Genomic DNA, 142,644 nt, shown 5'->3' with positions numbered 1-142,644 from the left:
TGAAGCCTTCGATACCCAACAGCCTTGCCGCTGAGGTCTCTGTATATACTGACCTTCCATCCCAGGTACCATCCTCAGAACTTTAAGTATACACACCATAAATAGCCTTAGCAGGAAACCATTGCTACCAAAAGTATATTTTAAAGCTCTTCCTTATGTCTCTCTTCCTTATGCCCATCACCCAGAGTCACTGAACTAACGGATACGCGGACGACAGTCAGAGTTCCTGTTTACATATAGCCAGCTATTGGCTGGCCTTTCACCATGGTCACCTAAAACAGAGTGACAGAAGGTTGCTAACCTCCTGCTAAAACTTCCATTTGTAGCCTCATCTTCTTTCCCTCCTTCTTTAAAACTTCTTCACTGAGGTAGCCGGGAGGCTGCTTTTTCTCATTTCACTGTCTGTTGGCAGACACAAGTGCGCATTGTATATTCAAGGGCAATTAAGTTGCTAATAGTCAGCTATTTCCAAAGTCGCCTACTGCAGATGATGATATATTATGGAGCATCTGATGCCAGAAATGTAACTGGAAAAGGAGGCTACGTTCCCACTCAACTCTTGTTAATAAAAGAATCCAGCACCGCTGAAATGAAGAGCTGAAGTTTTCTACTAAGTGTTTTATGTTGAACTTGCCGTACCATTAGGCGTTGCCATGCGAACTGGCTTATGATGCACTCGGGAAAAGAGACGAGACCAACATATTTCTTTTCCACTTAGTCCTACCAAATATTCTGCCTCTTTCCCTGCAAATTTCTTGTGAAACACTTACGTGAGATAAGACACTCTCCTTACCCCAGATAGAAATGTTTTAGCTCATTAAGTCCTTTCTTCCAGAATACTAATTCTGTGCTTGACTGGTGCTTTATTACAGATAAGAGAATAATTCAAAATTAAAAGACGTGAAATGGAGCTCTTTTAAGCTATCACTCAGGCCATTTGAGGGAAAAAATACTCTTATCAAATGGGATTTTGTAATGATAAAATGGACACAAACATTTGTTCAAAGTTTCGAGAGCCGAGTTTTACCCTGTTTTCTGAACAGCACTTAATGTGTAATGTAAATAGCTTTTCAGATCCCTGGCTACCTGCCTGGCCGTCCCCAAGACTTGGTGGCTCCCCCTACTGGCCTGAAAACGCATTGCCGGGCTGTGCTCACCTGAGACCAGCCTGCTCCAGGCTGCAGGACCCTGGGGCAACTCTCTCTCCTTGTGCTTCAGGTCAGTGCTGTTGAACTGGGAGTTTTCATCCCTTTTGGTTTGGGTAACTGCTTGTTAAGACAAATACAATGTAAACGTTGCCCTCAGATGCTTCTACCAACGTAGAAAGAAAATGTCACCCGAGGCTGGCACAAAGGTCACCAAGGTGCTTTCCTCCTGTGAGCCCCTCTTCCCTCCCCAGGCCTTCTCCCTTGTCAGGTTTGTCCCTAAAGCTTCCGATTTGGAGCCGCGTTTGTGCAGCGGGCACAGTACAGTCGGCGGAGTCCACTTTCAGAGATTTCAATGTTTTAAACCAGGGTTGAAATGTGAGACAAAAGGCTTTTTCCTACAAAGACATTTCCAGGACCTTCCCCCACACGAGCAGCCACTGCACCCCCTAGAGCAGCTGAACTGCTCTGACAGGAGCCCACAGAGCAAGCACGTCTCCCCCAAGGCCAGCCCTGGTTATGGGGCAGATCGCAAGGGGCCATCCTTGGCCCGCAGCAGAAAAGCAGGCTGTGGAGCAGGTTTCTTTTGTCCTCCAATATTATGCAAATAAGCAAATCAAATTAAGTACCTGAGAATTTTTTTTTTAATTAAGGGTTTTGATTAGACGCAGATCTGTTGTAGGGAGAAGAAGAAATTTTATTCCAAAACCCCAGACGCCTGGCTTTTCTGTAGGTCTCCAATCAGGGCACATCTCCCAGAACTGTGGGGAGCTCATCTTTAGATTTTCAGGTGGGTGGGCACCTGGGACACGAGGGCAGGAATTGAGACTGAAAATAACAAGAGAGAAAATTCCTATAACTTCTTAAAACTCAAACGCAGCTGCTCAGCTCCTCTGACCTTTTTGTGCACAGAAAAGTGAAAACAAGCTATAGCCCAGTTTATCCAAAAGAGGTTCACTCCATCTCAAATAGCAGAACTTGAATATTAGAAGCCCCTATTGCACCAACCAGGACCAGAACAGAGAATATTCTAGCTGGAGAGTACGACCTCTTTATCAGGAAGCATTTTACCTTCTACCCCATTCAAAGGTGTTCCGTTCCTACACGGAAAGAATTATAGGAGGTGGGGCTTTGGCCTCCTCTACAGAAGCCAAAATAATTCTTTTCAAATAACAAATTCCAGCTGTTGTCTTGCATGGGCTGGGCACAACACCAAGCTCCTCACCTGCACCAGCTCACTTGAATTTTCCCCCAATTCTGTAATGTAGGGATGATAGTCTTAAGCTCCCTCCACCCCACAGATGGAGAAACTGAGGACCACAGGGAGTCTTGAACAGGATCAGTCAGTAAGAAACTTGGACTCAAAGCCAGTGCTGGAACCCTGCCTGGCATACGGTAGGGATGCAGTGAACACTTGGTGAGTGGGGAGCAAATGGATGAGTGAAGTGCAGGGAGAAGACCCTCAGGTTGTGAGCCAGCCTCTGAGCAGCAATGATGAGACAGTGAGGGGGTGAGTCCACAGCGGGACTCCATTCAGCAGGAGAATGAACTCTGCATCCCGCCCAGGGCATGTTAAGCCAGTCACATGACCCAGCCCCTTCTTCTTGCTGTAATTGGAGCTTTGCTTAGGGGGATCCCAGGGGAGTGCAGGGTCATGGAATTGGACCACGCAACTCATGTGGAGCCACTTTTAGATGGCCGGATGGGGCTGAACAAATACTTCTGAAAATAATATCCCTGTGGAGTGCCACGTCAGAACAAGTCACCCAGGGTCACATCACTGTTTGCCAGAAGTCTCAGCTGATCAGTTGCATAGCCAGGCTCAATCCTGGTGAGCTGAGATACAGGCTTCCCATCTCATCCCACCCCTCCCACCAGCCTCTGTAGGTTGTAAAAAGACATTGGTCGTAAAAGTTCAGCATTGTGTTCATCCCATTCAGAGGAAATCACGGGGAAAAACTGTGTATGGAAAAACATGTAGTCAACAAAGATAAACAACAAGAGTAGAAATATATATATATATTCACAACATACCTAATAATGATTTTATCGTTAAAACATAAAAATTGACACCATTTCATTCTTTTCCTGATTGAAAACTACAAATTTGAATATAAAAGAGATACCAGTAGGTGATAGATATACCAAAAGATGTCCAACCTGGCTAATAATCAATTAAAGGTAAATTAAAATAATGGGATACCATTTTCACCTACTCAGTTGGATCTTGTCAAAGATCCAAGACTGATACTATTTAGTATTGACCAGAGTATAGAAAAAAGAAGATGCTTCTACATTGCTGGAGGAAATATAAAGTGGCACAATCTTATAAGATGGTAATTTGGTAACATGACATAGCCCATTAAAATGTCAACTCCTTTGAACAAACAATTGGAAATCCAGGGCAAAGGAGTAGTAGAATCGGGATGCTCATTGCATTACTGCTCCTAAAAGTAAGAAGTGATTTAGCTTTGCACTGCTCTGACCAAAAGACCTGACAAGAACAATTAGAGGAGGAAAAGTTTATTTGGTGCTCACAGTTTCAGAGGTCTCAGTCCATGACCAGAAGACTCCTGAACTTGGGGCCCAAGATGAGGGAGCGCATCATGGCGGAAGAGCATGGAGGAGGAAAGCAGCCCAGGAATCAGAGAGCTCTGCTCATCCAAGACAAAGGCATGACCCCGTGACCCACCTCCTCAAGTCACAGCCTACCAGCCTATAGTCACTGCCCAGTGAATCCCCATCAGAGGGTTAATGCTCTGATCAGGTTAAGGCTCCAATAACCCAATCATTTCATCTCTAGACTTTCTTGCACAGTCTCACACATGAGCATTAGGACAACACCTCATATCTAAACCATAACAAGTAGAAACAAAATAAATACCTAACAACAGGAGTATAGGTCGATTAACATGGTAGAATTACATTGTATTTTAAAGATGAAGATACACGGTTATTTATTTTTTTTATCTCCTAGACAGGAATTGGGACTTATTCAACAAACAGAAGACGTGGCACACAGCACAAGAGAGTGGCCTCAGCGTCTGTAAATCACTCCATGAACTGAAACAACAGCCTTGGCCGAGTGAGAAGATGAGAAGTGATTTTCACGTCTTCATAATTTCAGATATTATCTGATAATTTTGACGGTCATGCATTAATTTCATGGTCACCAAATAAAGAAGCTCTTTTAATTTTGTTTTTAAAAATACAATGAGTGAGAGCAGCCACTGGCTGCCCAGGCAATGAATGTGGCACAGCCTCTCAAGTGCCAGAGAACTGTTTTAATTGACAAAGGAAACTTGCCCATTTCCTGGCATTATTAGTTAGGGTGCCTAATACATATGGCAAAAGGGGGAACTGGAAAAGGAAAAATGAGGTGAACTGTACATTAGAGTGAAGCAACGAAAACATCGCAATTCAAGGAGACAAAAAAACGAGCTATTCATAAACTGGAATATGAGCTGGCAGGACGAGCCGCAACTGCAGGTTAGAGGCCATCACACATGCCTTGCGTGGCCCTGGGAAAGGCCATGGGCAGCAGTGCGGAGAACACAGGAACAGGCACAGGGACATACTGGAACCCAGACAGCGGGGGATCAATTAAGGTCCCTACATATCCCTCTGCACCCAGAGGAATTTCACAGGAGTTAAGATATAAAAAACAGATCCTTAGGTTATGAAAAGAAAACATAGGTAAATATTTTTATAATTTTGGAGTAGAAGAGGTCTTTTTAATCATGATTGTCACGATAGAAGCCAAAAGGAAAAGATGGCTAGATTTTTCTATAAAACATTAACAAATTTCAGGGGGAAAAAAGTTGTATAGAAAAAAATATGCGTTCGATGAAGATAAAAGATTAAAGTAGAAGAATACATATTCGGGCAGGTGTGGTGGCACATACCTGTAATTCCAGCATGCAGGAGGACCACAAGTTCAAAGCCAGCTCAGCAAGAGTGAGGGCTAAGCAACTTAGTGAGATCCTGTCTCTAAATAAAATGCAAAAATAAGGCTGGAACTGAGGCTCAGTGGTCAAGCACCCCTGAGTTCAATCCCCGGTACCCACCCCCCCGCCCCCGCCAAAAAATGAAAAATACGTATTCGTGACATGCCTGATAATAGTTTTACCCTCACAATATAAAAAGCTCATACAAATTAATAATAATTGATAAGAATGAGTATGACTAGAATATTAACCACAAAATTAAAATAGTCAATAAATAAATAAAAAGACAAATTTGAAGAAATGTAAATGTGAATGTGAAGATGATGATTTGGGGCCTGGGAAAGAGGTAACAGGAAATAGATTGATGTCTGTTTGATATCAGACTTCAGATAAATGTGCCTGAGTCTCAGTCCAGCTTCGCCCATCGTCTATGCCATGAATCACAAAACAGCTCATTGTCGTAATGTAGCACCACTACTTAACCGCACTAAACTATCGTTTCTTCAGTAAACTGTGGATCAAACAGAACTTACATGAGAGGGTCCTGTGTGGGTGCGTTCCTTCTCCATGCTACTGTAACAAGTCACCACAAACTTAGAGGCTGGTGACAACACCGAGTGACTGTTTGGCACTACTGGACGTCAGAAGTTCAAAGTCAGTCTCAGGAGGTTCAGATCAAGGCGTCAGCAGGCTGTGCTCCTCCTGGAGGGTCCAGCAGGAATCTCTCCTGTCCTTTCCAGATTCAGGGGTTTCCACATCTCTGTCCTTCCCTCCATCCCAGAGCCAGCAGCACAGCATCTTTCAATCTCTCCACTTCCCTCTTCCATCTTTCAAGGATGCTTGTGACTACAGTAGCCCACAGACAACCCAGGATAATCTTTCTTTCTCAAGATCTTTGACTTGATCATCTGCAAAGTCCCTTTTCCTGTGAAAGGTAACAGTCACCATTTGGGCACTAGGATATGAATATTTGGGGGAAAGGGTTAATCTGCCTGCCGCAGTGTTAAGTGTTTGCTGTACAAACTCAGAGCATGGAAAACTGAAAGTACAAGAAAAGTGTTGGCTGTTCTTAGTTATTAGTGATCAAAGAAATACACCGTATTTGGGGCTGATGATGAAGGGGAGGAAGAGCCAACTTAGCCACAGCTGATGGAGGACAGTAAACCAGAGGAGCGGTAGCATAGACAGCCTCTGAGCAGACTCCACATCTATGAGCTCAGCCTGTGGGCACTGGGCATGCAGCCCCAGCTCACCACACATGGGCACTCACTGGAGCCCTGTTTATGACAGCGAGGGACGTTCATAGGACATCCTCATGTGGAAAACAGTGCACTCATCCAAAATGATGGTGCAGATGTCTAGACATTCAGAGAAGTCATTTCATGATGTGCTAAAGATACCCAAAAGTAACATCCAATTGGATTCTGGTTTGACAACCACCCACTGTGCGAGTGCGTGTCTGAGTAGGGACACGGCTAGGTAGAAGAGGAAGGGCAGCTGCCCACGCAGCCTCGCCCAGGTCGTCTGACTGTTCCCCTGACTGCTCCAGGTCTCTGGAACAGTGGACATGTTCCCCTGGCTTTGGAGATGACAGGTCTTTCTCTGTTGGGGCACCACCACCAACATCCTGTGGAGGATCGAGTGAACTAAGAACCAAGAGACCCAATGTCTTCAAGAAACTTCACTGTTTCTGCAGTTCACCCTGTTCACATCAAATCCCTCCCCACCCCCAATAGTGGGTTAAGCAAGATGAGAAAGTCAGAAAATATCAGGAATGTGTGAAGATCCAGGCACATTCCAGAATTCACTCCTCCACCAGAACACCTCCAATTGGCTTCAGCTCCCTGGGAGTGGTGGTCTGGGTCCCCCCACCTGGCACAGTGCTGGCCTTGCAGGGCTCCACCCTGGAAACCCACACACATACACACCTCTGCTCCCTGGCTCCACCTCCCTGCATCTGCTGCCTCCCAGTGTAAACATGGCCCAGTCCAACTGGCTAACCACAATCTGCGGGGCCTTGTATGTCTACACTCCAAACCAGAGACCAACGTAGGAGACAAGAGGCTAATCCCATGGGGAAACTCTGGGAAATGGTGCAAACAGATACCTCCGTGCTTTCCCACTCGAGTGGTGAGGGAGGCCAGGTGCTCAGACACCAGCTCCCGAAGTCCCTGCTGGAGAGGGGGTGGCGCTCATTCCCAAGCCCTGCAGTTCCCCTGGTGCCAGCAGGGCTTCCTCAGGCAGGCAGGCCGAGAACAAGCCCCAGGCAGAGAAAGGCAGGCACTGGGGCCCAAGGTTCCCTGGTGAAGCACTGCTAAGCAGCAGGTACCAAATTCAGGGTAACGTGTGTGTGTGTGTGTGTGTGTGTGTGTGTGTGTGTGTGTGTCGGGGGGGGGCGGGGTCAGTCTGCCTTATAGACTCAAACTCCTTGAGGGCAGGAGCTTTGCCCAACCTCCTTACCGCTGGATCTCCAGTGCCCACTACAGTGCCTCATGCACAGTGAAGCCTACAACCAATATTTGTCCAACAGATGAACACACAAGTCAGTGAATGAATGGATGTCCCAGCTAAGCATTTACCCAAGCAATACATAATACCCATCAGATACATGCCATAATACCATAAGATTAGTACTCACTTTTTCAGAAATTATTATTCACCTTGACTTCAACTTGAATTATTATCTCGGATTATTCAGCATAAATTACTACTACCCGTGACCCACTGAAATCTCTCATTAATACGAGCTTCTCGTTAATAGTGTAGTTTGGTCCAGATAGTTTAAGATCTAGAATTTGAGACAGATGAAACTGATAAAACAGGTTATTTGATAATGAACACTCTAGGATGGTCCCTTACAGCAGGGACCGGAAGACCACAGACTGCAAGCCAAATCCAACGCACAAACTAGGAATAGGGTTTATCCTTTTAAATGACTGAAAAAACAAGAAGAGGATTTCATCCCACATAAAAATTGTATTAATCCAGGGGCTGAGGCTGTGGCTCAGTGGTAGAGTGCTTGTCTTGCATGTGTGAGGCACTGGGTTCCATCCTCAACACCACATAAATAAATAAATAAAGATGTTGTGTCCACCTACAACCAAAAAAAAAAAAAAAAATTAAGAACAAACAAACAAAAAAAGATTGTATTAATCCAAACCTTAGTGTCCATAAGTAAAGTTTGATTGAACACGGCCACTTCCATTGTAAGTGATTGTGTATGGAGGCTTTTTCAACTTCTCAGCTCTCCACAGTGGCAGAGCTGAGAAGTTGAGAAGCCTCAATTATGTACGCTGTGGGCCTTTGCAAAAGTTTTCCAGGGAACAGGGCAAATGATGGACCTCAGGGCCTCCGTGCACACAAGCTGTCCCTTGAGTCCCTCCCTCACCTGATCCCAGTCAGATCCTTGGCAGAACCTCTCTCCCTGCAGAATCCCTCACCTGTGGCCGTGGAGTAGCCCAGCCAGGCAGTCTCCTCCTTCTCCTCCCCACATCATTCCTACATCCCAAACATGTTGCTGGCCAGGACATAACCTTCCGACCAACTCATTTCATCGGATTTTCTTGGTTCGATGCACTCTCTTCCACCAATAAAACAGCACGCAGAACACAGAACCAAACATGCACGGCCACACACAGAGCTCTTATGAGATACATTTCCCATGAATATTGCTTAATCTAATAATTTCCCCTGTTTTAATACCATCAATTTCCCTCCTGATCAGTGCTACCCATCAGGAAGTATCTTCAGGTAATTAACATTTTTACATTTTTAATTATGAAATCTTTCTTGAGCTGGCAGGGTGTCAGAGATTAGAAGCGCCAAGCATCAATGGTACTGCGATCTAAGGGCTTCCTGAGACTGGAAAATCAGTGTGAATGTGATTGGGGCCACCACTGTGCCACCCTCATCTAGGATGAAAGTGGACATCAATGCACAATACTGGGACTCAGTAGAAGAAGTCTGGCTTGGTGGTCAACTATGCTCTGAAAGGCTCTAAGACTGCTCCAAGACCATGTGCTATAAGGGTGGCCAGGGCCAACCTCATGATACGGTCTGTCCTTCTCAAGGGACAGGCCACATGGGAGGCCATCCAGTCAGGGTTCATCCTCTCAGTTCCCCTCCACCTGCCCTAATACCACCCCATCTTCAGCCATGACACTCCCTCCTTCTTCTCACCTTCCCTCCTAGAATTTTACTGATGCCTCCAGGAGCCCACACATGCAGCCATAATAACCAGGGCACCAAAAGTTCTGCTGAAGAGAAATGGACGATGAAATGAGTCCACTGAGGGAAAGGCACTGCTTCTTAAACCCAGCCCCGTGAAATGGATCTCTTCCCAGGAACATCAAACATACCCAGACTGAGCTTCTGGTGAGGCCTGGACTACAAGAGGATGACAGGTATACTGGCTGCATAATCTGGTGACAAAAAAAAAAATAATGGTGTATCTTTGCCTGGTGGAAATCATCTCGCCTGCTTGAGTGTCCACAGCCACCCGAGGCAGCTATGTGCCTAGGAAGGAGAGCCGTGCTGGGGACCACGCATGAAGTCCACAGAACTGAAGGGCTCACCAAGACCCTGGTGAGGCAGAGCAGGGTGCTGGGCATCCAGTAGGCTGCCCTCCAACACCCTGGAAGGACGAAAGCTCGGGAAGGGCACTCATTCCAAACACCTCGCACAGATTTATCCCTACACTCCCCATTCTTACGTCAATAGTTGAGGTTCCTGTTTGGGTGTCAAGAAACACAACTGACCAAAATGTTTGAGGAGCACCAGAAAATCATCAGCCTGGCCCAGGGCAGGGAAACCTGGTAGGTGCTGCCCAGCAGGAGAGGCCAGCTCTTTTGCTTGAGGCTCCCTAAGTGTGGACAGCGTAGGCTCCCACTCCTCTGAGCCGCTGGTATTTTCTGGTTGAAAGAGAACAAAACCATCCTGGACAGAGGTTACAAGTCTGTTTTCAACCTAAACTGCTAGACTAAGATGTGTCAGGTGAAAAGCACCCAAGCTCCACAAACCATCGCCACTTTGCTTCATCTGGCAGTTTTCAGACAGCGGAGCAACTCCAGCGCACATTATGGAGTGGTGAAGCCAGCAGTGGGCTCTCCACTGGTTGCCGTCTCCCAGGTATAAGAAGCTGGGTTCTCCTTCTTCACCAGGGAAGCCACCTTCTTCAGAAGCTAGAGACTATTGCCCTTTCACCAGGATCTTGGAATTACGGAAGCACATGGGCCAGGGCTGGGCCTGGGTTAGCAGGTCACGGTGGCTACCTGACACAATGCCCACCCACAAGTTCAAAAGCAAACAGGAAACCACTCGGACCACCATCAACTCTCGATTCTGCTGATTATGAAGCTTTTTTATACAAGGCTAAATTTCAAGCGGAGAAAAATCTATGCAGTTAAGGTAAACAAAGCTATTTGAACAATACCTCCCTTTCTGAGAAGTAACGTTTAATCTGGTGTTTTAAAAGATGGTACTTGCAAATATGGCTAAGCCGTGTATTCAATTCTGCTCAACTACTGGTGTGAAATTTTAATCAAAAAACTAGAGAGCTCATTCAAAAAAGAAATTAGCGAAAAAACTTTGGTCGTCTCTCATCACTGAAAACTGATTTAGTTATGCAAATTACTGCTATGAATATTAAACCACTGATGAAAGGTTCTTAATGAAGGGATCTTTTGTTTTGGAAATGCAAGGGTATATGCTTTAATTTCTTGCTAATTTACTGTTCTTTGATAATGTTCACATTTTCCCCAAAGTGGCCTTGCTGATGGGTTTAATACTGTGAATAGAACTACAGACCAACAATACTGGTTTTGACAGGCTTTCCCCTGTGTAGCTACACATCATGATTTGCAGCCCCTTATGCACAATTCTATTAGGGTGAATTTTGTCTACAGGGCTTTCCCTGAAATGAATTCTCATTTTAATGTTAGCCTCCTGCAGTTTTTAATTTTTAATCTGTAATATGAAATTGCAAATTTTACAAACATCATTTGAAAAAGCCACTAGGACAGAACCGAATGCCAAAGTTTACATATTGCCTAATTAGACTGTTATGAGAGGCAGCTTATCAATGTCACGCCAAAGATCATCAAAAAATCCAATTACTAATTTGAAAAACACATATATTTATAGGTTCATTTTGTTTCATTTGCATCCGGTTAGCTCAATAATTGTTTTAAAATTGTATTAAGGCTAATAATTTGGGTTCGGCTGGTAATGTACCTGAACCGCCAAGGTGGCGCCCTGCCCTGCTGGCCATGGTCAGTGGCAGTGACTGCCCTGGCAAGGCTACAGGGAAGAGACCTCCTGATCCAGAAAACTTCCATCCTCAGGCACTCTCCAGAGAAGTCTCTCAAAATGCAAAGGCCCCACAGCACCTGGACAAGGAGGCCGGGTACCAGTGGGCCAAGTCCCAGCATCCTGCAGATAATTAAGAAGAAGCGGGGAGGGAGCAGGAGGGCCCCATGGACAAGTGGGCGGGGAGCCCCCAGCCAGGGGGCTGGTCTGAGGCACTCCAGGACAAAGCTGCATTCCTCCAACTTTCTGCTATGGAAAATCAGAGAACACAGTGGTGAGAACCCAGATCCCTCCCTGGGACCCAGCCTCAGTGTTTGGCAGCTCCACTGGGGCCATCCCCCCAACTTCCTCGGCCCCACCCACCTCTGCCTGCCTCCCCACCCCATCTGAGAGCAAATATCCTGAGAATTTATGCTCCAACTCTAGATATTTAGACTTAAGCATGAAAAAGTCTTTAGAAGACGTAAACACATAAAATATGATCACACATGAAATTTTTTCCTTTGCATCCTTAGCTAGTAATCAGCTCAGCTGTCAGCGGTCCAGTGCGCATCCTGAAGGGCTTCTTACAGTTTGAGTCAGGTGGCAAAAAAGTTTCACATGGTTAAGTGACTGATTTGTTTAAGTCTCTTGTATTTCAAAGTTCTCACCTCTCTCTATCTTTATCTTCAATTTACTTATCAATTAAAGAGGCAGACAGTTTGTCCTGCAGAAGCTCCTTTTTCGGATTTTGCTGACTAGTCCCTGTGGGGTCCCTCCCTGGCTCCTCTGTCCGCTGGTTTCCTGGAAATAGAGACTTCAGAGTCAGACTGCATTCCCATCAAGAGCCAAGAAAAGTAGAATTTTTAAATTTGCTTCTTATTTACAAATAAATATTCAATGTAAGCACTAAAATACTTCAAAAGAGGAGAAGCGTAATCGGATGCACCTTCCAGGTATCTTACTGTTAGCACATGCTGCATTTTTTTCTTCTTTGTATTGTTTTCATAAAATGGGATCAGACTGCACATGCCTGTCTTAGAAATTGTGTTTTTGCTTAGTAACAAGCAATGCTTGTTAAACCAATGCACCCTCCTCAAGCTGTTTTGATGGCTCTTAATGCTTCATCTTATTAGGGATGTTTTCCAAAGTAACCTAGATTTTGGATAGAGTTTCTATGCCAGACTCACAATTTTGTACATATTTTGATCAATAATTTCCTCATTTGCTTTATTCCACATCCCAGCTTTTGAATTAATAAAAGCAGTCCTTCCTTTTGATACTTTCTTATAAGTTATGAGAAAATACTGCGCTAAGACTGGCGTTTTCCACTCCTGTAAAATCCTAAGCTGCCTTCAATGTTGGCAAGTAGAGTTCCTGGGAACCTTGAGCTGTGGGTATGGTGGAGCCCTCTAGGAGAATTCCCACAGTCCTGGTGACACAGGAGGTGCTCTTTCCATTGAACGTTCTGGCACAATTCCCCACCATCCCCACAAGGTGGGCCTCCAGGTCCAGTCTCAGAGCCCAGAAATGGAGGGAGGGTGGTAGGAGCATGACAAGCAGGGTGGTGGGGGTGGGGGAGTGGAGAGGAGATGGAAAAGGAGAAGCCATTCTGGGGCGTTCCCTGTTGGCTGGCATCTTGCACGCTGACCTCATTTCTCTCTTGGAGCTTCCCTGCGATGCACTTGGCCCCTTCACAGATAGAAAGCCAAGGTTGGGGGAGGCTGAGCAACGCTAAGGGCTACACAGCCCACTGCAGAGCCAGGCTCCGAGCGGCTCCGCTCATCCAAACCTGTACCTTTCCACATAGCGTCCCACTGGGTTTTAAGAAATCTGGGTCCCCTGCTAAAGGAAATGGCGATCTCAAATCAGTTGGTCCTAGACCTCCTCAGATGTCCGCTGAGAGATCTGGGCCTACCGTGAGGTTAGATGGATGGGGATCAACATGTTCTCCTCTCTTTGGGGGTCTTTGTAAATGACCCACCAAGGTCCACAATCAGGTTGAAGTTAACACTCCAGAGCTCAGAAGGCATCTGTCTTTGCTGAGAACATGCAGCTCCCTGTAGCACTAGCAGCCAGGGGCGTCTCCAGTATGCCCTTTTTAGGGACAGAGAAACTGAGCCTAAGTGAACAGCTGTTGAGGGTGTCGGGGGGCTGGACCCAGCTGACACTGAGTGCTTGCTCTCTATGAGACAGCGCTCCAGGCCAAAGACCTTCCTCAGAGGGGACCGTCATCCTCAGATAACCTGCCCCCACATCACTCCTCTGTGGGGTCCCCTTTCCCGCCCCACTCTACCTGCAAGATCCGGCTCATTTCCCCACAGACCCAGGGTGCTGTTGGGAGTCTGTCTAACAGCCAGGTGAGGTACAGAAGGCAGGGACAGCTGGCAGGCTGCTCAGGCTGTTTCCACTATGTCCCCAGCATGGACTTGTGGACAGTAAACACAGGCTGAAATATCCATTCCCTGTAAGAGGCAACAGCCCCCGACAACTTAGTAAGCCACCATTTGCTTTATTCGTAATATTTCAGATTGTGGGTCAAGTAGGCATATTTATGTCCATATTCTACTTCATAAAGAACAGACCAAAAATGCTGAGATGTATTTTGAGAGCTTTGATAAATTCAATCAAATCCTTATATACTCATTATACCATTATTCTGTGCTTTTTTCTTAGTTCCTCTCCATTTTTTTTTTCAGAGAAATCTTAGGGGCTCTGCCATTAATGGGAGGAATGGGTCAGCACCTCTGCCCCCAGCAGGGAGAGACCTGGGAGAGCCCACACAGGCACAGTCGGCCTGAGGAAGGCAGCTGCCCATTCATCTCTTTTCCTCCTGCTCTTTATACTTTTTCTTTCTTTTTCTTTTTTCTTTCTGGCTCAGGCTCATTATATTCTCTTCCTAAATGTTTGGGACACATCCAGCAAGCAAGTCTGGTCGCAGGTAAGGAGTGATCTTATCAAAACTGGAAAGACAGGTAGGGGCCGGAGCATGCCCGGTGCCGAGAACAGACTCACCTCATGTTCTCTAGTTTAGAGGGCGGGCATTCCGAGTCTATGAGGAGCAAAGGCAATGCACAAAATGTCCTGTTTAAAAGGCTGAATCTCGTAGCTTTGTCACACTCAGAGAGTAGAGGAAAGACAGGGGTGTAAAGAGAGAGGAGAGACGACAAAGAATTCGTGAGGACACCTCTAGAATGGCCCAGACTTGTGCGGGTCAGGTCTGGAAGGTGCGGGCAGGGATGAGAAAGAAGGGTGGTCAGGGACGAGTAGGAATGGAGAAGTGGTAAGAGGGGCAGCCAGGTGACAGGATGGGGTGAGTCCCTCCCCAGGACAGCATAAGGGGGTCTCGTAGAAACTCAGAAAAGATGGCACCTGGGTGAAGGCTGCGTCCTCTAATGCACACGGAGAAACCTGAGGAAGCAATCTCTGAGGCAGAAGGTGATGGACTCAGTTGTGGACAGCAACCCAGAACAGCTGTGAAACAGGGCTGCCTGGGAAAGGCTGGGCTGACTCATTTCGCCCCTTCAAAGCACACCCCAGCTCTGTTCCTTTGAATAAAGGGCTTTATGAATGAAGAAAAAGGTTGAAACCACATCAAGATTTAAAGGGGGAGACTGAGGTCTTCAAGGATGATGATTGCCCAGGTCCACACAGACCCAGTGTCCTCTACTTTCTCGCAGCAGGTTTGGGATTCTAGAACACTCACTGGGAGCATCCAGCAATCAGCTGGAGATGTGGGGACTGACATCTTGCTCACTTCTTTAGCAAGTGCGGTTTATGGACCTACCTACCATGTGCCTGTCACTATTCAGAGCTAACAAGGCCGTAGCTACTCTGCAATCCTGGAACAGAGACAGCCACTGGAAATGAATGACTCCAGAAAGGTAAAGAAGAATGTGAAGGAGAGCAGGCATGTGGCAACTAGGAGGGGTAATGAAGGACCACGGGGGAGAAGCGGGCATGTAGGACTGGTTTGCTTTCCCGGGTCTAGCCCCACTTCATTTTCCTGAGCTTGGTATCCACCACGGCAGTGCTCAGAGGCTTGATGGCTCCAGTCCAGAAGCTCACTGGACCTGACTCCTGCTTGGAAAAAACTTCGGATGCAGCAGGTGGCCCATCACAGAAGGAGGCCACCTCTCAAACCCAGTCCCCACCACTGCTCCTGCAGGCTACTCTGTATGGCCAACTGTGCCTCTGCAGGACCCAGCAAGCTTTCTTTACAAAGCCAGCAAACTATTCACCTTGATTTACTGTTTGCCATTGAAACTAATAACTTTAGTTTTTAATAATGACGGTTTGCTGAGCTCTGAAAAGCCCAGGCCTATTTAGCTGCTGTAAGAAATGCACAAGGAAACAGCCCCCATCCGTTACCTAAGAACAATTTATGAAATCTCTGCCTGTATTTACAGAGGAAATCGCCTTGGTGGAAGTGTCATGATGATGGAGATACAGCTCCAAGACAGTCATTTAACTCAGCCGCCTCCTACCTGGTGACTCTAGGTCTCAACACGAGCTGCCCGCAGGCTGCAGGAGGCTCCCACTGCAAAACCGAGGGGGCCTCTACTTAGGGAGAGTAGATCCCGCTTCCCTCTTATGCAATCCTCCTTGGCTTGTGCCTGGGTCACCACCCACCTAATGGCCTGCCCCATCATCTCACTTCATTATACCCATTATACAGGCAATTAGGAGCAAGTCAGGGCCAGTCAGAGAATGTAGACTGGCGAGCTCCAGAGGCCACTGGCTTCTGAATCAGAGATATCCCTGCCTGCCTCTTGCTTCCTAGGGGTGGCTGGTGGTGGTGTCTCCTTCTGACCTTTAGGTTTTAGAACCTGTGACAAGGAGGTGAGAACAGCCTGCCCACGAGGGTGTGCCTGTGATCACGCGCCCTCTTCTGGTTCTGAAGAAGAGGGAAAGGAGGTGACCACTCAGCAAGGGAGAGTAAGGAAAATGGTGAGAAGGCCCGGGGAAGGCCCATCTGCACCCAAACTTCGCCACCCCTCCACGGAAGCCTTGCCCTCGCTGTCATGGGGCCTGCTTCTCCCGCCTCTGTCCAGCTTTCTTCCCTTTCTTTCCCTATCCCTCTCTCAAGAGAGCGAGACCCTGTGGGTCTACAACATGTAGCGCTCTGGGCTCCGACTAAGGGGCCTCTCTGTTGCCCTGCCTGCCCACAGCTAGGCAGACACCGCGGAGCTTCCTCTCCCGTCCTCCACTGCACAGCAGGCTCCTCTGCCCTCCGCACCCAGCGGGACAGGACTCCTGGAGCACAGTGTGCCCACAAGAGGCAAGCGAGGCCAAGAACTCACCAAGTGCCCCGTGAACACACCCAGAGGTGGGAGGGGAGGCGGACAGTGGCTGGGAGGCTCTGGGAGAACATTCAGGCCAATAGGGAGGAAGAGTCAAAAACAAGAAAAAATGGGCCAGAGAATCGGGAGGCAGTCAATGGAAAGGGCAGCAGCTTGGCCTGAAGACAGCAGCCCAAGAGCAAGGAACTCGCAAACAGGTCATGAGCCTGTAAATTTAAGCAGGTTCTAGAAACAATCCACTAAGGGTGGAGGGGGTGTTTCTGAGAGGGAGACTACAAATGTGAGCATTCAGGCTGTTTCAAAATTTTGAAAGTAAAAAAAAATTATGATCTGGGCATCATTAAAATTAAAATCTCCTCTTCTAAGAAATGAACTGTCAAGAGAATGAGAAGATGGGCCCCACGTGGGCAGACAGTATTTGCACAACACACAGCTGATAAAAGACTGGTATCATTGCTGGGTGCCCAGTGCATACCTATAATCCCAGTGGCTCAGGAGGCTAAGGCAGAAGGATAGCATGTTCAAATCCAGCCTCAGCAACTTAGCAAGTCTCTAAGCAACTCAGCAAGACCTTTTCTCTAAATAAAATTTTAAAAAGGGTTGGGGATGTGGCTCAGTGGTTAAGGATCCCTGAGTTCAATTCAATCCCTGCTACCAAAAAAAAAAAAAAAAGATTGCTAACCAAGAGTCTCGTAAAACTCAACATTTTAAAACAGACAAAATAATAATCATTTTTAAATAATAATTTTAAAAATATTTTAAATTATTATTATCCCTAGGCTGACAGTGCCAGAATCAGAGAGGATGAAACAAGAAGAACTCCACTTCAAGGCTGAAGAGAACACAAAACGCACAGCTACTGTGGAGACAGTGAGGCGGTTCCCAGCAAAACACACGCTCACCAAGCACTTCCACAAACACGTCCTTCAGCACGTCCTCACGTGAGGTGAGAAGTTAGATGTCCACTTTCTTCATAACTGCCACAACTCAGAGGCAACCAAGATGTCCTCCAGCAGGTCAATGGCATGATACCCATGCAGTGGAATATCAGTCAGTGATAAGAAAAGATCAGCTATGGAGCCATAAAATGACAGGGAGATCCCTTACATGTGAATCACTAACTGAAATAAACCAATTCAAAAAGTTTATAAACCACATAATTCATCCCCGCACATTTTGGGAAGGGTAGAACCCTGGAAGCAGTGAAAATCGTGGTCGCCAAGCATTTGGGATGGGAAAGGGCAGTCGGACAGGCAGTGTGCAGGGAGCTTTTGGACGGTGCTATTCTGCATGATGGTGGACACATGCTGTCATCCATTTATCAAGCTCCACAGAACAGACAGCATGGAGCGTGGACCCTGAGGGTAAACTGTGGACCTTAGTTAATAATAATACATCGATATTGGTGCATCAGTTATATCAAATGAACCACACCAAATGCAAGATGGTACTAATAGGGGAGACTGGGGAGGAGGCATTTGAGGGCATCTATGAGGACTCTTCTTTCTGTTCAATTTTCCCATTAGCCCATAACTGCTCATAAAAGTGAATTCCATCAATAACAGTCATTAAAGCTAGGCATGGGAACAAGATCAGAATTCAAAGCGTGGAGAGACAGACTGGAATCTAACAACAAAAAAGAAAGATTTGAGGCTGCAAACTTGGCCCCAAGGAAGGGCCAGGCACTGCTGAGGGGTGTCAAAGCCCGGCGGGGAGGCACCTGGGGGAAAAATCAAAAAGGATTCGGATTTGTTAATGATGAAGAAGAGACATTTCTGAGATCAGGATTTCTGTCAGTCAAGACTGATGTGGGGACTAAAAAGGTCATAAAGGAAATGAATGGTGGAGGAGTGGCAGTGAGTCAAGAGTGTGGACACACGTGTGGACCCCTCTCCACTGAAAGCCAAATGCCATAAGAGTCAGTTTACCCAGCAGGATCAACTCTATGGAAATCAACAAGCTGATTCTAAAAGGTATACAAAGGGCAGAGGATGGAGTTCATGGTAGAGCACTTACCCAGCATGTGCAAAGCCCTGAGCTCAATGCCCAGCACCACAGAATAAAATAATAAAGTAAAATGCATATAAAAATGCAAAAGATCTAGAATAATCAAGTTTATATTGAAAAAAAAATAAACCTGGGACTGGGTGTTAAAGGCTCAGTGTTAGAGGTCTTTTCTGCAGGCATGAGGCCTGAGGTTCCACCCCCAGCACTCCCCAGAAAAATAAAAATAATCCTGAAAGACAACATTGCCAGAAGTCAAGGCCTGTCATAGAGTGATGGCAAGATAGTATGGTCCTGGTCAAAGATGAGACACAGCAGAGACCCCAAATGAAACAAAACACATATGTGTATAAATAGAAAGGATTATAGAGCAAATACATATTATTTAATAAGCTTAGAAGTTAAACTATCACTTCACATATTATACAAACATAAATAAGCATTGTATAATATTTAGGACAAAGATGACATAGTACAAAGGAGAAAGATGAGTCAATTGGATTCACACTTGGGAAAAGAAATGTATAATATACCCCTACCTCACACCACTCGCAATAACCAATGCTAAATTGATTGTAGACTGAAAGGAAATAAAACTTTCAGGAGGACATTTTTGTGACCTTAGAAGAATTCTTAAATAGTACTAAAAAAAAGTGTTATCAAAGAAACAATAAATATGATTATATTATAATTACAATTAAAATTAAAAACACTATTAGAAGAATGAAAGGCCAGCACACAGATTAGAGTATGTGTGTATATGTATATGTATTGTTATTGTCACAAAGTAGTGGCATCCTGAGCATATTTGTAAACATAAATAAGGAAAGACAATTGAATGGGAAATGGGGCTCAGGATGCAACAGCCAAAGGCCACTGAACTCATGACATGGGCTAGGAGTCATCAGACCACAGGACAATGTGCAGAACCCACGACGGGACAGAAGGGCTCACATGGGCTCTGCCCCATGCGGGTGAGGGTACAGGGACACACAAAGTCCCACACACTGCCAGTGGGACGAGTCCCCTCACTCTGGGAAACTCTTTGGAGGTGTTTGCTCAAGGTAAACACCCACCTAGGTATGTTCCCAGGAGAAATGAGTACACACACATATAAGACGCTCAGAGCTGTACAACTGGAACTCACCCAGAGTCACCGCCAGAATCAATACTGAGGGAAACACTACACCACAGTTGGAACAGAGGACCTAGGGTACCAAGGACAATTGGGAGAGAAGGGACCAACTGGGGACATGGGGCTGAGCAAATGAGAAGAAAGTAATTTCCTCAATTATCCCTAAGATTAAGGGCTCTTGGCATTCATTCCTCTACTTGAAACTCTCAAGTCTTGCCACATGTTTGTGAAGAGGTCATGACATTTTTCCCTCCTCTACTTTAACATTTGAAATGATGAAGATGGCACCCAATCCCATGGTACTCATCTTACCACCGACTTTACAGGAGGGCACGCTGCCTCCCAGTCCCTGTGCTACAGGATGCCTGACCCCATGACTCACGAAGAGCGGGTGCGATGCCCACCAGCAAGTCAGGCACCTGGGTGTGGACCTGCCTGTAGTTTCACCCTCTCCTCACCTGCAAACGAGCTGCCTCTGAGAGCTCTGGGAAGGTGAAGTCCGCCTCAATGGCCCCCAATTCTAGATGCACCCTCAAAGGGAAGGGTTTTTTTAAATATTTATTTTAGTTTTAAGTGGACACAATATCTTTATTTTACATTTATGTGGTGCTGAGGATGGAACCCAGTGTCTCATACATGGTAGGCAAGCCCTCTACTACTGAGCCACAACCCCAGCCCCACAAAGAGAAGCTTTTAATAAAACCAAAGATTCTAATTATTTTAGTTCAAAGTAGGGGCCAGACTTCAGTTTAAAGCTTACTGGAGGGTTGTAATATGATTCCAAGATTGAGAAACACTGATCTATATGGAACTTAGCACATGAGCATAGAGTAAGCGCTCCATAAATGCTGCGCTGCTGTTGTTATTACCAGTAGAGTACGTTGTTTTCCCATTCACTCCTTCATTCAAGTAGCCCATTGCATAAGTCAGCAACAAGCAATGGGGAAAGCTAGGGGGGAGTTCTCTCCACTTCTCCTCCACCGCTGAATAGGAACTACAGCAAGGGGGTGGGGGTTGTGAAACTTCTCTCAGGCAGCACCTGCTGTTCTGCTTAATTCCAGGTCAAACCCACCATGCCTCTGAGATCCCAGCTGTGGCAAGTGGAAAAACCGCTAACAGCCAGACAGGAGCAGGAGTAGTGACACGTGAGCCCACCAGGCAGAAAGTTGTCCTAATTACAATCACCTTCCCCAACACACTTTCCCCAGGTTTACCCACATGAAATCAAGAGCGGCCAGGGAGAGGCGTGACTGCTCAGAGCCAAGGGTTGCCTCCAGATAACTGTGTGATTACGCCAACATGGTCTGCACACCCTGAAGGCCTGGGAAGGCCAGGGGAAATTGTCCGAAGCAAGGCTATGGGAATGAGGGGCTCATGCACTGTGCTCCTCGTCTGGGAGGGTACATAGGAGCATTTGGCTTTGAGGCCCTTGGTCAGACCTGATAAGGGTGCCCCCAGTGTCCACTGGGATTCTGGTCTAGAATAAGGAGAGGCTCAAAGCCCCTGGGTCACAGGACCACCTCCTAACACTGCTCGCAAGTGGTGCGGTGTGGAGAGGGGCTGCCTCTGTCATCCCAGCTGGGCAGGAATGTCACCACTGGAGAATTTCATCACATTCACTCTTCCCCCAAGCCAGTTATATCCATCACTCTCCTTCTTGTAATAACCTGTGGGTTATTTGGACTCCCATAAATCCTGAATCAAGAAATGTGGGCATGGGGCTGGGGATGTGGCTCAAGCGATAGCGCGCTCGCCTGGCACGCGTGCGGCCCGGGTTCGATCCTCAGCACCACATACAAACAAAGATGTTGTGTCCGCCGATAACTAAAAAATAAATATTAAAATTCTCTCTCTCTCTCCCCCTCTCTCACTCTCTCTTTAAAAAAAAAAAAAAAGAAAGAAAGAAAAAAAAAGAAATGTGGGCATTAAGGGCTGGGTTGTGGCTCAGTGGTAGAGTGCTTGCCTAACATGTGTGAGGCAATGGATTTGATTCTCAGCACCACATATAGGTAAATAAAATAAAGGTCCATTGGCAACTAAAAAATATTAAATAAAAAAAAAGAAGGAAAAAGAAAGAAATGTGGGACTTAGAGGAAGAGATGAGCCCAAAGCCTCAGAAACCTGTTGTTCTTCCTAGAGAAAAACAAACCAAGGAGAATTTTAACCTTTAACAAAAATTAAATAAATAAAAGAATTTCTCACAAAACCGTGGAGGGTAGAAGAGATGGTTGCAAGAACATTCTGGAAGCTGAAGGCAGTTGGATAAGTGGTGAGTGCCTGGGCAGCCCCTGAGGTTGAATTTGAACTTGGCAGGAGAGGGCCAACTGGTCTACCCCATGGATTCAGGCACAAGACCTCTATGCCCAGGGAAATGGTGCAGAGGGGAGGGTGACTTAGGGTAGGGGTCCTGGAAGTCTGTGACAAGGCATGAGAGCCCCCAAATCTTCTCCCACTCTTCACAGCACGGCAGTAAGCATCCCCCTTATAGGGGAAGGCCAAAGGACATGACAGAGGGCCCTGGGCTCTCAGAAGAAGGTCAGCAAGGTTGTATTCTCCTGTGGGAGACCAATCTTACACATGACTGGGTTACACTCCCCGGCTGGGTGCTGAGGAGCTCAGTTGCAGAAATGTGGCAGAGCTTTCCCCACCCTTCTTGGGTGCAAGGGTCGGGGTCTCGTGCATGGGTGTGTCTTGCTACAGCCCCATGGGTGAAGCTATGCTCACCTGTTCTTTTGTAATATAACCCCTTGCCCTGTTTAGGATAGAATCTTCCATGGAACTGCCTTGTGTGTGTCCCCTTCTCTTACTGTGTCCTTAGGTGTGGCCTACCCAGGTGTCAGTCAACCTGCTGACAGTGGACCTCATGAAGATAGACTCAGCCCCCTAAAACCTGACCCCTTGCCTCATTTGAATAGCTTCTCCTCAACAAAAGGGGTCAGCGCGGGCTCTCACTCTCGCTCTCTCTCTTTCTGGGGACCCTTAAGGTCAGAGGAGCCGTCACAGCGACCCCAAAGAAAAAGGTATTTCTGTCTCTTGTGTGGTTATTTCGTGTAGCCCAGTTAGCCCAGTTTAACTGGAGTGACCCCTGAGCCTTTTAGTCACGAGAACAGAAATCCAGCAGAGACCCAAGCATCTTCCCTGGGGAATCCAACCACCAAGAGGAAGGGATGCACCACAGACATCATCGTGGAGCCGCCACCCACCACCCCCAGGGCCAACCACCCCCAGGGCCGCCCACGGAGGACGGGAGTGGGTGAGGAGGAAAAAAGACAATTTCAGACTCATGTTCATCACCATTTCACTGTTGAGGGCCTTTTCCTAGGAGGGGCCAGTGATGAGTGTGAATCAGGAAAGAAGAAACGGCTCTGTAATTAGGGGTGAGCACAAGGACCAGCATGGAACCCCAGGAGGGGAGGGAGGCCCACGGCTGCAGGGGTGCAGACAGGAAGCTCCTCATAAGCCTGGGGGAGGGTTCCACAAAAGTCTTAAGGGTTAGGATACTGACTTTGCAATAAATTCACAAAACTGAGCAAATGGGGACACGTTTTAAAGAAAAGTGGTTCCAGGGAAAACCAACAGAAAGTGTGCCATAAGTAAATGGTAGCCATGGCTCATGCACGGCTTAGCTTTGGAGGCACCTGCACGGTTACGATAACATGCACAGCTGTACCAGTCACAGCGCATGCACGTGAGGAAGGTAGGCAGGTGTGCAACCTGCAAGTGAGAGCAGAAGAAGGAAGGGGCTGGAGGACGGGGCTGGACCAGAGGCGGCAAGGCACAGGGTGCCAACAGACATCAGAGAAGGCCCTTGTTCAGCTAAGAGGCAAAAGCAGTCACCCCTGGGGAAGTCATGGCAGGAGGATGGGCAGGGAACTCTAAACTCTATAAAAGCCAGGTATATGGCTATAGTTTAGAATTGGGGGGACCCTCGAGGCCCACCTATTGATGGAAGTGGCAATATCGGGAGGTAGTGGAAACTTCATGGTGTGGGGCCTAACAGGAGTCTTCTAGTCATTGGAGACGAGCCCTTGAAGGGCATCATGGGACCTCTGTCTCTTCCTCCTTTCTTTTTTAACCTTCCGCCATGAGATGAACGGCTTTGCTCTGCCACATCTCCCCACTATGACATGCCACCTCACACAGACCCAAGAGCAGTGGGGCCAAATGATCACAGACTGAAACCTCTGAAACCAGGAGCCAAGATGAGCCTTCTCTCTTTAGAAGTTGATTATCTCGTGTATTTGTTACAGTAACTGAAAGCTAATACATATATACAGTTTTGCTTAAAGAATATAAAAGTTTATATTGTTGTTCCATTAGCTCTTAACTGGGAAACCAGCAAGAAGAAAGTCTTTATGATCTCACCCTCTATAAAAGGACAAAGGACCCTCTCACAGAGTTTTTGGAAGATAAATGAGATGGTCCATGGACTTTAGCAGACACCTGAAATACAGTGTTAATAAATGCCAATCTTTTTCTATCAGTGTGACAACTTGCAGGTGGACCCAGGGATGGGGAGGTGCTCTACTCAGGTCAGACCTGGGGATAGGCCCACCATGTGGGCAAAGAGTGAAGGAGCCCCAGACACACGTGGAAATCTCGCCCTGCTTAGCTCAAGCCAGGGACTCAGATTCTAAGTTCCCCAATGGTTAACCAATAAAGGACCCGGGGAGTTCTCCCTCCAAGGGCTCCACTACACTGGGAGATGGGTGCTAGCAGGAGGTGAATTGCCTCTAAAATAAAAGAAGGTAAGGCCAATATGCTGAGAAGCAGCCCAGCTGGTCTCTGATGAACCAGGAGATCTTTAGAGTGGAGCAGCTCTGGGGCCGGGGGGTGGGGGGGGTGGCTTGCTTCCACAAGGGTGGAGGCACTTCAGCTGCCTGTGGGGCTGAGGAGCCAGGAGCAGGCCTCTCTCTTGCCCTTGGCCTTGAGCTGTTTCCCCCTGAAGTGTAGCACGTGGTCCAGCAGCTCCCAAGGCCTCCCCAGGCAGAGGGCTTCTGCAAGGGAGGCTGAGGCAGGATAAACTACCCAAGGGGAAGCAGAGAGTCCGCCCATGTCTCTCTCACTGAAGCTGTCTCCTTGGGAATCCCTATTAAGAACTCTTTCTAGAAGATTAGAGGGCACTGCTGAGACTGAAATAGTTATCAAAAAGCTTACTAAGGAAGCTTTACCTCCTCCAGGAAATAAAATCAGAGCTAAGCTTCATTTGCCTTTTTTCTTTCCCAATTTGGAATGATTTATCGGACTGTAACATGCTTATAAGAACATGCACAAATCACAAGAATTCAGTTCATTTTTCCACAAACTGAAAACGCCCTGGTCCCAGGCGCCCAGACCCAAAGGACTTCACCAGCCGCTTTGGACACTCCCCAGCCACTGTCCACCGAGGTAGCACCTGCCTGGAGGCTCCGAGTGTGCCCTTCCTGTCTGCCTTCTGAGCTCAATACGGGGCTACTGCACGTGGCTGCAGCTTGCTCATCCCCTCTGCTCTGCACGGTCGTCTTCTGCTGGCACATGTGTGAAGAGATCCTGTACTTGGCATCTGCCTGCTACCATCTGGATCTGGGATAACCCCAGAGGCCCAAGTGCCAAAGGCTTGGCCCCCAGCTTGGCAGTATTAAGAGGTGGAGCCCAAGCCAGGCATGATGGTTCACCTGTAATCCCAATATTAGGAGGCTGAGGCAGATGGATAGCAAGTTAGAGGCCAGTCTGGGCAACTTAGCAAGACCCTGTCTCAAAATAAAATAAAAAGTTCCAGGAGTGTGGCTCAGTGGTAGAGCATTTGCCAACCATGTAGCCCTGGATTTATCCCCAGTTCCACTTAAAAAGGGAAAAAAAAAAATGTGGAGACTAATGAGCGTTTTTAGGTCATTTGGGGCATGCCCTCAACTGGAGTTGTGAGATCCTATTCTCTTTTTTATTCCTGATCACAATAGTCTACCACAGGCCCAAGGCAATGGGACAAATTGGTCAATGACTGAAATCTCTGAAACCATGAACAAAATAAACTTATTTATGATCCGGAGATCAAACCTAGGACTTCACATTTGCCCACCAAGCACTCTACCACTGAGCTACATGCCCCGCCCAAACCTTTTCTCTTTATTAGTTGATTATCTCAGGTATTTGTTACAGTAACAAAAAGCTCTATAACTCTGCTTTCATTTGGTTTTGGTGAATATATTGACTGGAGAGGATTTCAAACTAGGAAAATGGGGGAAATGGGTGAACACAGTCATGCATGATATTAAATGTACATGCAGGTCAGAACTAACAGCCTCTATTTATATGCCATCCTTTAGAGGCTGAATGTGAGCGGAGGGAAGGAATTGCAGTCCACTAGGAGAAGAAAATGAGATAGAGTTTTAAAACTCCTTTTAAAATCCCTCAAAGAGTCACTACATTCTCTTTTTCACTAGAATGTGCCTAATTAAAACTAATCATTCAAAACCCTGTGCCCGTCAAAGGCTTCTCCTGCAGCTCTGCAGATCTATTTCTGTCCAGATGAAAGTAATAATTAGTGCATCCTCCAGGCTAATGTTACCCAACTAGCGTGCGCAACACCCTTCCCAGCACTAAGGAAGGGTCTTATATAACATTTCATGGCTAGCTGAACTTGGGAGATGTCAATGTCTTTTCTTGCTGTGCAACCTCTTGGAGATTTGCACACTTGTGAGCATAGTGTGTGGTGAATCTTCAGGCAGGTAATGAGCTATACAGCATCTCCAAAGTCGTCTGGTCAGGGTGGACCACCTTTCAGGACACTCTGCCACAGAGCAGGCTTAGAGAAATGGTGAGTAGTACATTTATTCATGCAGCAAACTCTGCATGCACGTTGGACACAGCACATACCAAGTGAGCCCGACACGGTCCTTAACCTTCAGAAGGTCATAAACAAAGAAAATCTAGACCTCTGAAAAGAGGCAAGAAGAAAAAAAGAAAACAGGACTTCCTGAGGGCCTAACATGGACGAAGACTCAGCAAGCTGCTGGGTTAGTTCAGCTGGGGCTGCTATAACAGAACACCACGGGCCAGGTGGCTTCAACCATGGAACACGAGCTCCTCACAGTTCTAGAGGCTGGAAGTTTAAGACCAAGGCAGCAGTTGGGCTGGTTTGTTCTGAGGCCTCTCTCCTTGGTTGCAGATGGACTTGTTTCTGTTCCTGGCTGTGTCCTAACTTTTCCTTGTAAGGACCCAGTCATGTTGGAACTGGATCCACCCTAATGAACTCATTTTACCTCAAGTACCTCTTTAAAGGGCCGATCATCAAATGCACACATTCTGAGGTTCTGGAGCTAGGTTCTGTGTCCCCTGGAATTCCACCCAGGAATTCCAGGGGACACAATTCAGCTGTTAACAGTCATTCAATCTCATGCAAGACTCAAAATAAACCATCAAAGTCAGTACAGTTGTCCCTTGGTATCCACTGGAGATTGGTCCCAGGATCCCCATGGATACCACCTCCCTCACACAAGAAGAGGCAGTGTTTGCATATAACCCATAAACATCCTCCTACACACTTTAAATCATCTCCAGATTACTTACAATCCCTAATGCTATGTAAATGATATGTAAATAGCATTAAACTGTGTTATTTCAGGAATAGTGACAAGAGTCTGCACACATTCAGTACAGACTGTTTTTTTTTGTTTTTCAAATACTAATGACCTGCGTTTGGTCCGGGATGCAGAATTCATGGTGGCGTGGCGATGTCACTCCTGCCTGTTGTACCTCTGAGAAAGTAAGCAATGCCTGGTGAAAGTGGAAAGCAATTGTACACAGCCCACCTCTCCCCAAGTCCAACTCCTCAGCCTCCAAAGTCAGGACTGATGAGTGAAGGTGCATTTCTACAACCAGAGATGATTTTCTGGATGTCATCCAGATATGAAAAAAATCTGAATGCTTTTTATCTTTGTTAAGTTTAGAAATAAAGTTGATCGCTACACTTAGCATGCAGCAGTTAGTGGCAGTTACTAAAATAATCTGGCATTATTTTTTTAAATCATGCTACTTTTTTTTCAATTTTTTTTAGTCATACATGGACATAATATCTTTGTTTATTTTTATGTGGTGCTGAGGATCGAACCCAGTGCCTCACGTGTGTGAGGCAAGTGCTCCACCACTGAGCCACAACCCCAACCTTGGCCATTACTTTTTATAAATATTCAATTTAAAAGGATACTGTTAATGTTTCAAAAATATTTTCAAAATTTTAATAATAGGGTTACTTTAGCTGTCCCGAGCCTTTAGCAGCCAAATGTCACATAAACAAGATAGCTGAGAACCCAACTTCAGCCGAGTCTGTCTGAGGCAGGTGGAGCCCACACAATGGGCATCTGCAGCCAACCTGACACAGGAAAGCGGAAGAGAATGTGTGGGGCAGTAGAATCGGAAGACAGACCTGCCCTTCACCTGTTCTGCAGCAGGACAGTTGTAGGGCACAGACCAAACCATTTCACACCCTGAAGTTCAAATTTCCATCTATGAAATGGTGATGGTGTTTCTCTAATGAGACTAGGAAGAAGGTTAGTGGGACAGGACCCAAAATAGGGGTAGTGTCATGTTGGCTCACAATAATGAGGACACTTCTGTGGGCACCCTGTTAGGAGCATCAGTACAAGCCCTAGACTACCATGTGAAAACAAAGCTGTGGTCTTTGATAAGTGCAAGAGGCTACAGTGGTCTCCGCCGCCCATATTCCATGAGGGAAAAGCTCCTAACCTCTCCCTGTGTTCGTTTCCTCCTTTGTAAGATGGGGATCACCAGGTGAGAGCACCTGGGGCAAGTGGAGAGGCGGCTCTGAGGGTGAGGCTTCCTCGGATGGGCACCCCATACCTCCCTCGCAGCACCCTCAGGCTGGCCTGGTGGTGATGGAAATCACCGCCCTCAGTAGGAACTAGAGCTATGCTAACTCGCTCTGATGCATTAAGCTCGCGAAGACAGATTCCATGACCTGCATGTCCCTCCCAGCATGACCTTTCTTCAAATTTTAAACATCCCAACAGCATAGAACTAATTACAATGGGCTCTTCTGGCTGGGTCCCCCAGCGTGGCGGCTCAGGGCTAAGGTTCCTCCCAAGCTCGGCCTCTAGATGGCGGCAACACCTCGAGCGCGCTGCAGCCGGCCTCCCGCGGCGTGCGTTTCCCCGGGCCGTGCGCCCAGGGCTGCACGGACGGCGCGTTCTTCTCTTTACCGCACAGCCTGACACAGGAGAGGAGAGCGCCTAAACCCAGGATGGCGTGGGCAGACATGTCTGTAATGTTCACATTAGCGAGTTTATAATTTTGTAGGCTAATAAGTATTCAATATTTGCTGGTGGTAGTAAGTTAATTAAAACAAATCGCTCAGCATTGCAAGAGTGACCCACAGGTTCCACGAGATAATGAAAAGACGTCTGTCCGTAATATTTTGGAAGAGCAGTACTTGGTTGTTCAGAGCCTTTCAGCCCTCGAGGCTCCGGGACTCCCTGCGCCCGGAGGCTGCAGGCCAGGACAGTGCCGCCGCGGGTTGACACCGCTACTGGGTCTCCACGCCCTGGGTCAGCACATCCCTGAAAGGTGCAGTGACTTCAGACACACCCGCTACGTGCACATATGGAACTCTCTTCCTTCTGGGGTGGCAGCAACACCGTCCCAGCCACTGAGGTCGTCAACGCGAGTCTCGGCGCGCTCCTTTGTGAGCCTGCGCGTACCTCGCGCACCCGGCTCCCCAGCCAGCGTTTCTACCCGAGGGCGCGGCGGCTCCGCTCGGGCGCCAGGTGGCGCTGCAGCCCAACCATCGCGCTCCCGGGGAACGCGTGGCTCCGGCCCGCCGGCTCGGTGCTGCTCGGGCCGCCAGACCCGCGGAGCTGCGGACTGCGAACTGCGCAGAGGCTGCGGAGGACACGCGGCGGGGACGCGCGGGGCGGGGCGCGCCAGCGTCTTAGAGCGGGGTTGCACGCACCCATCCTCCAGCCAGTGGTGGAGTCGGTCTGGTAAAAGTGGCTTCATTGTTTACTCTAAAGAAATTCCAGAAAGCTGGACTTTGGGTGGAAATATTAGCAATGCACGTACTTTCAGACACTTAATAGAAATTCCTTCTCTGAGGGGGCGGGCGGGGCGTCGCCGGACACTAAGACCTTGTTTGGCTGTGGGGACGCAGCAGGACTGAGGCTGCGGAGGTGCAGGTAGAAGGATGGTCCAGGCGGTTGCCTAGTGCCTGGATTTAAGCCTGGAGAACCACAGGAGGCCAGGACACGGAGTAGCCTGGGGAGGAGGTGGCGGGTCCACGCCTGCACTAGAGACTTAACTTGCAGGCACCGTAGACAACATCGCTGCAGGGCCTCTTTGCCTGTCTACTCCAACTCCAACCCAAGAACCCCATTCCTAATGTTCTTAAAGACTTGCAACACTTACTTTGAAAACCTATATCTCATGGGAAAATTTAAACATAACAGAGTGGAAAAAGTAACAAAATGGACCACCGCGTACCATTCCTCTGCTTGGACCACTGACTTGCACGGCTGGCTGGTGTCTGTACCCCCCACTAGAGTGCTAAACTCTACCGTGAATTATATGGTTCTAAAACTGCTGACGAATTTGAACACTTTGTGTGATCAACACCCCAGTCAACAGAAAGTTGAAAACTCCCCTCCCCCAATCTTCCCACCAACCCCAGCCAGAGGAAACTGCTCATCTGACATCTATCTCCCAGCCCTTTCGCCTGCTTCACACAAGTGGAGGCAAATATGTTCTTTTCTGCCCTTGCTTTCATTATTAAAATTAATCCACAGCATTGCACAGAACAATATTTCATTCTTTTTATTTCTTTGTCATCTTTTCAGGTTATGAATAGAACACAATTTATATTGATATATCCTGTTAGGAAATACTCTGTTGATGGATAACTAGATTGTTCCCAAGCTTGGATATAATGAATAAATCTCCTTTACCAGTCTTCTGGTGGCAATAAGCATTTGTTTCTCTTTTGCAGATGCCTAGGAGTAGCAGTTCTGCATCATATGGAAGGTATGTCTTCAACTTTATTAGAAGCTGCCTGAAAGTTCTGCAATGTGGTTGCATTATGTATATTCTCACGAGCATGCCAATTCCACTTGCTCCATGTCCGCCCTGATATTGGCTATTCTCTTTTTAATTTGAGCCATTTGGGTGGGTGAGTGACTATATCTCATGGCATATCCCTGGCATGTCCTGCATGTGTTCCCACCGTTTTTATTCAGCTGAAAGTGTTTTAATTTCACCTTATTTTAACAAGATATTCTTCTTGTACATAAAAATCTAAAGGCAGAGATTTTTCCATAAGTGTTCCCAAAGTCTCCTTGAGAGGTCCAGCCCAGCCAAGGACTCGCACCTGCCCTGGGGACAATCTGCACAGCTTCCTCCTTACAGTATCATGGCCTGCAAGTCCATCTTCCTCAGAGCCCCAAACTCCAGTGTTCACCTCTCACACAGTAAGGTCGCAGCTCCTCTCCTCTCGTGGCCTCACTTCCCTGCACTCTAGCCAAAATGCAGCACCAAGTCACAGCACATGCTTCCCTCCTGTAAGAGCAGCCTTGTGCTAGCTGAGACAGAATACCTGGAAAGATCTATTGTGTGTTGGACTGGAGTTGTTTGCAATAGGAGGAAGAAGTCAAACTAGTTAGTCCACCACAGTTGAAGTCCAAGTTCTTTAGGTCTGGTTTTTAAATATGCAGGTTCCCTTACCCTCCTTTTTGTTTCTTTGCAGAATATTGAAGAAATCACATTCATTGTCCCATAGAGTCACCTACATTCTGGATTCTGCTTCCTGCCTTCCTTTATAGGTTTCCCTGTCCCCACATCTCTTGCAAGCTGGGAGTTCTTGAGGCTGGATTGGATTCTGGCTCATTTATTTTCTAGATCATGGGAGGTGGGGGTGGATACCACCCTCAGGCTGCAGAGAGCTCCAAGCCTCTCTGAGTGAACAGACATTGATTTATGTGATTGCCTGGGTTTATTTTTCCCATTAAGGATTTGCATAGATGTAATATTTTATGTCAAAGTTCTTTCTCCATTCATTTATTGAACATGTCTGTCAAGAGAAGCTTCCCACGCTCACTGTGTATGTGAACTGAAATTCAGTTCTGTATAGTCAGATGGGCTGAGCTCCTTGTGTGGTCTAAGGTTGTTCATTGAGTTTCTTTTTTCTTTCTTATTTATTTATTTATTGTATTTTTTTCTTCTCTCTCACTCCTTTTTTTTCATATAATTGTGAACTTGAGGAATTTAAACATGTTCCGTGTTTTCGATTCACAATCATTTTTACTGAAGATAAAATTTCCCAACTTGGGCAGAGGAACCCTCTTCCCTTTGGCCCCTGGGTTCTTAGAGCTTAGAGCTTTTGAGAGCACCTTTGCTTTTTGTTATGACAAAGTGTCCAAAGTCATCATTCACACTTTCTGCTCCATATCTGGAATCTAAGGAAGAAACTTGGTTCATTTCAGTGGAAAATTGTTTTGACACAGTGATCTAAGAAGTAGGGACATCATGATTACTGGGCAAATTCCAGGTCTCTTCAGTGAGGGTACCACGTGTATTCGTCACTCTAATGAATACCTGACACAAGTTATAAGGAAAAAAAATGTTTATTTTGCTCATGCTTTGGAGGTTCAAGGGTATGGTGTCAGCCCAGCTCACAGGCTCAGCTTTTGAAAACTCCTGGCTTCCAGGTGATGTTGGAGGGCATGGGAGAAGCCTCCCAATTCCCACCAGGAGGGAGCGGGCAGAGCGGGAGCCACCCGGCTCCTTCTGTGACAGCCCTCTGGAGAGAACTCTGGAGGTGACAGGAACTACCTCGAACCCTCAGGGACCCAAGGACCTCGCACTGGACACCTCCTCTTAAAGCCATTTCCCAACACCGCCCCCCTGGGAGCCGAGTTCCTAACCCAGGAACGTTAGGACACACACGTGTTCAAACCATAGCATAGGAAATATGTAATTCCTCTTAGATTTTAAAAGCTATCACACACCGTGAGTTCTACTCACATTTCCAGTTTCAATTCTGCGGGATGTAGTAAAGCCTGGGCCGCATCAGGGACGTTGGATTGCCAGAGCTCCAAGGTTCCCCCTAGCTGCCAGCCCTCTGCCCACACCATGGACCGCTGATAACAAAGCCGCCTTTTCCTGCTTTGGCGCCAGCGGGAGATTCAAACTGCAGCCCCGCCCTCCGCTCGCACCAGGCTCCGCCCTCCCGTAGCGTCCCGGCCGCACCACGCCCCTCCTGCGCTCCCTGGAGTTTGCGCAGACGCCGCGCAGGAGCCCCGAAGCCCAGAATTCAATTACCTGAGTAATACACTCTTCACCCTCTTGGCGGATTTGTGGCTTCCTCAGTCTCCACTTTCAAACCAAATCTGGGATGGGTCCCCCGCCTGCTTTTCTGCGAGGACCACTTATCTTTTTAAGTCTATATCTACATTCCTTTATTTAAGCTAAAAAAAACTTCCTAGTGAAGTTCATATAATCATTTGTCTTATAATAATATATAAGTTCAGCGTGGTAATCCAATATTGTCACCAACACTTAATATAATTTTCAGGTCATTTTATCTTTAGGGGATGTTTATGTAAGGATTTGCCATTAAATTATTGTATTTTCAATGACTGTTTTTTCCTCTATGTGGCTAAACTTCTGCCTTATACATAATTTTAATTTCAACTTTTGGTGCTTTTTCTTTTTTATTTAATTGGTTTATATTTTTTTGAAATATTCATGTAGTTTGAAAGTCAAATCTACTAAGAACACAGGTTCAGTGGAATCTGGCTTCTATCCCTATTTTCTCCCCTGCATTTTTACATCATGTGGTTTATCTTTCCACTGGTTTAAAAAAAAAAAAATTATATATATTATGGTTTGAGGATCAAACCCAGTGCCTCACATGTTCAAGGCAAGGGTTCTACCACTGAGCTACAGACCCAGCCCCTCCACTATATCTTTTTTTTTTTAATTTTTTTTATTTATTTATTTTTAGTCATACATGACAGTAGAATGCATTTTGATATATAATACATACATGGAATGTACATACATCGATCATATTGTGTATTCTATTCTGCTGCCCTTCCTATCCTCCCTACTCCTCCCCTCCTCTCCCATCCTTTCTCTCTATCCAATCTAATGTGACACACTTTTTTTTTCTTTTACTCATTACAACATCATATATGTATTCTGTATAACAATGAGGTTCTCCTCCCATCTTCTGTGCAACTCCCCTTCTCCCTCTTTTTCCCTCCCACCTCTCTTCCTTATTTATCTACTATATATTTTAACAAAGCAAATGTGTACACATATTCATAAGCCCATTTTTAGATAAACATAGCATGGTATACACGACTTTTTTGGCATACATCATACTTTATGCATTTGATAATATCTGGCATCAGTCACTCTATTGCATTATACAGAAATATTGAAATCTTTTTCTTGTGATAAATTAGTAGATTGATTGTTGGTAGACTAATTAAGGCCACTAAAATATATTGCATCAATCAACACATTTGGCACCAGTTTTGTTTCATTAAGATAAATAGATATGGGGCTGGGGATGTGGCTCAAGCGGTAGCGCGCTCGCCTGGCATGCGTGTGGCCCGGGTTCGAACCTCAGCACCACATACAAACAAAGATGTTGTGTCCGCCGATAACTGAAAAATAAATATTAAAGTTCTCTCTCTCCCCCTCTCTCACTCTCTCTTTAAAAAAAAAAAAAAAAAGATAAATAGATACAGAAACACAATGCCTCACTATGTTGTCTGTGCTCTCTGTCTCTCCTGGTTGTATCATTTTATTTTGAAGATCATTTATATCTCTGGTCTGATGGTTATGCTTGTACTAATGTATTTAGGTGTCACCTTAATCCCTTGTTTTATAATCAATTGATCCCATATTATGAGATTATTGAAAATTAGCTGAAATCTTCTCCTGCACAGCATTTAATTTGAAGTAACATTTTTTTTTCAGTTGGAAGGTAGTCAGGAAGCTTATTTTCCTGTACATTCCCTTTGCCCACCCCCACCTCCAGCTACAGCCCACTGTATTATGCACACATTACGAGAGCACATAACTTTGCATCATGTGTTTTCCTTGAAACTGTTCCTCTAAATTCTGCATGTGCATTTATGCATTGAATTCTCAACACAGGTACTTCAGTGTGTCTTCAGTCATGCTGATTACCTGAAGCTGGATCTGAGTAAAAGTTCTTCCAGGTTCAAAGCCAGTTTTCTGCAGTCCTTATACGGAAAGGGCTCTTGGAAGGGCTCTTTGTGGACATTTATTTCTGCAATGGTTTTGTTTTTTTCTAGGGAAGTTATTCTGTTCCTTAATCTCTTTTTGTTGTGATGAGTTTGAGGAAAGTTACACTGCAGTCTTCTCTGTTACCTAGACCAGGGGCTTCTCCTACAGTATTGGAATAGGTTAGACCAGAAGGCCTTTTGGCTTCAGAACTCTAGGAGTCCTGATTCTATTTTTAGCAAGACATATTCAGAATGACTGGGACTTCTTCAAGCTTCCTGATTCCCTGTCTGACCTACCTACAGCCCCTCTTCCTGTTGGTCTTAGTGTTCCTCTTCTGCCCGGTTTGAATTTCATCCCCCAGGGGAGTCTGGATGCCCACACACTGTTGAATTCTTGTAGAATAAATTTCTAAACCTTGCTGGTTACTAGCTTTTCAGCATACCGCACAATGAATCTGTTTTGCAAGAGAACATATGTAAAAGATACTTAAAAAAAAAAAAAAAAAAAAAAAACTGGCTAAAGGGAAATGGGTCATTTTCCCAGGAAAATGACCTTCCCTGTTGAGAAATGTCAGATTTCAAAGGCAAATATTAGGAAAATGAGAGGTTTTTCTAACAATAGTTATAAACTCAGGATCCTAAAATTTCCTAGCTACATAAAATTAATCATCGATTATATCTAAATATCATGTTGAAGTGAAAAAGATTATAATATAGAAATTTTATGTACTGTATTAATAATGATTGTTGAAACTGTTCTAAAGCAATACAAAGCATCTCAACTCACACTTATGGATCCTTCCTTTATTAAGTGAGAATAAATGCTTAAAGGTTTCTCATATCTCCTTTCCAGAAGAGCTTCAATGATGAGACAGCCATCATCCTATGGAGGTAGTTCTACAAATGCCTCTATAGGCTAACTCCAGCCCTGAGATTCCAAGAATTACAGGGCTACAGCTTTGGGACTTTCAAATTTCTAGTTATGCAAACTTCTGGGAGTGGAAAGAATGATCTTTTAGACTAGACCAATTACATATCTAGTTTAGCTTCTCACTTGTCATTTACACCCAGAGCTAACAATGTTCCCCATTGTATTTCCCCTCCCGTGGCAGTTGCTATTTGAACTCACCCATCATCCTCAGGTATCTCCATTTGCCAGGACTGGAATTTACTGTTGACAAGCCAGTCTCCCCTGACGGGATTCCAGCCATTCCTGCACAGGAATCCACATGCACACCATCATCCCTTTTAAACTTCCTTTGCGTAATTTCTTTTCTATTCTCAAGTGACTCTCTTCTGGGACCCTTACCATTCATTTTTGGGGTCATCTTTCAAGAGGGCTTTATAGGTCCCATTGCTCCCCTCTTTACTCCCACCAAATGTGTCAGTTGCACATGGAGTTTGCTTAAAAAAATGGACCATTCTCAGCCTTTTTTCACACTTTTTCAAGGAATCCAGTATAGTAGCTTTCAATATTTTTTTAGCCTGATGACTGACTTAAAATTCTGGGAGCTCTGGGCTGGGTTGTGGCTCAGCAGTACAGCGCTCGCCTAGCATGTGCGAGGCCCTGGGTTTGATCCTCAGCACCACATGAAAGAAACAAACAAGGGTATTGTGTCCAACTACATCTAATATATATATTAATATATATATATATATATATATATATATTAATATATATATATATATTTTTTTAATTATGCTCTCTCTCTATGTCTCTCTCTGCACTCTCTCTCTCTCTTAAGAAAAAATTTCTGGCAGCTCTGAAGAACAAAATATATGTATGGTTAAAGAAATCAATAGGAATATTTAAAATAATAACAGATAATAACACAAATGACAAAAAAAGACCAGTGTTCAAAAGTCTACAAATTAAAATTTTAAACATGTAAGGAAAGTATTCGAACTCACCAGTAATTTTAAAATTCAAATTGAAATGACATTCCATCTTTGGCTTATCAAAATAGCAGAGAATTTAAAACACTAATGAAAAATGGTACCTAACAGGCATTCTTAGACATTGAATTGGGTGAATAAATTGTTACAACCTTTTGAAAAGAAAGCAAAGGTGATGTTGGAAGCAAGCACTCCCTGACTGAGCAACTAGATTCTGGGAGGTCTGTACTTAGAACATAATCCGAAACATCAGAACAGGCCTGTTTCTTAACAAGTTCATCACAGCATTACATGTATCAGTAAAATGTGAGGGAAATAAGCAAGACTCAAGCAGAAGGAAATAGAGTTATCAAAGTGATATTCAATTCCCAGTATCAAAATGATATTTGCCAAAAGCGAATAAAAAAATGCTTGTAATGCTAAATGAAAGGAAAGCATAAGAAATTTAAAAAGAGTTGTACATACACACCTGTGACATTTCCTGCGGGGGGGGGGGAGTGAGGAACAACTTGTGTAGATTGATATAGCAGGAGTAGGAGCCGTTTATTGTAGGACAGGAGCGGTATTTATACATTCCACACAGCTTATCTAATTAACATAAACTCGATACAGCAGTCAACCAATAAGGAATCTCCACACTTAATGGTTCACTTTTGTTACTTCACAAATTATTCTGCTGCAGTCCGGCAGCAATTTATTTTACAGCAATTTCCTATGTAAAATAAAGATTACACAGAAAAAAACATGGTTCTAGTTTTTGTGCACCCCTAAATGACTTATCTTCCTACTACATTTGTATATTTTCCAGATATTCTATAATGAAAATACATATTATTAATTCCCTAAATTAAAAGAAAACAATGTTTATCAAAACTTCATTCATGTTTTCAGTGTCATGCTTTGTTTGTCTCCTTTTCTGAACTCAGAGTTAAGGTCAGAGCCCTGGCTCCCTTTCTCCAGGCAGTTTGGTCCCATGTGGGCACTCCGGCTCACACAGAAGCCCCCTGGCTGCAGCAGTCTGCACTGGTGAGGGCACAGCCAGGGAGACTCTTCTCCTGGAGTCTCTAGCTATTCCAGGAGTGGCCCACCCAGCCTGCAGGGCTCAGCTCCTCTTCTCCCCAGGAGGCAGGAAGGGCAGAGTCAGCCTGAGCCTACAGGGAGCTTGGCATCTTCCAGGAAGGAGGAAGCCCTGGGGGTCTGAGCTCCCAGAGTGGACTGAGAGATGGAGAGGATCCAGGAGGCAGGAGGCAGGAGGCACATGGCCCTGAGAGGGTCTGGCAGGAGTCTGGACTCTGTTCAAACAGCAATGAGAAGCCCTGAAGGATGTGAGCCCAGGAGTCACATGCCCTGGTGGGACTCTGCCGAGTTCACACTGTCTATGGAGATGATCCCGCAGGGCTCCCAGAGGTCAGCAGTGGGTTAGTCACATCCTCTTCAGAGTTGGGTCATGAGGAACAGGGAAGTGCGAACAGAATTTGAGGGGAGGAAAAGGCGTGTCCCTCCTGTGCTGGGGCAAGTGGCCCTGATGGAGGCCGCCTCCCAGACAGCCAGGTATGTAGGGTCAGACCCAGAGTGGGGCCAGAGATGGGGTATCAGGGAGGGCAACCCTGCAGACCCTTGCAAGTGAAGAACCCAACGAAGGAAGTAGAGAGGAGGGAGAGGGCTTAACAGTCACACAGGTGTACTGGGACACACCTGCAAGAAGGGTCCAGCTGTGGCTGGAACCTGTCTTCTGCTTACAGCCTAGGGTAGTTTCAGGGGCGTGGGGGGGCGGAATTTCTGTGGTTAGGCCCCAGTCAGGGGGCGGTGGGGGAAAGTCCTGTGCTCACCACCTTCCTTCTTTGTGGTGGTCACTGCTCTATGCAGAACCAGCTGCTGTTTAGGATTGCAGACCCAGATAATAACTCCCTTCAAGTGTGAAGATGAGTGTTGTCTGGAGTTTAGGTAGGGCTGGGTCGGAGTGGCCCACCCTGGGTGACTGCTGTTCCAAGGTGGAGGGTGCATTTTAAAATGGTGCTGCTGTGTCGAGTGCTTTCTAACAACGCTGTCACCCCACCAGCGGAACACAAGTGCAGGGAGGAGCCCGCTTCTGACCTGGGGCCCTGGCCCTGCCCTGGTCACGGCCAACTGCAGTTGGGGTCAAGATTGAGCCCTGGCAGGTGCTGCTTTGTATTGTTGGCTCCCTGTCTTTGGGACTGACAGGGGATCTCAGTGACACAGCTGTCCTCTCCCCTGGCCTCATCTCAGAAGAACCCAGCCCTGCTCTTTGACCCCAACTCACACCCCCACATTAAGGTCTCTGTCCCCACTGACTGAAAGGCTTGGAGGAGCCCACTGACAGTGACTAGGAGACTGGGAAGCAAAGTTCAGGATGCCCTGTGCTCCACTGATTGTTGCAGAGGTCCCTATCTGCAGCCACTTGAGGGTCTCAGGCCCCAGGTAGGGACTGGAGATGACAAGGATCCCTGGCTTGCAGTGGGCTAGGGGCACAGTCACTCACTCTTCTTGGAGTGTTGGGGTGAGACCTTGCCTGAGCTGACTACATTTGTTAGGGGACACTTCTTTGGGCCCAGGCTGCCCAGGAGTGGGGCCAGGAGGATCCCACCCTGTGCTTCCTCCTTCTGCTCTCGGATCCAGGATTTTAGAAGGTACTCCTTGCCCGTGACCAGACCCCTGCACTATAAATGGCGATGCAGGAAGGAGCCTCCAGTGAGGTTCACGAAGGAAATTCACAAAGTAACAGGGATACAGCCAGAGTTAGTTAGCAGCTACCCTAATAGTAAGGAGGGGCCGCCTAGGGGACCCACCCAGAGTGATAAGAGGCTTCAGAGGCATTTCTCTGTCGAGTTTCTTTGCTCTTGGAAACTGTGTTTCTATTAATTTTACTATAAAGCAATTCATGTTCTTGTATGCTTCAATCTTTTATTCACTCCCATTCTACTTATCTCTTCCTCTCTCTCTTCATATATATTATGTACACATATTTACATGTAATATTTACTAAAATAGTTGACCAAGCAACATGAATATCTTCAAACTTTAATCAATATGTATCGAATATAAACTCAACACCTTTTGGAATCAGCCCTGGAGTCAGATGGACGGGTGCAGAGTTAAGGGAAATGTGGAGTGGTCCCTTTGCCAGCCCCCCAGGGCACTGCCCACTCTCAGACTCTGGCAGGTGAGATAGGCCCTGGGAGAAGTGAGGGGGCACAGGGGCAGGGAACTCCCTGGAGACATCCCTTCTGGCTGATATAGTTTGGGCGTGAGTGCCTGTGCACTATGAAGCTATGGAAATTAATCCCCCAAACGCTCAGGCCCACATGGCCCCTGGGAGGCTTTTCCAGTCATCCTGGGTCCTGGGGTCTCTAACCACAGGGTCTCTAGTCCTGGGGCTGATAATGCTGGAGGGACTGCAGAGCCAGAAGCCAGCCTTATAAAAGGACCTGTGAGATTCTCCTTATAGCAGTGAAATCTATGTTTTGTAATTAAATGGTGGGCTGTGGGGCAAGCTTCAAACTCAACAGAAAGCACCACCTCTAAAGTCTGTCACAGAGACAGGCCCTCCCCCAGATCTTGAGACCACAGCTCTGACCATTCCCAGGTCTTTCATTTCCTGCTCTCTGGAAAGTAGCTGGTGTGTACTCTACAACTTTCCAGAGATTAGAGACATTCTACCCTTTCAGCTCTAATTAGGTTGCCTCTGAGGATGGAAGAGCTGAAAGCAATTAGAGAAAAAAGCAGTATTTTAAGTTTGATTGTTGAATGGGGGGGGGCGAGATGAAAACTAATGTTTAATTCAACTGCACCCGTCTGCCCATCTGATATAGAAGTGGCTGCATGTGAACCAGAGGGTTGTCAAACCCCACAGGCCAACTCCCTGGCCGCTGCCTGAACAGAGGGCTCAAACCCTCGGGTTTTGTGCCCCCTTTCACTCCTAAAGTTGGATGTGGGTCGTATCTATCTATAATTACTAGATTTGAAATTAAAACAGGAATTTAAATAATGTTTCATTAATTTATTTTTAAGTAAATGATGAACCCACTTCATGTGAACATGACTTATTTCTATGAAAAAAAAAAATCTATATTACCCCATTCCAAACAAAACCCCAAACAAACAAACCAAAAACAACCCTAGTAAAAAGAGCAGCATCTTTTCATATTTCACAAATCTCTGTACTGCCAGGCCTGATGGAAGACAGGCCTTTGATTCTCCAAGGGCTTAAGCATTCTGCAGACTCCACCTGCTCCTTAGAGGAAGGTGGTGGAAAGGGTGAACAACAGCGAGGGCCTCTGGGCGCCCGGTATGATTCCATACGCCCCTGAATGGTTTCTGGCAGGTCCCACGGGTGTGCGCACTGGGCCTCGGATCCCGGAAGCCAGGGTCAGGGCAGCGGGTGGCCACACCTGGAGGAGCCACCAAAGACAGGTTCATGCGCGTGGTCGTGTACAAGGTATCTTAATTGAACTTTTTCTAACAGCCAAGCACTCTAACCCTAAATGCGTGGAGATAGAAATGATTAAAATAAATCTTGGGTTCTTGAAACCGAATAGTCAGTCGCCACGGAACAGAAGGTAAACAGGGAGGATATTGTGCAATTAGAAGTACCCTCTGCACTTAGCAGAGAACCCGCACCATGGAACCCTGTGCATCACGTTGCTCCCGCGTTTTTAAAAGACAGTGAAACGCGTACAACTGGAAAAGACACAGGAAACTCCTCAAGATGACTGATTGTGTTTGGTGAGACGGAGAAACCGGGGAGACCGGTTTTTAGTTTTTTTTAAATTTAAGTCTTCCAGCAATGAGTGACACATGGCGACGCTTGTGTTTGGCCCTTAAATTAAAAGAAGGCAGAGGGGGTTCTCTCGGTGACGGGGTCACGTCCCATTTCCGCACTTGGGGTGCAGGGTGCAGCCGGGCTGAGCCGTTTCACCTGCCCTGCCAGCGTCCGGGAGAGGAGCCCGGCTTTTCCGCCCTCGGCCCCGCCCACGCTCCCCTGGCCCTTCCCATTGGCTCCGCGCCGCGCCTCCTCGCCCAATCGTGGCCTTTAGCGCCACAATTTGAACCGCCGTTTTGGTTTGAATTGGCGGCACGGCGGGCCCTGGCGCGGAGTAGCCAGGACACCGGGCGCGGCGGGCGGCGGCGGCGGGCGGCAGTGGGGCGGCGCGGGGGCGCGTGGGCATCGCTCGCGTCCCGCTCCCCTGCCGCGCACTGCGGGCGGCGCAGACGGCGCTAGGTGAGCAGGCCGGGCTCGGGTGGCTGGGGCCGGAGCCGCGGCGGCCGGCGCCGACGTCTTGGCCGCGGACCTCGGGGTTGGGCCCTGGGTGTCGCCGCCACGCCGTAGGCCACTCTGAGCCGCGGCCGGTAGCACCCACCTCTTCTGCAGGGAACGCGGCGAGCTTCGCAGGTGCAGTCGGAATCCTGGGTCCTGCGACCCGGCGCACAGATAGGGTAGAATGCGGCCCGCGGGGCGCCTGGTGACCATCAAGAGGAGCGGGGCGGACGGAGCCCACTTCCCGCTGAGTCTCAGTAGCTGCTTGTTCGGAAGGTGAGCGCGCCGGCCTGGGCGGGTGGAGGGCTCGCGGCTCCCGCGCGCAGGGTCGCTGCGCTTCCCGGACGTAGCAGCTGCTCGACCTGGCTGATCTGCTAGGGAAAGGTTGACTATATCCTTGGTACATGTGCTGTGTGATTGACATTCGTTATGTGCATTTTTGATCAAACAGATTTTGCCGTTGTTTTGATAAATATTTTGCAGTGCAGAGAGGTGTAGATGATTCTTAAACCCGACTGTCTTTAAAAGACACTGTCCCTCCCCAGTAGACACGACCTGGCTGCTATGGACCTCAGCATTCACTGGGCTGCTGCTCTGTTTCGAAAAATAAAAACCGGAAGGAAAGCCTCCCCCACACCTGCTGCTGTGCTCTGAAACCCCTCAGCGGTTGGCTCTCTCTTTGGGTGCAGTAATATCCCTGGTCCCGGAATGATGCACACAGTTACTAATGGCACCCCCCCACCCTCTAAGGTATCCTCTAGGTGTATGATAAGGTCACCTCCCACTGTCTGGTCCCTGTCCTGCACTTTGGCATCACCCCATCCTCTGGATTCCTTCATCTCTCACCATCTTCCTGAGGCATTCCAACCTCTTACTTGTGTCGGTATTTTTAAAAGTTTGAACTTGATGGCTGCATTATTCCCCCTACTCTTGTGCTTGAGTGATTCCTTTCTGTATCTGTTTAAATTGTTACTGGAAGCCAGCCTTTAATGAGCACATGTTTTTCCTAGCATTATCACATCGGTGATTAGTGTTTTTGGTTTGTTTCTCCTGAAAGTCTGGGCTCCAAGGGCAAGGGTTGTCTCTCTTTTTTTTTTTTTAAAGAGAGAGGTGAGAGAGAGAGAGACAGACAGAGAGAATTTTTAATATTTATTTTTTAGTTTTTGGCGGACACAACATCTTTGTTTGTATGTGGTGCTGAGGATCGAACCCAGGCCGCACACATGTCAGGCGAGCGCGCTATCGCTTGAGCCACATCCCCAGCCCAAGGGTTGTCTTCTTAATAGTTACGCACCTAAGACAAGGTGCGGAGTCTAGCATATGAGAGGTGATCAATCTATACCATGGGTACATGTCTAGTAGAAAGATATGCTGGAGATTTGGATTTAAAATCAGTGAATAATAGTGGTTCTTGAGAAACAACACCATTTTACCTTTCAGGGGCCATTGGGCAAGGTCTGGGGACATTTTTCCATGTCACTTCTGGAGAGGTGTGTGGCAGAGGGTAGGGTTACTAGGAAACACTCAGCAATGCACAAAACAGCCCAACCTTGAAGGCTTCTCTGGCCCAAAATGTCAACAGCAGTGTTGACATTAAGAAACACTAGGGTTGGGGCTGGGGCTGGGGCTCAGTGGTAGAGCGCTTGCCTAGCATGTGTAAGGCACTGAAATCGATTCTCAGCACAGCATATAAATAAATATAAAATAAAGGTCCATCAACAGCTAAAAAAAAGAAGCACTAATGGGTTCTTCCAACAAAACCCAGTTCTAATGAAAAAGTTCTTTGCTGCAGTGTTCTGGTACCTAAAATTCAACTTCTCTTCTTGATTTTAAAGAAGCTGTCACTTTGCCTAATTTCCTTTCTCTTCAAAAGAAAAAAAAAAAAGTCCAGTCTTGAATGACATTCATTTTGGTTATTATAAATAGTACTGCAGCATAGATTTTGCAGGTTTTTATTATTTTAGAGCAGTACATAAGTGCTGTGATAGATGCAGCTGTGCTGAGCCTGGAGGTTCATGTGGAGTCCCTACAGGAAATAAAAGTCTGTCCACTCCTAAAACCCCAGAGGGAGTGCAGTACCAGAGGCTCCCTAGCACTGGGCATTTAGGGTTTCCTTCTGTGCTTTGCCACCATGTCAGCTTTCTGTGCACAGACAGTTGATTCTACATATTGTTTTTTGTTGCTGGCCCATCAGGATTTTTGATGTTAGGAGACTTTTGAATCTATCTGTTAGTAAGGTGTAGTTTTAAAATAGCAGTGAAGAGCTCACACTTGACATGACTATGTGCCAGGCACAGGGTGACACGTGCATTGTTTGAACAACACTGACCTGGACACTAAAGTAACCTTTCTGTATATGAAGAAGCTGAAGCACAGGGGGTTGCTAGCAGGAAATACTGTACTTTGGGGTTGATTAAATCTTTAATCATACATAACTACTTAAAAACACAAAGCATTAAAGTCTTATAAGCATAGCTATTTTTGTAAAGGGTAATTAAATTTGTATTGTAGTATTTTTCAGTTCTAATTAAATGCTCTACTGGGCTTGGTGGCACATGCCTCCAATCCCAGTGGCTTGGGAGGCTGAAGCAGGAGGATGGTGAGTTCAAAGCCAGCCTCAGCCTCAGCAAAAGCGAGGCGCTAAGCAACTCTGTGAGACCCTGTCTCTAAATAAAATACAAAATAGGGCTGGAGATGTGGCTCAGTGGTGAAGTTTCCCTGGTATCCCCCCACCCCCCCCCCCACCAAAAAAATTAAGTACTCTAAGTTTTAAAGATTTCAAATAGCTTTTTATGCAACATTTGTAAAAACTTTTTGCAAAATATGAAGACCATTTGCACTGCATTGTTTTATGTTTTTTTTTTTTTTTGGTTATTCCTCATGTCATTATATTTATAGATCAAGCACATTAGTCCAATTCTGTTTTGTTTTGACAATTTGGGATGATTTTTTAAGGAGTTACAACAACCAAAAAAAAATCTTAACTCTTTTATATTAAGGGGTACCGAATGTGACATTCGTATCCAGCTTCCTGTAGTATCAAAACAACATTGCAAAATTGAAATCAAGGATCAGAAGGTAAGTGGGTTTTTGGAAGTTGATTTTTGAAACTTTAATTTGCTTTTTTATCTTGTCATTAGTTACATATTTTCCCCCTTTTTTTTACACTTGTAGGCAATATTGTGTAACTTCAGTTCCACTAATCCAGCACAAGTAAATGGGTCTGCTATTCAAGAACCCGTACCGCTAAAGAATGGAGATATAATAACTATTATTGACCGTTCTTTCAGGTGGGTAGAAATTAGTTCAGCTAACAACAAAAGGCCTGCTCTGATTAACTGTGGACAGTGCTGCTATTCGGCTTGATTCCTCCTGATGGTGGTGATGTGGAAGGGATTCAGGCTTCACTTGCAGTCTTGATAATCTGGAAGCATAGGTCTCTGGGAGTGACACTGGACCCAGATGAGATGGAATTTCAGCATTTGAGAGCACACAATTAGGTGGAAGATAGGTAAACTCATCTTAAAGGAGGCTGTTATTTTCTTGTGAATGTTGTGAAACTGTGCTTTTTTAGTTGTTTTTTGTTTTAAGCAGAATGCATTCTTAGATAGCTACAAAGCAAGATGAACGCTCTTGCAATTGGTTACTATCTGGATGGATTGAACTGTGCTCCCTTGGCACCTGTATTTTGAATTCCTAACCCTAAGTACCTTAGAGTGTGTGAGCGAGGGCTTTAAAGAGAAGTTATACTGAGGCCCTTGGGTGGGCCTAGGATGCAGACACCAGAGGGCAAGTCCAGAGGGCAAGTGTGTGAAGAGGCCAGAGCCGGAGGGCAGCCAGCAGGAGCCGAGGAAGGGCAGAGGAAGCCAGCCTCTAGAACCCTTGGTCTTGGCCTTCCAGCCTCCATGGCTGAGAGCGGCAAAGTTCTGTTGAAGACACCCTTACGGTGACTCATTATGGCAGTCCTAGCAGACTTAATACACCACCCATATCTTAGGAGATTTCCAGAAGTTCTTCTGTGCTCTCTCTGGTCACTACTTATTTCTCCAAGAAAGTCACCATGGTGGTAGAACACATCTGTCTTTGGAGTTTTGCTGCTTGAGCATGATCTCCAGGCACTAGAGACGTCTGCCTTCTAGATGCTCCCTAACAGTGAAGGATACAGCGGTTGTGCGTCTGGCTGCTGCTGTGAGGCCCTCTGGCATGTTGGGTGTCTCTATTGTTCCCCCTCATTGCATAAATATTTGATTTAAAAATGTGCACAGCATGCCTCATAACAGAAGATTCAAGTGTAAATATAAACCGCTCATTCCAGGCGTGTGGAGGAGAGGTGATTCTCTTTTTGAAATATGCTGAGGCTTTCTTTATGATCAGATATGGTTAATTTCTCACTAAGTCTGTGTATTTGAAAACAGTGTATTATATAGCTACTGAATGCTGTGTTCTATCTCAATTGATAGATTAGATTCAAATCCTCTATACTGAATCATTACCCTGTTTATTAATTACTCTAAGATGTTGAAATCACCTTCTGAGGATTCATTTATTCCATTTTTTAGCCTTTTTTGGTTTTCACCATGTTTGGAGGCTGTATAATGGCATACAAATGTCTCTCTGGAGCTGACCCTGAACAATACATATAACTGTCATCAGCGCTCTGGCACAGAACTCTGTCACTTATAAACTTCCTCTACCTTTTACCGATATTTCTTTTGGATGATAATTGTAGATAAATTAATTTCTTTCTGATTAGTGCTTACACAGTGTAGTTTTTTCCACCCCCTTAATCTTAACTTTCCATCATTCGTATGACTCTTTGAACCTACTGTCAAGTGACTTGTTTTAATTGGAATATCTTCTGGATGGATTGAACTTTGTATCATGATAAAATGTCCTTTGTCTCTATGTACAATTTTAAAGGACATTCTTATTGAATGTTGACTTCTCGGTAGGAAGTATTTGATCTGGAATGGAGACAAGCACTGTTTTCCCCAAAGAAAATACCGTTAAATGGAGATCAGTTGAGATGATTAGAGATCTCTAACGAAGAATAGAAAACAGGCCTTAGGGAAAAGGATTTGATTCAGCCCTCTGATACCATGAGAAACCATTCCAGATACCTGAAGACTTTCAATCCGGGTAGGATCAAAATTCAAATCAGGCTCTTTCACAAATCCTGAAGTTTTTATCATGTAGAATAATGGATTGCTTCCATGGATTTGATCTCAGATCAGTCACAACAATTATGGAGCCCCACTAAGATCCTAGGCACAGAGTAAGTGGGAGTAGATGATCATGGTGTTCTGAAACAGCCCTGCAGTTCCCTGAAGTGAAGTCACAGCTTTATGTTCACCTGAAGTGTGTCACTCCATGGTGAGTGAAGAGCGAGTTACCTCCGGGTTGCTGGAGGTGTGCTTCATGCTGTTCACTGGCTTCCAGGAGTGTGGGGGAGAGGAAGCCGGTTCTGCTCCCTATTCAGTGGGAATTCACACAGAGGTGCTCAGAGAGATTGTCTAGCCATTCCCAGGCCAGTCAGTAGGAGTTAATCTGGGTTCCCACCTCTGACAACAGTGTTCCAAAAGAAACCTGAGAAAATTGATTCAAGTTTCTAGTGGAAAACCCTTTTCCAGCTCTAAGTTCATTTCAATGTATAAGGTAATGTTCCGAACAGAGCCTGAAGTTTTTTCTTGCACATGACCCAATATGGAGGCTTCAGCTAGAGGGTGTGAATCCCAGACTAACTCTGCCATCCTTCCCTGTGCTGTAGGTATGAAGATGAAAGTCGACAGAATGGCAGCAAGTCAACTGAAAGTCCTGGGAGGACTCGTGAACAGGTGATGGGAAGGACCATTTGGATTTGGGCTCTGATTCTTCTTTGATGATAGGAAATCATTTATAGGCATTTTGACAAATGATTTTTTTCTTTAAATCAGCGAGGATGGCTTTCTGGCTATAGCAGAAAAATAAGATACGAAAACAAGTTGAACTTAGACACAGTGAAATAATCTAAAACTATTTCTTTGTGATTCAGAATGAGGGTACTGCATTGTCTTATGCTTTTGGCCAGAACGTCTCCTCTAGTATGGGGTGCTCTTCCTGGAAGCCTGTGGTTGGAGCAGCCCTGACCCAGGGACATAAACCTTGGGATCTGCACTGCCTCATTAGTAGCTTTTGTCTTCCTCTCATTATTCTCATCCATCTGTGTGTCTAAAGTAATCATGTAAAAATCGTGAGAACCAAGATGCTTCCTGTTGTGATATGAAGCCAGTCCCAGGGATAGGCCATGTGAGAAACCCTGGCTATCTGAGACTGTCCGTGCACAATGGGTACACCAGGGGCACAGCTTATTTAGCACGATTCTGGTCACATGCTTGGAGACTTAGTGCTTGGAGACTTTGTGGGGCGCAGCAGCTCTAGGATGTGTCCTGAGAATTCGTCTTTTCTGCTCTTTGGGAACCTGCTCAAGAGCAGCTTTATGTGGGGCCAGGTGGGAGTTGTTGGTTTGGAGACTTTTTTAAGTGCCTCTGCAGTTAGCCATAGGCACTTAAGCTCAAGACCTCTGCCACGGCCTGGTGATGGGGGTTGCTCATTGAGTCGGGAGCTCATCCGCTCCTGTGCTGCAAACTATTCTGGGGGGTTATCCCACACACCAGCCGTTATCCAACTTGTTATTAGGTGTAAAGAAGTAAGCCAAGTAGTTGTGCAACTATGGACTGGACTTCTTGGCAGTCTGTATCACTTGTGACCTGTGATTATAATAAATAAGTATTAAAGTTGCATATGTTGATAAAATTATAGTAATTTGCCAGGGATTTTATGGCTATCAATAAAATTACACAAAAATTGGATTATATATATCATACATATTTTAAATTTTATTAGTACATTTTTGTTGTTTAGTCATAAGATTCTGGTCCATTATGGATTGGAAATAAAATAAAACTCATCTTTCATAGATAGTTTTAGAAGGTGTTAAATATCAAACTTGAAGGGACTCAGTGAAGCGGTTAGACTCTTTGCCTTTGGTAATAGCATTTGGAAATTTTCTTAGTATTCTAGGTGATACACTTTTCCTCTGGAGTATTAGGCTTCTGTGGCTTGTATACATGTCATTTGTTATTTCTTTCCTGTTGGGCTGCCAGGGTGTGGGGGAGTCTAATATGCAGGCTGAGGCTGCAGTGCCCCTGGCTGAGCTGCTTCCACTGTGCCTTCACCTGGGCTCTCAGGTGACAGCACTGAACATGCTTGTGGCCACGGTTCACCCACAGGTCCTGGACCCATTTCTGCTGAAGCTTGTGGTCAATAGTTCTGCTTGGGGTGGGTGAAAAGGTGTAGACGATGCTCGATTTTAGCTTGATTCCTCTCTCATATGATACTGGGCCATCACTTGAAGTTATAGAATCTTTCTGAGGTTTAAGTTAAGTCATTTTATGCCTGGGGTTTGGTTTTTTATTCTATCACTTGCTCTTATTTAAAAGCCAGCTCAGATGTGTCTGGATCTTGACCATTAGCTTCTCAAAGTCTCTAAATGTCAAAGGAACAGCTTTGCAAAGAAGATAATTAGTAAAAAAGAATATTTTCATTGTGATGACCACCAACATTTAGGAAGGCACTGAAATCATTGTTCTTGCTTTCCCAATGCACAGGGACCAGCGCGGCGTGCCTCGAGAGCTGGCTCTTCAGCTGACCCTGGTTTGTACTTGGTTGGGTTCACTTCTGGGATCCTCAGGGCCAGACCACTGCACAGTGGCAAGGGGAGGGCTAATGGGGGCACAAGTGTGAGACTCTAGGAAGTGTGCCATGTGACCCATCAAGCCTGGGCAGAGCTGCACCATTTTCCTAGTAATTGATGGGTTACTGAGTTTAGGGTAGAGTCCAAGTTCACATAAATTGAATTTTCAGTTGTCAGTTTAATTCTGAGTCATTCATTAGATTATTGTCACTTCATCCTGATTGGAGGCTAATGTGATTTTTTATTTATTTGAATCTAAATATTAATATCTTAAGACTTACAGAGTTTAGGCAGTAAATAATTTGTAGACTAAGGCAAAAGCAAGGTTATAAGGCAATTTGAAACGATTATGATACTAAATTCTACAAGTTTTAATCATTGAGAAAATCTTGAATTTCTGTTTCTTATTTCAAAATTTATTGTCAAGATGGGAAAGAGCAAGATTCCAAAGCCCATTCAAAGATCATGGAAAGAAATGCTTGGGAAAAGCCTGCGGAGTATGCCAAGGAGATCACAGGAGACAGTTCTGCCTTGGATGGTGCTGACCCAGAACCACCTAGCGCTCAGTCCTCAGAACATCAGGGGCAGGATGGCAGAAATGCAGGGGATACCTCTTCTGGGGACTTTAAGGCAAAGCCCAGAGTAACGTTAGTGAGCGGTCATGGAACACCAAGGTCTGTTGCCTCTGCGCAGTGCTTTGACAACAGCAAGAGAAGTGAATCCCCCTTTAAGAAGCTTTATCAGTCGATGAAGGAGGAGTTGGATGCAAACACACCAGGACAAAATGTACAATGCCATAGAAAATCAGGAGCACACAGTGGTGGCACAGCAGAGAGAGAAAGCACTGGTGGTTTGCAGAGGGAGCCCCAGCTGGTGCTGTCGGGTCAACCAAGACGGAAATCTGGGAGAAGCACCCCCATGAAGGAAGACCCTTTCCCAGAACCAGAGACCAGCCAGACTGAGAAGGGAAGTGACTTGGAGCCTGTGGAGGCCCCCAAGAGGCTTGTGGGTACCAGCACTCCTCTCTCCAAGATGACCAGAGAGAAGGCCCCTGTGCCGTGTCCACAGCTACCAAGTTTTGCTCAGGAACATAAGAATGAAGACCTGCGCGTGACTCTGAGTGAAAGTGCCGGTGTCAAGGCAGTTGATGTGGCAGGTGCTCCTGGGAAGCTTTGGATTAGAAATCAAGCACCAGTCAAAGCTGAAGGCACTGCCAACCCCAACAAAAAGCCGGAAAATCTTTCTTCTAGAAGCAGGAGGAGTGTTCCTACAAATATGGAAGTGCTGCCCACAGAGATCCAGAGCCAGCCTTTTTTAACTCAGTATCTCACTCAAGTTGAAAAGAAGATTCAAAAGGATTCCTTCAGTAAGCCTGAGAAATTGGGCACAGCAGCTGGACAGATTTGTTCTGGGTTACCTGGTCTTAGTTCAGTTGACATCAGCAACTTTGGTGATTCCATTAGTAAGTTTGTTTAATGATAAATCTACGTTCCCCCAAAGTTTAATATCTACCATATTATATAGATACTAATGAGACTGTCAATAAATATGAGCTTTGTGGTGAGGAACCTACTTAAGCCCCAGGGTGCAATGACGAGGCATGTTTCGATTTCAGGTATAGATGAGTCTAAAGACCTGGATTATTGTAGCAAGCAACAATGGGAAGGTGCACTAGTTAGGGAAGTATGCACAGGCTACCTGAGATAGGTAGCCCAAAAGCATGTGGTTCTCTTTCCTTCTATCACAAATAGGAAGGGGAATATTTATAATTGCTTTTGATTTAGGGTTCAGTTCTGAACTACAACTTACTGAATCCTATGCATTAGGTTGGAATAAACCCCTGGAAACCCTGTGAGAATCACTGAACATAGTGGTAGCTTGAGTCTCTTCCAAGCACTGTGTTATAAACACTGGACTAGGTGTTGGGCTTTGTAGCCATTGACACGGGGAGGAACGTCCCTGAAGTGTTCTTATATTCCTATTGCAAGTGGGGAAACTAACAACCCAAAGTCCCAGAGTGAGTGTCTTTTATACCAGGAGTGGAGCTCTGGCAACTTCCTACTCGCTGCAGGGTCCTGCTTCTGCAGCTGGACCACTGTGGGTGGGTGCCGGACACACAAGTTGTTCGTCACCCCCCGGTTATTTTGCTGCAGCCGGACTGCGGCAGGTGGGGAGTGTCTAAAATATACTGTGTCTGTCCACTAAGCCTCCTACAGGGGCTCCTCACTTGGTCAGAGATTTGTGCTGATGGGTGGTTCAGGAGGTTGGGCAGTGGGGCTGGGTCACATGAACCTCCCAGATAAGTTTTTATGGCTCACATTCTGCTCACTATTTGTAGGTGTGGGTCAGGCCCAATCATGTGTGTCTTAGAAAGTTCTCTCTGGCCATGGTTAGTGTTTGTCTTCATCATCCCTCTGCCCCAGTGCCAGCTACTGCTACAGACTGGTCACTCTCTTCAGTGTTAGAGAAAAGCTCTGTCCTGTGCAGTAGCCACTTGCTGTCTCAGTTGCTCCTCCCGAGGTATTTTAGGGAGTCCCAGGGTAGCTTTGGCTTCACCAAGGTTACAGAAGAACCCAGGTGTCAGGTTCCAATTGGTTAGATTTTAATAGTAGTTTGAAATAATCATGCATCCTGTGAGGTTTATTCATTGCCCTTTTCACATCTGCTGTCCTTCCTTAGACAAGAGTGAGGACTTGCCTTTGAAGAGAAGGCGCGTGTCCTTTGGTGGTCGTCTAAGACCTGAATTATTTGATGAAAACTTACCTCCTAATACCCCGCTCAAGAAAGGGGAGACTCCAGCCAAGAGGAAGTCTCTTGCAGCTCACAGTCCAGCTGTCCTGAAGAAGATCATCAAGGTAAGCTGGACAGTCGGTGGCCTTCTCTGCAGTGCTCACAGGGACACACCTCCTGCCCAGATACTGTTCTAAGCAGAGTGACCAATCAGATCTGCAGTCTTCTAATCAATAAGCTTTTACGGCACTCGGTCACTTATCTTATTTGGTCTGGGAAGGTAGACATCAGCTCCCAGTTGGCTGTAAGGTGGCTCAGTGGGTTGGGTGTGTGTGACACTTTTGGAGCTCAAGACCCCTGACACCTGTGCCTATATACACCTGTGCCACAGACCCACCTGGTTCACACTACAGATGTCCAGTTTAAAAGATTCTGGATTCATTGACTCATAGCCACAGGATCATTTCATTTTCTTCAGGGTTGAAGGTAAAGTCAGGGCATTTGACTGGGAAGGAGGAAAATCTTTGGTAAATCCGTCTCTTTTGCACAGTCAGCTTTGTAGGCATTTTTGTTACTGGTGCTCTGCTTCTCTCCCTGTCTTCAGCCCCTGGGGAGTGGGACTGTGTGGCTCACTGTAGCCAGGACTGTCCGGCTTTACTTTCTCTTAGTAACAAGAAGTGGGAAGGCCCACCTCGCTCCTTCCTGTTTTACCCTGGCTCGCAGAGGGCAGTCTCATGAGCAGATACCTGCAGCGGGCTGGGCCAGGACAGAGCTCAGAGTTGAGTCATCTCACTCAGCAGGCTGTCCCTCCATCTTTCCACTGGGAATGCCTCAAGTCTGACTGGATTTCTGCTTTGTCTCCATTTTCTTTCCCTAAGTGAATGGGACAAACTCAGCTCTGCCTTAACCTTGTAAGACAATGCTTTAAACATTGGGTGCTTTGAGATTTTAACAGCTTAAATTCTTCATTGAAAACATTTTGGCAGGCCTTACAGAGATGTTATGTTTTGGGGAAAGTTTCTCATGACCATTTCTTCCCATCAGGAACAGCCTGCGTCACCAGGAACAGAGTCTTCCGGAGTCTGCTGGAAAGTGAAAGCACAGAGTGTGTCTGCAGGGTCCCCAGCTGCTAGTCCCAGAATAACTGCAGCAGGGCCAGGTGATCAAAGTCGCAGATCAGGCAAGGCCTCGGCTGCCTCTGGTGGCAACAAGTCCCCTCAAGACACTCCTAAGAAAGTGGGGAGGAAGAGTGGCCAACTGTCTTCAAAGAGGACTTCTATTAGCCGAAGCCAACATGGCATTTTGCAGATGATTTGTTCCAAAAGGAGAAGCGGTGCTTCTGAGGCCAACCTCATTGGTTAGTGTTGGGTTGGAGAATATGTTTTAAGGTCATTTTTCCTCATTAATTAGTCCCAGTTTTTGTTTTAAGTTTTACCATCTTTTCTCTGACAGTTGCAAAATCATGGGCAGACGTAGTTAAACTCGGTGCAAAGCAAACACAAACAAAAGTTGTGAAGCATGGCCCCCAGAGGCAGGTGAACAGAAGACAGAGAAGACCCAACACTCCCAAGGTAGCAGATTCCTGTGGGGAGGCTTGTGCACACCCGCTGCTGCGCAGGTCGCCTGAAGTGTGTGCTCATGCTGTTTTGTCCCTCTCGCCTCTTTCCACAGAAGCCCACAGGCCCCGTTCACCATCAGTTTAGCACGGGCCATGCGAACTCTCCTTGTACCATAATAATAGGGAAGGCTCAGATTGAAAAAGTAACCGCACCTGCTCGGCCCTACAGGATGCTGAACAACTTGGTCTTCAGTCAGAAAATGGACTATAATGAAGACCTCTCAGGTAAAGCAGCCAGAGTTCCTGTGATCGTAACTCTTGATGTCCTGACTGTGACTCTGATGCTGTTTGCCACCTTTGCTCATCTGCTTTGCGTGCCATCATAGAGCAACAACTGAGGCAGCTGGCCAGGGTCAGAGACTTCAATGACAGGAAGCTGGTTGGGAGTAGAAGGCCATGTCTGCACATTGGGATCATGTGTCCTCCAAAGCACCTCTGAACATGGCAGGTGCTTTGCATGCTTTTTCCCGGACGGCAGCATAGGAGCAGGGACTGAAAGTGCTTTGGGGAGAGAAGGCCACCTTTTCTTAGTTCCCTTTGCCGTGCAGTTGTTGTGGCTGCTCCTGGCGGAGCTGGAACAGGTGTTTTTGAGCAGCGCTTTACTTCTTCAAGCAAAGCTTTCTTTCTTTGAAACTTAACTGTATCTTGAAAGAAAGGCTCTAGGAAAACCTACAAGGAGGATCTTTAGACTATTAATTGAGCAGATGCTTCCACACTGTTCACATTCTTAGTGAAGGTGTGAGCTGACTTGCTTAGAGATCACAGCTATGGCCAGGAAGCAGATTTTAGGTTCCATATTACATGGTATATGAGTGGTTTCCACTGTGCAGCTCAGGAGGGAGTTGAGTTTTGAATTGACTGGGTGCAACCTTATTTTTATTTCATGGCATGTTGGGAATTGAAAGTCATTGTACTGCTCAGTATGCAAAGTACATTAATAAGAGTAATACTTGGATCAATTCATGTATCTTTAAAAAGAAGAGCAAAACAAAAACAGTAGGTGAATGTATATATGTATATTGTAAATTGTGAATATGTATAGGATACTGATGCACATTTTACAAAATGTTAAAAACAGCTCAGAAGTACTTCTTTTTATATATCAACCTATAATTTGAAAATTTTTTGTTTTTTAGTTATGCATAACACTAGGATTTGATTTGGCATAATTATAAAAACATGGAACATAAGTTCGCTCCATTTCAGTCCCCAGTGCTTGTCCTTTCCCTCCTATCCTCCCTCTCCTGGTCCCTTCCCCCTTCCCTACTGATCTTTATTCACTTTCAGCTGGGTTTTGGTGTCTTGCCGGTATTGTTGAAGGTGAGCTGCTCTGTGGAATGCCCATAGACTTGCATAGGAGAGCTGGGTCAGATTCGCCCACTGCCTTTTATTTTAATAGGACCCCCCACCCCGACCCCGCGGCCCCTTTTAAGATAAAAATGAGATCTTAAATACTCTGTGCCTAGGACACTGGGTTGTCCCAAGCACTTCTTCCTTCAAGACCCTTGTAGGAGTCCTGCAGTTTCACCCCTGGGTGTTGCTGTCCACTTAGAAACAGTAACTGCTAGACCTGGGCCCTGGGTGCTTTGGGGAAGGCCTGGAGGGCTGACAGGAAGGAGACCTCTGTGAAGGACTGGGTCAGTTGGGAGCCTCAGCTGGCTTCCCAGACTATCCTGCAGAGAGCGCTGGCTCAGGAATACGGTTCCCTCTCCGTGGCTCCAGCACAGGGAGAACAGGAGTGCAATCTCACACATGAGATACTGTATTCTTTCTTTTTCTGAGATGTCACTACTGCTTTTTTGGTGTTAAAATGGGATGCAATGCTATTTGGATTTTTAAAAATACATACCATGACTTGTCCAAACTAAAAATGGGCAGCATCCCGTCACTTTCTAAAAGGAGGGGAGATATTATTTGTACGCAAAATCTTGGAGGAACTAGAACTCTTGGGGAAGCAGCAGGCCCTTGGGACTGGATGCCTGTGGGGGAGACCCTGAGGGAACATGCCCACCACCAGTTTGTGTCCTGCCCGGCACTTTTGTTTGCGGACTACTTTGGAAGACCATAGAGGACAACTGCCTCATTTGATTTCCTTTCCTGTCAGAAAGGGGTAGAGGAGAAGCTGTATCCACCTGTTTTCTCATTGTCCTCTTTTAAAAATGAACACATTATTAATAGCTCATGAGACCCAGAGTCCTAGGAGTCCTGGGACTTAGGAGTTTGCCTCCTATCATTTAGTCTGTTTTGTATGAGAATTGGGGTAGCTGATTGTACATAAGTAATATGTTTAAAATGTTCTCATTTACCAGGGCTCACTGAAATGTTCAAGACCCCAGTGAAGGAGACGACGCGAAGGACAGCCACATCTCCCAGCACTCTTTCCAGTTCAGAGAAATCGCTTGGAAAAAAGCCTCAAGTCACTAACTCAGGAGGAAAACCTCTGCCCCTCACTTTGGAGATTTCGGGTTGGTTGGCTTTCCTCCTAGACTGTCATGCATTGGGAACTTACAGATGGCTTCATTTCTAAACTTTCAGACGCTGTAGTGTTACTTCCCAGCAGAGATTCCTGTTGGCTGTGAACTACCACTGCATCCATTTACCACGTGGATAGAAACAGCTATCCACTTTTAGCTTCTTTATGTATTATAAGAGAATGATAAGGCAGAAAGGTATCCTTGCTCTCATACTTATGAATTACTCATATTCAGAATAATTGCGAATTATAGAAGAGAAAGATAGTGATTTGTGTACTAATTATCCCTCCTAATTGTGTGGGTGGGAGGAGCCCCAGGAGAATGAGATAGGAAGCATCAGTCTGTCTTCCCCTTTCCTTTGGTGCTAGTCATTGCATTCCTGCTACGGAGGGAGCAGCTTGCTACCCTTCAGAATGTTGCTGGTGTTGAAATGTAGACGCTACCTGCATAATATGGACCCCAAGCATACAGGGTAGAAGTCTTGTTAATTAACTTCATTAATGGTTTAAGACAAGAAATAGCTGTTTCTCGTATCTGAAAAAAATGATTGCCTACATTCAGGTCTGTGGCCCTGGCATGGCAGCCTTCGGAAGACCCATCATAAGGCACTTTTCCCCAAGCAATCACTACAAACCCTAACTACCACTTAATGATGGCCCCACTTTATCACCAGTGACATTACACTTAAGGGTACATGGCTCACTGATAAGACAGATTTATGTCCATATTAGCAGCCTCACATTCCTAGAATGTTGAGAGGAAGCTGGATTATTGCTTCAGACACTATATTTCTTGAATAAAATACTAAGTTGATTTAAAACAATAAATATAATAGCTAATATACTTTTATTATAGGATCAAATGTGCTCTCCAGTACACAGAAAACAGCAGAAGAACCATCTGAGACGTGTTTTGCAAGCCCATCCTTAAGACGGCAGAGTATCAGAAAAGATGAAAACACAGAGAAAACTCCCAGGAACATCAGTAAAATGACTCATGTTGAGATGAGAACTCCAGAGTTTTCACCAGAGCCTCAGAAGACGGTATCCAGTGCCAACAAGCTCAGAAGATCCGTGGAGCTCAGAAATGCAGAGGTGCCCCGGGTGGAGAGCAAGACCGAAACAGGAGCAGACGGTGCCAGGGCCCTCCCAGGAAAACGCCTGAGGGGGACGCCCCGGGAAGGACAGGCGGGGTGCCGAGAGGAAAGTGCCCAGTCAGAAGGAAAGGGTGGCAGGGTGACAGATGGAAGGAGATCGAGAACTGGGGGCCTGAAGGGTGAACCCACAGCCAGCCTCACGGACCCAGAGAAGACACTCAGCGGAGAACCCCGGGAAGACCCGTCGGGTAGCCAGCGGCTGCCCCAAACACCAGAGTGCACCAAGGAGGAGGAAGCCACTAAACTGCCCTGTGGAACTCCTCTGCCCAGTCCAGCAACTCCCACCGCAAGTGGGAAGAGACGGCGCAAGAGATCCCTGGGAAAGGTGGATGTGCGGGAGGAGGCCTCTGCGCTGAGGAAGTGCGCCCACCTGCCAGTGGAAGCCACGCACTCACAGGCAGCGCCAGGAGGAGATGAGGAAAGCATTGGGGTGTGGAAGGGAACTCCAGAGCGGAAGGACTCAGTGGTGTATGGAACTGGAATGAAGAGGGGGCCACGGACTCCTAAGAAAAAGACCCAACCCCTAGAAGACCTGGCTGGCTTCAAAGAACTATTCCAAACCCCAAAACACATTGAAGAGTCTATGGCAGTTGATAAAAAAAGATTGCTAGCCAAATTCCCCGAACCAGGACCTGTGGGAACCTCAACAAGCACAAAAACACAAGTCAACACGCTGCAAGGAAGAGTAGATGTGAAACAAGAGTGCCCTGCACCAGAGAGGCTCAGAGACACGCCCAGGGAAGCCAGGCACACAGGCAGAGCATCAGGAGCGGGTGGCAGTGCAGTCAGAGCTCTGGAGGACTCTGCACAGCAGGCCCTGCGTCCAGCAGCAAACGTTAAAGCCAGCAGGCAGCAGCCAGGGACACCCAGGGAAAAGGCCCAGCCCCTGGAGGACTTGGCTGGCTTCCAAGAACTTTTCCAAACACCTGGCCGTGGCGAGGACCTGAAGACTGCTGGAGAAACCACAGATGTACCTTGCAAATCTACAGGACCAGAACCCAGGAGTACTCCAACCCCCTCCAAGAGACGGCCAAGGACAAGTCTGCAGAAAGTAGAGGAGAAGGAAGAGCTCTCAGTACTCAGCAAACTGTCACAGTCCCCAGGCAGAGCCATGCACACACCCACAGGACCCGTGCAGGAGGAGAAAGGCGTCAAAGCACTTGGAACTCCAAGGCAGAAACTGGACCTGACTGACGACCTAAGTGGACTGAAAAGACAACGACGCACCCCTAAGGAAAAGGCCCAGCCCCTGGAGGACCTGGCTGGCTTCCAGGAGCTCTTCCAAACACCAGGGTGGCACAAGGACCCAAAGACTCCTGGAGAAACCACAGATGCACCTTGTAAATCCGCAGGGTCAGAAGGTGTTAGAGCAACAGGAAGCAGAAAGAGAAGGTCTAAGGCAGGTGTGGGGAAACTGGAGGAGCAGGAAGAGCTCTCACAGTCACCAGGCAGAGCCATGCACACACCTGTGGGACCCGTGCAGGAGGAGAAAGGCGCCAGAGCTCTTGGGACTCCAAGGCAGAAACTGGACCTGACTGACGACCTAAGTGGACTGAAAAGACAACGACGCACCCCTAAGGAAAAGGCCCAGCCCCTGGGGGACCTGGCTGGCTTCCAGGAGCTCTTCCAAACACCAGGGTGGGACAAGGACCCAAAGACTCCTGGAGAAACCACAGATGCACCTTGTAAATCTGCAGGACTGGAACTAGTCAGTGCACCAGCAAGCACAAGAAGACGGTCTAAGACAAGTGTGGGGAAAGTGGAGGTGAAAGAGGAGACCTCTGTGCTGAGGGAGCTCACACAAATGTCACAGGAAGTCACGCAGACACCCAGAGGGCCGGGAGGTGATGATAAAGCCATCAGAGCTTTGCAGGAACCTGCACAGCAGGCCCTGTGCCCAGCAGCAAAGGTAACAGGGAGCAGGCTGCAGCCAGGGGCACCCAGGGAAAAGGCCCAGCCCCTGGAGGACTTGGCTGGCTTCCAAGAACTTTTCCAAACACCTGGCCGTGGCGAGGACCCAAAGACTGCTGGAGAAACCACAGATGTACCTTGCAAATCTACAGGACCAGAACCCAGGAGTACTCCAACCCCCTCCAAGAGACGGCCAAGAACAAGTCTGCAGAAAGTAGAGGAGAAGGAAGAGCTCTCAGTACTCAGCAAACTGTCACAGTCCCCAGGCAGAGCCATGCACACACCCGTGGGACCCGTGCAGGAGGAGAAAGGCGCCAGAGCTCTTGGGACTCCAAGGCAGAAACTGGACCTCTCTGACAACCTAAGTGGACTGAAAAGACAACGACGCACCCCTAAGGAAAAGGCCCAGCCCCTGGAGGACCTGGCTGGCTTCCAGGAGCTCTTCCAAACACCAGGGTGGCACAAGGACCCAAAGACTCCTGGAGAAAGGACAGATACACCTTGCAAAACTACAGGGTCAGAAGGTGTTAGAGCAACAGCAAGCAGAAGGAGAAGGTCTAAGGCAGGTGTGGGGAAACTGGAAGAGCAGGAAGAGCTCTCACAGTCCCCAGGCAGAGCCATGCACACACCCGTGGGACCTGTGCAGGAGGAGAAAGGCGCCAGAGCTCTTGGGACTCCAAGGCAGAAACTGGACCTCTCTGACAACCTAAGTGGACTGAAAAGACAACGACGCACCCCTAAGGAAAAGGCCCAGCCCCTGGAGGACCTGGATGGCTTCCAGGAGCTCTTTCAAACACCAGGGTGGGACAAGGACCCAAAGACTCCTGGAGAAACCACAGATGTCCTTTGCAAATCTACAGGACTGGAACTAGTCAGTGCACCAGCAAGCACAAGAAGACGGTCTAAGACAAGTGTGGGGAAAGTGGAGGTGAAACAGGAGACCTCTGTGCTGAGGGAGCTCACACAAATGTCACAGGAAGTCACGCAGACACCCAGAGGGCCGGGAGGTGACGATAAAGCCATCAGAGCTTTGGAGGAATCTGCACAGCAGGCCCTGCGCCCAGTAGCAAAAGTAACAGGGAGCAGGCTGCAGCCAGGGGCACCCAGGGAAAAGGCCCAGCCCCTGGAGGATCTGGCTGGCTTCCAAGAACTTTTCCAAACACCTGGCCGTGGCGAGGACCTGAAGACTGCTGGAGAAACCACAGATGTACCTTGCAAATCTACAGGACCAGAACCCAGGAGTACTCCAACCCCCTCCAAGAGACGGCCAAGAACAAGTCTGCAGAAAGTAGAGGAGAAGGAAGAGCTCTCAGTACTCAGCAAACTGTCACAGTCCCCAGGCAGAGCCATGCACACACCCGTGGGACCCGTGCAGGAGGAGAAAGGCGCCAGAGCTCTTGGGACTCCAAGGCAGAAACTGGACCTGACTGACGACCTAAGTGGACTGAAAAGACAACGACGCACCCCTAAGGAAAAGGCCCAGCCCCTGGAGGACCTGGCTGGCTTCCAGGAGCTCTTCCAAACACCAGGGTGGCACAAGGACCCAAAGACTCCTGGAGAAACCACAGATGCACCTTGTAAATCCGCAGGGTCAGAAGGTGTTAGAGCAACAGGAAGCAGAAAGAGAAGGTCTAAGGCAGGTGTGGGGAAACTGGAGGAGCAGGAAGAGCTCTCACAGTCCCCAGGCAGAGCCATGCACACACCCGTGGGACCCGTGCAGGAGGAGAAAGGCGCCAGAGCTCTTGGGACTCCAAGGCAGAAACTGGACCTGACTGACGACCTAAGTGGACTGAAAAGACAACGACGCACCCCTAAGGAAAAGGCCCAGCCCCTGGAGGACCTGGATGGCTTCCAGGAGCTCTTCCAAACACCAGGGTGGGACAAGGAACAAAAGACTCCTGGAGAAAGGACAGATACACCTTGCAAATCTACAGAACCAGAACCCAGGGGTACTCTGACATCCTCAAAGAGACGGCCAAGGACAAGTCTGCAGAAAGTGGAGGAGAAGGAAGATCTCTCACCAGTGATAAAACCAAAGCAAATCTTAGGGGATGCTGCACACACCAAGGCAGAATCTACAGGTGATGATAAAGGTGTTAAAATGGTCAAGAAACCTGTAAAGCGGAAACTGGACACAACAGAAAAAGTAACTGGCAGCAAGAGGTGCCGAGGGGCAGCTGAGGGAGAGGCCCAGCCCCCGGAGGACCTGGCTGGCTCCAAAGATCCAATCCCAGCACCAGGCCCCTCTGAGGAACCCACAAGGGACAAGAAGACCACAGAATCGCCCTGCAGATCTCCACAACCAGAACCAGGGCACATGCCAGCAAGCACAAAGGGACGGCCCAGGACACGGCTCCGGACAGCAGAGGTGAAAGAGGAGCCCCCAGCAGCGAGGAAGCCAGCGCAGACATCACGGGCCACCAGGCACACTCGCACGCGCACGGTCCCAGGAGGTGAGGACCAAGGCAGCAGAGCTTCTGAGGGGTCTGCACAGCATGCCCGGGCCCCAGCAGCGAGAGCAACTGGCATCAGGTGGCTGCGAGGGGCACCTGAGGCCCAGCCCCTGGAAGACCTGGCTGGCTCCAAAGAACCGATCCCAGCACCAGGCCCCACCAAGGGATTGGCAGGGGGAGGAAAAACCATGAAAATACCCTGTGAAACTCCAGAAGCAGAGCCAGTGGCAGCCCCAGCACCCCCAAAGAGACAGCCCAGGGCAGGGCTCAGGAAAGCACCTGTGACAGAGGAGATCTCAGTGCAGGGAGAGGTAGCAGGGACCTCAGGGGGACCCGTGCACACACACCCAGAACCCAAAGGTGATAGTAACAATATCAAAGTGCTCAAAGAACCTGTAAAGCGGAAACTGGATCCTGCTGCAGGTACGAGTGGCAGCAAGAGGCGCCGAGGGGCAGCTGAGGGAGAGGCCCAGCCCCCGGAGGACCTGGCTGGCTCCAAAGATTCGATCCCAGCATCAGGCCCCACTGAAGAACCCACAAGGGACGAGAAGACCACAGAATCGCCCTGCAGATCTCCACAACCAGAACCAGGGCACATGCCAGCAAGCACAAAGGGACGGCCCAGGACACGGCTCCGGACAGCAGAGGTGAAAGAGGAGCCCCCGGCAGTGAGGAAGCCAGCGCGGACATCACGGGCCACCAGGCACACGCGCACGGCCCCAGGAGGTGAGGACCAAGGCAGCAGAGCTTCTGAGGGGTCTGCACAGCAGGCCCAGGCCCCAGCAGTGAGAGCAACTGGCATTAGGCGGCTGCGAGGGGCAGCTGAGGCCCAGGCCCTGGAGGACCTGGCTGGCTCCAAGGAACTGATTCAAGCACCAGGCCCCTCTGAGGAACCCACAAGGGACGAGAAGACCACAGAATCACCCTGCAAATCTCCACAACCAGAACCAGGGCACACGCCAGCAAGCACAAAGGGACAGCCCAGGACACGGCTCCGGACAGCAGAGGTGAAAGAGGAGCCCTCGGCAGTGAGGAAGCCAACGGGGACATCACGGGCCACTAGGCACACGCGCACGGCCCCAGGAGGTGAGGACCAAGGCAGCAGAGCTTCTGAGGGGTCTGCACAGCAGGCCCGGGCCCCAGCAGCGAGAGCAACTGGCATCAGGCGGCTGCGAGGGGCACCTCAGGGCCAGCTCCTGGAGGCCCTGGCTGGTTCCAAAGATCCAATCCCAGCACCAGGCTCCTGTGAGGGATCCACAAGGGACGAGAAGACCACAGAAACACCCTGCAAATCTCCACAACCAGAACCAGGGCACATGCCAGCAAGCACAAAGGGACAGCCCAGGACACGGCTCCGGACAGCAGAGGTGAAAGAGGAGCCCCCAGCAGTGAGGAAGCCAACGGGGACATCACGGGCCACCAGGCACACGCGCACGGCCCCAGGAGGTGAGGACCAAGGCAGCAGAGCTTCTGAGGGGTCTGCACAGCAGGCCCGGGCCCCAGCAGGGAGAGCAACTGGCATCAGGCGGCTGCGAGGGGCAGCTGAGGGCCAGGCCCTGGAGGACCTGACTGGTTCCAAAGAACCTATCCAAGCACCAGGTCCCTCTGAGGGACCGCAATATGATGCTCACAGTCCGAAGAGCACTCCAGAGCAAACAGCTGAAAGAGCCAAGCCTCTGCTGACGAGCTCAAGAGTCCTCAGGGCCCCTAAAGGAAAGCCAGTGGAAGACCAAGAGGGCAAAGGACACCCGACAGCACCGCAAAGCAGAAGCAACATGTCCCTGCCCACGGGTAAATCTGGAACAGATGGACTTCTCTCAGGAGTCGGGGTGCGGTGCTCAGAGACTGGGTTGCAGGATACTGTGCAGGCCAAGGCAGTCCACCGGAAAAAGAGGGCCACTCCCAGGGAGAGAGGCAGATCTCCTGAGCCCTTGATAATCAATAAGGATCTAAAAATTTTAATAAACAGAATTGAACCTGTGGAAGATCACAACTCCAGCAGGGAAGCTGGAAAGAGGAAACTCAAAGTGGAAGACTCGGCGCCTGCAGATAAGGTGATGGCAGTATTAAGTATTCCCCCGGTCGTCTGGGGCCAGCTCCTTCTTGTGTAGTAGTGGGCAGATATCTCTACCACAGAGGTGTCTACCAAACATGATTAATAACTATTTTTTTTTTAAGAGAGAGAGAGAGAGAGAGAGGAGAGGAGAGGAGAGAGAGAAATTTTAATATTTTATTTTTTTTTAGTTTTCGGCAGACACAACATCTTTGTATGTGGTGCTGAGGATCGAACCCGGGCCGCACGCATGCCAGGCGAGCGTGCTACCGCTTGAGCCACATCCCCAGCCCGATTAATAACTATTATAGGGTGAAGACAAGGGTCTTTGGGGGGATACATGGAAGGAACAGGCTAATTCTGAGTTTGAAAAGTACCAATCAAAATGATGACTCAACCTTAACATTTTTTCAGGGAGTGCATGACATATTCATATTCAGTTTGAGAAATTGCTGATAAAACAGGTGGATAATTCCGTTCCATGTTTAAAATACCCGCAAGGTCAGGGCAGGGTTCAAGGAGAGTGTGTGACAGTACTTTAACAATGAGAATATTATACTGCATGTGTACCCTTGAGAAGAGGAACTGTAAGATTGCCACACAGCCATCCCCCAGGAATGCTGAATTGCCCTGTGCTTTAGTGTGACCGTTAAGAAATAGCAATTCACTTGCCAACTCTGTGATGTAAGCAGTAGCATTTAAATGTGGCATGTTATATTAGGCAATGTGATTGAAGTTTATTCTGAATTTCTAATTTGTAATTTATCAGTAGGGATCATTTCTATAGGAACAAAGTTGCAAAGCATTAGCTTGAATATCCTAGATAACTAGTGTCTTAGAAATTGGGAATTGAGGGGCGGGGGTTGTGGCTCAGTTACCTAGCATGTGTGAGTCACTGGGTTCGATTTTCAGCCCTGCATATAAATAAATAAAGAATAAATGTCCATTGACAACTAAAAAATATTTTTAAAAAAGAAATTAGAAAATGAGAAATATGCAAATGATTTATTTTTTCATGTCAGTTTCCTTTTGAAAATTTTTCTCTGTTAAATTTTAAGATTTGTTTTACTAAGTTTCAAAATTCTGTTTTCCGGTTTTTCGTTTCTTTAGGGAATTTTGCTGCGAACCAGACACCAAAATACAACTGAAGGAGAAGAGCCAAGACCAGAGATCACTGTATCAGCAGAAAAGATGAAAATAAAGAGACAGGGGAAGAAACCCATGGAACCCTCCCAGGAGGTGGGGCTGCAGAGCCCAGGTGATGGAGACGAGAAAGCAGAGTCCAGGGCCAAACTCAGGGGAAAGAGAGCGTGCTTGAGAGCTGGAATTCGGAATCAGATTTCCCAGCCTCACACAGCAGAGGAGGAAGTGAGGGAGAGAAGCGTGGCAGTCCCCATGAAGAACCAGGAAGAGAAAGGAGCAACTGCAAATTCAGACTTCAGGTGTCTGAGGTCCAGAAAACCAGGCATGCAGCCTAGTCTGGAGAGCGAATCTGAGCAGAGAGTCACTCGAGGTGCCAAGAGATGTGCAGAAAACCTAAAGGTAACTAATTATATACATACACACAGAGAATGGCTGTGTTTATGCAGTGTTGCAAAGGCCAAAGAGAAGCATATACATAACATCATGTTATCAGCTGACCATTAAAACTTTAGAAGTACTAATCTAGGTCACACATTTTGTCCTGAGTTGTATTTTCTTTGGGAATTCCACTTCCAATAGTGAATGCAGATCATGGAAGGCTTCATTCAGGAGGGGCTGGGAATGTACCAGGTCATCCCACTGAATGACTGCTTGTGACATAGCTCTCACTAAGATGGTAGGGAATGTCTTCAGTCTCTCCTGGGTTCTGCAAAACTTGCTGAGGAAAGCTGGTCCTGTCTGGACCCTTGTTTGGAAAAACTGAACAAAGGCTGGGGGGTCCAGAAGGCAACTAGTGCTGTGTTAAGTTCCATGCAGGGGAGTGGGTGTGACATTCCCCTTCCCCAGGAAAAGAAGTCCATAAAACCCTCCCAGGAGGGTTAGGACAGTATCTGACCTGCCTACTGGAGCCACTTCTAATTCGAATAACCCACAGTGCGTCACTAAACTCATGAGTGTTCTTCTGGAGAATCCTTGATTGAGCTGGAGGCCTGTGGTCCCAGCTGCTGTGGAGGCTGAGGCAGGAGGATTGAGAGCTCCAGGCCAGCCTGGGAGACCTGTCCCCCAACCCTCCGCCCCAAAGTAAAATGAATAGATATGAAAAAGGGCAGGATGGACAGGAGGTGTGTGTGTGTGTGTGTGTGTGTGTGTGTGTGGCCTCAGAGTTGCTCTCAGCACACACAATCTGGACCTAACACTGGCCTATCCTGAAATCAGTCAGTGACAGAAGGTAGCAGTGGCCACCTTGATATGTCAGGTGCAGGTGTCCAACTGGCACACCCTTGGACACGCCAGGAAGCTTGAGCTGATACCCACCAAGGATGATACAGTCAGACTCCCAGATGCCCCAAGACCATCAGTGAGCTGGGTAGGAAGACTTCTGCCTCTGGTGGTGGCAGGAAGCCCTAGTGGGGGTATTGATAAAAGGTTCCAGAGAGGGAGGAGGAGAGGCTCAGGAGAGAGTGATGTCCAGGAAGAGGTTATAAGTCAGAAGCTGTGCCAGGGGCTGGCCGGAAGCAGAAGCCACCTGATGGTGGCAAGACATGGTCCTGCAGGCCTCAGTAGCCCCATGAGCTTAACAGTGGCTCTTGGCGCCAATTTTACCCGAAAGGTTGGGCTGCAAACACGTACACACTCTAGTGTGGAAGGTTGTGCTTCATCAGAGTGGAGCTGAGGAGTGAAAGCCACCGCTCTTCTCCCTAACCCCACAGCAGCCTGGCCCAAGGGAGAGCCAGGCCTGGCAGTTCTGTCAGGGACACTCTGGCCTCTTCCTTGTCACCCACCAGCAGCCATGAAGACTCCCAACACACAGTGATGGGCTTCTGCAGGGTTTCTCACCTGGCGCCCACCATGGGCTCCAGCCCTGGCTGTCCAGAGGCCCAGGTACAAGTTCCCAACTTAGTTACGTTTTCTGTGTTCCTTCCCCCTTAGGGAAGCAGACAGGAACCAAGGGCTGGTGGAAAGTTGACTGGGGATGGGGGGGGTGGGCAGGGACACGTCCTGGCATTGATGAGAGAAGCAAAGATGGTCTCAGGTGGTAAGTAATGTTGAGGCTGAGGAAGGACCACCAGGAGGGGACTCTGGAGACCAGGGCTGTGGCCACAGCTCAGCATGGATGTGTGACCTGGAGAGGCAGAAATTTCATTTGTTGTAAGCTAGAGTAGTGGTCAAAACTCTGACCTGCATTTACCTGGGGTCTTGTCTAGTGTCCCTTTCACCCTAGAGTCCTGAAGGAACAGCTACAAGTGGGTGAGGTGGCCTGTGGACATCTAAGACACGTAATGGGGTCCGTCCCTAACTATTTGCTGGAAGAGCAGGACTCAACCACCATGTACCCACCCAGCTATCATGGTGCTGGGCCCTTAGTGCTTCCTGCCTTTTGACTACAGTTTCTAGAACTGGACAAATGAGTACATCTAGATTGTTCACTCACACCAAGCTTTGTGTCTTGAATTCTAGGCTTGTTTCACTACTGTGTGATTTTTTCATAGTGCTGCTTCTCAGGAATGTCCCCATCACACTTTCTCCCTTGTGGGTTTGGGGAGGGGTTTGTGTTCAGCAGCATGCAGACCCCAGGGCTGAGGTTTTGTCTGAACAGTCGTAGTCATCTTTGTACCTTTAGAGTTGATCTGCTTAAAAGTGATGCTCCATCTCCCTGCCCTTCTGGAGGAGACTCACTGCAGGACCACTCAGGTCACACTCTGTCCAGAGATTGTCCCCTGGGCTGGTTTGCTTTTGGTTTAGGAGATTCAGATTTTTAATCCAGGTTGAATTTATGTTTTCTAAATGATATTTTAAGTTTAATAATAAAAAGTTTAGGAAAGAAACTACTTTTAAGGTGATTTATCTGAAAACAAATCTTAAACCTCAAAATGAATTTTTTTGAACTAAGGACCTGCACAAATTCTAATAATAATTTGCTTATTTTTTAGAGCAGGGTTCATTACAAAAATCATTATTTTAAAGTACTTAAGAACTGTTTTATTTTCTTTACACAGGATAAGGACACAGTGGACACCAAGAAACTAAGGAGCAGAAGTCACCGGCACAGGGAAGATATTTAGCAAATAAATTTAAGAGGGAAAAAATATAATAAAGTTAGTTTAGTGTTAAATTTTTAGTATAATTTTTGATACCAGTATAAAAATGAATTGTGTAAATAATAATATGGGTGTGTTTAAGAGAAGAAAGAATTTTCAGGCTCTGGTTTGTCTTTATAACCCTGCAAGGGGTCCACAAGGGGCATTGCCGGCCAGTTCCTGAGTGGTAACGATTCATGTCTGGGGCAGGTGGACAAAGCATGTTTGCTCCATATTGCAGAATAAAGCCCTGATCCTGATGTCAGTTTTGGCTTCTCTGTGGCTTGTGTCATAGTGTGTCCTCTTGGGTCATGTGAGTCTGTGTCCTGCATATAGTTTGAAAGGTAAGAACTTGGGAACCCAGCACTAAGCAGTCATCAGTTAATCAGCAATGCCCGAGTGATGAGTCCAGTGGAATTTACAGGAGTCTACCATAGGGAGCATTCTGGGCCGACATTAATTAGGCTATTGGTCATGTTTGGTGTCCTTGCCCTTTAGGGTAATGGAGCCAATGGGGGGTGGTTGGTGATCCTGTCTTTGGAGTCATGGGGTCACTGTTTAGGGAATGATCAGGGGTTTGCTTTTCCACTGAGTCTGAGTCTGCCCAGGGCTGCTCTTGACTGAGACAGCCTCTGCCACAGCATTTTGGGGGCCATCAGCTTGTGTGCCACTCCATTCCAAACTACATCCTTCCTGGGTTCTGCTCCCATGTCAGACTTTTTTCCTGAGTGCACCTGCCTGACATCACCTGGAACAAGAGGTAATACAAACTCCCTTAGAGGAGAATCCATCTAGGAGGGAGCATGAAATTCCTTCACACATTATTCCCTATCTTTTTCTTGTGAGCACATGTTTCCTGAATCTCATTTTAAGCCCAGATATCTCAATTTTAGACCTGTAGACAACTTGCATATGTCTTCCTATTTCTACCTTGTATTTTGTCCCCTTTCTGTTTTCTAAATCAGAAAACAGCACACTGGCCCCCAGATAGCTGTCTGCACCCTGTCCAACCACCTACCTGCCCTTGCCAGGTGTGAGGGTGGCAGCAGACTGGATATGGAGCCACATGGTGGGATGTGCCCGTGAAAGGTGGTGCCTGTCCCATCCACTTTTGTCACCCTGTGTCTGGTGTGAAGCCAGGTGCACATTCTACAGGTGCTAAATGAAGGCAGGAGCCTGGAGCGGCTGGCTGGACCCCTGGTGGTCAATTCTACGTTGGCTGCCAAGAGAAGCTGGTGACAGGTTATTCTCCAAGGAGGCTGCAGAATGGGGCTGGGAAGGGCGTCTGGAAAGCTCCTCAGGGCAGGGGCAGTTGTGCTGCCACAGAGGAGTGGGGCTGTGCCCAGCACAAGACACAAGGCCCTTCAGAGGAGCAGTGCTGGGTGCTGTGTCCTTGGTTGACCTCAGCTTTTAAAGTCCTCACTATCGTACACCATTGCAGGTAGCTGAGAGCTGGCAGCCTCTGGCCACAGTGCCCACTCACTCACCTTTAGGGGCTGTGCTGGGTCAGAGCTAAACTTTAAAGTTTTAAAATCATTATATGTCAATTAGTTCCCACTTCCTGATGTAGGGCACTTGGTGTGCACGTGTGTGGGCCACTGGGGATTGACCTGGATCCTCGTGTATGCTATGCGAGTGCTCACCACTGAGCTACACCCAGCCCCTAATGCATGTCTTGTCTATGAGGACTTAAGGCACAGAAATAAAATTAAGAAATGTGAAGAAAGAGACAGAGGCTGGTAGTCAAAGTAATGGTTTATCCTCGCATCCGAATGTTTTAGATCTTGCAATTTGCATATACAAAGAATTCAGCAACATTCACTGGCATTATACTGAGAGCAAGATCAAATTATAAATCTAATAAAAGAAAATATGATAGTTGGAATTGTAATACATACATATAAAGACTGCACATAAATTATGCACAACTTAGTTAAATAAACGAAAATGTATCAGTTATCATACATTTAAAAAAATAACATGGGTATGTCTCCAAATGCTGAAACACAGGTATCAGGCTCGTTTTAAAAAGTTTTTAAAAACACATAAAAATACCTTTGAAAACACCAGTATGCATTCTTCATCTGTCTAGCACATCGAGAGAGTAAATTAAGTCACATAGTGACCATGGAGCATTCCGATCAGAATGGGAAGCTTCTGATCTCTATTTGGCATTTGAACACAATGCATGCAGCAGAGAAAGGCGGAGGGGCACTGTGGTGGCCAGCCCTGGGCTGTTGTGTTCTGTACACTGGACTTTCTTTGACTGAGGGAAGAAGAGATGAATGTGCCAAGTGCACAGATTAGATGCCAGGGCTCCTAGCTGTACTCCCTCTCCACACAGCTGCCCAGGGAGAGGGTCTGAACTTGGCCTTGGGGGAGTTTGCAAGGCTGTAGGGACCAGCCCCTATGAAGGCAAGTCTGCCCAGACTGGGAAGGGACCCTACATCCACAGGAGGGTGGCTTCTGGTTGTTTCTGGAACAGGATAAGTTTGGGAACAGGCAGAACCCAAAAGGGGACACCTGGGATAATCCCTGGGATGGTCCCCAGGGATGGGGGTGGGGGCAGGATAAACACATAAACAGGGCACTTTCCTGAGGACACTTTCCCTGTAAATCTACCTTAAGGCACTTCTTGATACAAGAGTTGCCAGGTAGACCATAAAAGGGCTTCAAGAATTCTGACTACCAGCTCCTAAATGGGGACAGAATTCCTGGCCCTTGGCTTTGACTTTATAATATATCACCAGCTCCACAGTGCCCTTGCCAGATGCTGAATGAAAGTACATGGCCCTCTTTTTCTCCTTTAGTCAAAGAAAGGCTCAGGGCTTGGAATGTTAACAATGGAAACAAAAGTAGCAATTGGCAAGTTACAGAGAGCTCCTTCCTTTCCGGTCTTCCCCCAGGTGCCTGACTGCTGCACAGAGGACAGGGTGCAGACAGCTTGCGGCCTGGTGCAGTGTGGTGGCGGTGGTGAGGGAGCAGGCTTTCCTCCTTCCAGAAGGGCAGCTACTGTGGTCCCCCGGGGGCTCTGAGCCGTGGGGAGGGAGAGGAGCTTGGTTACCTGTGAGCCTGTGGAGGACAGTGACTGACCCAGTCACACCTGCATATACTGTAAACGAACAGGGGATAAACAGTGCAGCAGGCGGGCACCCTGGGTTCTCAGTGAAAATGCCAAATAAGGCCACTATAATTTCATACCTCTTTTAAAAGCAAAAAAAAAAAAAAAAAAGTACCATAACTGCACATGTTCAATGCTTTCGGTATGTCAGACCAGACATCTGCTTTTAATATTGTGCTCTTCTGCTAGGTGCCTGATGGCCACGGAAAGATCATAGCCGAGTTAGAGGTTTGGACACTCATTCCCCCACCTTCTCCTCTGCCCCTCAGCCAATCCCATCGGCAGCAGGATCACTATTATTACCTAGTGCCAAAGGTCTCAGCAATATTTCCATTCAAAAATAAGTTAAGACTTTAGATTAAGGATTTCTCTGTCTTTGTTTTTTATTAAACATGGAGGAGTGGGATGTTTAAAAACTGTACAAATCTAGATTTTTTAAGATTTCTTTTCTTACAAACAATCTTAGCTTTTTACAAGAAACTTTTAAATACCAAAATGCTTCTCAGAAAATTTACAGTGTGTTTGCGATCATCCTCGGGTGTCTACCCAAATGTGTGCTCCTCGACTGTGCATGCATAAGACACTATATGTTTGGACGGGAGGACTCTGCGCTGAGCCTACAGGCCTAGCTCAAGGCCAGCACAGGCAGCTGCCATGCCTAGGAGGGAGAAGGAGAATGCTCTGGGTTGGACTCTGAGTCGAAAGGACAGACAGATGGACCATAAGTGGTGCTTTGGGAGTGTAGCCCCCATGGCTGACTTTGCTATACCCAAGGCCACGGTGGATGGACGACTTGGCAATCATCCATGTCATCTACAAACATGGCTCACACGCAGCCTCTTGAACATTGCCCCACAGCCACTGACCACACTGCTGTGTTTTGGGCCTGGATTCAGGTTGGAAAGTCTTAGATCTTTACAATGGAAAGATAAATCATGTGGCTGAGGCTGAGGATTTTGCAAAAGTCCTTAGTGCATTGCTTTCAGAAATAATGCTGTTGCTCAGGGTTGTAAGATCAGCACTTGGATTCTAACTATTCAACTGATTTCTGAGTCCTCAACTGTCTTCACAATGGCCTTTGTGTTTAGGGTCTTGCATAAGCACACTTGGCATATTAAGAATTCCAACATTTAGAGATGCACAATGTGTGAAATTACACGATATGAATCTAATGAAGAATGAAGGTATTTACTGATATTAGCAGAAATATATATTTTGTGGGATATTATTTGACCTTAACATATTATTCCAATTTTTAAAAAAGGATATTTAAGATTTAATAATTTTATAGCAGGTGGTCTTTAAAGCATGACAAAATATATACAAAGAAATTAGGAAGGGCATTAATGTCAACTATGAAATAAATTAACATAATTTTTACAAAATATACTGACAATTAAATTAAAAAATATTTTAAGGCAGGAATCTTCATTTGAAATTAGCATAATCAGAAAATATATCAATAAAATCTTGTACCACTTTGTAGCAGAATTCATACTGTTCCTGAAAAGAAAAATAAGAAACAGTGAAATGATGCTTCAAAACCCATATTTGACTATTCATTAAAATAAGAACCATTAAAAAAATTAAATTCTGCCTGCTTACTGAAATACCGTCTGCCCACATGCATATCAGCTTCTGTAACACAGTTTAGTTTTCAGGCCCATAAAAATTTCCAAATAAAGCTTTTCCTTTCATAGAAAGTGTCAGGATTTAGTTTCAGATTAGTGCATTCTCCAGTAGTCCAAGTAAAATATCTTTAGTTCTTATATTTAAACTGTAAAACAAACATTTTTTAAACAAAAAAACCCCAAAAGTTCTATCAGATAAAGTTCATAATGTTACAAAAAGTATTTCATGAATGTTAAATAAAACAAAGATCTAGATTATTGCAAACTTAAATTTACTCCACTAAAGGACTTGGTTTCATGTGACTTTTACTAGAAGTCAAAAGAATAACTGCCTTACATTTGTGTAAGGCATTTCTGTTAGTATGATATTGTACATATTGCTAGGCTCCTTGTCTCAGCCACCCCATGAGGGTGACCATCCCGTACTGCCTGTGGCAACCATCAGTGGGAAGAAAGGAAGGTGGAGAAAATGATAATTGCTGAATTTTTCCTGAAAAACCTACTGACTATTCAGACAAGCAAGTGGACATAACCCATCACAGGCAGAGGAGGTTCGCCAAAGGTTCCAGTGACAGCTGACAGTGGTGACCCTGCCTCTCCTGTAAAAGGGTGCAGCCCAAGGGGCACATGTGATCTGGGAGCCTTAGCCAAGGGCTCAGGAGGCCACAGAGGCTGGGAGCCGTCCTCAGCGGCCTCCTCTCTTCTTTCCCAACATATGGGATGCAGCCTCTTCAAATCACAGGTCCAACAAAGGTCAGAACATGCCCTAAAGACGGCCAACCTCAGCCGCTCAGCCTTTCCGGGAGTCTCAGTATGATCAGAATGGGATGGCACATGGTTTCCAGAGAAAGAAAGTTGGACCAAAAGCCTGGATCTGAGAGTGCATGAATGCCAGTCCCTGCCAAACTCAGTCCAGGATGCGGGAAACAAGACTAAGTGGTCAGCAATTAGAAACTGGTTTGTGGGCCAAGTCAACCTGCACCAGTGAGCCTCTCCTTACCCAACTGAGGTTTTGCACCCTGTGTTCTTTGCCCAAATACCCTGCTAAGAGACAGGACTGGCAGCACAGAATAGTGGTTATACCCTTTAATTCTGCAGTCAGGTAGGTTGGGTTTGAATCTTGTTCTGACACGTAAAACCCGAGCAGTCTGCTTGACTATTCCAAAGGGGATGACTGCAAGAACATGCCCCGTGGACATCAGGATACACAAGGAGAACGAGAAGGATGTCTGTAAAGTGCCTGAAACCTGATAGTCATCACGCAATGGCCAATTTGTCCCTATTTGTCTGCCTGTTGGCCTCTGCTTTGGAAGGCACACTATGTGCTGGGTGTGTGGGTGTGAAGCTGCCACCAGGCAGGAGAGCCAGAAAAAAATCCCAGGGCAGCTTCCCAGTGAGGGGGACAGGAGGAGGGGGGAGAAGGGATGAGGGAGCAGAGCTGGGGTGGCAGGGCACTTGGACCTGATGCACTGGGAAATAAAACACTTGGGCCAGACAGGAAAATTACATGAGCCATTAACTCTCAGAGTCCAAGGAAGTTCTGCAAGCAGCTTCTCTGCAAGATGATCTTTGGTACAGTTGCTGGTGCCTCCCCTGGGGCCAGGCACTAGTAGAACTTTAAAGCAAATTTTGCACAGTGACTTAAGGACAGTGCCATCAGCCCATTTCCCACAGAAACCCAAAAAGCAGAAGGAACTTGTCCAAGTCGGCAGAGCCTTGGGAGAGTCCCCTTGTGGCCAAGATGCTGTCCTGGAGGCCAAGGGTTACAGGGTTCTCACAGTGTATCTTTCTCTTATACTTATGGGCTGCTCAGGCAGGACTAGAAGATGCCCCGAGGGAGACCAAAAAGGGGGTTCTTATTAAATTCTTAGTAACCATTATGATCGCTATTATTTTTATTAACACATATTAATTGAACGAATTCATGGAGTTCATTTGATATTTCAACACTTTGTGGAGTGCTCTGTGCCATTTTCCCCACACCCAGCATTGTTCAGCTGTGACGTGTGGGGCAGGAACTACCAGGAGGCAGGTGTAAACCACAGGAGGCTTTCGTGGGCCTCTTCAGCATTTCCTTGGAGCCCTACAGGGACCAACAGAGCTGGGACTAGGGCCCGGGGCCCGTGGAGAGCTCTGGGTGCCTCATCCTTCCAACTGTTGCCAGCCATCCAGGTTCCCAGTGGGGTCAGAGCTTGCAGGGTGCAGAGACTTACAGTGCAAGGGATCCAGCAAGCACCAAGTTCCTTCCAGTCCAGGGGCTCTCAAACTTGGGTTCACTTTGCTACCAGCTGTGGGGCCTTAAATATGCTGATACCTGGGTCCCCCACTAGGGGATTAGATTCCACTTAATTGGTCTGAGAGGCCATTTGGGCAACTGGAGGCAAGTTAAAGTCTTCAGGTGAGTGTACCCTGCAGCCAGGACAGACAACCCTGGTCTCAGTCACCAAGGCACACCTGCTCTTGGCTCAGTGGTTCCTGTGGCTGCTGTGCCCTGCTGTGACAGGAAAGCTGTGGGAAGGTCCTCTCTCCTCCTTTCTTTCAGTGGGGACCAGGCTGGTCAAGTGTGGAGAAGGAGCAGGCAGGGAGGAAAAGTCCTAAACAAGGGAGCTTTAGGGAAGATGACGAGCTATAACAGTCTTAAAATCATACCTTCTGGTTTAGCAAGTGCCCTTACTGAACTTGGTGAAGAAGACTCAATTCCCAAACCAGGAAGCATGTAACATAAGAGAATGTGTAGGGCAATCAGCTACCAGCTGGGTCCCTTACGTCCCTGGGCAGGGTCTTGAGGCTAGGTGAGACTCTGCCAAGGAAATCAGACCAACTAAACGCCATAGTGTAAGAATGAAAATGACAAGACATTTCAGTGCTGCTTTTGAACTTGATAATGATGTGATTTTTAAATGTGGTGGAATTTGTGGACAAGCCCCTCCTCTTGGTGTTGCCCACAGGACAGATGTGTGTGAGACCGAGGAGGGGAGGGTCTGCAGCTTCACTGTGGAAAGCTGCGGCGGCTCTCTGCCCTGGGAATCGCACCCTCCGCCTCCCCACGCTGGAGCACCTTTCATGAAACAGACATCAAACACACGACACAATCCTCCACTCTTCTGGAAACATCCTTATCATTCAGGTTCTTACCAGGGTTTGCACCATGTGTGGCCTCTGAAGTCGTAAGCTCTTCACAGCTTGAAATACATCTAAGAGTCCCTCAGCTTTTACTCGTTCCAAAATGTTGCTGAGGGCTATGAATGTACCCGTTCGCCCAGCTCCCGCACTGTGGACAGAAAGTGCGTGGTGATGATCATTCAGCTTGCACACAGAGAGCTTACAGCCACCCCTGCACACCAGCACGGAAGTGACAGTCACTGGAAAGGATCAGAATTTGACTGGATCTTTAGTGATCTTTCCTGGAGCTTAGTTTCTGAGCAAGATTCAGCAAACCTACCATTGCTAGAGCACGTCCCCATTTACAGGAACCAGCTGGTTTGTGAAATGAATCAGACAGTTACAGTTTTTAAGCATTTCCCTTTTTCCTTGTGCAGACTAGGGGTTCCCCAAGTGTGGTTCAGGAAGCAGTGGGCTCAGCATCACCTGGGAACTCATTAGAAATGGGAACACTGCCATTCAGGATTCCAGGGAGGGAGGAAGATCCTGGCACACACCCTCCTTACTGTGCAGGCCTGTCTTCTGGAACAGGGGACCCTGAAAAGTGGCACTTAAGGGATGTTAAGACAGCAGGTGCTCACTACTGAGGATGGTCAGACCTCGGATTTCCAGCAGTGAGCATGGAGTGAATGTGAATAACCATTAATGTCTAGAGCAGGGCCAGATGCTCTCAATGTAGGCCAAGTCGGAGGCCGACAGGAGGTGGGACTGCCCAGCCTCTTCCAGCAGCTCTGACCTGCTGTGTTGCCTTCTCCCACATCTGCCTTTCCTCAGGTGGGACCCCTTGTGCCCTCGATGTGCTAAACTCTTCAGGAAGCCACGCCTTTCTACTTTATTCTAAATGACCTCTGCAAAGCCCTCTGGAACTGAGCGCCAGGTGTAAGCTCCGCTTCCTGGTCAGGACAGGAGTGCACTCAGGTGGCCTTACACTGGGAAAGAGTCCCACCCCTCTTAGTTAGGCAGGGGCTCTGGTGGCCACACTATATGGGGCAGCAGGTGGAGGAAAGGCAGGTCATAAGAAGTGGGAAGTGAAACAGAATCACAGCTTTAGAAGCAAATCATCACCACCAAGAATGAAACACCCCAAACCCAAGTTGGCAGAGCCTTGGGAGAGTCCCCTTGTGGCCAAGACGCTGTCCTGGAGGACAAGGGTCACAGGGTTCTCACAGTGTATCTTTCTTACACTTATGGGCTGCTCAGGCAGGACTAGAAGATGCCCCGAGGGAGACCAAAAAGGGGGTTCTTATTAAATTCTTAGTAACCATTATGATCGCTATTATTTTTATTAACACATATTAATTGAACGAATTCATGGAGTTCATTTGATATTTCAACACTTTGTGGAGTGCTCTGTACCTTCTTGGAGGAACTTTGTGAGGATGGCCGCAGGACCGCCAGCCTGTTGGGGTTAAGGTTATGGAGGGCGGGTCTTCAGATCTGGCGGGATTTACCCTCTGCTCTCTGCAAGGTGCTGTCAGGTCCTCCAGGGGGAAATCCACTGCCTCCAGGGACACTCTACCCTGGGACGTCCCTCTTCCTCTGCCCATGATGGGGTGGGGGTGGCGATGAGGGATCCCAACCTGAATCCCCTCACGTGGCCAACCCCCACCCCCACCCTCCTGGTCCTTCGGCAGCTCCGACTGTTCCCGGCGCAGGAGGGAGGATGGCTAGAGAGGCCCGGAACGATATTCAGGACCACGTTCCCAAAGCCTCCCGCAGGTGCTTTCTACGTGTATACCGGGATGGCGTTCACGCGCTATGTGGCGTCATGCGTGAAGTGTGCAAGGGAAGGGACACAGTCTAGGGACTCACGATGCCCGCAGCACTCCCGGGCTCCGCTCCCCAGCTGCCGGGTGGGCGGCAGGGTCTGCGGGCGCGCTCACCTGCAGTGCACGGTGATGGGGTGGTTGCCGGTCTGCTGCTGCTGCTTCTGCACCGCCGCGATGAGGTCGATCATGCCTTTGCCCTCGGCCGGAATTCCGATCTCGGGCCAGCCGTGGAAGTGGAACTGGCGCACGGTGCGGACCTGCCCTTCCTGGCGCGCCAGGGGCTGCACGGGAGAAGGGTCTCAGCCCTGCAGGTCCACGCCCGCTGGGTCTACCGACCTGTCACGAGTCTGGCTGGGCCCAGAGCCCTCCCTGGCCCCTCTGTGGCCACCAACGTCATCTCCCTCCCCCCAGGCTATCCAAGGGGCCTGGCTAGTCCTGGGTCCAAGACATATAAGGACAGCTGTGCTCAGGGAAGGACATCCTCTTTCTGAGATGTCAGGGCTCAGAGGCTGGAGGCAGGTCCTGCTTATGCCTAGCAGCTGTGTGGCCCCCTGGACTGGCTGGCTGGAATTCAGAGCCAAGACCCACAGGTGAGTCATCTCACCCTGCTGACCCAGAGGTCACCGAGAGGTTTTGCAAAGGTGATCAGAGCCCTGAACCTAAAGGGGACCTGGATGGGGGTTCTGAGGAGGTCCATGGCAGAGGGCCCCAAGAGGCCTCTGTGGCTTCATTCATCTCATCCTCTCCTGCTCACCACTGAGGTCACTGCCCTGGCTGGGAATAGGAGAGTAATGCTGGATGGGTGGGCCTCTGCCTCACAGCCTCAGCCTCCAGCAAGGATGCAGGTGACCACCAGGAGGTATGGATTCAATGGGAGACTGGCCACTGGATAACCTAGTAGCTCTTCATGTACTCTGGGACTCAGGAAAAGGCAGATAGAGCATGGCAGGTAACAGGTACAGGCCTGGATCTGGCACCGTGACAAGCAGATCCCTGAGTGAGGAGGCTTCATGAGGTCTGCAAGAGTTGAAAGAGCCAGGGCAACAATACCTGATTGAAGGTGACCAGGAAGTCTCGTATACTGATGGCATCAGAAAGGGTATCACTCTTGATCTCAATGGTTATTTCTCCATGAGTGACTGAGCCCTCTGTCGGCCAGTACTGGTAGCATTTATCCTTGAGAGATAAAATAAAATGTTAAGTCTGGTAACACCTACACCTGGCTACTACTACTTTTGATCTTGTGACGTAGAATTGTTGTCAAACCATTTAAGGTATTTCACCTGTCCAAGAAAATGACATATGAATCAGAATGTGATATCCATTAATGCCTGTTGATCAAGGGCCCAGAATAGAGTCTAGAAATAAATACATACATGGAACTTCAATACAGAACAGAAAGGAGAGATTATTCAACAAAGAGAGCTGGAAAAATAAAACTGGATCCCTGGCCCTTGCCCTGCAGGACTGATGTGCCTCCTGGAGGTGGCTGGATAGGGGCTGTATTCCATAATAGTAGCCGGGACCCTCCTAACAACAAACTGGATAGGCTAAGACTTAAGGCTAAAAACAAGACTGTGAAACCCTTAGAAGAACAAAATATCCTTTCACTTTGGGATACAGAAGGATTTACTAAATAAGACCCCCAATGAGTGAGCCCAATATGAGGTACTATTAAAAACAGCTGATTGGAGTGAAACTCACATCTCTTATTAACAGACATCAGTGAGAGTGAAAAGACAGGCCACCAACTGCAGAGAGGTGTTTGCAATGCATGAAACCAACCAGGATGAGCATGGAGAGCATGCAGAGAGGTCTTACAAATCATCAGGAACCGGCCCCCTGCCCCGTAGGAGGGAGCACGGTGCAGAGCAGAGCAGGCGTTTTACACAAGAGGAAAAGTGCCAGCCACAGATGGGGGAAGTGTGCTCCACCCTGGAGGAGTCAGGGGGATGCAAATCAGGACCAGGAAGAGGTGTGTCTACGTTTATTTACTCACAAGGATTAGGGTGCCCAGAACACAAGGCTGTGTGACAGATGATAGATCCTACACATCCCAGATGAGCCCTCTGCAGACCAGTTTGGAAGGAAAGCAGCTGAGAATCATCTGGCAGATTCCCACTGCAGGTGCTCTGCAGGGGAGGGCACACTGGAGACCCCACCCAGTGCAGCGTGAGACATGTACGAGAAGGGGCAGCAGCACCATTGGCAAAAAGGAAAATGGCAGGAGGAAGGTAAAGAAGGGACGTAATGAAACGAGGCGAAGCCAACACAGAAAATCAACAGAAGCCCAGACTTGAGTGGAGAAATCCAGTCCTCAAGGAGCACACATCTCATGCTCCTCTTTATCAAAAGTTCAGACATAAGCAAACACAAGTCTTTTTTGTGGTCCCCCTTCCCCTCCCCCTCAGCCTGGCAACAGGTGGCCTCCTTTTGGACCCCAAGGATTTGCTGTTCTAGACATTAAGATAAACAGACTCATACTGGGTGGTGCTGGGCTCCTTCACCTACACGATGCTTTCTCTGTTGGGTTCATGAATGTTTGTCACATTATGGAGTAAATACGAGAGGGCCAAGGGTGGGTTTCTGGGAAAACGAAACAGAAACGTGCTTGATTTGACTAGAACAATATCAACAGGGTACGCACGTCAACGTCTGTCTCTTTCTTCAGCAGGTGGTGATCTCAATTGACACAGGATCAGGATTTGAACTAAGGCTAAGAGGGGTGTTTGGGCCAACAACCCCTCCACCCCTAGAAAAGCAGAGGGTGGAGTAGGACCCTTCTCATCTCTGACCTCTCCCCCTCCTGCCAGGCTGGGCCTCACCAGGCTGGCTGCAGGACACAAGCAGGTGAGGTGTCCTGCGGGGTAGCCGTGGCCACTGCAGGTGCCCAGATGCCCTGGAGGACCTGAGCCGGCGGCAGTGCTCACCTGCTCTCGCTCCTGCACCTCGGTCAGCATCACGATCGTGTGGCACTTCCACTCCCACACCATCCTCCAGAAGTCCTCCACGGTGTGCGCCAGCGGCCCCTGGGTGGCGATGAAATAGTCCTTCTGGCGGTAGCCCTTCAAGTGGGGGGCAGAGGTTAGAATCCGGCTTTCCTTATCTCTGATGCCACCACCGGCCAGGAGCACTTAGACAGCCCCAGGCCTGAGGAGGGAAACTTGATCTTCATGGCCTGAACCAAAGCCAAGTTGTCCACCCATGAAGCAGGCCAGGAGGCCCACTTCACCTGAGCACTACACACCTGGCCTCCTCCTCCAGCACCTGAGGTCCCCTCTGAATGGCTACTGTGAACTACCAACTACAGCATGGTGATGGGGCCAGGGCCTGGGCAGGGATCTAGGCGTGGAGCCAGAGGGAGGTGCTTCAAATCCCAGCTCCACCAGGGCCCCACTGACATCTGGAGTCATCTCCTCCACTGCCAACAGGAACACTAATGTGCATTTGGCCACAAGGTCTATCCTGCCTGCTTTTCTGCAGATGCCACTGTGCATAAGGACATGCTGTGGCCTGGACACATGATCCTATTGTCCAAATTGTAGGTACAGGTCACAGAAATAGCCCAGGGAGGAAGCCTCAGAAGCCCTGGAGGTGTGGCTGGGGTGTAATGGGTGTGTTTGAGAGAAGCAGCTCACAGTGGAAGCTGGTGAAGAAATGGCCACTGACCCCGCAGTGTCACGGCCTATTCCCAAGCACACTCTTTTTTTTTTTTTTTTTTTAAAGCAAGCAACTTGGCTACCAGCAGCTGAGTTTCTGCAGACTTGCCAGTGCCTTCTATGGTGAGAACAAGGTGCCAGAGAGTGTGGCCACACAGGAAGGCATACACACACCATGCACACCTTAGGCTATAGCACTTACGTCTATGAAGGACGCATTGATGTAGTCCGTGTACTCCTGACCCCTTTTCATGGAGAGGATCACTCGATTGAAGTCATCTGCAAATGGCATTATGTTTCAGTGAGAACAGATACTGATACTGTCCTTCCCTGAAAACCTTGACCTGTTGCTATACACTTCCAAAATGTGAGGCCACCTCTTTGGGGCCTTTGCCATATAAAGCAGGTTAATAAAGTTTTCCAGGGAAGTTTATTTTATTTTGTTTTGTTTCTTTGGAAAGCTCTGAAAATAATCCAGTTATTTCTTTCATGTTTCATGAATTGATATGATACATACTAAATTGCAAATATTAAAACCACTGACTTCAAGGAATACAGAGTGTAGCCAGTAGGAGCAGGAACTGCTGGCCTGAGGATACTGTGGCCATGAAGAATCACGGGTCTGAGTGGGGAAGGCTGGCCCAGCCCCAGGAACTTCTGCTCTCCGCAGCACAGGTGACTGCGGTGAGAGCAAGCCCGCTCCAGCATTGATGTGGCAGGTGTTTGTTGAGCAGTGGGTCCGTCAAGGGCACGTTGACTGCAACACGGCTTGCCCTCTTCTTGGCCGAGTGCTGTCCCACCTCCCTCCCATGTGCGTTGGTGCCCTCAAGTGTCCACTCTTCGCCCTAACTTCTCTTTCTCCCCACTGGATGAGACCCCAGATGTGGGCTCCTACCTCCTTGCTGACCATTGCCTCCCGTGCCCACAGAGTCAGCAGAGTCCCAGCTCCACTTGCGGCCCTGGTCTTACCCTCCCCACGTCTCTTCCTGGAAAGGCCCAGCTGCCTTGGGCTCCAATCTGGCTGTCCACATAGCCTCAGCCCACACTCACGCTCCCCTCTGCAGGGGTCCAGAATAAGGGCCCAGTCCTGCCCGTGGCAACCCTCTCAGCTCCCTGAGCCCTCCCTGCAGGGCAGTCCGGGGCCTCCCCCGCCTCTGGGCCACATCCCAGGCTGGGACACACCTGGACTGTGGACTTGGGCTAACTGAGTGCCCCAAATATTCTCTTCTCAATATTTGATAATAGCATCCAGGGGCCCAGAGTCTGGATCTGAGGGCACCTGCTCCTGACCCTGGTTTATAGAGGTGGTCGGTCAGCAGGCTCTCAGCAACTGAGAGCAGCCCATCCTAGCCCCTGCCCCAGTCTGCCCTGAGGGGTGGCGACCTGAGCCAGGCGGCCTTACACGGGATGATCTGGATGACTCGGGCCTTCTTCATGTTTGCTGGTAAGTTGCCGGTCCTCATGTTCTCCTTCATGATCCGGACATTGGTCAATTTCTGCACAATTGATAGGACACAGTGATGCAGTTATAACTCCTGGGAAAAGTGCTCAGCCAGTAACAGTCCTACTATGGGGGCCCCTGTACACGGGGAACACCTGTCTCCATTCCAATAAGTTGTCTCAGCATTAGGAGATAACAGGTGGCCTCAAGCCTCACCCCCTGCTTCCAAAGCTATGAAAGCCCCTCACCATTCTTCCTTGAAATCGTGATCCAGCACGTGCCCTGCTCTTCCGGGATTAGCCAAGAGGGTAAATGATGGAAAGGCTCCATCTCAAGGGTCACTGTCATCCCTTCTCCTCGGCCGCCCACCAGGAGGTGGTGCACCCTGGCCCACTCACCCTGAACTCCTCCTCCAGCCCGATCTTGTCCAAGTGGGTGGCGGTGCCATGCAAAGTCTGCAGGTGCCTCTCCAGGGAGGACACGTCCAGCTCCGTGTCCCCGTAGAGGTAGTACTCCAGCAAGGCTTGGTAGATGAATGTGTACTGCACCTGCGGGAGACCCGGGGTGCCCAGCCTCGACTCTGCCCTGGGCACAGTGGGGCTGTTCTTGTCTCTATTTGCCCATGGTGGGAGGTTGGGGGCAAAAGTCAGATTCATGGTCACAGAGATTGGTCATTTAGGCCCTCCAGTAAAGAGGATGGTCGACACTGGTGTAAACTGAGGACACCAGGTGCCACCTGGGGTAGCATAGTCACCCATGGCCTATGAAGACATGGAGGACAAGGCTGGGCAGTCCCCAGGGCCCAAGGGAGGGAGGGCAGAATGAGAAGGGAGCCAGGCCGGATGCTCAGCGTGCTCCTGGACAGCGCCTCTCAACACCTGGGCCACAGGGGAGAGGCCGCGAGCCCCCACGTGCCTGTCTGGCAAGGGCCCTGAGGCTGCATTGCAAGCTCAGACCAGGTGGGAGAAGGCATCACTCACGTCTGTCTGAACCATCTGAGGGCGCTGATTGCGGATTCGTGACACAAACTCAAAGACATCGACCTTCTGCTCCGAGTGTATCATATCCATCATGGCGTCGATCACGATGAAGGTGCCCGTCCGGCCGACACCAGCGCTTTGGAGAAGAAGAAAGATGCCACCTCCTGGGTCACATTCCCCTGAAGTAAGGAGCCTGGGGAGAGCTTGGGGTAGGCTGGAGCTCCAGGACAGAGCAGGAGGAAAGTCACTTAGGGAAACTTCTCCTGGGTGCTCGAGGGGTGAGTCTACGGTGTGGCCACTAGAGGGCGCTGCGACCCCAGGAACGTTCTCCGAGGGCCACAGACACCAGCAGCTTTCTATGAGGCTGTGTGGGTAATTTTATCAGCAGCCAAACATTTTCTTCTTGTTATCATGGGCATAATTGTGTCCTGGCAAGGGAGGACATCCTGGGTGTGTCCCTTGGGACCCAAGGGATCACGAGGTCCCTGGGGGAGCGGAGGGGAAGGCCCAGGGGAGGCGGGTGGCCCCACTCCCACGGTCAATCTGGGTCTCTCTGCTTGGTTGACTTTACATATCGGGGTCTTTTCTCAAAAGCCACCGAAGTCAGGCTCTGCTACATGGGATGTGCTGCGGAGACCCTGAACTTGCCCCTGCTCTCTCTCTGCAGGGATGTCGGAGCTGCCACTCAGGAATGGCACATCTGTGTCCCGCCCCCGGCCTGCCCCTCTGACACCTTGACATTGTCCACTGGTCACTGTCCCACGAGCAAGGCTTCCCTCCACGGCCCACCCTCGTACCTGCAGTGAACCACGATGGGCCCGGCATGCGCGGGGTTGAGCGTCCGCACTTTTTTGAGGAACTTGAGCATCCCGATGGGGGTGAAAGGCACTCCAAAGTCAGGCCAGCTGGTGAAGTGCAGCTGCGAGACCAGCCGTGGGGCCTTGCAGCCCTCGGCCAGCTGCTGTGGAGGGCATGGCGAGTCAGGGGCGGGGTGGCCCTCGCCCTGCCCACCCACATCCCTACTGAGGTCCTTGCCTGGGCTCCACAGGGCCATCCAGCTGTGGCAGCAGGGGCTCTTGTGAGTGTCAGTGCCCATCAATGTGAAGAATGCCCAAGTGGGAACCCTGGCGCTGGCTACTGCTGGCTCTGGACCTGACACCATGGGCTCTTGCAGAGGGCAGGGAGCAGGACCGTGGGCACCTGGCCATGCCCAGGCCATGCAGGCTTCAAGTAGCCAGACATCCCCAGAGCAAGTCCTAAGAGAGTCCACTTCAAGGAGGGGCCTACCCTGCTCTCCCTGCCCAGCCCCACTTCTCTCCCATGTCCTGAGCGATCAGCAAAAAAACAGCACCTCCTCCCCCTCGGAGTGTCTCAACTTGGGGAGAAAAGAAGGGGGCCTGTTCATCAGAGACCCCAGGTCCCCCAGAGCCTCTCTGCTCTTGGGACCCAGAGCCTGTGGGTTTAGTCCACTTGCCCCAGACCATGGAAGGCTCGAGGTATGTCTGGAGGGGTGTGTGTATGTTGGCATGTGCACGTGTGTGTGCAAGTGCCTGTGCATCCAGGAGAGAGGAAAGCAGGGGTGAGAAGAACAATAAAACTTACTCTCTCCCTTTCTTGCTGTGGCTTCGAGTAATCTCAGCCTCATATTTTTAAATTTAATTATACCAATCACTCTGTCCTTGAATTCTGATAAAATGTCTGCCTTATTCTTTTAGTGGGGAACTACAGGAAGTGTGAAAAACAACCAGGAGGTTTTGGACACATTTTGAAACTGTTTTAAAAAATGCTGTCTCAACCATCAAGAACACAAGCAAAAATGCTGGAGAGGATGTGGAGAAAAGGGGCCCTTCCACACTGTGGGGTCGTAGATTAGTACGACCACTAAGGAGGCTCCCCCAAAGGCCAGGCGTGGACCCACCACACGGCCCAGCCATGCCACGCCCTGGTATTCTCCCCAGTGAATTAAAGCCATCAAGCTACAGTGAGACATGCACACCCATGTTTATAGCAGCCCAATTCACCACAGCCAAACTATGGAACCGGCCCAGGTGGCCATCAACAGATAAATAGATAAAGAAAATGTGGTATATTTGGAGTTTTATTCATCCATAAAGAAAAATGAAATTATGTCATTTGCAGGAAAATGGATAGAAGTTGAAAACAATATGTTCAGTGAGATAAGCCAAACTCAGAAGGTCAAGGGTCATATGTTTTCTGTCCTGTGTGGAAGCTGGAGAGGAAAAAGGAGAAGAAAGGCGGGGTAGGGTGGGCAGGGATCTCATGAACATGACGGGAGGCCAGTGGAGGAAAGGACTGGCGGGAGCGGGGGCAGCAGGCAGGGAGGAGGGTCGGGGCCTGGCTAGGCCGCATGGCATTGTCACCTACTGTGTACTGTGCTCGTGTGTGATTATGCAGCGACAAATCCCGTCAGCATGTACAGCCATAATGCACCAGGTAGAAAATGGGAAAAAACGGAAATGGCCATCTACACGTGAGCTACTTTTAGACTAAAATAAATAAACTAATTAAATAAAAATAAGCTGCCTTCCACGTCACGTGAAATGACAGCTTGCTACTGAGGGGGATTCGGATGCCCCGCCCTGCCAAATGACTCTTCCTCCTTCCCAGGGAGCCACAGAACAGACGGCCTCTCTGCAGACTTGTCACAGCGCCCTCTGTGAGGGTCTTGCAGGAGGGACGCAGCTTCCCGTGTTGTAAAGTGTAGAAATGTGTTGACCCCCAGCCTGTGCTCCCAGGAATGGCCCTGGCGGGGTGGCTGCGGGGCATGCTCACCGGCTGTATGCAGAACTTGCGGATGGTGTAGTCCACCAGGACCACGCAGTCCTCCACGCACACCCGGATGTTTCCGTAGGTCCAGCAGCCCTGGTCAGGCCAGTACTGATAGCACTTTTCCTGCATGGAGCAACACACAGAAACAGACAGATCCTCAAGGGTGCCTCGTCACCCCGCCCAGCCCCTGCCGGCCACACAGGGCCCCTGGACCAGGATTGAGACGCAGTTCCTTGGGATGGGAAAGCAGACAGGGGAGCGTTTCCCTTATCAGTGGGGCAGGTGAGGTCGCACCATAGGAAAGAAGCCCCAGGACCAGGCCTGGCCGGGCTTGCTGGTTTCAACTGTGGCCTCTTTGGTCTGCTTGCTCACTGAAGCCACACACGTCTGGAACTGGCCTCAGCCTGCTCTGTTCAGAGCTGGGCAACCTGACCCAAGATAGCCCTCAGGGTAGAGTGAAGCTCACTCCTTGTCCCCAAGGTCGCCTGCAGACACTTCACACAGGGCTGAGCGTTAGGTCCTCCCCTCTGCCTGTTCACCAAGCCTTGTTAGCAGCACCTCCTGGCCTGGTTCAAGGGCAGAAGCCTGAAGCCAGGAGGGTGGGCTGATGCAGGATCTGCCAGGTGGCACTTGGTTACAGAGAGGCTACTTCCTTACCATCTCACCCTCTGAAGTCGAAACGGCCCCAAACACAGGCTCCAGGAGCCCTTATTTCCTGGTGCCCCTCGCATCTACCTGTAGGAGTTTTCTCTCAGCAAGAGGGGAGCTATGTGGGTGCTGCACTGAGAAGTCTCTGAGAGTTAACCAGCTTCCAGGCATCTGACAGTTTGTCTGGGAAATGGCCCAGGGGTGGCACAGCTAACCGGCCAATTTTCCAGGATTAATAATCCTCTATAGCATGAAGTGCCTGGTAATTACCAGAGACCAGCATCCTGGTGCTATGACACCCATGGGACACCTCCCCCAGCCCCCACCCACCACATCCTGGCCCAGGCTCCCCGATGTTCACAGGGAGTCTCTGAAGCAGCCAGAGAACACCCAAGGTCCTGGTTTGGGTGAATCTCGCCCCGCCCTGGGGCTGTTGGGACCAGCCCACAGTCCCTGCCTTGAAAGGTTCTAGCAAGAAGGAGCTCAGGCTCAGGCCCCGACAGGCTCCGGGTGACTGTCCCTGGGTCCTCGCCTCCCCTCCCTCCGTCAATCATGAGATGCCAGCCTCATTTCACAACGTGCTCCTCAGGAAGTGGACGCAGGAGACCACAAGCAAAGTGCAAGCAGCCGAGAAAAAGGAACTCTCTTGAGAAATGGTTTCATCTGGGCTCCGGCAGGCAGCACTGAGTCACAGGATGGACACCCACGGAAGGAGGCCCAGAGGAGGATCAGAGAGCAGGGCCAAGCCCTGGGCAACAGCACGCGGGGGACACGGGGGTGGGGGTCCTCCAGCCACAGCTTCTGCACTGGGCTTGTGCTTCCGGTTTGGAGAAGCAGCCCCCCGGGAAGACTGCCTGTGTGGGTGGCCAGTCACAGGGGTCCCGGGCCCGGGGAAGGGTGGCCTGCTGGTCTACAGTGTGGGGGCTCCTCCACAGCTGCCCAGGGAAGGAAAGGCTAGCGTTCCGGGCCCTGCTTCCTTCCCGTCATTCTTTCCATGAGTGACAAAGGGTGAGGAGGCAGAGTCACTGTGAGAAGGCGTGGTGCTCCCCAGCCCTGTCCCTCAAAACCTGAACAGAAACCACCACGCCATTCCGACCGACCGGAAGGCCGGAATCCGTGACTAGAGGCTTTTTCCTGTGCCTTTCAGCTGGAAACCCTTAGGAAGGCTTCCGCCCCGGCTGCACCCCCAGGACCCACCATTTCGCCTGAAAGCTCAGTTCCCCCCAGAGTCCTCAGCCTGCCCAGGTGCCCTTGGGGCCTGGCCATCACCTGCCGTGCAGGAGAGGCCTGGGCAGGGGCTGGCAGGACAGACATTCCCCCCATGCAGGCCCTTCATGCTGGACATGCTGGGACACGCTCTCCCCCCAGGGTTGCTCCACTGAAGAAGCCTCCTTCGGACTCTGGGTCCTTCTTCCATTTGGAGAACAAACTCACTCCCCACACCAGGTCCTGCCTGGGCCACAGGCCTCCAGGGGCTCCGTAGCCCTCCGTGGCCCTCCGTGGCCCTCGGCGGCCCTGCTCCAGCCTGATCCTGGCACCTGGGAGAAAGCCCATCTGTGGGGGACACTGAGGAGGACTTGCTGCATTCGGCATGAGGCAGCTCAGCCGTCCTTTGTGGCTGTTCATGGTGGCTGGGTCCCCTTCCTCCCTCCCACGTGCATCTCTCATCTGCAGGACAAGCAGGCGACGGTGCTTCCCCGGTCTGAGGCCTTCCACATCCACACCCCACACATACGGGTCTTGATTCTGGAATCCGCTGCTCCCTGTGGGGAGACAGCCCTCGGCCAGGGCTGGGTTGACACCGGGGCCGGTGTTCGTGGGTAGAGCAGGGCGGCGAGGGTCCAGGAGCATGGTGAATTTATTTTAAGATGAAAGTGCTGTGAGTCCCTGAGTGCTTTTCCCTGCACTGCTTGCTAGAAGGGACAGATGTGGCAAAGGACGGGGAGGGGCAGGAACTAAGCCCGAGGTGGGGACTCACCTCTTTCCTTTCTTTCAGGTTGGTCAACATGACGATGGTGGCGGACTTCTGCTCCCAGACCATTCTCCAGAAGTCGTTCACAGTCTCCTGTTTAGGGCCTGAGCCCGGAGGACAGGTCCAGAGTCAAGGGCATGAGCAGAAGCCCCTGGGCCCCAGCCTGGCTCCTGCTGGCCTGCACAACTGCACTGTCCTTCCTGGGCACAGCACAGCTGGTTGGGCATTTCAGACCCTGAGATGCCAGAGCCAGTGACGGCCACCCCTGCCTGTCCTGCCTCAGGACACCCAGGACACCCAAGTGAATGCCGGCTTCATTTGGATTCTTATATTCATGGTCATTAACGGGGTATTCAGAGGAGGGCTGGGTCTAATGCTACCCTTCAAAGTGACCTGTTCATTTCTCAGCACAGCAGGCCCCTCCAGAGCTTCTGATTCATAAAAGACGTGTGTGTGTGTGTGTGTGTGTGTGTGTGTGTGTGTGAAAGGGGGGGAGATTGCAGGTTGATGACTCACCTTCCACTTCTCACCCCCTCCCCCTTTGGTCAAGATCTCAATCTCTTGGCATAAAACTGTCCAATAAGATGTGAACAAAATTTAGAGTGTCTCTAGAAGAAAGTCTTCTGCCCTTTGTCCACTTCCTGTCCACTAAAGACACAGTGCCTGGAGGTGCACCAGCCATTTTGTGACCTGGAGGCTGGGAGCCACAAGAGAAGGAGGGCAGGGCAGAAAGATAAAGCAGCCCCTCCCTTGAGCTGTTGTCCCAGCCTTGGGCTGCCTCCCCCGGGATGCCTGCTCATAGGAGAGAAAAACACACTTTTATCTCTTTTTAGCCAATGTTTGTCAGGTCTCCAGACACTTTCGGCTAGACATAGCTCTGATCCTCTGTGCATGAATGTGGGTGGGTTTGTATTTCCCAGGGAATCTAGGTTATGACAAGCTTTCCAGGTTATTGTCATAAACTGTGAATTTGGGGACCCACCTATAGATTCTTGGCCCAAGAGGAGGAAGTCAGGGAACTCTAGTTTAGCTTCCCTGATACCCACTGCGCGCAGCAGGGGCACCTGCAGAGTCAGCATCTGCTGGAGGGGAGGGAAGCTGGGCCAAAGGGCTCAAGTGCAAGACAGTGTTCAAGGTCCTGGCAGGGACCTTCATCTAAGAGGCAACTCAGCACCCCCGCCCCTAGCCTTGGAGCTACAAGGAGACCAGGGAGAGAAAGTGAAGGGGGTCCAGCCCACCAAATGTGCCGGAAGAGCAGCAGTGAGCTGCTGTGGGTTGTGTGTAGATGGTGCAGGTGTGGAAGAGACTGTGTGTCTGTCTACACACACCCATGGTGTGCACGGACATTGGACATGCCTGCTAACCATAGCAGCACAACCCCCTCCCCCCCCCCCCACACGCATGCAGAAAAATCCAATATCGATGACTGGTATCTTTGGCAGGTAGATAGTCACATCATTTTACCTAAATAATGCTCAGAAGTTAATTTAGTAAAAAGCTTACCTTGAGCTGCTATGAATTTATTCTTCTCTTTGTAGCCCTAGAAAAATAAAATCAGATTTATAATTATTCAGAATGATCTGATGAAAAGATCTTAGTGTCAGCAGGAAGGGAATCCGTGTCACCACAGAGGATGTGACAGATAAAAGTGAGGAGAGAAAACTCACTAGCAATTTCAGAAATGGCAAAAGCTCTTCTCCTGGGTCCCCCCGACGCTGTTCTCTTCCTGCCAACTTCCCCAGACACACATGCACAGAAGCAGGACCTTGGACACTTATATTCTTAAAATTGGGGCAAAATTTACAAATCCTTTTGAGTCCTTGTATTTTAAATGTGAATTTTATAATTTATACTAATGATCTTTTAGAGATCAATTTAAACAAATCTTAATAATTGATTATATATGGTTTTACCATAATTTATTTAACCAGTCATCACTGAACTAGCTGGTTCTCGTGTCATGGGATCAACACGGCTGTCATGTGGTTATCTCTGTTACTGTCTGGTGTGACCTCCATGTTCTGACTTCTTGACAGCAGGTTCCTGGGTGCTGGTGGCTCTGTGCCCTTGGTGCTCTGTGTGGCCAAGTGCCCAGAAAGGCCATAGAAGAAAATGCCCCTGTCATGACTCAGACTCAGTCCAAGTGCCTGTGGGCGCTGGTTCCTCGGCCAGGGGGTGCAAAGCCGTGTGACTTACGTCTATGTAGGAGGCGTTGATGTAGTCCGAGCCGGGGATTCCGTCCACTTGGCTCAAAATTACCCTGGAGTGGTCATCTGGAAAAACCAGACAAACCCGTGTTGTCAGGGGAGGAACCTGCACTTCCTTCACCTGAAGCGTTAGCTACCAGCAAGGACCCGACTGGGCGGCCCCCAGCGGTGCCGGGCAGCAGAGGTGCATTCTACAGCTGCTGTGGGGCTGCGGGCGCCCTGAGGCTGCAAGGGCACCTGCTCTGGGCCACCTTGATTCCCACAGCTGTGGGACGACAGCAGTGGGACGTCAGCGTCGGGTCAGGACTGCTGGGTGAACACGTACACAAGGCATGATAGAGCACGCTGGGACCCCTGCCAGCAGAGGACTGGGCGCTGTGGGCCCGGTATTCACCAGTGTGGAGCACACTGGAGAACCCCAGGACAGGACTTGGGTCCACCTTCCCAGGCTCTCCAGGGTACCTGGGAGCTGGGAGCTGGGTGTGGGGTTCAGGACCTTGAGCTCCACCCCCATCCCTGGCCGTCTGCAAGGGCACCTGTCTGCCCTGGGCTGGAAGCAAGCAGGGCTCACGCAGGCCCAGCCCGGCCTGAGCTGGAGTCCAGCCTGCTGGGGTGGGCTTTCCAGAGTGGGAGTGGACGGGGTGCTGTCTGTGTGTACATGCATGTGTGTGTGTGTGTGTGTGCCACGTGCATGCTTGTGGAGGGGTCTATTTGTGGTGTCTCCTGTGGGGTGTGTGTGTGTATGTGTGGTGTGCATTGTTCTGGGATGTCAGTGTGAGTTGAGTGTGGCCCATGTGTACGTGTGTGGTGTGTTTGTGGCATACTCTGTGTGTTGTGTGCGAATGTGCTGCATGTGTGTGCTCTACATGTGCGCTCTATTGTGTGTGCTCTGGTGTGACACGTGGTGTGGTGCGCTCACTGGGGAGGCTACAGCCTTGGTGGGCCCGGTGACTTCTGCCTTCTTGGGCCTTTGGTTCAGAAAAAAGCGAAAGCTGTCCTCCTTCCACGGTGTGAGAAGTCAGTGAGCAGGCGGCTGCCACCGAGGCTGGACTCTGCAGCGTGTCTGAGTCCCAAGGAACTGGGCCATCTCCACGGCCCTGGAGGTGTCACCCAGCCTGGGACCCAGCCCACGTCCACCCAAGTGTCCGGGCTCAGGCGCGGTGAGTGGGTGACACTGCCGCTGCTCCCTTTCATCCTCCTCCTGGGCGGCGTGACGGTGGTGCTGGAGCACGGCCCCGTCTCACGTCCCATGCTGGGGTCTGAACTCACAGGACGTCTGTCCACTTGGCCAGTGCTAGTGGTCCTGACCCCTGTGCCTGGGCTTATTGTGGGGCCAGATCTGCCCTGCTGCTGGCAGACGGAGTCGTGGAGCCCTAGGGACAGTCACCGTGACACGCAGGCAGGGCGCTCCAGCCCAAGCCCACAGCCATGGCGACCTCACCCCCTCGCTCCTGCCCAGCCCGACAGCCCAGCGGAAGCAGCGCTGGCGGAGCACGTGCAGGGCTGGCTCAAAATACCGTGATGACTTACACTGGAGGACGGTTATAGACTAGCAGAGGGAAAATAGCCTCTGGTTAGATTTAGAATCTTGCAGCTTCTATGAGCTTCCTGTTTTTTATTCTAAAAAGTCACACTTCACTTTCAAAACATTATTTTCGAGAATCATCAGCCTTTGGCATTCATTCCAGAAAAGGAGACCCCTGGAGCCTTTCAGCGGGTGCAAGTTCCGGTCCCCCCAGGAAGACCTTGACCTCAGCTCCTGGGGTCGCAGACGGTGCAGGAGCTTCAGGGGCACCTTTCAACCTGGTATGGGCTGCCCCAGGCTTGGGAAGGAGAGGAAAGGCAGGGTCTCCGCTCCCCTCCCCCACCAGCCTTTGCTCCCACCCTGGGTGAGAAGGGGCCTCACAGCTTGGCCCTGGCAGCAGCCCTGAGAGCCCTCTGTTGTCCCAAGATCCAGCCACTATCCTGGCACCAGCAGGGCCCTCAGGGGCACCTCTCTCTCAGCTGAATGCCACCTAGTTGGTTCATGCCAGGGACAATGTCTCCAGCCACCCTTCCTGAATCCTACCTCCCACCACCCGTGTGAAACACAGAACTCCCTGCAGCACCCCTAGCCCTGGCTGGCTGCCAGCACCCAGGAGTTCCTGTGGAGGGGCCTCCCGGGCAGGGTGGGGGTGGGGGTGGGGAGGACCCCGGGAAGCTCAGCCACCTGGCCAGCACCTGCTGCCCTTCCTTGCTGGGAGGAAGGCTGCTTCCTTTCCCAGTGCAAGCTGCTGGGAGAAGACCAGCAGGAGAGGCCCTGCCCAGTCCAGGCAGGACTCCCAGGGGAAGTGGTCGCCCCAGTGGCCAGGGTGTAGAAGATTCCCATACCTGGCCACCGACTCTGGTCCCACAAGATCCCCGGGAAATACTCTTAGTTAACAATGTAAGTATGCTTTAAGCAGCAAGGGTTCAGAGAGAGGACAAGAGGGGACCCTGGGAAGGTGCTTGGTGCTGAGTAGGTCCTTCACACACATGAGCAATGCAGGCATCAGTTAAGCTGGTCGACCAAGGTGACTGAATTAGAAACGGACACTCATCTTGAAAACCCTGATTTCTATTGGACATGTATTACTCTGAGGAGCCTGACTCCTCCTCTCGTGGTCACGCTTTCCTTCAAACTGTGGAGCCACGTAAGTGCCTCCCCACCCCCGCACCCCCGTCTTGGATTCCTTCAGTTCTTCCAGCAGCAGGTCCTCTGACTTGGTCTCACTCTGTGCCCAGAATCTGACCCTGGACCAAGCCACCCTCACAGCTCAGCTCCTGACCCATTCCCTGGATCTCCCCAGGCTGCCTGTACAATGAAAGACTACTTGATTGTCTAGTTTTAGTTGTATCGTGGGCTCACTCGGGGCTCTGTCAAACCACATATGAACCCCATGCATGTAAAATGGGTAAGGATATTTCTAGAAACGCGGGAGACCAGTCACCACAGAGAGGACAGACCTCAGAGCTCATACACACAGAGTAGATGCCATTCTACCCTGAAACTGCATCTAGGAGCAACACGAAGCCCACCATCATGAGTTCCCTGACCCCATGGGGCACTGCCCAGGAGCGTGGTCTGTGGGCCACGAGGGGGGTGGGGCTCAGGATTCAAACTGCATTTGGTGGAGTCCCTGCAGACTGCTGCTCCATTGGCCCGGCAGGAGGGGTCCAGACGAGGTGCAGGCTGTCACTACCAGCCTTGCAAAGGCTTCTGGGAGCCTGAGGGTTTGGGCTGGCCCGGCCTAGACAGCTGCAGCACATCATGAGAAACCCTGTGCTGAGCTGTCGCACCCATCTCCGACACTGTCCCTGGTCCACAGCCACCGTTAGCTCTTGGGGTGAAAAGCTCTTGGATTCTAAGCCTTCCCACAAAGATGCCAGACCCCAATAGGTTTCTTATTCTGTTACTTCTGTCCTTGGTCCAGGACCCTACCGAATGCTGGGGATTTTATGCTTGTGGCCAAGAGCACTGAGTCTGAGGGAGAGGAGCTGTCCAGGGCACCAGCAGGCCTAGAGGGGGCCTAGGACTGATTTTGATAGGAGGGGCTCTGCCTGGTGATGCCCAAGACCATGCAGCAGCACCCCTGCCCTGCCTGTCCCCGGGCATCCAGGCCTGAACAATGAACACAGGCTTAGCACCAGATCCCGGAGCAGTAATGGGGCCCGAGCCTCCTGCAGGGAGACAGACCCAGAGAGGAGAGCTGCACTGCTCCTGGTGTGAGTGGGGGTGTCTGACTGCTGAGCAGCAGGATGCTGCGTTTGCTGGACAGACACAGCCCTGGGAGCTATAAGAGAATGCCAAGTTTAGTCTAGATGGCACCAACCATGCAAAATAAGTAAAATCTTACTGGGAAGGATGTTGGGATATCTGTTTTTCTCTCTGTTTTCTTCTTTATTTGCCAGTTCGAACGTCCCTTGTATGTGTCCAGATGGCAACGACTGGAAGAAAATGCAGAGTTGGAGCTAAATATGATGAATCCACCTCTGTCCCCCAAAGCTTCCCTGCCAGGCACAGGAATCAAAGGCCCCTCAAGCCATGCTCCTCTGCCCCTCATCCATCTCCGCTTCAGACCCTGTATGGGCACAGCCCAGGCGTCCTCCCCAGGGAGGGATGGAGTGACCAGGAGACAGAGCAAGGAGGGCTGAGAAGGGATGCCGTGACTCAGGGGCGGGGCTGAGAGGAGTAAAATGACCCAGGGAAGTGGAGAGGGAGGTGACCACAGACACAGCCCTGGCTTTGCTCAGGACTCCAGGGGTCTCGGTGGACCAGTGAGGTCACGGCTGGGAGCTTGTTACAAGGCGACTCTTCAGCCCTTCCTACCCAGACCCAGTGAGCCAGCTCCTGTTCTCCAAGTTCCCCAGTGACCTGGTTCAGGGCCCACTGGGGTTTGGACACACCCCTTCACAAGGCCTTGGTCCCAGATGAGGAGGGGGGTGTGAAATGAGGACCAGGATGCTAAATCCGATGACAGCATGGCAGGTGTGTACGCAGGCATCTGAGCCCCTAGTTCCTTCTACTCCAGGGAGCCACCACTTCTGGTTCTGCGCTGTCTCCAGCTGTGCTGTTTGCTCACTGTTGGGACACATCCCACGTGCAGGGGCGCCCCTCCTGGTGCACAGTGTGAACGAGCATGCTGAACCTCAAGTCACGGCCTCAACACCAACCTGCCCACTGCTGGATCTGCACTCTGGGCTCCAACGAAGAATCCCTAATGCCCTACCGAGTGCTTAGGAGGTGCTGGCAACATGGGGAGCTGGGCCATCCTCCCTGTCTGTCACAGCTCCCCTCTTATCAGGTGACACTAGGATCGCCCCTGTGGTAGGGACCAGGTCTGAAATTCAAGGCAATGTGGTTGTGGCTGTGTCCAGGGTCACCAGGCCAGCGTGGGCTCGACCCAGGAGCCTGGGGCCGGCTCGCAGTGCAGCCTCAGGTTAAAGCCACGCTGCCCTGGGCTTGCTCACACTTTGGATCAAGGCCTGAGCCCCCTCCTCTCAGGTAGATGCTTCTCCAGTGCAGATTCTCTTATCCCTGGCAAGTGCTCCCAGGGTGCCATCAGCCACCTTTCCTCCACTTTGGGGCTGCTATACCCTGTAGTCACAGGAAGAAGCTCCACCCGGGGCAGCGTGGAGGGTCCAGCATGGTGGGCACCTCAGCAGGGCCAGCAGCAATTCTCAGCCTTGCCCAGCCTCCGACCCCTGTCCCTTGAGTGCCTCATTCTTGGTCAGGGCTGTCTGAATACTCCCTCCTCGGCCTTACCTAGATGTTGGGTGTGTGACGACACTTTCAGGTCTTCCTTCTCTTTCTCTACCCTCAACAGCTGTTTTGCCCCTAGGGCTGGACATAAAATCCAGGCACATGGTGCAAAGCTGGAACCCAGGCACATGGTGCAAAGCACTTGGCAAGATGACAGAAGGAGCAGACAAGCACCGTGGCCTTCAGGTGGCAACAATGTGTCAGTTGTAACAGGCTGGGACAAGAGCGGACAGCAGAGGAAGCTGCTCTCTGGGCAGAGGCGGGAGCTCGGAGCTCTGCAGCTCGGGCGCTACTCTTCTGTAAGCTTAAAACCGCTCACCAAACAAAGTCTGTTAAAAATAATAAATTGACAAAAAAAAATAGAGAAGCCTCCCTCTTCCTTGTAAGGCAAGTGGCTGTGGTGTGGTGGCCAGAGGGGTCTGGGGTGGGGGAGGAGGGACCCAGTAGCTGCCCGAGATTCGAAACCTGGAGATGGGGCAGTGCTACCTCAACCAGCCTGTGACAACTTGGCTCACAGCTGGGGGCGGGGGGCGGCTGCCCAAAGGCAGGGCTGGGAGCTGAGGGGCATTTGCCCTGGGCATACATTTTAAAGGGGCACCCAAAATACTTAGGAATCAGAGAGAGAACAAATATTTTGAAAAATCCAGGGCTAGGGGTAGAGCTCAGTGGTAGAGGGCCTGCCTAGCATGCAGGAGGCCCTGGGTTCAATTCTAGCACCAGAAAGAAAGAAAAACAAAAAACAAAAAACTCCAACCTGATGTACAAAATCCACAGTGACCAGAATAACAGACATAATTAATGACAGAATCAGTAACTGTGTAGTTACTGGAGTCTGGGACAATAAGAAAATATCTGTCCCCACTGGTCCTCTCCTTGTTTATAATTGTGCTGTTCTGTTCATCATAGATCTCTTGTATTAATTTCAGTAATTTGAAGTGATGCATCAAAACATGACTTAGCCTGACTATCGAGATTTTAGGTGTGTTCTTAGACTTCGCACCCAGGGCAAGAGCCTCTCTGGCCCCACCCTGGCCCCCTCCAGGCGTGGCCCTCGCTTTTGTGATGGTGCCAGAGCTACTGGTTCTGACTCACGGCCCTCCACCAGGGAGCCAGCCACCAGCCTCCTGCATAAGGAGAAACCAAAGTGGAAGGAGAAATGGGACAAGAGAGGGGGAGGAGAGAGTCTAGCTGCAAACATGGAGAGTTATTTTGAAAATGGAGAATTAACTTCTCTTGTCAAGCTGAGAGATTGCAAAACAATAGTTCGTGGAGCTGTCTTTCAATGTGACCTAATTTCTCAGGGGGAAAAAAAAAAGAAAGACAAAGGGGGGAAGGGTACATTTGGAAATAATAAAAAGGAAGCAAGATCAAGACAGAGGAGGTTTGTGCTAAAAAATTAGTAAAGTACAGTTCAAATTCGCCATCACCTTTCTGTATAAAAAGTCACTGGTCTGCAGCAGTGTGCATGCCAGCTCTGGATACAACAACTGGGCCACATGGGCTGTTCATGAAGCCCATCGTCCCAGCCCGACATTTGAGCTGGAGGTGGTCGAGACAGGATCCATCCCTGTGCCCCCTTCATAGATGGTGGAAGCTGGCTTGGAGGAGGTGAAGATGTACCAAGGCCAGGGTGCAATGGCTGGGCCAGAGGCGGGCAGCAGTCCCGCTGGCTCAGCACTGACCCTTTCAGGCTCAGCACTCAGCATACAGCCATGCACATGAAGCTGAGGATGCTCACGGCAGAACTCAAAACGCATGCAGGACAGTGAGGGGCCATGTCCAAGGCAGCACTGCCTGAGTGTGCGTCTGCACCTGTCTGTCTGACTATCTGGATATGTGCAGCAAATTCAAAACTCACAGCACATTAAATTGTAAAAATTAACGACACTTGGGAAGCCATCGTTAAGTCTAGGTTTATGTTTTCTGGTGGAGAGTTAATTAGTTTGCCCCCTTGGGGACTGTACCAGTTGGTTAACCCATGGTCCCGGCGAGCCATGGCCTCACTGCGTTTGTGGAAACCGTTCATCCCAAACAGCAGGAGCAGGTGAAAACCGCAGGACTCTCTGCACACCACATGCAGCACAGCCATCAACAGGCTGAGCTAGTGTCTCCTAAAGGCAGTCTCTGGGACGGCTTGGTCAGTGCTGGGTGGGGACTCAGAAGAGGGACATGTCCACTCCAATCAGAAACTGTGATGGGATGGCTGGGGGCTCCCTGGCTTTCAGCATGAAACCACTGTTCTGGGTGGACTCAGGCCCTGGTTTGCCACAGTGTGGAAATAATGGTATTTTTGTCTCACCCATTTCAGAACACGGCTTCCTGAGCCTCAGACTCAACCATAGCATCTTATAATGGGCAATGAGTGCCAAGGAGGGGAGCTGCCCCAGGGACCAGGTTCCCAGACCCTCCGCCCCAGGACTGTGTTCTGACTGACCCTGCCAGGTCACTAGTCCCCGGGGATGGGCCCTGGGCACTCCCCACCACCTGACAGGGCAGCAGGGACCTCCGCACTCACCGTGAACTCCTCCCGGAACCGCTTGAAGTCGTCTGCTGAGCGCAGGCGGATCTCCTCCTCCAGGTGCTCCAGGGGGATGGGAAAGTACTTCTTGGGCCCCGAGGGGGACCTGCTTAGTAGCATCACTCTCTGCTGTTCTGTGGATCAGAAGGAACAGGGGCCACTTAGCCCCATTCCCAGGGCAGACTCATTGGCCAGATCCAATGACAACATTCCCAAAGAAGTGCACAGCTGGAGGGGAGCCGACCCCCAAATCATGCAGCCTGAGGCTCACCAGGGCCCTAAGCAGCTGAATCAAACATCTGCCTCCTGATATGAGTCCTCTGCTAGCGATGGCATCATCCCTGATCTTGCTGTCCTTGGATATCACGGACAGTGTGTCTCCCACCCACTCACCTCACTCACTCTCCAGCTGCCCATGGCCTGTCCTTCCCTCCAGCCCTAGTCCTCCCCAGATGGCCAGAGCAGCTTCATTCTGCAGCTTGGGTTTCCAGGTTTAGAACTAGAGAAGAGCAATTATAGGGTCCGGAGCAAGCTCGAGGGGACTGGAAATCCACTAGGGTATGCACCTCTTTTGGCTTTCTCCTCTTTGTAACAAATAGGCCTGCTCCCCCAGATCCATAAGTTCCAAATCAGAGAAGCTGTCCTTGTCTAAGGAGGAGGGCAGTGTGGCATTGCAAAGGAAAAGGGCGAGCTGCAAGAGGTACCGCGCAGGACGCTTCCCCAAGCTCAGAGTGAGACACAAGAAGTCAGGGGCCTGCGCTTCTCCTCCTGGGATGAGCTGATATCGACCAGGCTCATGGGGAAACTGGACTGCCACCCTTGCAAAAGGCCTGTCCCACTGGCAGAGCCTTTTGAGGTCACCTTGAATCTCCCCACAGGGTCCCTTCCCCAAGAGACAAACAGGTTCCCATGTGTGCCCCTGGGCTTCTCTGCCCCTCACCAGCCACACCCTCTTCCCTCCCAAGCCTGTTGGAATGTGCGGGGTGAGATCCAGGGTGGGAGGATGGTGCTGGGGACCAAATTATCATCTACCAAGTGTCAGGGGGGCCGGAAGGCCCTCCAAAGCCCTGTCTGGCCAGGTCTTCTGTTGCTGATACTCTTATCTCTGCTTTGTGTGTGTGTTTCCTCAAGCCCCAGCACAGTTGGTAGGAAGCGGGGGACAGGAAGTCCTAGTCACTGCTGTGCACCAGTATTTTGTAAAGCCTCTGCTTTATCTTTCTCAGTCAACTCAATGTGTTGAAAGAAAATAAAAAAAAAAAAATAAAAGCCCCGGTAAGTAGCATTTACCAGTTAGAAACTGAACTTTGAATCTAAAGGTTGGGAGTGTCCCAACAGCCTCTGACCCTCCACGGAGCTGAAGCCGCTTTAGGGGAGTGATTTCCTTCTCTTCAGCCAGATCTTAAGACAGTGCAATTTTCAGTTTGAGCACTTTAGATTTTGAGCCAGAGACTCTTATCAGAGTGATGTGAAAGGCCTTATAGAAAAACGTTCATGCCAAAACCCTGTGCAAAGGACAGGATACGGGCAGGCTCTCCAGAAAAGCCACAAACTGAAACACCTCAGACATCTGTTCCACACGGGAGGGAAGGCGACTTCAATACAGTCTAGAAACAGAGACGTTCCGCAGTCGTTAGTGAGGCAGGAAAGGACAGCACAGCACCAGGTAGGGGACGAGAGTCTCAAAGCCGGAGGGACTTAAGACTGACTTTCATTGTAAAGGAAAAGATAAACACAAAAAGAGGGACCCCCAGGCCTGCTAGAGACGCCGCAGGGGAGCCAGCACCTGTACCTTGCTCCTCCAGGATCCCGTTGGGCATCTTCTTGTCACTGCTGCTGACCACGGCTTTCCTCTGCTTCCTGAACCTGGGAGGCACAAGGTGTGTCAGCCCTCAGAGCGCCTAGGCTGGCCAGGGAGCCCGGGGCCCTGGGCGCAGGGATACCCACCAGGTGAGCCGGGAAAAGCTCTTCCTGCTGCTCATGGCTGAGCCTGCTGGGGCCAGGCCCGCTGCACATCTCAATGGCCGGGGCCCACACCCTGCAGCCTCAAGAAGGCTCATTTCCTCATCCGAGCTGGTCGGGGCAAGTCAGCGCCCGGGGACACTCCTACCTGAAGAAGTAGGCGGTGAGGAGGAGCAAGAGGAGGAACAGCAGCAGGGGCAGCAGCAGCCAGGTGAGCAGCGACTGGGAGGTGCCAGGGTCTGGAGGGCCTGCGAGTGGCAGGAGGAGAGCCCTGTCAGGACCCCAGGCCAGGCCAGGAAGGGTTCCCACAGCACGCTGCCCGTGACAGTCGGCAAAGTGTCCCCCTTGCCAGCCCCCTGACACCAGGACGGCACTGGTCGTCTGCAGGCCGGTTCCACTCTCTGCCCGTGGTGTCCACAGAGAAGTGGCAATGTAACGAACAAGGCACTTGAGTGTTGCTGTGCACACTAGGAAACCAGGCCTGAGGAGTGGGTGATGCCACTTGTCCAGGCCCCTGGGGAAGGATTGAGGGAGAGCTCACGGGCCCACTTGGCTCACGCTGGCCGAGCTGCCTGTTTCTCTGAGTCTCCAGGGTGCCTGCCCAGGGACGAGGAGATGGAGACGGCAGGGGGTGGCTGCTGCTGCTGGATGCCAGGACACCTTAGAACCTGCCTTGTTGCTCGGTGTCCAGGCCTCTTGGCTGGGGCAGGGGCCCCGGGCACAGGCAAGTAGCCTGGCCCTGGGGCTGGGTGCAGACCTCACTGGACAGGCACACCAGGACCCACCGTCCAGAGCTGCCAGCACTCTATTTCTCAAGGACATGTCAGGACCATGTGGGAGACTGGCCACCAGGCACCACCCTTCCCTCATTGTCCATGTTTTACACCTGCCACACTGACTGTCCTCAACCAGAGACAGGCACACGCCCCTGCACCCAGCTCCATGACCTGGTGGCTGCTAGCACTTGCTCCTGCCTTGTGTGCCTGAATTCTGATGGGCATTGGTGGCTTTATTGTCCCCCACTCCCCAGTTTTCCATGCTGCCTCTTATCAAAGGTCCAAGTCCAAGGACAACCTCAGAGGCCCCCTCCTCCAGGAAGCCCTCTTAGCTCCTCTCCTTTGGATTTAGAGGGACTCTGTGTGGCCAGAGGCATGGGCCACACTTTGCTAGGAGCAAGCAGGCACATCCACGGAGGGGAAGAAACCAGCTGGACTTCTGCATGTGTTCTGCAGGCCATAACCTGCCAGAAGCTTCTGGTCAGGTTTGCCCAGGCTGAGTGCTGGGGAATGACCGTCCTGCTCCCTCCCTTCCAACCTAAACTATCCCACCTCCTACCACAGAGCTTCCCTCTCAGCAGCCTGGCCCGAGGCTGTCACCTGCAGCTCAGAGAGCACCAGCATCCCTGCCAAGCCTTGGAGCAGCCCCCAGTCCAGGCTGAGGGAGCCTCCTGCCACAGAGGGTCAGAGCTGAGGCTGCTCCATGGAGGGCCTGGGGCTCCAGGTATTTCCGAGGGTCTTTCCACCTCTTCCTTCTGGCCCAAGGCAGCCAGGCCATTAGGAGGGTGGTAGGTCCCCTCCTTGCTCCCGGGGGCACATGCTCTCCTCTCCTGGGGCATCACTATGGTGAAACCCCCAACTTCCACATCACGCAGAGGTCAGGCCCTGGCCCACTTCTCCAAGGTGGTGACTAAACTGGCTGTAGGGTCTGCTGGGTCAGAGGAAGGGAGCACCGGGGCCATGCCAGGTCACCCTGTGCCTTGTCTGGGGACTCCAGCCTCCTGGAGTACAGGCTGCAGTGGCAGACACAGGGATTCCGCAGAGATGGGCTGAACAGGGGCAGAAGTGCAGGTCAGAGGGCCAATGGGTCCCCACCCTGCTTTCTGTTATTCGTCAGCAGCTGCCTCTGCTGTGGAGGGTGGAGATCAAGATCACAGACCCCAAGGCCTCCTGAGGTCAGAAGGGAACGTCCAAAGTTGGCCTTTGGGGGCCAATGGGAAGGTGGGCCCAGACCGCCTAATCTCCATCATTCTAAGAAGAAATCCATAGCTTTATGTAAAAATATTCCAATTTTTAAATATTGGTAAGTAATTAAATTCAATTTAAATATTACTTTGAACAACAGCATGGACCAGAGGAGAAAACCCTCTGCACCCTGGGTGGTGTCCCTTGAGCACTGGCTGTGCTACGGGCACAGAGGCGCCCAGAGGAAGTTCTGGAGTTCTGTTCTGACCCCATGCCGACTTGGCTCCTGCTGGGTGGCAGAGGGTCCAGCTGGGGAGGAGCAGAGCAAGCCTCCCGGGTGCTGAGCAGCTGGAGCAGCCTGCTCCCAGGGCTGGATGGCAGACTCACAAAGCCAGTGTGTGTGTATAGTCACACCAATTCCCTGCGTGCACATGCACACCAGCAAGTTGAGAGAGTGCTTGTTTGCTTACAAAGAACCTGGAAAGATAGGAAAGCACCACCGGAGTGCGAGGTGGGACCCTGAACCACTCCCTGTGCACTATCCAGGAGTGAACCTCCTGCTGTGTCAGAGGAGGGCACTACCCAGATGTAAAAGCCCCCAGCCTCCCCAGCCCAGGGAGCTCTGCGGGAGGCGGTAGTGGGCCATAGCTCTCCACTGCCCCATGCTTCATCTCCAGGGGTCCGTGGGAGAAGGAAGAGTTGGGGTCAAGGGGGAGGAGAGGAATGAAAGAGGGTGGAGACACAGAGTGAGCAGCTGTGCTCTGGGACTGAGCCAAGGTGACCCAGCGTCGAGGACAGAGTGCCCAGTGTCCCCACGTCTCTTCCTTCACCTCTGCCTGGCACATGGTGCTGTTTCTACTATCTACAAGCGAAAACAGGATAGAGGTCTGTTGAAAATGTTCCCACTAGCACAAAAATAAAGAATAAGTGTGCGTGAGCCAACACTTTCTCTTTCCCTTCGTTAATCATAGTTAGGACTGTGGAGTGTCTCTTTCCCAGAATTTTCTCCTATGCAGTTACATTCATAAATATGCAGGTTTGGTAAATAATGGACTTACTACTCTCATTTCATCCCAAACCGCATGAATTGTAAGAAGTGCTGTTATTCTACGAACCACTAAGGACGAAAAAGGAGTTACTAATTATAATTGTAAAGAGCTACCCATTTTAAGACACATCCCGATATAGCAATGATACATATGAAAGAACAGATGAAGCACTGTGGGGCAGGTCGGCGCTCGCCTCTCCCATCAGTCTTGGGGAGTTTCCACGGTAGCACCGTGGGGCTCCCGCGCTCTGTGCAAGGGATGCTCGGTTTCCACAATTCAGATGCATCAAGAGTGCATGGACTCTTTCCAAGAAGTTGTTTCCAACTTCTTTGCATTTCCTTGCAATTCTGCACCTTGTGTGGGTGTAACTTTGTGTATCTCACCAGTGTTTCTGCAGGTAACTCCTAAAATTGGACCTTCTGTGTCCACTGCACACATGCTAAATTTTAATAGAAATTACCAAATTGCCCTCCTCAAAGTATCCCTGATGAAGCCAGTTTCCCCTGGAGATTAACAGTGCTTCTCATTTTGTTAATCTGATAGGCACAATCATAATGTCATTTTAATTTTCACTTCTCTAATTTCTTTGGAGTTGATCATCGTTTCATGACGAGTGAAACATTGTTAATTAGATCCTTGTGCTTTGCCTGGTCATATCCTTTACCGGTTTCCTACTTGCTCATCTTGGGGGAGTCGTCCTGTGATATTTTCTTACGTGATCTGTACATATTTACCTTCAATTCCTTGTGTAAAAAATGTGTCATGATGAATACTGATTTCATTTTGTTCAATGAGTAAACAAAACCATTTCCTGTTGTTTTGGCACATTGTGGCAACATGTGAACATCTAAAATGATGCTTCATACTTCTTCGGGGGAGTCATATTGGGTTGAAAGACTCTCCCACACAGTTGGGGGCCCCTGCAGAGGGCTCGGCCAGAGGAGCACTCTGCAGCTTGTAACCAGAGCCCTGTGTCACTCTTGCTTGCATGACCAGTGGCCACTGCTACACAGAGAGGTCCCGGAAGAAGCTGCACCCAGGCGTGAGTTTCACACTAGGTTCTGTTCTGGTGCCAAGGTCATGTGGCAGCCCCCTCTTCCTCAAAGCAACAGCCCCGGCCATGGCCATACCATAAGCCAATACATTTATTTATTTTTCAAATGACTGAGAAGCCCCAAGCAGGGAACATGGCATCATCTGCTGGAGACCTCAGGGGTGTCACAGGGCTGAGCAGATTCTTCCCTACTCTGGGGAGACAGAAGGATGCTGTGTCTGTACGCTTCCCAGATGTGTGCAGGTGTGTCCTGGCCATTTGCTAGGTGTCCCTAAGAAGCCAGGTGATTAGTGTTGGCAAGAAAAGCTAGGTCTGCAGGCTGAGATGTTTCGCTGAATGTTCTGTAGGTGTTGGGCATGGCCAGAGGGGCTAGCTGCTCTGTCTGTAGAGGGGCTCACTGTCCTTGGGTGGGTCTGGGACCTCCCAGGCTATGGGACCTTGCTAATGACATGCACCTGGAGAGCTGGCTGGCTAAGAGGCTAGTATGTTACATGCAGCTTACATGAGATGGCAGCTCCGGGGTGTGTGTAGGGGTGGGCGGGGGTGGGTTTCTCTGGGAAGGGAGAAGACGGGGGCACTTGGAGCTGCTCTCCCAGTCAGGGACTGGCATCAGCTGCAGATCAACACCTCTTCCCTCTTGTGTCCAGAGGACATTAGTCCAGGTCTGGTAATCAGTTAAAGCCCTTGACTGGGGACTTGAGCCCCTGGCCCGCCTCATGCTACTGACTGCTAACTGCTTTTCTAACAGGCTTTTATTTATGGAGGGCTGCTGATAATTTTGGTTTTCCTTAAACCTTGCAAGGGCCAAGCATGATGCTTCATTTTATGTGTCAACTTGCTGGGCCCTGGTTACCAGGCATTTAGATTGACATTTGAACCTGCAGACTGAATGCAGCAGACGGCCCTGTCCAACCCGGGGGAGGTCTGGCTGGACACAGAGGCTGAGCCTCCTGGGGAGAGGACTCCTGCGACACCCTTGTGCCTCCAGCCCTTCCTGGCCTCGTGCCAGTCCTCTGGGGCTGTGCTGCGCAGACCTTGGACTGGCTGCCTCAGTGACTGCGAGCCTGTCTTATGATGAGCGATGCATGTCTTCTTACAACACATAGAAGTTATAAATACACAATTTTCAGTTCCTTATAGCAAGTGTGTAGTTCTATATTTCTGTCTGTACGTGTCCTAAGGTTCTGCTTTCAGGGGGAGCCCTGACACAGCAAGAGACACCGTCAGGGAAGTCACTCATGTTGGGGATGGAGCGGGAAGGCCCAGGAGGTGTGTGGGAGGGACCAGCCTTGACAGTCACCACCAGGGGCTCTGCAGCCACAGGGGCCTAGAAGTCTACCGGGGCCCACGGAGGCTGCCCAGGGAACTGTGTCAGCCCCTTAGGGAACTGAACTCACCCAATCTGGCCTAGGTCTCCTGTGTCAGCTAAGGAGGGACTGAAGAATCAAAGTTCCACTGCAGGCAGTGAGGCGGGCCAGATGACCCTGCCCCATCCTCCCTGCTGATCACAAAGGCCAGTGTGGATGGTCCAGGGAATGTTCCAGAGCACTGATCTCTAATACTCACTGCACCCTCAATAGCAGGCACTGCCGTCACCTCCACCGCCCAAGTGGGGTACTGAGGCACAGAGGGGCTCTGTGATTTACCCAAGGACACCCAGCCAATATCAACAGAGGTGGAGTTCAGAGCCAGGCAGTGTGACTGGAGAGGGTTTGCTCACCTCCCTCCCTGCTTCCTCTCTTCCTCTGCCTCCCGTTAACTTTGCAGGGCATTTGTTTGTTTCATGGAATAACACTTAGATGCCATACAGCACACCCTCTTTAAGTGTCTGAGTCCGTGATGTTTGTTGGATCATGATGGAGTTGTGTACCTCTCGCCCAATCCAGTTAGCACATGTCCATGCTCCCCATAAGACCTCGCCTGCCTCTGGGTCACTCCCCACTCCCACCCCAGCCCCCGGTGGACATTTCCTCCCACCTGGACACTCCAAACCATGGAATCATACAGCGGGGTCTTTTGGGTTGCTTGGGCTTGTTTCTAAAGGTTCCTCCATGCTATTACATGCACTCTTTTTCTTTCTCTTTGTTTAACTTTTAAACTATAAAGAATGTGGGAGAATAGAAAATAATACTCCACCCCGTGTGAGTGGGGCAGCACCATCGATTTTTTTTTTTTTTTTTGGTACCAGGGATTGAACCCAGGGGTGCTTAACCACTGAGCCCCATCCCAGCCCTTTTTACTTTTTTTGAGACAAGGTCTAACTGAGTGGCTTAGGGCCTTGCTAAGTTGCTAAAGCTGCCTCTGAACTTGCAATCCTCCTGCCTCAGCTCCACCCCCTACACCCCAGCTGCTGGATCACAGGTGTGCACCACTACACCTGGCTGTACCAAGGAAATTTTAACCCTTCTGCTCTCCCGCCTCCCACCACGGCTGCCACCAGCCCTCAGTGGGGGCTGAGGACCAGCACCTGGGCTAAGCTGGCTGCAGTCAAATGCTGAACAGCAGCTCACCCAGCTGCCTGTTTATCGGGAGCACACTAAGTAAGCCAGCCACGCCCTTCTTGCCTCTCACCAGCCCTTACCACCCTGGACCACCTATCATTCCCAGGTGCTCAGGGGTGGCAGTGGGGGCCTTGGCAGGCCAGCCAAGAGCAGGGGCTCCTCACCTGCAGTGGTGCTGGTCCAGTTGCTCTCCGCTGTGGTGGTCTCGTTGCTCTTGAGTGCTCTGGTGAGCGGCAAGCTAAAACCTGCCAGCAGGAGTGGACAGAAGGGCTCCATGGTGAACCTACAAGGACAGGGACAGGCTCAGAGGGCTCGCCTGCAGTGTCTCATGGCCGGGATGGGGACGAGCCCCATTTGAGGTTTACCCTGAGCCAAGAACTCTGCCTGCTGCTTTCATTTTATCTTCTCCCCACCCCTCCATGGTGATGTCATCACGTCGACTGGGTTCAGTCGGAGGAGCCACCCAAGGCTCAGGGGTCCAGTTTTGCTGATGGCTGGTAAGGGCGGGGGGACACTTGAACCCAGATGCCTGCCCATGCCAACACCTCTTGCCAGGACCCACATCTGGACAGCCCACCTGGCATCCTGGGTCCTTGGCCTTCCGGCCCCCACTCTTGCTGACGGCCCTCCCTTCCACTCCCACCTCATGGCACCCAGCAGGGCAGGTGCTTTCCCTCTGCTTCTTGGTACCACCCCCCATGCTGCCTGGGGAGTCTCACTCCCTTCAAGGCCCAGCTCAGAGGCCCTGGGCTTGGAAGGCAGCTCACAGGCCGGCTTCGAGGGTCTTCCCTGTTGTTGGCTGGGTCAGCACCCCTGGTCCAGCCCTGGCAGCTCCCACTGGCCCTTGCGTCTGATGTGCTCACCCTCAGGTGAAGCAGAGGCAAGCTCCTGCTCGACAGAGCTGGCGAAGGAAGCCAGGGGTATGCTGGGTGTCGAGGCGGGCACCTCGCTAAGGGAGCCGAGCGTTCACTGCGTGTCGAGGTGGGCGCCTGGGGCAGACCCAACTGCAAAGTGCCCCCACACAAGGAAAGGCCCTAACACACTAGGGACACACAGGTGCAGTCACCTCAGGTCCCCGCTGGAGCTCCGTTTTGCCCAATCACCTGAGAGGGTCAGTGGAGCTGGCGGCACCTGTGATGAGCTGGAGGCGCCCCACAGGAGGACTCACGGGCAGGGGGCGGGTGGCAGAAGCTGCCCGGGGAGCCTTGGTGCTTACAAGGCAAACGAGGGTTGAGGGGAGGGGTCCTGTCCGCTGAGCCCCATCCAGCTAGCCCACTGTCAGCACCTTCCTGTCCGAGGCCAAGAGACACTCAGGCCGTTGGCACAGTGAACACCAGTGTCATGAGGGAAGAGGCGGGAACGAGCGTGGAAACCGAATCACGTCTCAGCCATCACCACCACTAAGATGAAGCCACGATGGGCCCAGGCCACTAGGACAGTGGCAATCAGCACTTGCCCATCTCTCCTCTTTGATTTCCAAAACACACAGTTTAGGTTTACAAAGCGAGCCACAGACACACAAATGGCTCCTGTCCCCTAAGCAGTGCCTCCCCGTGCTGGGCCCCTCACGTGGGTACTGTCAGCTCAGTAGACCTCCTGGCCTAAAGAATGAAGGCTCTGAGAGGGGAAGGGGTGGCTCAGAGTCAGGGAGAGGACCATGGTTTGAACCCAGGGCTGGAGAAGACAGCCCTCGAGACCACCCAGGCTGCCCTGGGCCTCCCGTGACAGGCAGCGCTGCACACCTCTTTTGAAATCTGTCACTGCAGGCTGCCATGATGCTTGTAAGATACTTGAGCAAATTACCGAGTATTCGATTGGGAAGTATTAACTGGCTTAATACCACTCCAGAGATGCAGGATTCCTAGCAGAAACATTTCCCCCATCTCATGCATTAACTCCATGACACTCCTCTCCTGATGCTCGCCTAAGGAGGGCGGACATTCTTGAGAATGAGGAAGATGATTTCACTCCTCTCTGACATCCAGGTCTGCAGAAACTCAACGGAGCAGCAGGCGAGTTTCCCGGTACGACCAGCAGAGGGCGATAAACTCTGCAGACTTCAAAACCTGTCCCACTATCTGGAGTCCCTTTATAGTCCCACTTGAGAATCCAAGACCAATGACTCGGTGCCTGTTATCCCTCACCATCCACTCTCGTAGGGCTTGTGCAAGCCACCTGGTAAGCACAGGCATAAAACTGTTCAGAAATAGTGTTTGAAATAGGAATTAAATCCATGCTGACGTTTAAGGATTTGTATTTAAACAGTATCTGTTGGGTGCCGAACGATGTGTGAGGGCCATAAAGCATATGTGATCTCCAGAATAGAAGATCAAAATAGTATACTCCTACCAAAGCAGACTTTATTTTTATTTGCCTCAAAAGTTTCCCAGCTATCCATTTGAATAGAAACCAATTTTTTTTTTTTTTTTTTTTTTTAATTCTACTCAATGCGTTTTCCGTACTCTTCGCTGGGCAATGGCTGGGGTCAGGCAGCCTGCTAGGGCCTGGAGGTGCAAAGCTGAATACTGTCCCATCTCTGCCCTCCAGTAGCTCACTGAGCTGTGAGCACAGGGGAAAGGACGGCTCCCGGGTAGCCCCCCCGCGATCTGCAGTGGTGCCACAGTGCCAAGGAATGGGGAGAGGGTGGCCCATCAGGTTTCCCCAGAAATGAAGCATAGGTTAGGGGAGAGTGAACACCCAGAGGTGAGCGGACTCCTCACCTGCCATCAAGTGCCTGTCTAGAGCGGAAGGCAGAGAGTATCCCGGCTAGACGAGGCTCTCTCTCTATTCCTGTTCATTCAGGATCCTTCCACCAGCAAAAGAGAAAGACACAACATCCCCTTTCAGGTGCTCTCAATCTGGGGTCCCTTGAAGTCCCACCTACACACCAAGAAACATCGAGACTGTGGATATAGCGAGTGCCATCGTACCCATCACAGGACCCCTCGGCCCTTTCCCAACATGCATTTCCCCTTTGCACAGACGCTGCCCAGAGTGTCCTGGTTAGGCAGGAGAGTGAAGGTCCAGGGGGTGGGCTGGACCCCTTAACCTACTGCCAAATGTCCAGAGTGGAAAGTCCTTGGCCTCAACTTGGATGACTATAGACAGGAACAGATGTTGCCAGACAGTGACAAGGGCTTCCTTTTCACCTAGGGCTCAGGGCTATCCTTAGTGGTCATCTGTGGGACGCTGGCTAGCAAGGGCTGGGTCCTGGGGACTGGGCCTGCCTCCACCCCGGAGGCAGCCTGATGGAGGACAGCCACAGTGAGCACAGACAGAGAGTTGCCTCGGGCCTTGCCACAGAAGTGCAGGCCGGGAAGGACAGTGCCACTTTCTGAAATAATCTGAACTAGCCATCCCTTCTGGGGCACTGTCCAGGTACCATGATCGCCCCCACCAGCCTTCATCCTGCCTCTTGGGACCTGCTCGGGCAGGAGGCCCTCCTCTGAGCCTTGTCCAGAGACAAGAATCTGCAGCTGGGGGCTCCCTGCTCAAAGTGTCTTTGTCTAGAACCACTGAAACTGTTTTATATGAAATCAGGAAGGTGTGGCTCTAGGACAAGACGATTATTCTTTAATACATTGGGGAAAAACAAAAATGCAGACAAAATGATGCCTTTTCATGGTGAAGAAGCAGCAAAGTCCAGCCAGTTCACAAGTTTTAGGTGTGAATATACTTACATGGGTGGAATATTTAAATAATAATAAAACAGTAAAATCATAGACTGTGTTTCAGATATCTCCACAGTGATTCCCGCCTCTGTGAAGCGGGCTTTGCTTGTTAAAAAGAAAGAGGTGCCAAGGACGGGCTTGTTATCTCCGTGGTGAAGACTGGAACTTAATTGCTTTTGAACAAAGGTAATTGCATTTGTCTAAATGCAAAATCACGGACATATTGTTGAAAGGAGAGTGGCAAAGAAGTCCATGCACCAAGAAGGAAAAAGGAAAAGAAAATAGCTAGAAAGAAAGGAGGATGGGAGGCTTGGTGGTGTCCCAGACCTGGCTGAATATCACCAAACAAGGGCCTGCGCTGGCTTAGCGTGTCCTCCTGGGCCCAGGCAGGGGACTCACCGACAAGCAGGAGCTGGCTCCCTGGAGCGAGCGGTTGTCCTGTGCCTCTTCCCCCACCAGGATGGATGGGGCGAGGACTGGGGCCTGTGGGTTGGAGCGCAGGCAGGTAGGAAGGAGGCAGGAAGCAAGAGGCAGGAGGGACTGCTTTGTGCTGGCTAGTTGGGCTCTGGCTTCCTCTCCTCTAACACCCTCTGCCTTGGACTGACTGACAGGATGGCTGGAGGTGGCGAGGTACTGGCTGCCTGGGCAGAACTGCGCGGGGGTGAGGAGGTGCCACACTCTGCAGCCTGAGGCCCGTCCGGGGCCCGGCAGTACAGCCCCACAGCTGCCCTCTGTGCACACAGGCCCCGCCTGTCTGGACTGATGCACTTGCGGCATCTCTGAGGTACATGGAAGGAGTCTCAGGGTTTAGGAAACTGAATTCAGAGCACACTCTTCAAAACTCTGGAGGTACCTGCCCTGGTGGTCAGTGGGAGGCTGACAGGGACAGAGATTTGCCTGCCCCCCCCCCCCCCCAGGCCAGGTGTGTTCAGAGATGTCTGATGTCTCTGAGAACAGACAGAACACCTTGGGAAAGGGGGTGACGGGGAGCCTGTGGGAGCCGAGGAGGAGTTTTGAGTTTGGGGTGTTGGTGGGGGTCGGGGGATGTGGAGTTGCCAGGCGGGAGGGAGCGCTCAGTGGGGGACAGGGCCAGCTCCCCCCTCAGCTGCCCTGCAGACTATGAGGGCACCCGGTCAGGCTTCCCCTGGCCACTGGGGCCGTAGAACTATGGCTCCCCCATGCTTGGCTGGCCTCACTGACCTTCCCAAGTGGAGACGGCCACTCCTGGAGTAAAGGGTGCGGGGGCCGAAGGTTGGGACAGAGGAGCAAGGCGCTGTGTCTTGGGAGTCAGCACCCTGCCTCTTCCCGAAGCCAACAGTAGCAGAATTGTCCCCAGTGCATGTGGGAATCCGTTAGGGCTGTGCCCATGGCTTCGTAATCCATTTGGGGGCTCTGACATGAACGTGGCTACAGACCCGTGCCCATCGTGTACTACATGCTGTGACCTTGATTTCATCAGGAATCTCTCACACACACACACACACACACACACTGTATCCCAGTCCTGGTGGGGCCACTCTGGCTTCCTGCTTGGCTCTATTGGGCAAGACCTGATGTTCAGGGGATGGACGGCACAGGCAAGGGGCCTCCTGAGGACACAGCCATGCTCAACCCAGGTCACAGGGAGAACCAGGAGCCTGCTGGCCTTCAGTAGGTCTCTTAAGGAACAACTGCAAATTCTTATGTGGCGATGCTAATTTGCATAATCCCAATTAAATGGTGCCCTTTTGAAGGTGAATAAAAAGGGAAGAGCTTATCCTGTGAGAAGTCCGTTTCCTCCTTTCCCAGGCAGACCCAGGACAGCTGAAGATGCAGGGAAGCCTCTCAGAAGCTTCGCAGACCCTGAGCCATTCTGGAATCCACTTAATGAACAGCAAGCAAGCCCTCTCACCAACACCTGTTCAGAGAGCAGGACGCTCAGGGTGCTGCTGTAGCTGGGCCAGATGGTGAAGTGGGCATCGCCAGACGGACATGGGATGGGTCTCTCTCCCCAGGAAAGAGAACCATCCTTCTTGTCTTTAAAGAACAAGCCCCGGCAAACTGACAGGTGGCAAGTGCACGAAGGGTGGAGAAGACCAAGGGCGGAGATGAAGGCTCCTCTGCCTGATCTCAGGGCGGTGATGACCTACAGTGTCCCACGATTCTTCATGAGCTTCAAAAATCACCAATAATTATTTTTTCCTACCCTTGTGGTAACTATCACTTCAAATAAGATATGACGGCACTGAATCCTTAATTCATTAAAAATTACCAGGTAAGCCACACTGAGACCATTTCATTGGTGACAGTCTTTGGATCCCCACCTAAACCACATTCTCACTAGAGACCCAGCCATTCATGGCTTTACATTAAAAGTGCCCGAGGACAGAGGTCGAACCTCCACAGATGTACGTGGTCCACAGCTCACAGGCACACGGATGCGCCTCCATACCCCCAGTCTCTGGAGCTCTCTCACCCGTGTCTGACCCGGTCCCTGTGGAGGTACATGAAGTCAGTGTGGACGGTGAGCTCTGCCCGCTGGGAAGGCCACTCAGGTTAGCGTCCACTCTCGTTATCGTTATTGTGTCTTCGCATTAATGAACACGTTCAGGTGTCAAAACCGTCAAAACCATCAGGTGACTTTGGAGTGATGATGGTTTCTTTCTAATTCTCTGTCCTCTCCAGGGCCTTGTCCACGTGGCTCTCCGGGGCAGGTGCCCTGCTCTCTTTTCTGTCCACTTCAGCTTTCCCCTGGTGGGCTCCTCAAGGGTCCCTGACCCTGGGAAGCCCTGCTGTCACCACACCAACCCTCAGCACTCTGGAGAGACCACTCCTCTGGGCTGCTGATGGCAGCCGTCTGTCTGCTGCCTGCTCCTCTGCTGCACGTGAGCTCCTGTCAGTCAGCGCCCTCTCTCTTTTTTTTTTTTTTTTTTTTTAATTTTTTTTTTTTTTTTTTATTCAAAACATTACAAAGATTTCAGAATCACATCGGTTACACATCCACATTTTTACTTGGGCTTGCATTTCCTGGCGGGAGAAGGCAGAGGCCAGCAGTCACACCGCAGGGGTGTTCCCAGGACAGTGGGGAAGGAAGCACAGTCCCTGCTGAGGGAGACAGCCTGGCTCAGGGACAGGGCAGGCTTTGCTTCTCCCGTAGGACCGTCAGCAGGACATGCTTCTCAGGACCTGCCTTTCACAAGAGCCCAAAGGATGCCCCTCGGGGCTGTGTTCCACCTGGAGGTGCAGGAGGGGGAGGGAGACACATCCCCCATTTTCACAAAGCCTGGAGGTGGCGGTGCCTCTGCCTGTCCCTCACTGGCATGCCTGGGCCCCTGCCTGTGAAGCCCACCTCAGGGAACAGGTGGGCCGCCTACCCTGGGGACCCTGGAGGGCTGCTCAGGAGGGGCCCTGTGCTCTGAGGGTGGCGTCTTGGGAGTTCTCCAGAGCTTTCGTATGGGATAATCAGATAAAGACCACTTCCTGTATCCTGTGACCTTCCTTTGACTTTACCTGGACTGTAAATCAATTTTGACGTCCTTCAAGCAGAACCCATAAATAACCCTACACTGCCATCAGCGCTCCCAGGGCAGAAGCTGCAGCAGGAGGAGAGGCTAATGTCCCCCACCTGGATGCTTAAGAGAGTCTCTCAGCAACGACCCAATCGCCTGGACACACAGCTCTATCGACTGTCAATGACTGGATGCACGGTCTAGGGTCCTTCTCGGAGGCTGAGGTGGATCACTCTGGGAATCGGAGCCCTGGGAAAGGGAGGGGGAATTGACCCAGAGTTGAAGAAAGATGCCTGACCCTCACGAAAGCAGCCTGGTGGGGAGCAGACGGTGCACACGGCAGCACTGCGACCTCCTGAGTGGTGCTTCCTGGGCCTCCCGGTTTTCTGCTCTCCCTCATGCAGGCGCCCTTGGTACTGTAGCAGGTTCTGGTGAGACTCTGGGGCATAGCGAGCAGCAGGAAGACTCCGTGTGACTCTGGCTAATGACCAAGATGGGCAATGACCTTTTAATGTCCACCACGGGGCTCCAGAGGGCATTGCACACTTTAGGGGCTGAGTCGCCTTGGTGCTAATTCTGGACGTGGACTATCTCTTGAGCACGCCTCTGGGGGAGGGGAAGGTGGCCACGTGGCCAGGTGTCAAGGCCACCCTGAGGCTCAGGCAGGCCACTGCTCTTTACAGCCCTCAAATCCAATTGGGCTCAATTTGGCAAATGCCTTCTAAGCCCCTGGGGTTTGCTCAGTGCTCAGGAAGTTCTCAGACTGTCAGGGACCCCACCCCTGTCCCAGTGAGGCCATGGTCTCCTCAGAAGCAGCACAGCATGTGGGGGACAAACGACCACTGCCCCCTGGGGCACTGGACCCCAGTGTACGCAGCAACTCCACAGCCTGTGCACATGCTCTCCTTGAGGGCTCTACTGTTCCACCAGAGGACGCTGCGCCCGCAGGGCTCATTTCTTCTCTTAAAAATAAACCAAGAACAGGATTGATCCAGGTTGATCTGATTTCCCAGGCTCTGAAACCCAATACCAAGCCACACAAAGTTGAAGTGGGGGTTGTGCTTGTTTTCTGCTAATATATCCTTAAGTAGGTTTCCGTCGTTGGAACCCAAATAGCAGAAATTCAGTGAAAACTGCTTCCGTTTGTGATCTGGTCACATGCCTGAGCTTAGGTCAATAAAATCGATCAGCAAGTCAATGTGGAGAGAGGAATGGACCTGTGCTGACGCAGAGGCACCAGCTGAGCCAAGGACGTCGGGTCTTTACCTTGTATGCAACACACAGCACCATGCTGCTTGAGTTCTGGTGCCTCCGTAGAAGGCGGGCTGACCAGCTGCCTCACCTGGGGCACGAGTACCCGGCCTTCCATGGAGGATCACACGCAGCCCGGTGTCCAGTGCACTCACATACACACACACACACACATGCACACACACACGCACAGCCCTGACCTCCTAGAAAAGCCTTTGGGGAGTCCAGGGAAAAACCTGGACTGTCCTGAGAGACTCCAGGTGTTTCCCTGAGAATGTAACCAGGGTGTTGCACAGGGACATGTCCTCATGGCCCACATGCAAAGGGTCCTCAGGGAGGTGTTTGGTGGTGACCGAGCACCCTGTATTCCCACAGGACCTGCATGACACTCCCTCTCCCCCTCCCATTTGCCCATGTGGCCTCAGTCTGGGCCCCCACTCACAGGGGCTTGGGGACAACCTCAGTGCAGATGGCAGATGCTCAGGGGATGCTCAGGGGATGCTCAGGGGATGCTCAGGGGTGCCCGTGAGCACATGATCAGGACGAGAGGATGAATGAACAGGCTGGACCAGACACGCTGCAGAAGGGCAGATTCTTGTTTCCTACCAGCTCTGGCTACTCGAGGCGAGTCCCAGTGAAGACCCTGGACCTTTGCTACTTTACCGGTCTAGTCCTGATTTCTTGCTCCCAGGTTTGAGCTATTGGAGGCCAAGGCCAAGTGGGGGCCGGAAGGAGCCAGCCGCACTCCAGAGCTGCAGCGTCATGGAGACCCTCCGAGGCATGCCAAGCACACTCCGCACTGTGTCTCCTCCTCAAGGCACCCAGGAGGCAGGCCCTGTCATCTCTCCCACATGGGGAAACTGAGGCCCTAGACGGCCAAGAGAAGAGCCAAGGTCATTCAGCCAAACAAGCAGAAGAACTAGGGCTAGAAGCCAGCCCTCTCAGACCCCCAAGGTCCCGCCTGAGCCCCTGCACATGCTGCCTGGGGTTGGTCGGGGAGCTGGGGCCCAGGCGCAGGAGAAGACCCCAGGGCCTGAGGGGGGCTTGCCCAGGGCCGAGGAGCTGCTGCTTGGTGGGCTACGTCCTGGAAGGCACGTTAACGTCCTTTCTCTAGATCAGGGCTCTGTGGGTTGGTCTGCGGACTGGGCCAGAGTTTGATGAGCAGCTTTGCCGACACCTTTGGCTCAGGAGGGCTGGAATCCTCCTCTTAGTGTGTGGGCTTCCCTGGTGAAGCCTGTGTGTCTAATCAGTCATTTCTTGAGAAACACACTAAAAAACACTGTGTGTAGGTGGCACGGGGGTCAGAGTGGGTTAGGGGATGGGAGAGTCCAGGTCTCAGCTCTCCCCCAGGCTGAGAAGCCCCCGTTTTCCCACTGTCCTGGTTTTCAACTGCTGCTGTCTCCCTTGAGGCTGGTCTGAGAACCCTGGGCAGGGCCACGTTAGGCTTGGTAACAGAAGAGTGAGGTCCCTGATCACAGATGAGATTGGGCAGTGGTGAGGCTGACCAGACCCCGTTCCTCTGTCAGACCACTCCCCGGGGCCAGGGCTGTCGGCAGGGCTCAACCAACACTGCCTTCACCCTGCCTGGCTTCTAGGAACAGCAGGAAACTCCTGCCTGGCAAAGCAGGGGCAGAGTCTGGGCTGGGTCAGACTATTTTGACTGAACCAAGAGGTGGAAAGATCTGCAAGATGATGGTGACCCGTTCGACCCGCAGTTGGAAAATGCTGGGGAGATGCCCCGATTCACCTGCCTGTGGGAAGGCTCCTCGGGGAGAACGGGGTGGGGGTGGGGTGACCAGTAGCCCTGGAGCTGGAGCGAGAACGGATGCGCCCGAGAATTCAGGTCTTCAGGTTCCCCTGGGAACAGAGGCTCTAAGAAGTTACCCTCATGTCCCCACCCCAAATGCCCTGCAGCCTGGAAGACATTCCCTTTTTTGTTCTCTGGAAATTTCTACTCCCAGTCCTGCTGCTAGACCCTTGGGTACAAGTCTTTCCAGGGATCAGTGTTCTTTCTGTGTTGGGAGCTAATGCTTGTACCTGGAGTTGCTGGCTCAGGAAGTAGCTGTGCACTTACCTTTCTGAAGGTTAAATTAATTTGAATTATTTGCAAATGAAAACCTTTCACATAAAAGTCTGACAATTTGGCTTTTCTTGGGAAGACCAGGTGTGGCATGCATTCCTGCATGGACCAAAGCGTCGGACTCCACCCTATCCAGGCAGTGTCACCCCCACCTGCCTCCTCCCTCACAGTCTATGGCTGCCACTCCACAGGTAGACACCTGGCCTCAGGGTCTGGGTTTGAAGGGGCTCTCCAGATGCAGAGGGTGCATCAGTCTTATCGCCAGCTCTCTCACGCAGAGCTCCAACCAACCAGTTTGAAATTGGGGTCTGGACCAGGGAAGCCTAATTCCTTTCTCCTGACTCAATATAACAAGTTTCAGTACTTCCAAGTGAAATGCCTCCTTCCAGCCCCTCACTGTGCCAAGTTGTGGGAGGATTTTAATTTAGTTTGGTCTTCCTTAATATGCTACAGATATACAGGTTTTAATCTTCTTTTATTAAAAATAAATCCACCCTATTCACTTGGGTCCCTTGTGTAAATATCTAATTAGGGCAAACACTCGGCCTAGCCCAACAGGGGTGTGACGACGTCCCTCCAGAAGGGAACCGACTTCAAAGACTTGCCCCGTGTTCTGAGGAATGCTAATTGGGCCACACAATGTGCATGGATCATTTATAACTGCTCCTCCACTTATTTGGGAGAAAATTTGACCCCAAATTGCAGCTAAGAAAAGAAGCCTCCCGATTTGACAACTCAGAGAAGCTGTTTGGACCTTCTTTGGACACCCCAACTGGGTGGGCATAGGCAGCCCCACTGCTGCTTGAGGGGACATGTGGGGCTGGGCCTGCGAAGCCCTGGCCCATCACTCCCCTGCCCAGGGTGACACATTTGATGCCCTGTCAGTCAATCTGAAGAGCAGCTTCCTCCCAATCTCCCCTGACGTTCCTGATAAGGGTGCAATGGGTACCCCCCAGCCCACTGGGAACATTACGTGCTGAGCAGTTTTACTGCCCCTGTTTTATGCTGGGCCATGTGGGAAGGAGGAATCAGAATTTACTTCTAGATCTGAGATGATCACAAACCAGAGAGTAAAGCCGTTCAGCTCAAGTCACACACGTAGAGAGGGGCAGAGGCCACCTTTGGGTCTCATAGAAGCAAATTTTTAGTAGCTTCATTCATTCATCCAATTACTCATTCAACTATTTATCGTCCCAAAGGTGAACAAAGCAAACACAGCCCTGTCCCTAGGGACCTCTCTTCACGCATGGTCAGTTCAGGCCACTCTGGCAAGAGACCTTAGATTGAGTGATCACACAGCAGAGATGTCCCAGTTCTAGAGGATGGAGAGTTCAAGATCAAGTTGCCAGCAGGTTTGGTGTCTGGAGGAAGCTGCTTCCTGGTTCATCTATGGCTCTGTCCCTTCATGGTGACTTCTGTCAAACTGCTTTCTACCCCTGGTCCCTAGGGGTACTCATAAACAGGATTCCTGGGGTGAGGGTGTAGATCAGTGGAAGAGCATTTCCTAGCACATGCAAGGTCTGGGTTCCATCTCTAGCACCACAAAGAGGGAAAAATAAAATTCTCTCTCCATTTCTACAGGATCCAACAAGTGTCCTAATAGGAATCCTCTGTGCTGTTGTGCTGACTGCACACCTGGAGACCCGCAGGGCAGCTGCACTCTCTCTACTCATAGTTTTGGGGGAGGTTCTTCTCTGCCACCCGTGGCCCAGCCAACTCCGTACTGTTTACTCATTAAGGCTGCACACTGTAAGTAATATAGTTCCAGGGTTACATTTTTCTTTATTGATGCTTTGTTGGTAAATTACAAATCAATGTCATTAAGGAAAATTATAACAGCGGCATAACAGTAAACCAAAAAGCTATCTTTCGGGAATATTAATAAATAGAACTCTTTTCTTTAATGGAAAATTCATACTAATTTCATAAAATGGTTTGCTCTCACACCAGGAAACATTATGGTGCTCATGAATTTTTAAAGAAATGTTGAATTTAGTATGACCAGGAGTCAGTAATAGAGATTTTTTTTTTCCAGATTTGTTTCTGTTCACTTGTTAAGGAAATATTTACTAAGTGTCCACTGGACATGGAGGCATAGTTTAATTGACGAGATTAGACAAACATGCTGCCTTCTAAGGGTTTTCACTCTCACTGGGAGACTAAGTCTCCTTGAGAAAAGCTTGAGTAGGTTCAAGGGGGGATAGGGGAATGGCAGGTAATGGACCCTTCAAAGGTTTCCTCGATTCTTTGCATCACCAGATGTCCTGGGTGTTGGAGAGGCCGAGAGCCCTAAGTGCCCACCTCTGCCCTCCTGTCACTCCTATGAGCAGAAAACTATGCATCTTCCATGCCTCCTAGGTAGTGGGTCACCTCAATGGAACCTGAGTTGCCCAGAGGTCCGGATGGTCAGCAGAAAGCTGGCTGTGCCTCTTCCCTGAGGTCAGAGTCCCGCTTTTCCTGCCTTGGGCAGGAGCTTTTCCGGGGCTTGCAGCAGAGCAAGAGGGAAGGTAACAGGACAATGTCACTGTTTCAGCTCAAGGGGATGCTGGGTCTGGTCTCACAGTCAGAGTGACCATGACATCGGAGCCATTGTTGAGCATTTTACTGTCCTGGAATCACCCTGGGACTTCAACCGGAGGATCTGGAGGCAGCCGGGAGGGAGAGTTGAACTCACTACCTGCCACTGGCAATGACCTCCCTCTCCTCCTCTGTAATCCCGAGCATCTTTAGGAAGGGAGGGTACTGCTTTGCTCAGTTCTGTTCTGCTCGGCTTTGGCCTGGGGATGGTGATGGGGGGGCAGGGAAAGCTACACACCTCTGTCCTGGGGTGCAGTCTGGTACAGGGGGCTCCAGGTTGCTCACAGCCCAGTAGGCAGATGGACACTCAATAACAAACATGATGAATATTCAAGAGGAAGCAGAGTCACAGGGTGTCTAAGAAGGAATTTCAAATGATTTAAGTACGGTTTCATATTGTTTGGATTCAACCTGACGCATTTGGGAACCTCAGAACTGGGGGGGGGGGGAGATCGATTCGCGCATGCGCATCTCTGGGAACCCGTGTTCAAAGCCGGCGATGACCAGCAGGTGGCGCCATCGGGAGGTGTAGCCATCCCGGAGCTCCTGCCTGGTCCGGCGCGAGTCTCCCGCAAGGCCGCGCTCCCACCCGCCCGCATCTTGGCAGGGTCACTCCAGAAACGTGGCTCTGGTCCCTCAGCATACCCAAACGCCTGCACCAAGGCCAGGATAAACGTTTGTTCTTGAGTCCTTCCCGCTCCGTTCATGCACTCTGCCAAGCGGCTAATTGGGATGCACCTGAGTTCTCCAGGATGCGGCGCCCGCACAGGTCGCCCTCCCGCAGTTCCATTCCATAATCCATGGACCTGTTATCTCTTCCAGCCAAGAAATTTAACACTCGAGGAAGTTCCTTGCCTGAGATGAGAGAGCAATTATCGTTAGGCCCTACTGCGCTCGGGGAAAAGGCTTTCTTCCCAGGATCCACTCTGCAGCGCACATGGACATTACCTACTCTGGAGACCATAACTCAAGGCGCACACACACGTCACGGGAAGCACAAGGGCAGAGCGGGCAGTGCATGGAGGCTCCCGCTTCTTCCCGCCTGTGCTTAACGGGCCAGTTATCAACTGTGTAATAAGCCTACTGAGGACAGCCATGGGGTTGTGACATTTGGTCTGGGGAACAAAGTAGGAGAGAAAGAGATGGGGAAGAAGGAGAGAGAGAAAGAGGCAGGGAGGGAGAGGGGCGGGCTGGGTGCAGTGTGCCTCTCTTCCCACACGTGGGCATGGGCCTGTGACCAGTGAGTGACACAGCTTCTTTGTTCCTCAGTCAAGGCAAGATGTCAGTCCCCTGTTGTGCAGAGCATGACATCTGAGAGAACCTGCTTCCAAGTCCCCTGGCTCTGCCACTCCCCAGGTATGAGAGCTGCTAAGTCATGACCCCTGTGAAATGGAGTCCTCTCTGGTGCCAAGTCAGGTGAGCAAGGCCAGGTGTGCAGAAGTGCCAGAGCTCCACAGGTAACGGGGCAGGGAAGGTGGGTGGCACTCACAGCAGAGGGTGGCCCCAGGGACTTGCAGAAGAAATGAAAGGGAACGAGGGAATGAGGGAATGCCACCCCTACGCTCCATCACAGAGCTCCACCCTCCCTGCGGGCCCTGTCCGTTCTGGCTGTGGCTCAGGCCTTGGGGGTCATACCCGTGTCCATCCGTGAACCATGGGGGGAGTTGAGGTCAGCACACTGAAACAGGAGAGGGATTTTGTTGTCTGTATATGAAACCAGTCAAATAATAATATGCTAAATCCCCCCCCCCCCGTTCAATCAAGACATTCAGATAATTAAGGAACTGATAGCCCAGCACCGTAGCATCTTTCCAACCATAGTGCTGTCCCTGCGCGTGAATACTGTAGAGAGCCTGGACCAGAAGTTCAAGATGACCCTGGCTCCAGTCCAATTAGCCGGATGGCCCTGGGCCAGCTCTTTCCCTCCCTGAGCTACCTGTCCCTCAGGGGGATGGGAGGTAAGAAGAAAGGCCCTGACAGGAGGAGCCTTTTGGAGTGGTGTCCCGAGGCCTCAGGCAGCCATCAGGGGCAGATGGAAGCATCTCTGTGTCTCTCCCCTAACTTGATCACAAGGGAACTTTCCCAGTTTCTCAGGAAGAAGGAGAACGTGGAGCCTTTGATGCTCACCCCTTTCTGCAATGTAAATAGACACTTTAGAATGTGTTCAGCTTAAAGGGGAAGGGGCAGCAGAACCCCAATCTCCCTGCGGTGGCCGGTGCTGAGTGGGAGCACTAAAGGGGCCTTCCCTTTCCAGTCCCCAAGACACGAGCCCCCAGAACCATCAGGCTTCAGGACAGGGGGACCCTGACTGTGCGATACCTCCTGGACAGTAAAAGAAGGGGCCTCCGTGGGCTTCTGACAGGACTGGGCCACAGCGGGAGTGACACTGTAGTCCCCAAGCAGTCCTGGCCGGGAAGGCCACACAGATCCCCGCCTCAGCCAGACCAGAATCCTGCCTGCTCTGCCTCTCTGGGACAGTTAAGAGACTGCTTGAGCCTGCTTCATAGTTGGGGACACTGAGGATCAGAGGCTAAGCAACCTGCCTAAGGCCACTCAGCTGGCCTGAATTCAGACTCAGGCAGCCCCAAAGCAACCAGACCCTAGAAGCCCTTCCTGTGTCCTCTCCTGAAGAGCCCAGGGGAAGCAGAGACTCTTCTAAACAGCCAGACGTTTCCTTCAGGACGAATGCACATACATTTCATACATTTCAAAATTCACTGAAAATATTTACTTTGCCTCCTCCCCCCACCCAAAAAGTGACCCTTCAGTTATTTTGGCACCAACCCACGTTAGCATTTGTGGGGTTTGGATTGTAAACATCTGCACTCAGAGCTTCGTGTACTGCCGTCTACCTGGAACGAACCTTGGCATCCTTAAAATAGGAGCTTAATAAATATTTGCTCAGTGGGCGTAGGAAATCGCCAAAAGGTTTATACAAGAAAAGTCCCAAGTCGAGCTTTATTCTCTCCTGACCAACGTCTCTATAAACAGCGGCTGCCTCTCCTCAAATGTGCATCAACAGAGTCACAGCTCTCAATGTCCCTGAGAGGATTCCTTGCTCTGTTGAAGAACGGAAGAGAAGACACCGCAAAGGAAGTGGTCGCCGCCGTCCACCAGAAGGGCAGGTAACAGGAAAAGGGCGCAGGCTGCGAGCAGCAGTTTTGAGTTTGTTGGGTTGTGTTTGGAGGTGTTCGGAGGAGCCAGGGCGACCCCTGGGGCGACCCCTGGAGAGCAGGCAGTCTGGGTGTGAGCAGAGTCTTAGCTGAAGTACTGCAGGGAGGAGGCCAGAGGGCAGAGAACACGGCCCGTGGCCACACACACCTCCTTCTGGTAGAAAATGGTCTTCTGTGGGACTGGACAGGGCCCTTCCTGGCCCCCTCTGGCAGCATGTGCTTTCTTCCTTCTTCACCCACAAATGCTTCCTGGCCTTTCTCCTGGATCCAGGCCCGGCACAGCGAAGCAACAGAAATAAAGGGCAAATCTGGCACCCGGAGTCCTCCAACTCCACGTGGTCAGGTTCTCTATGAAGGCAGGACCCTGGTGACATGGCCCAAGTGTTGCTCCATCTCTTGTTTCTAGTTAGAAACTCTGTGAGACACCGTAGCCAGCTTGAAATGCTTTGGCCCCCCTGAAACCTTAGCTCAGACAGAAGGGAAGAGATTTGAATCAAGCAGTGATTGTCAAGGCCAAGTGAGTGGGGCACTGGGGTCATCAGAACTTGATCATGTATACAATTCTTGGGCTCCGAATTAAGGTTTCATCCTGGCTCTGAGGATTTGCTTCCTCCTCTGGCTGTGAAATCCCCAGAGACCCTGGTGGATGGACTCCACAAGGCTGGACCTCCAGAGAGGAGATGCTCACACTAGGCGGCCTCAGGGACCCTCAGGGGGTTAGAGATGCCTTCAAGACCTTCAGGGAAAAGGACGTAATGCCCACCTGCAAAGGACACTGCCCTGAATAGAGTTCCCCAAGGTCACGCTCACCTACAACCATGGGAGGTGACCCACCGAGAAATAGCACCTGGGAGAGTAATGACTAAGGGGAGGTCGTCATGGAGAGGATGGCCCCAACCCCATGACGGGCGTCTTCCTAAGAGGAGGAGCAGACACCACGGTGCACAGAGAAGAAGGCAGGGGCAGAGACTGAGGTGACCGCCACAAGCCAAGGGACACGGGGACTGTCCAGAGACTCGGAAGAAGGAGGGGCATCTCCCTGGAGCCCTCAAGGAAGCCTGGCCCTGCAGGAGTCAGCAGCCTGCAGGACTGTGCAAGGGGACATTTCTGGTGGTTTTGGCCATTAAGTTGTGCCAGCTTCTCACCACAGCAGCAGGACACCGACAGGTGAGTGGGGGTTCCTCAGGCCTCTGTTGGCCATGTCCTCCAGGCCCTCGCAGACCCTCCTCGACACTCACCCCTCACCTGGTCCTGCCATGCCCTTCTCAGTCAGCCCCCCAGCCCTACCTTCTCTCTCTGCACCTCACGGGGGGCCCTGAGAGAGACACAAGGGGAACCGTGTCCAGTGCCACCCCTGCATACACTGGGGAGTCCCCAGCAGCCACCAGGGGCCCTCTCATGATGGTCCTGCCCAGCGTCTTTCTCACTGGTGGTCCTTGGGCACGTCTCAGCTGTCACCTGCTCAGGGGCATGAACTGCACCCAGCAGCAGCCCCAACTCTGCTGTCCTCCCACCACCTCCACAAGCATTGTCACATTGGCCACCCTTGTTGTTAGAAAGTCAGAGGCTTCTGTTAGCAGGAAGCTCTGCCCTGGTGTCCTGAAGGGCCAGCCTCAGCCATCACCACTGTGGGTGAGATGGCCTCCGCCATCCTGCAGTGACGGAGGGCAGGGCCGCACCAGGTTCCTGGGAAGCACCCCCCGGGGAGGTTCTTGGGCTACAGCCCATGCTCTCTCTCTCTCTCTCTCTCTCTGTCTGTATGTCTCCCCTAAGGAGGTAGATTGGCAAGGGTTAGGTGGGCATTCTGGGCACAGCAACATCAAGCCAACCCTTTCTTTTTGAGTGTGAGGAATGTCCTTTGGGGACATTCTCCAGAAAGCAGAAAGACAGTCCACAGAAAGGAGGCATGCTTATAAATTGAGTGTGGTCAGGCCGTAGCACCCAGAATGCACAAGGGATTCTTGTAACTCAACACCAGAGAGACAGACAACCCTTAATAATGGGAAAGGATCTGAAGGGACATTTCTCCAAAGAAGACAACAAACAGCCAGCGAGCACGTGGACAGGCACAGTGCTGGCCCTGAGCAGGGCAAACCAAGCCAGTACTAGGCCTTCCCAGCTGCTGGACAGCTAACTGGGGGGGCCGGGAGGAAAACAGCATGGGAGGAGGCAGAAGAACAGCCTCAGGCACTGGTGGGAGCCAGCTGGGGCAGCCACTGGGGGGAAGTTGGGCAGCTCCTCCAACTTAGCCTAGAGGTTGTATAAATTCCCCTCAGGTCTGTGCCCAAAGGAACTGAGATCAGGTGCTCAAAACCCTGCCCTGCACGTGCATGTCCACAGAAGCCCTCTCCACAGTCTAAATGTCGCTCTGCTGGCGAGTGGGTAAGCAGATGGGCGTATCCACACGAGGGGATATTCAGCCTGCAAGAAGGAAGTAATACTACAAACTGTTGCACAAACAAAGTGCAAAAGCATGCTGCTGAGTGAAAGAGGCCAGACCCAAACGGCCACACATACCATGTAACTTCATTCATATAAAATACCCAGAACATGTAACTCCATGGGGACAGAACGCAGATGGGCGGTGCCAGGCCTGGCAGGAGGGGGACTGCTTAATGGGTGAGGGCTTCCTTCTGGGGGAAGTGGACAAGAAGGAGTGAGGTAGAGCTCACGGTTGCACAACACTTGGAATGTAGTCAACGCCACTGGATGGTACACCAGAGTGACAAATTTTATGTTATGTCACTTTTATAAAATATCTGAGGACCAGCACTGCCATGGTTTGAATATGATTTTTACTGGAACTCATGCAGGAGTTTAAATCCCAAAGTCACATGTGAATGGTGTTATGGGGGTGGAAACCTTAACTGTGGTGTTCAGAGGTGGGGCCTGTGGAGAGTGATTAGGTGGGTAAAGTTCCCACAAATGGTCAGAGCCTGCATCACAGCATTTGAACCTTGTACCTCAAGAAATGTGAGTCCAAATAAACCTCTTTTCTTTATGAAGTAGCTGCTTCTGGCATTTTGTTATAGTAATGAAAAACTGACTAATGCAAACACTGTGCTTTGGGATGAATGATACCTTTCTGAGCTCATCTTCTGCCCAGCTCCTGGCACCCTGTGTGGCTCAGGCTTGTGCCTGAGCAGTGGCATCCAAGAATCTCATGGTTAACAATGTTCACAAAAGCAATAATGAGTACCATCTGTCAAGTGCCATGCACTAGGCCATTTTCTAAATGCCTAACATCACTAACTCATTTAATTCTAACAAGAATAAGAATTTGGGCTTATCATTACTTTCATTTCACAGATGAGGAAGCTGAGACACAGAAACGTTGAACCCCTTGCTAGAGCCAGTTACCTGGGTGGCACAGCTTCCTCTCTATGGGCCAGGTGGACATGGACACTGAGGGGAGGGAGCAGGCATGGTGTTGGGGATGATGGCATGGATAGAGATATCCCACCAAGCTCCTGCAGGCCCCACAAGTGCTTCTAGTATGGACTTTGTCCTCTGCTGTATTAATCATTTCTTGATTAAATATGAGTCCTAAGTTCTGCAGGCCCCATTGTGCTAAATTACATGGTGAGCATGTATTGCAAATTGCACTCATTATTAGAAGTTACACAGCAGCATTTATACTAATTAAGTTGGGCTCGTTTCTTTGGCTCTAATTTTAAAACACTGGCAGGACTCCAGAGCCCTCTGTCCGCGTGTGAACTGCCACAGATGGGAGGAGCAAAATGTGCTTTTCATTTCTAGCTATTCAAGATTATTTTACCCTTAAAAACTGCTTACCAACACTATTACGCTGATTTCTTTGTTTCCTTTTCTTACGCTATTATCAGGATGAATGGAGCAGAGCAGAGCTTTAAAACAAGAGTCATACAGCACACTCAAAATCTGGGGTGCTCTTTTCTCATTATATTAGAAAACAGGTTTTAAAATTTTTGTCCACAAATAAATGAAAATGACCGCCATGATTATGGTTAGGAGATCACAAAGAAAGAACTGCCATGAACCACAGTCACTGTATGCACCGGGGCCACCACGCTGCGTGCTGTGCAGGATCCCTGAGGGAGGTATGACAACACCTCATGGAGGTCAGGCCACCTCTGCAAGGTCTCGGCAGAGAAGTAGTGAACCAGGACCCTGGGTCTGTCCAAAGCCCACTCCATCTTTCCAGACTCAGGGCAGATGTGCATGCATGCACGTAGACAGCCGGCGCCGTCACTCAGGAGACAGACTCCCAGAGGCTGCGGGCGAGGTGACGTTCATCCATTCATCTGCATCCATTCAGAAATCACTGCTCAGGCACACGCCTGAGCCACACAGGGTGCCAGGAGCTGGGCAGAAGATGAGCAAACGCAGCCGCGTGCTCCCCCTCCTGTGCCATTCTGCCGTCACTTGCTTTTCCTGCTGGCCCCTCCTCTGCACCTGTTCCAGTTGCTAGGGCCACTGCGGTTACAGAAGGATGCTCACTACTGGCTTCTCTGGCAGAGCGTGTCTCACCTGCGGGGTCTGCTTGGTGGCTCCTGCAGGTGGCCCCTTCACACAAACTCCCTGGAAACCCTTTGTTCTCACCCACTTCTGGATGGACTCACTGCTCCAGGTCCCCACAGCCCTGAGAGGTCATAGCAAGAAGTGACAGGGAGCTGTTCAGGCTGAGCTGCACGTTCGCTCCTGTGACAGCCTGGCTCTTCCCACCACGGGCACATTTACTCTGGTTCTAAGAGGCGAACAGCTGAGACCGCGGTGGCCTGGGGACTGGAGTCCTCCCTTGGCACAGCTGGGAATGGTGTCCTGAGGCAGCAGTGGGGCCCACTGGGTACAGATGGCAGCAGAACTGCCCTCCAACCTGCACAGAGTGAGAAGAGGGGACGCTGCCATGGCCCTGCTTCTGCAGAAGGAGCTAGTTTTTGGGGTAGGAACGAGGAGAAGCCAGGCAAAGACCATGCCCTCCACAAGCCTCAGAGCCCTGGAATGTTTCCAAGCACTGACCTCTTGGTGCAGTGACCATCACGCTTACTCCTGCGTGCCCAACGAACACACGACAGATTTTCCCAACACCGAGAACCTCCTGTACATTAACTCCCCGAGCATCTCAGCGCCCCTGGAGGCCCACCGTTCAGGACCTGCAGCCCACAGTCTTTAGTCTGCCTTGTTAGGAGGACGCTTCCTCCTCTGCCGGCCCTGAGTGGATGTGCCACCCTCCCCCTGCAGGACTTGGGGTCTGCTGGGGTGCAGAAGTGGAAATAGCCCCAGGCCCAGAGCACTGCTGAGAAGCCTCTGAAGAAGTGATTCTGGGAGTAGATTGATTCAATTGCCATCAAAAAAGGAGTAAAATCTTAACCAAATACTCAGAGCCACCCAGTGCACACACTGGGCCAAAACACCATGCAAAGAAAGTCTCCAGCACTCGGTGGCACCCAAAGTTTGCTTTCCATGAGACTTTCTGCACCACATAGACAACCAAGATAACCAGGCCACTCCAGGTGGATGCTCATGTAAAACCGAGTGTCCTGTCAATCAGTGAAGTTCCAGGGCACTTTCTGTACATGCAGCACTGTGATGGGCACTCGTGGGAGAAATAAGAAGATGAAAAACAAACAAACTGAATGGTCCTTGAGAACTTTCAACTTCCATAATAAGCTTCCATTTCTTCCAGTGTGCTGTCCCCATATGCATGCACACACACACCCACGCACATGCACACACACACAGACTGCTCTTTAACATGAGCGACCAGAGGGAACGGAAACCCCTTCCCATCACAGGCCAGACAGAGTCGGCAACAGTTGGATGCTCTCTGTCAGTGTGAACAAAATACAGCACACATCACGGAGGGCTGGAGGACCCCTCAGTATGCTCAGGTGGAGGTCAGATGCACAGGGCCTCTCCCACTGTCCATGGGCCCAGACAGCACCTCCCTGTCACTGGGCTCAGTGACATATCTGAACATGCTCAGCTTTTCAGGGCAGTGACAGGGTGGGATTCTTACAGAACCTGGGGACAGCTTGTCCTTGGAGTGCCAGGGCTTGCCAAAGAGGCCCGACAAGACTAGGGCTCAGGGACAAACCCATTCAGAGACACCTCCACATAGAATGAAACCTGGTACTTGCTCTCTGCAGGAAGCCTGTTCACACGATAAGTATCAGAAACGATTCACAGGTGAGCTGTGTCTGCGCTTACCCACCCGGCAGCGTTAGCAATTTAAAGCAATCTGAGCACTTAGCAAATACCCAGCCTCTGAGAACAGATGCCATTCATTCAATGTGATGCAGTCTTAAGTGATAGGCAGGATGCTTAAAATAATAGTGATGGAGAAAAAAAATGCAGCTAGGAAAAACCTCTTCCTCTAATTTTGGCATGACATTTTGAATCATTGGTTAGTCAGCTTCATGTCAGATATTTCCTAAAATGCCTTTAACATTTTCATATTAGATGAAAGATGCATATTCAAAATTTTAAGCATGCTATCTTTGCTTAAGGAATTTTCAGTTTTTATATTTTAAGCACAAGAGGAATCACGTGTTAAGGAGCAGCTTCATGAAGTACGAAGACATACACAGGTAGGACTCATTTGCACGAATGCTGCTAACCTGCCTCCTAAGTGGATGTTACGTTTTACAAACTGGCAGCGGAAGCTCTGACTCAAACTTGTCGGGAAATAAAATTGCTGTGACTTTCCTAAATTTCCTGCAAGTAGCAACATTAGATATTCAATTAAAAACTGTTGGAGAATGCATTTTTCTTATAACTGAAATTCCTCCTAACGTCTGTATTGTGCATCCATAGGTCCTTACACAGCAGCCCCCAGGTGATCAACTCATTCAAACCCACATCCACTGCGCCAGAATCTCAATGGCTGCTCAGCTGAACCCTCCCAGGCAACCGCTCATGTAAAAGCTGATGCATTATTGACGCGGGTATTCCCTCTGTCGTTTCCTTCTGAGGCCCGCGGCTGCCGGCACTGGTACCATGTCATCAGAAACCAGAGCAAAAGTGCAGCAGGGAAACATTCACGGGACAGGTCGCTCATCTCTAGTTGAAATAGATGCTTAAAAATACATTCACAATTCAGGGCAGCACAGGGGTTTGGGGGGTAAATTTAAATCAGTAAGAAAGGCAGCGCAAAGTCACAGTCTAGCTGTAGTGGGCAGTCCCCACTGGGTCATCTGAAGCCTCCGCACACTGAGCTTGGGAAGGAACAGAGGAGAGAACACCCTGCTCCTGGACCTGTTGGATTCTCAGCCCACAGGGGGGAAGAGAGGACAATGAGCAGCTCAGCCATGATACCCCCCCCCAGGCTTCAGACGTAGCTCTCAGAGAGAAGTTGCTGCTGACGGTGCACCTTGAAAGGATGCTTCCAAGAGAGCTAATGGAACTCCATCAGGAAGGGAAGCCTCGTGAAGGACACTCCGAGCACACGTGCCGGTGCCTCACCTCCAGTGTGGGCTAGAATTCTTCACTGCAGTAGACACATTAAACATGAGATCTGCCCTTTAACCACGTTGAAGTGTACCAAGAAGGCTGTCATTGGCCACAGGCTCGGGCTGTGCAGCAGATCTCCGGGACCTGTTCATCTTGAATAACTGGAACTTTATCCCCGCTGACTGACAACCCGGGCTTCCCCTCCCCGGGCTGAGGGAACAATGCTATTTCAGGCACGATGCTGCCTCCAAGAGATAACGTCTCATATCAGAATTATCTTTTTTCTTCTACAGCACTTCCTGAAATAAGTAGGGAAGTGCCTCTCAAGTTTAACTCTCTATTCTGTTATCTGAAAATCTGAAGCTCCTGCCACTGCCTCCCAGAGCAAAGCTCTTTCTCTTGTGACGGACATTTTTATGTAGTTTCTTTATTTCAGGGGGTATGGGGAGAACTGCAGCCCTGGGAACATGGCAGCTTCTCCAGGAAAGTGTGCCTCCCCAGGATGGGTGGCGAGTGCACTAGCAGTGTGTGCGGAGCCCTGACACAACTTCCAGCCTTCAGAGGGGACAGGGGCGTGCGCCAAAGCCGTACACCATGCTGGCAGAACGGTTGGCTGCAGTGTTGTACTTTTTCCCTTTTTTTTAAAAAAAACTATTAACATTCCTGTGAACAACCCAGGCACTCACTTTACTTTAATCCTGAGAATTTAATTTGAATCATTGTTTGCTGAGTGCTTTTTATATGCCATGGAGCGTGCTAGATATTTGTTAGACTTCCATATCTTTAATCCACTGTTATTTCTGCCTCCAACAAAGGAAAAATAACTCCAGACAGAAATGGACAGGCTGCCTGAGACGGCAGCACAGGTCCACATTGGTGCTAGAGATTCATTCTGCATGTCAGGGACAAGGACCTGGCTTCAGACAGCTGGAGGAGCAGCAGCCCTGCAGGAACGCCCCTGGTACTTCATCACCGCTTCCCAACCGCGGCCATGCGTTCCTCGGTGGCTGAGATGACCACATTTATTGCCTGTAGATCCATTTATTTTCCGAAAATTCCCCTTCCCACTGGTTCTCTGCTGATAAGGAATTTCTGAAACAATCACTGGAACCATCTCAGTGCAAACAGCCAAGGCCACTGACTGCAAGAGAACTTGAGATCTCCTTTATTCCCGAAGGGGGCCATTATTTCCACCGGTTGCCATGGCGATGCTGCTGCATGCAGGCTGTGTGCTCGACCACGCGTCCCACCGCAGGCGCACCACGCTCTTAAATCAAGCCATCTCCCTCACGTGGTCCAGGTTTTTTGGAAAACAAACACCTGGCTGTATAAACTGCAGTTAGTCGGACTCAGCTTCAGCTCAGTGGCGACGGGTGGGGACAGATGAATGTATGGGTGTACGCCAGTGAAACTGTGACAGGCGCAGGATTTAAAAAGAACACCTTAGTACGTTAATTTGTTCACCTCAGCAAACGACTTTAGGAGAGGGGGTACTTATCACCATTGATCAGTTGAGAAACTTTCAAAAACCAGAAGTCGTTTATCTAGAAATGAGGAACAGGGTGTTTCTGTTTGGAAGTTCATGTTAATTGAGCCTTTGCCATATTAGTCTTGAATGAGGGTGCTTTGTTGCCCCATTTGTACGCCTCCTATCTTGTTTTTTTTATTTTTTTAGTTGTTGACGGACCTGTATTTTATTCACTTACTGATATGTGGTGCTGAGAATCAAACCCAGGCCTCACACTTGTGCGGCAAGTGCTCCACCACTGCACCCCCGCCCAGCCCTCCTGTGTTGTTTTGATTTGCAGCTGCTGCACACCCACTCACACATACACATGCGTGTGTGACGTAGGGCTTTTATTAATTCCTGAGGTCTACCATGAAAATACGAAACTAATCATGTGATTCCTGACTTACTGACCTACCTTCCCATGGGATGGACTCTTCAAGGGCTGAGCTGGACTTCAACTTGAGGACACTGACACCCTGGGGTCCCAGCCCATGGTGCTGGTTTACGGGAGCAAGCTGGACGCTGCCCAGCAGCAGCGGAGTGTCAGGGGAAAGGGCCTTGAAAACGGCAGGGGCGAGCTCCTGTGGAGTCCCGAGCGGAGCACCTTCCCCTTCTCAGCTTGTCTGCATGCTCAGTCCTGGGAATGCTCCCGAGATCCGCTTCCACTCCAGCAAGGGGCCTATCAAGGGGGTGGGTAACCCCGATTGAACTTCAGATGCTGCTATTTGGAAAAGACAGGCGATTACTGAAGCTGGGCTCCCAGGAAAGCATGAAATCCAAGTTTGGCACCAATTAATTAAGCTGACCTGAGTGGGTCATTGTGATTGTGCAATGCACCCCCCGCCCCCCCATTTGTGTGGCTTTGTGTCTCTCCTTCCTTCCTTCCTACTTTGCCTTACTCTGCCATGGCATCAAACAGAGATTCGCCTGGCTGCAAGCTTTGAGGTTTTGTTGTCTTAGAAACACAAAAGAAACACTCTCCACATAGGAAAGAATGTTGTGGGGGCCTCAAAAAATGAGGCTGCGACAGTCAATAGACACACTTCTTACAACACCCACTGTGGAAAGAAGGGAGGGTTGGGGCCTTTGCAGTACCTCGGGGCAGCCCAGAGGTGCCAGCCTGAGTTCCCGGGTGCAGAGCAGGCCCGGGCCTTGTTGAGAGCTCGCTGCTCTTCCTCCCTCACTGGAAGGAAGCATTTTCTAGAGTTGAGCTGCCGCCGATGGGAGTGCTGGATGACCGGGACTTGGTGCCCCGCGTCCCCTGGTCCAGGGGCACATTTTCTGAAGGAGATCCCCTGATGGGAAGCGCACTGATAGAAATGAGGGATGTGAACAGACTATGTCAGCAGTGAGTGCGGCTCAGGAGAAACGGGGCTGCCCGGCTTCCTTCACACCCCTGCCCTCGGATGCAGCCTGCAACCAGCCCCTGCTCAGACGGCCTATTCGGTATTTGTCTTCTCTTGTGGCAGTAATGGTCTTAACAGGGCAGGTTCTGAGACATGCGGCTGTCAGACGGGGTGTCGTCACTCATTTAAACCGCCTCTGATGAGCACAGGTAAAGCCAGGCACGCATCTGACACTGTGCATCCTTTCAGACACTCGCTCCTTTCCAAAGGGTCAGACGCCATTCACTGCTCCATGTCCACAGTGGGAATGACACCTGGGACGTGACATTCCCCTGGAATGAAAAGCGAATCTCGCCCATTCCTGGCAATGAGATGCCCCTGACTCAAATTTTATGAGAGAAACGAGACTCTCGCACCCAGGCTGCCCTCTCATGCAGGAGCGGGTCGGGAGATGGCTGCTGAACTCTCAGGGAGAGCTCCCTGTTTCACACCAAAGCACCTTTATTAATAGAGGTCAAATCCATTTGGTTCAAGGTGGGCTTGGACATTTTTTCCTCTGTGTGTGCGTTGTTTAGGATCAACACGGACAGAATGCTAAATGGGGCACGCAGAGTGAGGAGGCTCATGACAATTTTCCTTTGCTACTCGGCAAGTTCACCCCAGTGCTGACTAGAGGTGTCCCATCATCCCTTCCAGAAGAATTAATCAAACGTTGCAGCATCACTGAAAATAGCTTTTCCCACAGGTGATTATATGATGCTTCCAATGAAATCACAGCAAGTCTCGAATACTGTCCTGCTCTAAACCCTGACATCAGGTCTGGACTGTGAGCTAAGCACCACATGGGTACTTCTGTACTGCTGTTCTGCATCCAGACCCTACAAATATCAGGGGCCTTGGAGAACTCACTAGAACCTTCAAAAGGAGGTCCTAGTAGGCACACAACTCATTGGCTGCCAGGCAGCCTGGTAAGGGCAGAGCTGGTGTTTGAACTGGGTGTCCTGCCTGCCCAGGCTCTCTCAAGTCCCCACTGAGCACCTCTCTTCCTGGCGGTGGCCACCATGGACTGACCGCCTTGGTTCCAGAGAGGAGAGAAATGGCCCCATCCAGTTCAGGGGCTAACATCAGGGACATGGAAGTCAAACAGACCGAGGTTCCAGGGTAGTGCATCACTGCACAAACCAGCAGTGCGACCTCAGGCAGAGCACAGGGTGCACCAGAGGCAAGAGCCAGAGGCAGCCATTAGGGTGGCTCTGATTCCAGGAGAGAAGGTGACCAAATGCACCTGGAGCCAGAGCGCTCTTGTTATCACCTCCCTGCATCAGGCTGCCAAGGTCCACTGGTAACTTCCAAATCCTGGCAAAACAGGCGACTTGGGTGTCTGATGAAAACCGTAGGAAGTTAGGTGGAAGAAATCTGAATGTGCAAAACACATCACTCTCGACTCAAGTGGCCCAGGGTCGTGGTACGGGAACTCGAAATTGACCTCCTTGTTACCATGTGTGTCATCATCTCCCTGGAATTTCCAGCAGGTCAGCTTGGGCAGCCTCCTGTACTGGAAAGAATCATGCTGCATGAGTCTCTCACCTCAGGGTTCCTCCCACCTGCAGGAGACACCCTCATCGCCAAACTGATTGCACCTGCCCTGCAGCTTGGATTTCCTTGACTCTGCTCCCTACGCTGGTGGCATCTCAGGAGCTTCTGGTGAGGATGCTCCAGTGGAGTACTCCAGGCCCCTCCCAGCTGTCACCACTTCTGGGTGTGTTTAGCAAGAGGCCAAGCACACCCGGGACTCCAGGGAAATGGATGGGGAAAACCAGATGGCACGTGTCCTTGATGTTGAGTGGCAGGGCGTCCTTCCAGTTCCCGCACCATCCTCAGAACCCAGGACCTGGGAGGGGGACTTTGGGTTTTCCTCCTCAGAAGAATGTCCATTGACCACTGGCACCTCCTGCTTCCTGGCAAGACAGAGCCCTCTCTAGCTAGTTGCTGTCCCTGTGTCCTGATGGCGTGGTGCTGAGGGCAGATCCACTCTTCCTGGTATATAAAACTTACAGTTGGTATCAACACCTCATCTTAGAATAGGTCTTTCAGTGACCAATTCAGAAACATGTCAAGATGAGGAGGCTCAGAGGAGGAGCTTTGATCAGCTGCCACATTCATTTAGCTCAGAAGTCCTGGGGGGCGGGACATTGGGAGGAGAAGTGCCATCAGAAACCCAAACTGAACCAAAAGAGCAGACCCGGGGCTCTTCCCTGAGCTCAGAAGGAGTGACTCCGAAGTACCCATGCCCCTTGCACATCGGCTACATGGCCACACAGTGCAACAAGATGAACTCGACCCCGTCTATGGTACCAGTCTGGTGTTGTGCAGAGAAAACTGCTGAAGTTTGCCAGCCACGCTTGCGAGTGTGAGCTGGCTTCATGTATGTATTTATGCCTTGCTTCAAAAAGGATATAAAGCATTGTGAGGAAGATTCCTTGTGCCCATTTGTGCCACTGAAGTTCGCTGGTGTCACTCTTGTGACAGCGTGTGTGGGAGGAGCAGGGACCAGAGCCTCGTCCTGGAGGTCTGTGTTCTCATAGGGAGAAGATGAACAAACATGGCGGGTCTAAAGAGGGACACCGGCTTCCATGACAACGTAGAGAGTAAGACAGGGTTGCAGAAAAAGCCCAGGACCAGGCATTGAGTAGAGGGCATCAGGGAGAGAAGGCAGGGAGAACTTTCCAGAAACTGCTAAGCAATTGGGGCCACTGGCATGCTAGCTGCAAAAGAATCATGCTCTTGGGGAAAAGAAGGCACTTCCTGTCCTGGGTGGACACACCAGTGCTCTGGCCACCAGTTGGCACAGCCAGGGCCAGCTTCAGGGAGTCAGAGTGGTCCCTCAGCCTTGCTCAGAAGAGGCCCAGGCTTGGGGCTGCCTTAAAATTCATCTTAATACTTTCATTTTTGAATTTACATTTACAAATGAAAATGGGGCAATAGCACACTTGCCAGAGGCTTGGAGCCTCAACTTACGCCTGGTCCACTTTCTGCCCCCACCTCCAGGCTGTCTGCTCTCTAGCCCCACGAGTAAGGCCCACGTTTCTCTCTTCCTGAGCCCAGGTTGGAGGCTGGGGGCTGAATGAACACTGCTTCTACCCACCGGGTACAAGGTTGAAGGGCACCAAGTGCCTGAAGGAATGAGACGTTCAATAGGAAGTTAAGACAAAACAAACAAAATAAAAACCACTATGACAGGCCCAGAGAGAACACAGAAGAAAAGAGGAAGCCTTTTCTGCCTTTGAGCCAGTGACCCCACGTTTCATGCAGCCGGCCCTGTTTTTGTGAAGTGCTGCCCCAGGCGCTGTGCAGACACAATCCCCGGCCCCCATGCCAGGCCTCTGGGTCACTCATTACTTCATCAAGTTCCTGGGTCCCCCCTGTCTGCTAGGTGCTGGCAGGCCCTGGGCGGCAAAGACAATGAGCTCATTCGCTGGTCTCCATGATCTGAGACCCTGGTCCCCACCCCCTGTCACAGTCAGGCATGGGGTCCAAATCAGCTGTTCATTGTCCCTTGGCAATGATCCAGCCAAGCGTGAGCTTCAGGTTATATGTCACACACTAGAGAAACTATGGAGAAAGCAGAAAACATGCATTTTGTGCAGCTGAACGAACACCTCTGGATCATCAGGCCATTTCCAATTTGACCTTTTTCTTCCCAAGATCAGTATTTCATCCTCGTGTAGTCATGTCCTGAAGCAAACCATTTGCTGTGGATTTAACAGGCTTAGACGAGCCACACCAGGGTCGCTGAGACCCCTGGACACGATTCTCTTGTCTTTCACAGAATGCGGATTAGGAATTTCAGCGATTCTGCCTCCTCTGTCCTCTGCTTATTTCCAACCAGGCCACTAGGTTCTGTGGCTGGAGCAATTAACATTTTCCCAAATGGAGCCATATGTATAGCAGGCGCATTTATAATACATATCATAGCACAGCTGAAATAAAACGATTACTTTCTTTTTTTAATCTTTAAGGCAAAGTTCAGGGAGGTGTCAACATGTTCTGGTGAAACATGAGATTCCTGGGTGCATCATCAGTGTCACTGCCTGAGGGGCTACTCTGCTTTCTGGTCGGGTAAGAGGTCTTGCAGCTTTTTACATGATGTTTGGATATCTGATGAGGCGTTTGCGCTTCTGGTCCAGCACTGGGTTTCTGATGGGGGCACATCTCCATGGGGAGGGATGGAGGTTGCTGCTTCAGGCCTGCCGCTGGGCCCTCAGGTCCTGGGTGCTTCCTGGGCTCCACCAGGCCTGGGCGACTCCTCTGCATGGACGCTGCGCAACAGCAAGCCCTGCATCCAGGCCAAGATCCTGGGTTGAGAGCAGAGCCGCTCGGGGTGGGGCTGCACCTTGGAGCTCTTACCCAGCATGCCCTGGGTTCAGTCTCCTGGACACTCAGGGGTGCACTGTCTCAAAAGCAACCCTAGTTGCTGCCTGTGGCGCATTTCAGAGTTCCCACCTCCAGCAGGGACCATTTTTGTTCGGATTAGTTTTGCTGTTTCCTCCGGGGCCCCACCTTGAGCAGACAATTCCAGGGCCTTGCAGAAGAGACTCCAGTGCTGCTTGGGAGGCTGAGGAGATCAATGCCCAAGAAGGAGGCGACTGATGACAGCCACACACAGTGAGCCCAGTGACCCAAGCTCTTCCTGGGCTGCCTGTCCTCTGCGTCTCCAGATCTTACTGTTCCACCAATGGCCACCATCCTTGTCCTCTTACTGCATTTTCCTTCCTTGTCTCTCCTCTGATCGTACCTTTCCCACCACCTCTGGACACTCTTTGATGGCTGTGCATGCCATTCTTGTGGACAGCAAGTTCCGGGGTACCAGCTTGTAGAATCTGATGCTGGGGACCTCACGATGCTGGGGGTCAGGACGGAGCAGTGACAGCTTGTCTGGCGGGCTCCCGGCCGGGTGCTCAGCTCATCCTGAGGGAGCAGCATCCAGGCAACAGAGAAGCCGTTAGGCCCCAGATTCGCAGACAGAGGCCACTTGGAGTAAACACAGTGGACAGGAAGGAAGCCCCACACACGCACCAGAGAAGGATGACATTGCTGGGCTTCCATCAGGGACACCTACCACCCGGTCTCCCAAATGCATGAAGTTTGTAGAAACCCCTTGAAAAAGTTTTTAGAAAAATTACACAACTTTTGAAAACATTGCTATAGCAAGAAGTGTTTTTGGTGTTTAGCAACATATCTCTTTGAAGAACATCTTGGTCACGTGGTTACCATTTCCTAAGGGCCGGAGGCCCTCTCTTAGGGGATATTACTCTGTCTCTTTGTCTCCAACTCTGAGTACCATGTTACTCAGTTTATATAAAAAATAATGTTTTAAAGGAAACATGACTTAATTCGCATCTCAACAGGAGGAAAACACACAGCCATGGGCAGTGAATCACTCATTAAAAATTAAATCAATCCGCCCACAACAGGAAACAGCAAGACAGAATGTCAGAGCTGGCTTCAGATGGGAAGGAAGCCAAAGCAGGTTTGGAAAACAGTGATTCCTCTGAATGTGATCTGGCTCCAGGGTGTGTGTTCAGCCATCTCAGCCAGGCATTTGCCATTTGGGCTTCTTCAGAGAACTCCCCCAAGAGGGTCGTAGCACGGCTGGGGGGTCTATGGCTTCTAAGCAGATTACTGTCCTTTGCAGTGAACCACACCTGCAAGTCAAATAAACCATCTCGCGGCTCCCAGAACCCTTTGCTAAAATGGGCTTTGAACGGTGAAGAAACCATGTTTTTAAAATATATTAACTACTGTTTCTGCCTAAGCCTTAGAACCAAAGCCCATGGATGCTCAGCATTTTCTTCCTGCACATAAGCAACATTATGGGGGGAAAAATTACTGTTTTACAAATAGAAATTTTCCATTAATAAAACCCTCCATCATATGTCCTTGCTTCTTGTGGAGGGCAGTGGGAGAGAACACAAATGAGGGAGAAGGGCAGAGAAAGGACCTCAGGACAGCTGCTCTCTTGTCAAAGCAAAAATTATCGGCACATTCATCATGATGTGCAGCCTCGTCCCGGAAGGGAAGGGGGGACACACTGGCCAGTCGTCAGGGATGCTTGGCAGTGATGGCTTCCTGGGCATTTCTGGGTAACTCCAAATCCAGATAAGCACTGCCCTATGTCGTAGAACCCGGTGTCTTGAAGGACCTTTAAAAATTCTCACTCAGCCTTTTATTTTTAGACAAAGAAGTCTGACTCAGAGTGATGAGGTGACTAAGTCATTCAGCTTTCTAGAATGAAACTGCTTCTGTGCACTAGGCCCCTATGCAGAACCCCCATTTACACTCACCAGAGGAGGCCTCAGCCGCTGGCCTACCAACCGGACTTGCTGAAATCAGGACTATGAGCTAGCACTTCATTTTTCGAGACTTTGCCCAACTCTGAGCCCACAGGAGACACCTGATAAGCGCTCGGTGAGGAGCGCACGAGCCACCAACTACCTCGAGCGGAAACCTGGCAAATGTGTGGAAGGAGATTAGAAAACTGAGTCTGGTCAGCAGATAACAGGCGGAAGCAGTTGGAAACCCTGGCCAAGATCAACTCCAATGATCATGAAGTTGTTCCAAAATACAGTGATCTCCTCCCAAACAGTCTGCCCGACCCACAGGATGTGTTCTTGTTTGTTAATGCTCTCGACTGCTGGCATCACTGGAAAACCTCCCTTCTCTCAGTGGAAGAGCTTTCCTCTGGCAGGTCTGAACTTCACCTTGGCCGTCGTGAGAGGAGTGACTGGCGTTCCAGCTGGGGAGGAACGTGGCTGGAGGTGGAGGGGACCTTCTGGTGGCTTTTAATGGATTCCAAACAGCTCTGCCAAGATTGATCTGGTATCACAGACAGTGCACGTGTCATCCCGACCACGGGAAAGAGAGCCAGCGCGGTACCAGGTGCTGCTGACCACTGTCCTTTCTCAGGGTCCTGGCGACTCGCTCTCCAGCCTGCGGTCTCTGCTGGCTCATCTTGGAGGCAGAGGTGATGAGTCACACCTGGGCTTCCTCCAGGGATTTATGAAGCCCACACGAGATAAGGAATCTGAGCAGCTTGGTCAACGGTCCTACATGCGTGTGTCCTGTCTAAATTCAATGCATGTTTTAAGCACAGGCATTTAAGTTATCTGGGAAAACAGGAAATAGACCAAACCCTCTTTCTCTGAACAATAATTTCCACCAGCGTGATGTTTCCTAAAAATTCAATTTTCATCAGCAACATGGGAATGTGATAGCTTTAAAACACACACACACACACACTCGCACACACACACACACACACACACACACACACACACTCGCACCCATGCGTCTCATTTGAATATGAAATTTACACCATTTCTGACAGTGAATCAGTCTTGGTGAACTTGTTTGAATCAGTTAAATACCATTGAGATATTTTTAAACGTTGTTAGAATTCAATCAGCTCTCACCATAAAAACAACACGAACCCAGTTTTTGTGTTTTGCTTGTGCTTCCCTCTATTCACTGAGGAGAAAAGCTGTCCCAAGAATCCACCATGTGACACCTTTTTGTTCAGCAATTCCATAAGGATCCTTTTTTTTTTCCTTTCTAACTTAAAAAAAAAATACTTTAATACCAAACTCTGCATCATAATAAGCAGCTTTGAGAAGTCATTTGGATTGGCAGATTAGATGTTGCTTGATGTCCCGATTCACGTGGGCGCCCAGGGGATGGAGCTGCCGGCGACAATGAGTTCCTGTGTTGGGGGCATTGGTCCCTGTCCTTGCACTTAGCACCTGACATTGGTCCTGATGCAGTGGCCTGCTGGGCTT

The 142,644-nt window shown here is 50.1% G+C and overlaps 2 protein-coding genes across 5 annotated transcripts; one reads left to right on the top strand and one right to left on the bottom strand.

Annotated features, from left to right (window-relative positions):
* The first annotated feature begins 42,165 nt into the window (after nt 1-42,165).
* Mki67 (marker of proliferation Ki-67) lies at nt 42,166-68,773 on the top strand. Its single transcript, XM_076834776.1, has 15 exons — nt 42,166-42,196; nt 42,347-42,508; nt 45,232-45,310; nt 45,407-45,522; nt 48,000-48,066; nt 49,879-49,924; nt 50,392-51,426; nt 52,644-52,819; nt 53,739-54,051; nt 54,147-54,265; nt 54,366-54,537; nt 56,622-56,777; nt 57,642-64,360; nt 65,470-65,901; nt 68,499-68,773. Exons 2-15 carry the CDS (start codon nt 42,417-42,419, stop codon nt 68,562-68,564), a joined length of 9,588 nt encoding a protein of 3,195 aa, XP_076690891.1. The 5' UTR covers nt 42,166-42,196; nt 42,347-42,416; the 3' UTR covers nt 68,565-68,773.
* Nucleotides 68,774-70,346: 1,573 nt separating this feature from the next.
* Nucleotides 70,347-108,558, bottom strand: Ptpre (protein tyrosine phosphatase receptor type E). 4 transcript variants are annotated; one of them, XM_076835281.1, is made up of 19 exons: nt 108,447-108,558; nt 101,866-101,965; nt 101,548-101,621; nt 99,756-99,892; nt 95,835-95,925; nt 91,949-92,025; nt 91,256-91,292; nt 89,759-89,856; nt 87,136-87,255; nt 85,140-85,303; nt 84,343-84,478; nt 83,761-83,910; nt 83,324-83,417; nt 82,124-82,200; nt 81,193-81,327; nt 79,313-79,438; nt 78,377-78,543; nt 76,467-76,602; nt 70,347-73,203 (listed from the first exon to the last, which is right to left on the bottom strand). In XM_076835281.1, exons 1-19 carry the CDS (start codon nt 108,556-108,558, stop codon nt 73,129-73,131), a joined length of 2,106 nt encoding a protein of 701 aa, XP_076691396.1. In that variant the 3' UTR covers nt 70,347-73,128. The 4 variants fall into 4 exon arrangements, with proteins under 4 accessions (XP_076691396.1, XP_076961641.1, XP_076691397.1 ...); XM_077105526.1 differs by lacking the exon at nt 101,866-101,965 and having other exon boundaries at nt 84,343-84,535; nt 108,447-108,463; XM_076835282.1 differs by lacking the exons at nt 101,866-101,965; nt 108,447-108,558 and adding an exon at nt 101,703-101,780 and having other exon boundaries at nt 84,343-84,535.
* Between the last annotated feature and the right edge of the window lie 34,086 nt (nt 108,559-142,644).

Source organism: Callospermophilus lateralis, chromosome 15 (assembly GCF_048772815.1).
Source record: "Callospermophilus lateralis isolate mCalLat2 chromosome 15, mCalLat2.hap1, whole genome shotgun sequence".
Classification (NCBI taxonomy): Eukaryota; Metazoa; Chordata; class Mammalia; order Rodentia; family Sciuridae; genus Callospermophilus; species Callospermophilus lateralis.
The sequence above is the reverse complement of the archived record's forward strand: the minus strand, read 5'-3'. Positions and strand labels throughout refer to the sequence as shown.

Excerpts from the sequence above, each read along its gene's own strand:
- Mki67 (XM_076834776.1), top strand. The coding sequence starts at position 42,417 with ATGCGGCCCGCGGGGCGCCTGGTGACCATCAAGAGGAGCGGGGCGGAC. Across the intron at positions 48,067-49,878 it reads CTGGGAGGACTCGTGAACAG|GGACCAGCGCGGCGTGCCTC; the intron begins GTGATGGGAAGG and ends CCCAATGCACAG. Across the intron at positions 54,538-56,621 it reads CTATAATGAAGACCTCTCAG|GGCTCACTGAAATGTTCAAG; the intron begins GTAAAGCAGCCA and ends CTCATTTACCAG.
- Ptpre (XM_076835281.1), bottom strand. The coding sequence starts at position 108,558 with ATGGAGCCCTTCTGTCCACTCCTGCTGGCAGGTTTTAGCTTGCCGCTC. Across the intron at positions 101,622-101,865 it reads CTCACCGCCTACTTCTTCAG|GTTCAGGAAGCAGAGGAAAG; the intron begins GTAGGAGTGTCC and ends TGTGCCTCCCAG. Across the intron at positions 78,544-79,312 it reads TCCTGGTCACCTTCAATCAG|CCCCTGGCGCGCCAGGAAGG; the intron begins GTATTGTTGCCC and ends TCTCCCGTGCAG.